The sequence below is a fragment of the Arvicanthis niloticus genome, chromosome 9 (assembly GCF_011762505.2).
Source record: "Arvicanthis niloticus isolate mArvNil1 chromosome 9, mArvNil1.pat.X, whole genome shotgun sequence".
Taxonomy (NCBI): Eukaryota; Metazoa; Chordata; class Mammalia; order Rodentia; family Muridae; genus Arvicanthis; species Arvicanthis niloticus.
In genome coordinates, this window is record NC_047666.1 from 21,685,302 (window position 1) to 21,829,480 (window position 144,179).

Below are 144,179 nucleotides of genomic sequence, written 5' to 3' on the forward strand. Positions count from 1 at the left end.
GTTCAAAGACAAAACATGGTCCATTTGTTGAGTGTTTCAACAGATCCACAGATAAATTGCCATGTGCCTGCTATGGTCATCGACGGGGACATTCCAGAAGTGACTTACTCTGAAGAAGTCCTTGTGGTACCGAAGGACTGTGGGCTGATAAGAGCACGTAGGAATGCATTATCCCCAACCAGCACAACCACAAAAGCTTCCAGAAGAAGGGAGACCTGAGGTGAACCTCAAAGATCTGCTTAGCTAGGCCAGTCTGAAGAGATTAGGCTTAATCAGAAGAGATCAGACAGTGCTAATCTCCTGTCTCCGTTAATCTTGATTGTCAACTTAATAGGAGCTGAAATCACCAAAGAGACAGGCCCATGGGCATGTCTGTGAGGGATTATCTAGATTAGATTAATTGAGGTGGTGTATTAGTCGGGATTCTATAAAAGAAGGAAAGCGATAGAATGAGGGTACATAAGTATCGATTATATATACATACGTATTGTATATACATATATGCACATGTGTGTATACACATACTTAAAGGGGATTTATTAGGCTGTGGTCCAGCTAGTAGACCAATGACTGTCTCCAAACTGAAAGGCTGATAACATGGTAGTTGTTCAGTCTATAAGACTAGATGTCTCAGCATTCCCAAGTTGGTGCTGGAGTCCTAGGAGATTTTTGGAGAGCTGCTGGTCTTGAGTCTACATTGGAATCCTGAAGAAGTTGGATTTAATACAGGCTGCAGCAACAGCATAGGAAAACATGTCAGTGAGACTGAGGGTAGGCAGGCAACAAGGAAAGCTTCTCCTCCCATGTCCTTCTATCTTGGTTACCACCAAATTTAAAGTGGGTCTTCCTGCTTCGAACAATTCCATTAATCAAGTTCCTCACAGGAGTTTCCGGCAGCTTGGGTTTTAGTCGATTGCATGTAGTCAAGTTCACAACAGATGAGAAGACCCTGAATGTAAGCGGTACATCCCGTGCCAACACCCCTTTGAACTCTCAGTAGCTGTGACTGCCCACAGGAAAGCTGCACAGAAACAGACCAATCAACATTCTGTCATGGGCAGGTGCATGGGAACGTCATGTGGCCCTGCCTCTCCCTAAGGATTTTAGATAGTTAACAGTTGCTGGGAGAGAGATTTTTCTTCAGCAACATAGCCGTAGGTAAACTATCCATGTTTCTCTAAGGAATTTACCACCCATGTTCTTGTGAGAAACCCCAATTCAGCTCACTGGCTGGCCAAGCCACACTTGGCTAGAAATCCAAGAAGACATTGACTTTAAATTGCATTCTGTGCCCGTCACTTGTCCAAAGTCTACAGGGAACAGTGGATCGGGAGACAGACCAGCAGGTGCGCTCAGTGTTAAAGCGAGGGATGATGGGAAAGACGGATATGGAAGAATAATCTCTGAAGTGGCAGGAAACTAAAGAGCAAAGTAAACCGGAGTCAATGAAGACTACTCCCTGGCCTTCTTCCTCCCTCAGGAGAGAGGCAGAGTCCATCTGATGGGTCTCAGCACCCAGCTAGCAGGGGAGCATGTTTAGGTGGAGGCCATGTTTCAGAGGTAACTGTGAGCACCATCCTTCCCAACTTATAGAAAGAACATAGAGTTCAATAATCACCCGAATGCATTAGCAATGCAAACCTCCCGTGTGCAATTGTCAACTTCCTGCCTAACAAAGGAAAGAAGGGAGCCGGCTAAAGGCGGAGTCCAGCAGGTGGTATACCACCTGATAGCCTTCCCATCTCAACAAAGCAGCTCTGTCCCCATCTAGTTCCAGAGGGAGGGTGTGTGTGTGTGTGTGTGTGTGTGTGTGTGTGTGTGTACAACTTTGGGGAATCAATTCTCTTTTTTAACTATGTGGTTCTGGGGACTGAACTTAGATCCTCAGGCTTGTCAGAAAGGGCATTTACCCTCTGAGCTATCTCATGGGCTTTGAAGAAGGAGAAGGAGAAGGAGAAGAAGGAGAAGATGATGATGATGATGAGGAGGAGGAGGAGGGGGAGGGGGAGGGGGAGGGGGAGGGGGAGGGGGGGAGGGGGAGGGGGAGGGGGAGGGAGAGGGAGAGGGAGAGGGAGAGGGAGAGGGAGAGGGAGAGGGAGAGGGAGAGGGAGAGGGAGAGGGAGAGGGAGAGGGAGAGGGAGAGGGAGAGGGAGAGGGAGAGGGAGAGGGAGAGGGAGAGGGAGAGGGAGAGGGAGAGGGAGAGGGAGAGGGAGAGGGAGAAGAAGAAGAAGAAGAAGAAGAAGAAGAAGAAGAAGAAGAAGAAGAAGAAGAAGAAGAAGAAGAAGAAGAAGAAGAAGAAGAAGAAGAAGAAGAAGAAGAAGAAGAAGAAGAAGAAGAAGAAGAAGAAGAAGAAGAAGAAGAAGAAAATTTCCCTGGAGAGAAAGGGAAAGAAAACAAATGAAAGAGAGGCTGTTATTCAGTTATTTTGAGGCTGCCTTAAGTATGGCCAGGCGTTAATGTTTGTTACCAACCACTTTGTGATGTGGCTCTCAAATCTCACGTTCTTCAGAATCAGCTCCGGTGTTGGCTCAACCTGGATTTTGAACACCAATGACTCTGGGGTAAAGAATGTGAATTTGGGGGTTTAACGCTGTGCCCAGGGAAACTGGTGGCTGAGGAAGAAACTGAGCACAGGTGTGCAGAAAATTAAAAGTAGCAGACAGACCCAGCATAACTCGTTCCTCATAAACACAATCCCCATCTTTTAAAACTTTTCCTGGAGGATCCAGCTAAATCATTTGTCTTAAATTGTGGGTCTCTTCTTTGTTTTGAGGTTCAAGAGAGTCGTTCCTGCCAGGGGAAGGAGCAGATGAGACCCAGGATTCCATGCCAGACTTCATACAGGTAGCTTTTGTGGCGGGCACTCCAGGGAAGCAGAGAAAGTATCTTAACACCATCAGGAAGGAATGAGCAGAAACCTGAGGACTAACCCTCTGGAGAGACAGTGAGGCTCTCAGGAGCCAGGGTTACCATGAGTAATATTGTCAATTCAGCAGGGTCTGGAATCATAAAGTAGACAGACCTCCGAGCCCATCTGTGAGGAAGTTTCTAGACTGTTTTAATTAAGGAAGAAGACCCATCTTAAATGTGGGTGGCACCATTCCATGGGCTAGGGTCTTGGACTGAACATAGAGGAGAAAGTGAAAAAAATCAAAAGGAGACACCAAAGTGCAGTGTGACCAGCAACCGTCCCCACCAGGAGGGACTGTGTCCTTGAACTTTAAGCTAAAATAAGGCCTTACATTTCTTGTTGTTGGTAGTTTTGTCCCAGCAATGAAAATGGTAACTCATAACCAGAAGTAGGGTGACTTTCATATCTCTAAGACGCAGGCTGGCAGCCAGCCAGCCACAGGCTTTCTGTGTTCCTGCCTAGGGTCCTCTGTCCCTTTCATTTGAAGGCAACGCTCTGACTAAACTCTGTTACACTCACTGACAACCCCCTGAAAAGTGACCAGAGACCCTAGGCCAGGAGGGTGGGACTACTGACCTTCTGATCTTTGAAGTGGGAGACTGGGGTTCAGCAATCTACAGGAAAGGGCAGCCCAGCTGGGCTTGGCATGCCATTGATGCAAAATGTAGCCCACATCCATTCTAACCCCTCAGTGGTGATGAGGGAACAGCTCCCCCAGTACTGGGGACCTGCTACAGAACGTGCCGCTCCACATCAGGGTACGCCCACAGGGTCTCAACGCCAGCCCTGCTCCCTGTGCACTGCGTACCCTCAACGTCTCCGGCAGGCCTCACAGGGGACCTGTAGTCCGTTTAAGATGACCAGTGACCTGTTTGGGTTTCCAGGACACCTCCCTTTTGTGCTGCTAACCTTCATGGTCATGGAGTGCTCTCTACCTGGCTGTCCTCATCCTGTGTCCTCCATGCCTGTTTCCTACGTGACTAAAGATGTGCTTGCTGCACATCTCCACAGGGTCCCCTCCACAGGGTCCCCTCCACAGGGCCCTTCAGCTCTCTGTGTCCTAAACTGAGTTACTGAGTAACCTGAGCTACACAGATCTTGCTCTGTACTTCCTTGTTTTACCGTTTAAGGTTCACTTTCGCTGTCATTTAAGGAAACAGGAAGTATCAGGGAAAATCCTAGACACAGCAGCAGAGTCAACTGGTGATGACATTTTTACTGAAGGTCTGTGTGTCCCTGCAAGTGTTCACACACATACACACACACACACACACACTCATACCCATACCACACACACTAACACAGACTTACACATGCACAGTCTCACACACATTCACACACACTTGTGCAAAATATCCACACACACTCACACATACATGCACACGTCACACACTCACAGAGTCGCATACACACATAGTCACACACTCACTCTCACACACAGTACATATACACAGACAGATACACACACTTGTGCACACACACTCCTTCATACACACAGAGACACATACATTTACTCTCTCACACACACAGTCACACACAGACTTACACACAGTCACATACATAGACATACACACACTTCAGAGACCGTCAAGGAAGCTGAGAGTGGTCAACTTTGAGTAAACTTATCCTGGACCAGCCTTGAGCTTGGCTGACCTGTCTGCTGGTGGGGGCCCTAACTGGTGGGAGAAAAGCTCACAAAGGACTTTGTCTCATGTCAGCATGGTGAGGAAGAAGCCAGAAGTTTGCAGCCTTCATTATCTATCTGTGATCCTGCCTGCCTGTCTGGGATCTGTCTAGTTGCTAGTCCCTCGCTCAACTTTCAATAGGTAGAAATAGCCATCCAGTTGCCTAACCCACAACTTTGACTTCTCCCTCTTCCTCATTCTTTAAAAATATTTAATTTGTCGGGCAGTGGTGGTGCACACCTTTAATCCCAGCACTTGGGAGGCAGAGGCAGGCGGATTTCTGAGTTCGAGGCCAGCCTGGTCTACAGAGTGAGTTCCAGGACAGCCAGGGCTACACAGAGAAACCCTGTCTCAAAAAATAAAAAAATAAAAAACAAAACAAAAATATTTTATTAATTTAATCTTTAAGTGTGTGTGTGTGTGTGTGTGAGAGAGAGAGAGAGAGAGAGAGAGAGAGAGAGAGAGAGAGAGAGAGAGAGAGAGAGAGAGAGAGAGAGAGAGAGAGAGAGAGAGAGAGAGAGAGAGAGAGAGAAAGTGCCCTTAGAAGCCAGAGGCTTTGGATCCCCTGGAGTGCAGTTTGCAGGCGGGTTTGAGTTGGCCAATATGGATGCCAGGAACCAAAATCTGGTCTTCTTTGCATCCTTAGAGTGTGTATGTGTGTGTGTGTGGGGGGGGGTGCGTGCATCAAGGCACACGAGTGGAGGCCAGAAGGCAGCTGCGTGGAGCCAGTTCTCTTACACCTTTACACAGGTTTAGGGATTGAGTTCGGGTCCTCAGACTTGCAGAGCGAGTGATTTCACCTTCTGAAGCATCCATCCAGTCCTTTCCACGGTTTCTTACAAGAGCTTAGGGAGGAGGAACAGTTTAGTCAGTGAAGTGCTGGCAGTTATGAGGGCGCAGAGTTCAATCCCCAGAAACCACATTCAAACCAAACCAAACCAAACAAAAAGAACATTACGGACAAAACAAAGCCAGGAATGGTGGTGCATATTTGTAATCCCAGGGCTTGGAGGCAGAGAGGGGAAGATGGTTAACGTTTGCTGGATAGCTAATATAGCCTATCTGGATACTTCCCTGCCAGTGACAGACTTAATAAGATTTTTAAAAGGAAAGAGAAGGACCGTCCCTAAAGAACATACAACGATGCCCTCTGAACACCACACATACATGTTCACACACACACACACAAGATGTTATTGGCATGTTGGAAAAAAATGACAATTGAACATTTTCACTAAATAGTTCTGAATTCTCTTCCTGAGGCAGTAGGTAGGGTTGAGGCAGGGCACTATAATCTCAGCCCTTGAGAGGCCAAAGCAAAAGGATCATAGGTTCAAAACCGGCTTGGGATACATAGTAAGACTCTGTCTTGACAGAAAAAAAAAGGAAAAAAACAAAAGATCTGGTGGTTGAAGAAATTAATATAAGAATTATAAAGAAAGGCCTTATCTCAAAACAAAACAAAAAAATCAACCAAGGAAAAGAATGAGCACCAACAGTTCTCAGAGATGACCAGCAGGTGGCACCACCTATCCACGGGGATTCCTACAGCTCCCTGGAGCGCCCTTGTTCACCTCCTAAGTGAAGCTTTAAATAAAGCGTCCTGCTTCTACTGGAACGAAGGATTCTATTTCTATTTTCCGGATGGAGAGCTATTTCTTGTTTCTATGCCCACTACCACTGAGAATCAAATTTTGTTATAATTAAACTTCACCAACGTAACAAAATGCTGTTCTCTAAGAAGTATGTCAACCGCGTTCTAAGTACTATACCTTACCCTACTGCCATCAGAAGCCACAGCTGAGCCCTGATACATGCCAAGTCAGAGGCCCTTGCTCTGCAGCTGAGCACTTATCCCAGGATCCTCATTGGTGGGAGGTCTTCGCTGAGAGTCTGGGATACCAGAAAGCTTCGGGATGTCGAGTCTTTCAACGCAGTCCTGGGGATAGTAACCATTTTTAAACTTAGCATGCAAAGTCATGACTTTTATTATGGTATTTGTAAGGCATGTTGTAATATAGGTCTTTATACTCTATTCTTATTCATTCTCCCTTCCCGGGATCGTCCCCGCTCCTTCTTGCTGTCTCCTTCCTCCCTCTCGCTCCCCTATTCTGGTTTTATGTCACACGTTTCCATTACCCTCTGTGGCTGGTTAGTTCTTGTCAACTTAACCCAAATGACATTTATGTGGGAGGAGGGAATCTCAGTGGAGGAAATGCCTGCATCACACTGGCCGTGTCTGCGGGGGCATTTTCTTGATTGCTGGTTGATGTGGAAGTGTCTAGCCCATTGTGGGGGTGCCATCCCTGGGCAGGCAGGTGGTCCTGGGTTGTGTAAAAAAGGCAGACGAATGTGAGTCTGGAGCAAGCCGTCAATCTTTTCTCTGTGTTTCCTGCTTCTGCTCCTGTTTGAGTACATGCCTTAACTTCCCTCAGTTATTGTCTTTGTCATTGTCCTATTGTTCTATTGCCGTGAAGAGACACCACGACCACGGCAACTCTTATAAATGAAAGCACTTAATTGGGGGTTGGCTTAGTTTCAGAGGTTTAGTCCATTATCATCATGGTGGGGAACATGCAGCATGCAGGCAGACATGGTGCCGGAGAAGGAGCTGAGAGTTCTACATCCTGATTGGTAGGGACAGAGAGAGGGACAGAGACGGAGACAGACTCTGGGCTTAGAGCGGGCTTTTGAAACCCCAAAGCCTATCCCCAATGACACACTTCCTCCAACAAGACACACCCCCTATTCCTTTCAGGGCGTTCCATTCCCTGCTGGTGAAGCTAGATCTATGAGCCTATGGGGCCATTCTCAACCAAAGCACCACCGGGAAGACTACAAATATCGAGGCCAAATAAGCCTTTTCCTCTCCAAGTTCTGTAAGCCAGGATGGTTGTCAGAACAATAAAAAAGCACACTAGAATATTTCTGTACCCAGGTAAGGTCTAGTCCTTCTCTCTTATGGATCCTCTTCTAGTTTTATGACCTACACATCTACGAGTGTGTGCACATGTGCGCGCGTGCACGCGCACACACACACACACACACACACACACACTTATCCTTACACACACTACACTACACTAATGCATACACATACTTACACACAGGCAGATTTAAACCAAGATTCCATATTTAAGGAGCCACTTCTGAGTGCTTACCAGCTGTATTCATTTTCCTGTATATTGTCATGATTTCATTTTTTTATGAGCGAATAAAGCTCCATTGTGTTTACAAACCACATTTCTCTACTCAGTCTTCTGTTGGTGTCCGTCTAGGCTATTTCCGTTTCTCAGTGACTATGAATAGTCCAGCGGTAAGCATTGGGAGTGCAGGTTCCTGGATGCTGTGCCTACTCGGAGTCATTTGGATACACACTCAGGACTAAGACCCTTACTTTTTCTTCTTTTTCTTTTTCCTTTCGTTGAAAATGGCTTTTTTTTTTTTTTTTTTTTTTTTTTTTTTTTTTTTTTTTTTTTTTGTCTCTCATATAATATCTCGTAATGGTTTCCCTTCCCTCTGCTCCTCCCAGTTCTTCCTACCTCCACTCTCATTGGGGTCTACTACCTTTTGTGTCTCTTATTAGAATAACAAACAAGCCTCTAAGGGATAATAATATTATGATATGATGTGATATGATATGGTATGATATGGTAAACAGAACTAATACATCCGAATAGGACAAAACAAACAGAAAGAACGGAAACACCCTCCTCCCCAAAGACACATAAAACAGAAGGGCAGATACCATTGACTGCTCTTCCAAAGGTCCTGAGTTCAATACCAGCAACCACATGGTGGCTCACAACCATCTGTGATGGGATCTGATGCCCTCTTCTGGTGTGTCTGAAGAGAGGTGTTCATATTCATTAAATAAATAAATCTTTTCTTTAAAAAAAAGTCCTGACACTATGTTATGGGACAAAGAACTTCGCATGACACCGTTGAGTTCGTTTTCTGTTGACATCATTGCTGAGCACACAGCCTGCCTTTTCCCCAGTGACACTCCCTTGAAGAAAACTAAATTTTATTTGCAAGTGATTATCAACTGGAAATAGCTTCTACATTGGGGCACATGTCAACTTCTTTCAACTCTAGGACTCTGTCTTAGTTAGGGTTTCATTGCTGTGAAGAGATACCATGACCAAGGCAACTCTTATAAAGGAAAACCATTTAATTGGGGCTGGCTGAAAGTTTCAGAGGTTTAATCCAGCATCATCATGGCAGAAAGCATGACAACATGTAGGCAGATATGTCGCTGGAGGAGCCAAGAGCTCTACATCTTGATCCATAGGCAGCGGAAGGAGACTGTGTGCCACACTGAATGTAGCTTGAGCATCTAAGACCTCAAAGCCCGCCTCCACAGTGACACACTTCCTCCAACAGGGCCACACCTCCTAATAGTGCCACTCTCTATGGACTAGCATTCAAACACATAAGTCCATGGGGGACGCGCCTATTCAAACCACCACAGATCCCATCTAGTGCAGGCCCTGTGCATGCTGCCTCAGTCCCTGTGAGCTCATATGTCATCAATCTTGCTGATTTTGAGGGCCTGGCTTTCCTGGTGTCCTCTATCTATGTCAGGTGCTAACACTCTTTTTACTTCCTCTTCATCAGGGTCTTTTGAACCCTGAGGGATGGGATTTGGCGGGGACATCCTATTTAGAGCCAAGTTCCGAGGTCTCTCGTTCTCTGCATAATGTCTGGCTGTGGTTCTCTGTATGTGCTCTCAACTGCTTCAAGAGGAAGCTTCTCTGATGATGGCTGAGCGAGGCACTGATCTGTGAGTACAGCGGAATGTCATTAGGAGTTATTTTATTGCTACTTTTTTATTTGTTTGTTTTTTGTTTTGTTTTATTTAGAAAAGTCATATTTGGTTTTCCTCTAGGTCCCTGGGTTATCTAAGTCTCAGGTTCTTGGTCATTCAAGCAGTATCAGGTATGGGTTCCATCTTGTGGGGTGGTCCTTCAGTCAAGTCAGATATTGGTTGGTCACTCCCTCATCTTTGTGCCACCATTGTCCTAGCATAGCCCGCAGGCAAGACACCACTGTAGATCAAAGGGTTTGTGGCGGGGTTGGTGTTTACTTTTCTCCTTTGGTAGCGTGCCAGTATCAACCTGTACTGACAGTGCTAGTGTGTAAAAATGTTGGTTCTATGTATGCATTATACTGACAGTGCTTGCCTGTAAAAATGTTGGTTCTATGCTTGCCTCAGCTTTACTTCCCCGTGTTCAGTAAATTGTAAAGGTGTTGTCTTCAACAATGGGGTGTTGCTGTCAGCTTGTGGAGAGCAACCAGTAAGGTCTTGGAAACAGCCTAAGGGTTTTTTGGGGGAGGCGAGTTCATGGGACTTCTTTGGCTAACAGTTCAATTCAGATGTAACCCAATCCCTGTTGGAAGCTTCATTTAGTGACAAGAGATGACCAGGTGGGGCTCTGACCGCCTTGTTATTTGGTGATTTCATTTAGAGCCCCTTTATATGTGTTTATATTTTATAAAGCTTCTACTGTATTATGTTTTTATTCTATCACTCAAATAGCCCTTAATTTTGGCTGTGTCTCCCCATATCCCTCCCCTTGTCCCCACTTCTCTTTCCTTCTCCATTTGATCTTTCCATACAAGTCTTCTCCTTTTTCATCCATAACTATTCTATTTTCCTTTTCTAGAAAGATCTATCTGTCTCCCCCTCCAAGGCCCTTACTTTGTACATACCAAACCTTTGTAGTTCTATAGATTATAGCTTGGTTATCACTGACTTAACATCTAATATCCACACATAAATGAATACATACCACATTTTTCTTCTTGGGTACTAAGACCCTCTCTAATTCTATAGTAATATGACCTCAGTGTTAACTGAGATTTTAATGTTTCAGATAGCAAATAGCTATGTCTTATCATTGTACTTTTTGGCAATTGGAGATGGTAAATTGTTATAAGTTTGGGGTGCAATGGAGTGATCCGGGTTAGAAATGTAGAGTGTTCTGAGCTGATACAAATAACTATTAAAATATCACTTTTAGATACTAATTCATGTTTTTCTCTTCTTTTAAGCTTCCTCATCTTTTCTTAAGTTACTCACACCCCCCCCCCCCAACACACACACCCTTCAATTCAAGGTGAGCCAGCAGAAATTAATTGCCTCAGCCCCTTGTGCTGGTGTCAGGCTAAAGCCCACATTTACTGGGGCAATGTTAGAAGTAAACATTACAACAGAGGGAGTGCCTTTGCTACCATCATCTTAAGTCTGAGTTCCCACGGGTGGAGGGGGATGGGAGAAAGTGGTAAAAACAGTCTGAACTGTTTGGAAGATTCCAGAAAGACATAGCCACACCCTGCAGAGGCTTCAAAGGCCCAGAGCACTGGGCAGGTTCTGAAGGGTAGGACCATGCATACATTTTCTGTGCAGAGTTCTGGGAGGAGTAGGGGTGATCAGAGCTCAATGGGACTCCGTATTGATGTCAGGAGACCTGTGACCTGTGACAGGTACCAATGTCCACAGAGGAATTCTCAACAGAGTCCCAGAGGAGGATGAAAACTACTGCCTCCCGCAGAAGACTCAGCTGTCCTGTGGGACTGGGCTGGTGGGGACTACATTTTAATGGATCTCTAGAAGCTTGGTGGTGGTGACTGTGGGGCTTTGTGCTGGTTGGTTTTGACTGTCGGTTGCCACTACCTGAAATCACCTGGGAGGAGAATCTTACTGGGCTATTGCCTGGATCTGGGTGCTCTGTGGGCATGTCTGCGAATGTTGTCTTGATTGTTGGTTGATGTGGGAAGATGCAGATCATTGTGGGTGGCATCATTCTTTGGACAGGGGCCCCTCAGCCGTGTAAGAGGAGAGAAAACAAGCAAGAAGGTAAGGCGGCGCTAATCGTAGTCATTCCCTCTCTGCCTTGGTTGTTATGTGGATAGTTGAACTATAAACTGGAATTATAAGCCAAACCAACCTTTCCTTCCTTACGGTTTTTTAGGGGTGTGGGGGGTGTGGGGAGGAAATCGGAATATTTTATCACAGCAACAGAAATGAAACAGGCTTCCGGATCATGGCACAGTTTGGCAATTTGGGGGTGGGCTTAAGGAATAACACTAGATCTAGAGACCCTGACCCTTTTGGACCATAAGCAAGTCTCCACTCCACACAGAGAGAAGCAGGCTTTACGAGATATTCTTTCCACCTTTGTCTCATGTACGTTTTTTATTTTTTTATGTTTTTTTAAATTTTTATAAATTTTCATCTTTTTAAATAATGTATATGTTTATGTTGTCTGTGTGTTGGTATATGCACATGGGTGCGGGTACCTGTGGGGACCAGAAGAGGGTGTCTGGCCATTTGGGGCTGGAGTTAGTTACAGGCAGTTTTGAGCCATCTAACCTGTTTTCTGGGAACTGAACTCTGGCATTCTGCAAGAGCACTGAGTGTTCCTAACTGCTGAGCCATCTCTCCAGCTCCTCATCTCGTGTATGTTATTTATTCTGCTCCTATAGTCACCAGGACATAAATATCTCTTAACCTACTCTTTCTCTTTGTCTTCCCTGGGAAAACTTAAGAGCCCGAACAGAACATGAAATTCTCACAGTCGTTAGTGTCAATGCGATTATATCTTCCCAAGCCTCCTAGACAAGGACTGCTGTGATTTCTGTGTTCTCATCATTTTCCCTAAGCCTAATTAAAGTTTTTGGAGCTTCTAATCGGATTACACCATAGCAAGTTCCCTGAGGGCGAGGATGGTGTCTTCTTTCTCTTGCCACTCTCTTGTACAAATCCTTTCTTTATAGTTAGAAGGAAACCCCAAGTTCTGTCCACGACCTTGTGCTTCCCCCAACAGGGTGCTCACCCCCTGATGTTTCAGAGGCTTCTCATTTTCGATAGCCAACCTTGTTAGCCATTTCTTCTGTGCACAAGAACAGCACCCCAAACCCATACCTGCCTCCCCACTTTGTCTCAGTCCTCATCTGTGAGGTCCTAACACCCTTCATCTAACTTGGTTCCCCCTACAAATATTTTCCCAGCAACCCCGAGCTCTTCCTTTGGAGTCCTGTTCACACCTCGTCTCTCTGTGATGCCGTCATCTTCTTTGTTTTTTTCTTTTTTTGTTTTGTTTGTTTTCTGACTGCCTTCTCATATGGCATAGGCTAGCCCTGAGTTTGCTATACAGCTGAGGAACTCTTGATCCTCTTGTGTCTGGGATCAGCTACCATGCCTGGCTCATCGTCTGTAAAAGTACTTGGTTAGACTTAAGACTATATAATACTGAGTTCACAGAAACACAGGAAAGGAAAAAAAAAAAAAAAAACCACTGTGTTCGCCCTCCTATGCAGAGCAATAGTGTGTGTGTGTGTGTGTGTGTGTGTGTGTGTGTGTGTGTGTGCGTGCAAGCACATGTAGGTATGGCATAGCAAGTGGGAGGGAAAACAAGAAAGGCTGAATACTAGGGCAGGAGGAAGGGCTAAGCACAGGTGATGGACACTTGAATTGTAAAGGAAACCTGTTTTTCTAGCTGTGACCCTGTCTTGGATTTTTCAGGGTTTGGGGGGAGATAAGTACATACAAATATATGCAACATTGAAAGTGCAAAGCCCCGTAAGAAGCTTCCTCTGGAATGGCCTCTCTGGATAGAGGTTCATTGAGATGTATAGACTTTGGGTCTGGTTGATCCCAGTGCATGATGGTTTTTATTTGAAATTTCCTCATAATCACATTTTTGATTTAAAAAATGTTTATTTATTCTTATTGTATAAATTCGGGAGTGAGGGGCACATGCGTACCATTGGTGCACATGTCGAGGTCAGAGGACAATTTGCAGAAGTTGATTCCTTGTCGGGATCCAGGGCTCAAACAATACCAAACATTTTAGTTTCTATAATTCCAGTCTCCCTTCCTCCATATTAACATAACACGTGTTTATCAGTGTAAAATAAGATGTCAGAGGCACTCTCCCGTGTCAGTGAGCATGTACCTTCAACATCTGTGGCTATGCTTGCCAGGGGTTAGCTGATGTGCTTGCTCATGCTTCGTTTGGTTTTGAGGCCTGGGGGGAGGGAAGTGGGAGTAAAGGGGGTGCAGAGGGGTAGACAGGAGTGGAGTGAGGTGACATTTAGGCCATTGAACAACACTGCTGCTGTGCCAAGATAAACAGAAGAATGTTGTCCTAGGCATCTGGGGACAAATCTTGTAGTTGTTAGTTAGCAAGCCCTTCCCACTGTTCTTTGTAGTAGACTTAGGGGCAACCTCGAAAGCTAATCTGAGTGTTCATGAGAAAAACAAATAAGCAGAAGAACTTTCTGGAGCTATGCAAAATAGAAGCAGAGTGTGTCCCCCCCAGCTGTGACAGCGGCTTCTGGGAGCCAGCTGAAGCTGGGGAAGGGAAGAATCACCATCCTCTTCATGGCAGGGTCTTCAGGGGGTGGATTCTAAAAAGGAAAGTGGCCTCACGGAAAGAACAAAGGTTGCTTTAAGAATAATCTTTACTCCCATTTATAGGGTGAGCCTACAAAGCTCTCTGAGTTCCAGTGAAAGCAGGAGTGTGTGAAAGGTCCCAGTGGTGACTTGACACCATATTGTGGCTTCCTTGCCAGTCTCCCAGGTTTGGGTCTCATTTATCATGGGATGACCTTAAACTCACTTACTATGTATTTGAGGATGCCCCACTTCCTTCCTTCCTTCCTTCCTTCCTTCCTTCCTTCCTTCCTTCCTTCCTTTTTTGTTTTTGTTTTGTTTTGTTTCTTTTGATTTAGGTCTTACTATACAACCCTGACTGGCTTGGAACTTTATCTGTAGACCAAACTGGCTTTGAACTCAAAGAGAACACCGGCCTCCACTGTCGGAATGCTGGGGTGGATGGTGTGCACCACCATGTCTAACCTTTAAAACTGTTCATGCCTGTGTATGCATGTGGCCACACATGCTTCACATTCTGTGCGTGGACATAAAGGACAACTTGTGGGAGGTTGGTTTCTCTTCTTCCCCAACCTGGGTTTAGCAGATTGAACTCAGGTCATCAGGCTTGGCAGCCAGTGCCTTTACCTACTGAGCCATCTCATCTGCCCAAACCTTAAATTCCTGATCCTCCTCCTTCTACCTCCCCAGAGCTGGGATCACAGGCTTGTGTCACTGCTTCCAGCTTATGGGGCTCTAGGGATTGAATTAAGGGGTTGGTGCATGCTAGACAAGCAAACGACAAACTGAATCACACTTCTGCCTCCCTCCTGGGTGTTCTGAGTGCCTGCTTTGCATCAGGTGTTTTGGAGGCACTCAGGGGACGGCTCTGGCAGACGCAGATGGTACCTGTGATGCTCTTACTCATAGTGCAGCCAGCTATAGAACAAATGCAAGGATGCAAGCATAAGAGCGAAGTGACTAGATCTAAGAGGAAGTCAGAGAGCTTTGTCGTCTATCCAGAGGAGCTGGAGACATTTGCAGATCAGCTGCTGTTAGTGTCAAACTTAAATCTTGCCAATTATGAGAGAGAGAGAGAGACTTGGTTTAGGCAAAAGCACTGTCTTAGTTAAGGTTTTACTGCTGTGAAAAGACACCATGACCAAGGCAACTCTTATAAGGACAACATGTAATTGGGGCTGGCTTACAGGTTCAGAGGTTCAGTCCATTATCATCAAGACAGGAACATAGCAGCATCCAGGTGAACATGGTGCAGGAGGAGCTGAGAGTTCCACATCTTCATCTGAAGGCTGCCTGCAGAATACTGACTTTCAGGCAGCAGGGACAGGGGTATTAAAGCCCACACCCACAAGGCCACACCTACTCAGACCAGGTCAGCCCAGTAAGTCAACAGGTTCTCCAGTGAAGAAGTGAGGATTAAAAAGAAAAAAGACGATTTAACAACATTGTAGTATGACCCCAGCCAGTTCTGAAGCTGAGGTGGGTTTTCTTTTTCCTAATCTGCTTTTATACCATTTTAATTACATGCAAGTATTAAGGTCAGTTCTAAGTTGAGGAACTAGCAATATAATAGATGCAAATAGTCAAGGAACAAGCAAAGCAATAAACAAAGTCCCATGATCACTGTTTCTAAGAATTTGTCCAAAATATCTGAGCCTATTTCCCTGTCCTAGCCCAAAGTCATATTCATACCTGAAGCCTACTTCTTTGTTCTAGCCTAAAATGTAGATTCCTGACTGAACTTATTTCCTTGTCATGGCCCAATGTCAGATTCCTGCCAAGAAGCCCCAAACAGCTCTCCACACTACTCCAACAAGAAAAAAAAAAAAAAAAAGACAAATTAACACCTCCCAACAGTGCCACTCCCTGGGCCAAGCATATACAAACCAAAGGAGAGACTGTTAGCCCTGTATGCATACGAAGGGGTGCTAGGTGGGTGGAGTCTCAGGCATGCGGGAGGTTAAGCTGAGGCCAACTGATGAGAGCAGAATCTCATATTCCTTCAAGGAACTGAGAGTGCCTCCATTAAGCAATAAGGAGACACTGAAGGATGCTTTGTGGAATTATGTAATGAATAATTATGTGATTGGTGGCCATTATCCTCAGGTCCTTTGTCGTCTTCCAGCACACTCTCCCACCAGCCAATCTTCCCAGTCGTCCCAACCCTACCTTCCCTTTTGTGTACTTAGCCCTGACTCACCCTTCAAGTTCCACCTCTTTAAAGTCTTCACTTACCCCTCCCCAGCAGGCAGGAGCAGATGCTCTCCTCCAGCTCTCTTGAGTCCTCAACACTATCACAATTTGCTTGGCTCAAGTGTCTGGTTCCTGTGTGTGATGGCATGATTTGTGTGGCTGGCAAGATTCATGTTTGCCTTCCAAGCCCCATGGCTTCTCTCCTTTGCAAATTACATTTCTAAAGAGCATTTGCCAACTGGCTTCCTGTTTGCTCAGGCTGATGGAGGCACTGGTGGGCAGATGAAAAGAGTAAGACAATCGTCTTTCTTCCCCTGCTTTGAGCAATGCTGTTGACTATGAGAGTTTTGTTTTTTCCTCCTTCGAGGTTCCATATCTCCTAGAAAGCTAGAGTTCAAGAACTTGCTTGATGATTTCTTCTGGTTCTGATGCTGCCATACTCTTCCTCTGTCCTGCCAGCTGTGGGGACAGCATGCTCCTCTTCTCTTGTTATTTCTTCATAGTTTACTTTTGCGTGCACACGTGTTCTGTGTGTGCAGGTGTGAGTGTATACGTGTGTTTGTGGAGACCAGAAGGATCTCAGGTTACATTGCTGGGGAACTTTCTACCCTGTTTTTATGACATGGGGTCTTTCAATGGCCTGGAGCTTGATGCTTAGACTAGGCTGGCTGGTGAGCTGCAGGGAGCGTTCTGGCTCTTCCTTCCCAGTGCAGGGACTACAGGTATGTGCCACCTTGTCTAGCCTTCTAAATGGTTTCTGTGTGTCAGTCTCAGGTCCCGAGCTTACAAGGTAAGAACTTTACCAACTGAGTCAGCGCCTCATCTTCAGTCTGCCAATGTTGTTATTTCTCAGTTGCTTTGCTGTTTCACAAGTGGCTTTGAAGACCCTTAAACTCAGGAGACCCTTACTCACGGGAAATCACGGCCACCCAAAAATCGCAAGACACCATACCTGGATGCAAATCAGCAGAGGTTTATTAGGGAGAGTTGGCCGGCCAAGGTCAATTCGTTCACTCACGCAGGAGTTAAATTGACAAAGCCAGTCAGTCTGAGAAGGGTTTTTAAAGGGGGAAACCACAAACCTGGAGAGTGAGGAGGGGGTGAAAGATTGCTAAGGAAATATAACAATAAAAATAGCAGAGAATTCCAGAGGAATGCAACCTAAGTGAATCAGGATCATGTGGAAAACACTCTGTATACCCATTCCTCTCAAAAATGTGGTCTTGTCATATCACTTGCTCAACTATTTCTCAGTTGGTGCCCTGTCACTTGCCCAACTATTTCTCAGTCTCACCTAGATGACTTGCATTTTTCTTTGGCTTGTGGTAACTGAAGTTTCAGTCAGTGATAGTTTGGCTGTGTTGACTTGGGGGCTGTGGTGAGGGAGAGTGTGATAGCAGTGTGTAGGGAAGAGGAGACCAATGGCCTTATGGTTGACGGGATGAGAGACCCAAGATCCCTCTGGTCTTCACAGAACACACAAGCACACACGCACCCACACACACAAGAATGCCACATGCTCGAATAAAGAGAAACTATCAAGAAATAAAAAAAGAAGAAAGGTTAGTACTATTCCTGAGCTGGCAGGATAAAGGAAGAAGATGTGGGGGAGGGGTGGAAGAAGAAGAGAGGAGAGAAAGAAACAAGAAGAGGAAGAGGAGGAAGAAAAAACAACACAGAAAGAGGAGAGGGTAGGAGAAAGAAAGAGCAAAGCAGACTTGGCATCCCTTCTAGGTCATGTGGCTTACAGTCACGTGACCTGCACCTACTTGGTTCTACTTCTCAAAGGTTCCACATCTCCCAACACTATTTCCGGCCTGAGTCTGCAGGTCAAGGCTATTGCCTTGACGGGATCTGGGATCTGGACTCACCTGTGAGAGAAGCCTCTGCAATGGTGGCTGTAAAGGATTATTCAACCCCAAAGATTCCCAAAGGGAGGGATTATTTTGATGAGGTTAACTGATGGTGGAAGACCCATTTTCACTGTGGGTTGGATTATTCTGTGGGCTAAGGCCCTGAACTTCAGAAAATAGATAATGTAAGCTAAGTGCTGACACTCAGCAGTCTCTGTGTCCTGATTGGGATGTGGTGTGGTCAATTTTGCAAGCTTCTGCCACTTGCACAGGGGTTCTCTGTGTAGCCCTGTGCTGTAGACCTGGCTGTTCTAGAACACGTCCTGTATAAGCAGGCTGGCATGGAACTCACAGAGGTCTGCATGCCTCTGCCTCCTGAGTGCTGGGATTAAAGATGTGCACCACCACCAGCTGGCAATGCCCTCACCATGATGTAGTATGCCCCTGAACTATGAGCCAGTATAAACCCTTTCTTCCTAAAATTGCTTTGTGTCAGATATGTTATCAAGAAAAAGTAATGAAGACATGATGACTTCAACATTCAGCCTTTCAGACACTTAAGAGCTCAACCCAAACAGATGTACATGCTGAAAACCTGTACATTGAACAGTCTCACAGATGTTAGGGACAAAGCACATTTTCAGCTTAGCTCTCCTAATTGAAACACATTTGCTTTCAACAGTTGATTTTTCTGCTTGCATAGAGGCCAGGAAAATCTTGTCCCTTAGTTGCAGATAGGTCTCACTAGGTAGTTTGTGGAATATTTAAAAAAAAAAAAAAAAAAGCCTCAATTTCTAAAATTATTTAATGTTTTGATTCTTATGTGTACATATGGTTATCCATTCCTCTGTGTGTCTGTCTGTGTGTCTGTGTATCTGTGTGTCTGTGTGTCTGTGTGTACACACACAGATGCTTGCCAAGGCCAGAAGAGGTCACCAGATCTCATAGAGCCGAAGTGGCCTCTCACTGTGGTATACCGCTGGGCACATCCTTCAGAGAACCCCCATCAGTCTCTCTGACCAGGGTGGTGTGGACAGTGGACCCCATTTGATCATGTCTTACTCTGCACAGATCTTACTACCTGAAGTTCCTCAGCTTCTCATATACTCTTTGCAGGAGTAGCCTAGCTGCAACCTGGCTTTTCTCTCTCTTCATGGTCTAGGGAATGTACATCCTAGCTCTGAGGAATTCTGGGAGTGCAGCCCAATTCCAGAGCACTCTCTACTCTCTACTGCCCAGGCTGCATGAGCTGTCTTCGCTTGTTTCTGACGCCCCTTTCTGCACCTCCAGGCTGTAGCACAGGGTGCCAGGCTTCCCAGTGCCCTGCTCCCAGCCTCTCCCCTCACCCTGGCTGAAGGAGGCAGCTCTCTACACACTCACCAAAGTGAAGCAGGGACGTACTAACAGCATTTGCTCTGCCCCCTCCCCCAAACACTCATGCAGCTCCTGATATACTAAGTAGGAGGCATGGCCCAGCACAACAGAAACACTTCCCAGAAGTTTCCCTTGAGAGCCTTGTCTATGCTGGATGGCCTTCCACACAGCCATCCCAGCCCTCTTTTGTGACTGAGGCAGGAAAAGCATCTTCTAACAGGGCTATCACTGTGAGAAATGAGAACAAGAGACCTGGTGAGATGGCTCAGTGAACAAAGATGGCGGCCACTAACTCTAAACACCTGATTTGGATGCCAGGACGTACATGATGGAAAAAGAGGGCTGACTACTGAAAGTGCTCTTTGACCTCCACGTGCCACATGTGTGTCACTTCTGACCTCCACATGCCACACATGTGTCACTAATTGGATTGTGTCTAAATCATTGCTTTTTCAATTGGCTGGAGCTGGGAAATAGTAAGGATTCTTTCTTTCACTGGAAATGCAAAGGAGGGCACAGTCCTTTGCTCTTGTCAACTACAGTGGCAAAGAGCCTACACACACACACACACACACACACACACACACACACACACACACACACACACACCTGCCTCTCCTTACTTGAGTCAGCCCTTCTGGAGAGCCAAAAGAGGCGCCCTTCCTCGAGCAGCCGCACGGTGGCGCCTTCTCCCAGTCCCGGGACATTTCACAAAGCGGCTTTTGTCCCTGCGGGCAAGCACAGCCCCTGTTCCCCAGAGCAGAAACCTCGTCCAGGAGTGACCCCGACTTGAGCTCACGAGGTTGCAGCTCAGCTGAGTCACAACCACCACCCAGGTGCCAGCTGGTCCCAGGAGCCCTGTGCTGCCCAGAGAGTCTTTTGTTTCCAGCTCGGAACAAAACGGGGCCTGGTATCACCTCCCTTGGTAGCATGTGAACTTCTGAGAAAGTTTCTGGGGACTCCCTGCAGGGACTTCCAATGGCCCTGTCTCTTCCCTCCTCCAACTCCCTCCACTGCAGACCTGGCTGACGCCCGGTTCTACAATATTACAATATTCTACAAGGCCTAAGATCAGGGCACATTTCTCCCCAGACAAGGGGACTACAAAGTTTCGTTTTTAAATCTTTAGTGTGTGCCCTTCCTGTAAATCACCCTGGCTCAGTGAGAGTTTAAGAGAGAAATGCGTCTAGTATGCCTTACATCTAGAACAGTCTGTAGCCTTGACCTTGAAAGCAGACCTCAGGGGGCACTTTTGAAACTCATGTAGCCATCTGACCCCCATAAAGTAAGTGACTTTGGATTCCAAGGGCTTGTTGGTGCATGACAATTAGTTATAAAGCATTCGGGAGCTGAGGGTAAGCTCCCTGGAGATGCCAAGCGGGGAACCCAGTGTTTTTGTGGCCTAGATGGAAGTCACAGAAAGTCCCGGCTGTCATGCCAAGAACCAGGCCACAACCCGCCCCACCAAGGAGCAGCCAGAAACCAAAGGCAGCAGAGGTGGCGCACAGCACAGCTCACGATTTAGAATAGTGACAACTGCCTTATGAACAATAGCTGAGGGTAATGCATTTGGGGGAGGCTCTTTCTAATCCCAGTGACTGCTTTATTTGATAGATAGTATTAAACCTGTCTTAAAGACAAGGAAGGAAAAGGTTACTCGGACAGGTTAAGTCTAGAGCCACACAGCTAGTTATTAGTGGAGCTGGGACTCAGGACCTGGAGGCTCAGACAATTTCTGTTCCCTTGGTTACATGACCCTCCTTGAGGTTGGTGTCCACATACAAGGGAAACAGCCAAAGAGAAAGAGTTGGGCTGGATCTTGCTGGAATACTGGGTTCTCTGTGAGGTGTCAGGTTTAGACAAATGATAGCTTTGCCTGTGAGTCAGTCAGGAGCATCCTTGTGTCCCAGAGTCCCCATGGGGAGTCGGTGGGTGGCACAAAGCCAGCAAGAACCCCATCGCTTCTTTGGCTTGGCAGTGGGTGGGATCCCTGTTTGTCTTCCTCTTGTCTTTGCTCCATGCGCCTCTGCTGGGCAGCAAGGGCACACGTACGCACATAGGCGGAGGCACACACACAAGTGTCTGCACACTCACATATGCACATGGGTACACATACGTACATGGACACACACCCACAACCTGCTCACATGCCCACACACTCACACGTACCCAGCCTTCACCTCCAGCCCCTCTGTCTGTGGGAGCCTGCCTCACAGAATGTCTTCTCGTTTTCGAGGCCGAGGTTGAGGACAGGCCCCCATCTCCGCTGGTCTCCACTTATTTACTGAGGCTTGTCTCTGGACCCAGAGCTCACAGATTTGGGCTAAGCTAGTTAGCCAGTAAGCACTTTACTGAGCTCCATTCCCAGCCCATAGGCAGTGCTTTCTTTCCCAGAAACACACAGGGCGTGGACACCTCCGGACACCTCCACCTTCCTCTGTCCTCCCTTGTGCTCTTCCGGAATCGCTGCAGTGGGTGATCTCCTAGGCAGGGAAGGAACTGGAGACAGGGGACAGGGGACAGGGGACAGGGGACAGGGGACGGGGTGGGCTGCGGAGAGCAGAGAACAGAGGTATGTTTATAGGAATATGTCACCGTAGAACTCATTGCATCGTAAGCTTAATGAACAGAGTCTGGGTAGGTGGCTCAGTGGGTAAAGTGTTTACTGAGTTTGAATCCCTAATCCCTAGCACCCATGGAAAAGACAGAATTTTCCACTTGTGTCTGTAGCCCCAGCACTTGAATGTGAGAAGGGAGTAGAATGTGGAGAGAAGATCCGGGGTGCCCAATGGCCTGTCAGTCTAGCCACAAGCTCTAGGTTTAGTGAGAGACTAGAGTCACTGAGGGCAACAGAAGAAGACAATATTAACCTCTAGGCTTTATGTGCATATACACATATACATACATACATATATACATACATACATACATACATACATACATACAGGTATACACTACACACACACACTCCCAGAAAAAATAATAATAATAAAAACATAAAACCCCCAAAGAACAAAGAAGGCCAAAGGGAGACTGCAGAATTTCCCCCAAACTAAAGTGGACTCAGGTAGTAAAGCTGCAGCTGGGAGCCAGGGACCCACAGGCTCAGGATCACAGCAAGGGCAAGTCTGCTCCCTCCCCCAGTGCCTAGCACAAGCCCAGCTTTGTGACAGGAAGTGGGTAACTAACGGATAGGACAGGAAAGATGCAGGATAATGAACAGCGTTTCTTAAGCCAAATCTAAGGCTCCCATTGTCACAGGCAGTCGGTTACCATAGTCTGGCTGAAGTCAAGATTCTCTCTGGAGTTCCTCATTCCCCCAGGATTCCCCACTCTACTTCTCAACTGATTGTTATGAGTTTGCACAGGGGGCCACTTGAACTGGTAAACCGCAGCAACCATCCCAGTGGCTGGCTGCGGGGTGGGGGGGGGGGGGGGCATCAGGTTCCTAGCCCGCCTGGTTGCAGCTGAGTGTGGGTGAGCCTCACAGGGCGGGCACAGATGAGGCAGCGTCATTGGACAGGGCAGTCTCTGCTCCTGGCCATGGGTCTGATGCGCCCAGCACCCCTTGTTTTTCTAAGTGGGTGTTGGGCATTTCCTTGTTTAAGCCTCCAGGTCTTCCCTTCTTCTGCATTTAATGATCTCATTTAGTTTTCCCTTTGACTCAGTGGATTTTAGGGCCAATTAATGAGTGCCGGGGTTCTTTTTTAAGAGCCAAGTTGGGCCCGCGTTCAGGGCATTTTCTTACATTCCCAGCTCTCAGAAATCTCCACTATGTCTCCACGGCTCTCCCCCCACTGCTTGCCCCAGTGCAGTTCCCATATTTAGAAGTTTCTGGAACATATTGAGGTCCCTTTACAGGCCTTCCCTGGGACAGTTGTTATGAGGTGAGTTTCTGGTTTGGTTTTTGTTTTGTTTTGTTTTGTTTTGTTTTGTTTTGTTTTGTTTTGTTTTAAAGAAGAAGCTTCACAAACACAAGGAAAGAGAGCCTTTCTCCCAGTGTGGGGTTTGCCCTCTGAGTTTAGTCTAAAGCTCACTTTGGGGTTGAGGAGGCTGGCTCTGCATTCCAGGGAGACTTCAGAGCTGCTTAGGCCTCCTTTGTGTGGAGTGTCTGACAGAGCAGCCAGGAGGGAGTGGTGGTGGAATGAATTTTGGATGCCTTGCTGCAGTAGTTAGTGCTCCGGAGACCCAGAACTCCGAAGGGCTGGAAGGACACAGGGTCCACACAGGGAGAACAAGGATCACTGGGAACTCGGTCTCTAGAATCCCTGTGTGTCTACCCCTCCTCCAGTCAATAAACAGGATGGAGCGCCCACATCCAAATCAACACAGGAGCATCAGGAGGACAGATGGACACCCCGTTCTAACGGATGCTCATGGGACATTTCCTCATGTTGCAGAGACATTTGGATGGCTGTGGTACGGGAAGACAGACAGTGTGGGGTGTGCTGGGGGGGGGGGGGAGGAATCATTTGAGAATAAGTCATGGGCACTTCACTAGCTAAGCTTCCAAAGTTTTCAGAACAGGACTGGGGTGTTGCGCACCCAGTCTTTAGAGTGTTCATGGAACGAGCTCAAAGCCCTGATCACATAAACCTGGGCATGGTGGCACAAGCCAGTAACCCCAGCTCTTAGGAAGTGGAAGGAGGAGGAATCAGACTTCATGGTCATTCTTCGATATATATGAGTTCAATAAGGACCAACCTGGGGTATACGGACCAACCTGGGGTATAGAAGACCATGTGTCAAAAATAAATAACTGCATGAGTAACTAAACACAAGTTGTTTGCAGAGCAGTTGCTGAGTGACCAGTGCTTGGGCACGATGCTACCCACAAGGAAGGCAGAGCCCCCAGTGGCTTCTGTTTAGGGGACCAGGCTGAGGGTGGCAACAGGGGGTCCCAAGTTGTTCTGCTACATCTCCACACTGAAAGCCATGGCTCTGAACATCAATGCTTCTGCAGCCAAGTGCATATTGTGAGACTCGTCTTGCTGGCTTCCTAATGGCCCCAACAGTGGTCTGAAGAGAGAAAGGCTTACTCACATTGAAAGGCTTGCTGCCTTCATTCCTACCCAGCTGTTGTGTATACTGTCCCTCTGAGGCTTCTGTAACCAAGTACCTCAGCCTGGATGGCCCAACAAACAGCAACGTATCATCTCGTAGTTTGGGAGGCTGGAAAAGGCCAAGATCGAGGCATCAAAGGCTGGTTGCTGGCAGTCTGTGGGATTCCTTGGCTTTTAAGAGCTGCTGGATAATCTCTGCCTTTATCTTTATTTTTTGAGATTCTTGTGTAGCCCAGACTGGCCTTTAACTCACCACCTAGCAGTGCAAGATTTATTTAATTGACAAGCATAATTACAGTTGGGTGATGTAACAGGGTGTTATAGGCTTTGACTGGTATCTCCAAAGAGGAAAGCTAGGGGCATCTGCCTTTCTAAATATTAAAATTTAAGGTAGAGTGATTGTTGTCAGATAAGCATATGACCAAATGGTCCCCTGGAACATTCTAGAATTTAGGAATGGACACAATATGTTTGTTTGTTTGTCGTTTTTGAGTCAAAGCCTTATTTGTGAGCTTCAGCAGACATTGAACTTACAATTTTTCTGCCTCAGTCTCCATAGAACTGGGACCCCAGGCATTCAACACAATGCCTGGCCAGTATACATACCTAATACCTCATAGAAATATTCCTTTCAGCTTATTGGGAAAGTTAGAGTTCATTTAGAAAATGATTGACATGAAAATAGGGTGGACCTAAAAAAACAAATAAATGCACACATAATATATTTGACTGAAATCTAATACAAAATTTGTGTGATTTTGAAATAAAGTGGATTTTTAAAAAAGTTTTAATTACATCCATCATTTCATTTAGAGGGAGCAGGAGCATAAGCATCACTGTGCACACATGGAGACCAAAGAGCAACTGTTGCTGTCAGCTCTTTTCTTCTACCATGAGGGCTCTGAGACTCGAACTCAAGTCTTCATACTTAGAGGCAAGATACTTTACCCACTGAGCCATCTCACTGGCCTGAAATAGAGGAGATATTGCTAATGATTGAATCTTCAAAACTTTAAGTGGAGGAGGAAAGACAAACTCCCATAGGTTTTAGATATAGATGGGGGAGGAGAGGAGGGAGGGGAGAGAGAGAGAGAGAGAGAGAGAGAGAGATTAATTTCCTGGGTTTTATTTACTAAGCCCAAGGCCTTGCACATACTACACCCTCAATACTTTTTATCCATTTTGGGACAGAGTCTCACCTTTGGCCCAGCTGCCCTTGAATTTGGAATCCTGCTTCTTCAGTAGGCACAGTCATGTATAATCATGCCTGACTCCACATTTTACTTTTAGGATTTTTATTTTTTGAAAGAGAGAGAAAGAGAGAGAGTGTGTGAGAGTGAGTGTCTGTCTGTCTGTCTGTCTGTCTGTCTGTCTAGGGTACGTGCATGTGAGTACAGGAACCTTAGAGACCAGAAGAACCCAGTCACAAGCAGTTGTGAGCTGCTTGTCCGTGGGTGCTGGAAATCAAACTCTGGTTCTCTGCCAGAACAAGAAGCCTTAACCACTGAGGCAAATCTCCAGCCCTTACAATTTTTCTTTTTAATTGTAAGAAGAAAAGAAAACCACCTTAACTATAGACAAAGGACAAACTAAATCTCAGCAACACACTTGAAAGCATTTCATTCTTAATATACTCAAAGTTCATCTAAATAGGTGAAGTATAACTGGAATAGAGAGAAAGACAGTTCACAGAGGAGGAAATGAAGGTTTAAACAGGGTAGAGATGGATTAGTCAGAGAGAAGAAAGCTGAGCTATTTACTCCTTGGGATGACAGTGACAAGATCATTAATGTTGTGTTAGAATGAGAGCAAATTAGCAGTGTACACCATGCTGGTCGTGTGAGCTGCTAAAGATTATGGAAGCATAATCTATCAATGTCTGTTAAGGTTCAAAACATATGCTCATTGCCACAACAACTCTCTTTTGAAATGCAGTTGTTCAACAAATATGAAAGCCTCGTGCTTCAGAATACATTTAAAAGAATGTCTGCAGAAGCACTTTGTGGGGAAAAAAAAATCAGACAATCAAGATTACTCATCACTGAACAGATGGCGAGCCTTCTATAAAACCGGGGGCTTCTAGCATGCAGATACCACACAAACACAAAGTTTGCTCTCACCAGCAACATAAACACGTGGAGAGGTGCTAATAGATTCCAAACAATAAGCAAGTTTCCTGAGTGTGTATGCCTATGAGTGTGTGTGTGTGTGTGTGTGTGTGTGTGTGTGTGTGTGTGTGGAGGTGTTATACTATGTTCCCATTTTTTTTTGTAAAGATATAGGAGAAAAATAAAATCCAATCCATGTGTCTGCTTAGCATCTGGGTGTATTTATATCAGTGACGAGAAGCATCGATTTTTATACTGCATCAATACCCTCAGGGCTAGAAAGGAGAAGAAATCATTTAACTTCTTGTTTCAGTGTCTTAGCTGTCTCACTTATTATGGGGATCTTCTTTCAAAGATTCAAAACAAATAGACAGAGGCAATTGTGAAGAGGGGAAAAAAAAAAGATAGAGTAATTAAAATACCTCTGACTTGGCCTGGGGAGATGGTTCATGGTTTCTGCACAAGCATAAGGACCCAAGTTCAAACCCCAGAACCCACATTAAAAAACCTAGTGTAGCCATGCCTGCCTGAAACCCCAGTATAGAGGAGTCATGGCTCAGAGGCTGAGGGACTGATGGAGTTTTCTGCCCACTGGCCTAGCTTCAGGTTCAGTGAGAGACCCTGAATCAAGGGAATAAGTGGTGGAACAGCACAGCTGGTAGCCCCCCTTGCTTCAGTGTGTGCACATATATACCCCTGACACACCACTTATAATTCACAAGGTCCTAGAGATAACGTTCATTCTCTTCAGCTGACTATCAAGACCCCTGGGGTTCATTTCCACAGCCAGAACCAGCCTTTCTATGCTAACTTTCCACTCCAGCTTTTCAGGACCAGAGGCATTCTTGATCCCAGACTGCCTTCTTGACCCACTGTCACCTCCCATCTTATGGAAATCTCTGAGGCTGAGAAGATGATTTCCGACTATTCCTATAATATCTCATATCTTCCCCAGCAGCCGTTTGAGCCTCCCCGTGATTGAATATGTGCCCTAGCTTTAAGATAGGCAGTAGTGTTTCATAACATGTTGCCAGAACCTTATTGAGCTCATTATAGGTGATAAATAACAATATACAGTCACTGAATGAGTAAGCAGAAGAATTGAACTCATGCACAAAGCTAAACATTACAGATACAAAGAAAGCACAGCCCATGTCCTCAGAAGGATGCCGCAGAGAGACAGACATGTGAACAACCAGCTATAATATGAGAAAGTAATTATTGCCACGGGACAGAAGGAACTCAACTGAAACTGCCTGGGGAAAGTCTGGACGGCTTCTCAAGTGAGGAAACATTTAATCAAAATCTTGAAGGATAAATAGATGTTTACGAGGAAATAAAGAGGATGGAGTGATGTTGCTGACGGAAGGACCAGCTGCAGTCCCAGGAAGACATCTGAAAATTCCCAAAGATTTCATTTTACTTGAGTAGAAAAATCAAGGTTGGGGTAGTGGGGGCTGGGGAAGTAGATCAGCTCATTGCTGTGCAATCATGGGAACTGGAGTTCAATCTCCAGAATTCACTTAAAAAAAAAAAAAAAAAAAAAAAAAGCCAGGCATTCCGTTTGCTAGATGGCTTGACTCAGCAGGTAAACATACTTTCTCTGTAGGCCCAACCACCTGAGTTTGGTTCCCAGAACCCACATACATGTGGAAAGAGAAAACTGACTCCACAGAATTGTCCTCTGACCTCCTATACTTGCCATGTATGACATGTTCCTGTACATACACACACACACACACACACACACACACACACCTCTTCATTACAGAGATGGGTGAGTCTCAAGAGTATCTCATGAACGACTCAGCAGGGCTATTACAAGATGTTGTGCTGGCCCTGGCTGCCTCCTGAAACTTAGTACCACAAACCACATTGATGAGGCACACAAAGAGAGTTTGTTTGTATTTTTTTTTTCCTTCAGAAATGAGCTGGCAGTTTTGTAATAATACCAGGAAAATTGCACTTTAGGGGTCACCAAAATATTCCTGAAAGGCCTTCCAAGCATTGCCTGTGGTGTCCCCTGGTGTCTGCGGTGTTTTCCTTCTGTGTCTCATCCTACCCCAAGAGGCTACCAAAGCCAATTTCAGATACTGGAGAAAGCTGCAGATTGGAGAGTGTGAGACAGAGGAAGGTTGGACCAGAATGGGCCAGTCAATGGCCTCTCTTGCTCAGCCTCCGAAAGTTGTGCCTTTCATATCAGATAGAGTGCCATGATGGACATGGTGTCCATCTTGGCAGGAAGCTTGGCTGCCATTCAACAGTGTAGCTCCATTGCCCAGGCAGTCCCTCAGCAAACAAGTCTAAGGTTTCTTTAACCCCGATATCAGATACATGTGCAGGTATGTGTTTGTGTGCTTGTGTATATGCACATATGTATGTGAGTATGTGTGCATTTGTACACACGTGTGCATTTGTATGTATGTTTGTGGGCGTGTTTGTAATATAAAGAGGATGACCTTGCATGTCATTCATCAGGTACTTTCTACTTTTATTTTTTAGGACATGGTACCTCACTGGCTGAAACTTGCCAAAAACGCTAGGCTGGCTAGCCAGTGAACTCCATGGGTCCACCTATCTCTGCCTTTCCATTGCTGGAATTACAAGCATGCACCGTCATGTCACCTAGTTTGTTCAATAGTCAGGTCCTTGTACATGAAAGGCAAGCTCTGAGTTGACTGAGAGGTCTCTCCAGTCTGCTTATGCATCCACTCTAGGATTAGCAACGACTGGTTAGCATCCTGACAGCAGTGCTCAATGCAGTCATAACCCTCCTTTCCCTATGCAGCAGGTATGATAGTGAATTTAAAATCTTTTGTTATTATTAATTATTACTATTTGTGCTGAAATGTGTATTTGATTCTGGGTATGAGGGTGCTGTGGTTCACATGTAGTTAGAAGACAACTTTGGGGAGACAGTTTTCTCCTTCTACTGTGGTTTTGGGGGATTCAACTCTGGTCATCACGTTTGTTCACCTGCTGAGCTGCCCTCACTTGGCCTCTTACTTCTGGTTATCAGCATCAAGAGGCTCTTTGGGGCTTGAGTAAAGCACTTTCCTCAGTGTGTCTCTGAAGGAATTTCCAGAGAGCGTTGACTGAGTGGATATGAACTCCATTCTCCAGGCCTGGGTCTTAGGCTCAATAAAAGGTAAAAATTGAGAGCCAACAAAGACCTGTATCCCCCTTTCTCTGCTTCCTGATCCCCTGAGATGTGAACATTGGGCCTCTCATGACTGTGCTAGTGACTGGTCCTTCCACCTTGCTTCCTCTGCCAGGGTGAACTGTACCTCCTGAACTGTGATCTAGAATAAACCTTTCTCCTCTTAAGTTGCTTCTTGTCTGGTATTTAGCCACTGTAATGAGACAAGTAACTTACATAGGAGGCCTGTGGTAAGTGAACAAGCCTACTGTGCCCCTTACAGCTTGCTCCTGTAAGAGCCATCCTTTAGACCTCTGGGGAAAGCACGGCCCTCCCCCATACAATGGCTTCATAAAAAACAAGGCTGTTGTCTATGGACTGCCTGCTATGGAGGAGGTTCTGAGCTGGGGGATTTACTTAGAAGATCTCAGATGAACTTTGCATTGATTCTTCCAATGAGGAGCTATTTACTTCAGCATTTTCAAAACAGATGTGAAGTTCAGAAAGATAGAGTCACTCTGTTATGGGCCTTGCATAATGAAAATCCGATGGTTGGAGTGTTTGAGGCCAGACAATCTGCTTCTAAGTGGCCACTACTGAGCCCTTTACAGTCTTGGTGAGCTTTGCATGGCCCTTGTTAGCATGGCTTGCCCATTTGTTACATGTTTAGCATATGAATTCTCACCCAAATGATAGGGTAAGAATGCTGTAGTTGGTTTAGGGAAGCCTGAGACCAATGATTATCAGGCACCCGGAAAGGACTTAGGCTCTGCAGAGAACAGGGTGCACAGGGAACTGCCTAGCAGCCTGGAGGACCAAGGTCATTGCTGTGTCTCTGACCGACTAAATTCCACAACTGTTATTTGCAGCCTGCAGTAACCATGGCCACACAGTCTTGGCTTGGTTGGTCAGCAAATTGTGGTGGTGTGTGTCTGTAATCCTAGCTGTTCTGAAGGCTGAGGCAAGAAGATTGTGTTAAGGGTAGGGTTGGGGAGGAGGTGGGGGTTGGCATGCTGCCTGAGCCATTTCCATTGAAAACAAAGCACAGGGCATTCCTTACAGGTCCTAGTACCATGATGCAATACCTGCCAGGAACAACTTCAGGGAGTAACGCTTTGTTTATCTTACAGTTGGAGGAGGTACAGTCCATCATGGTGGGGAAGGTGTAGTAGCAGGAAGAAGGAGATGGGTGATTACTCGGCTCTCATCCATAGTTAGGAAACATAGGAAGGTGAAGGTTAGTGCTCAGCTCTCTTCTCTATTTCTCCTCCTCTTCCTCCTCCTCCTCTTTATCCTCTTCTTCCTCCTCCTCTTCCTCCTCCTTTTCCTCTTCCTCCTCCTCCTCTTCCTCCTCCTCTTCCTCCTTCTCCTCCTCCTTTTCTTCTATTAAACCAGCTTCTGTTCTCATACCACATGGGACTTTGATAATGGTGAATACTTTAGCATCAAGTAATAAACAAGTGAACCACAAACAAAGCTTTTCTTGAGTATTACTTGGAATAGTTTGTGGACTATTTATTACCTGTGTAAAGTACTGAAAGGCAAGGATGTGACATGGGGTCACGCACCATGTAATGGCATTTTGGTAGCAGACAGACAGCATGCACCACTGTGGTCCCATGTGATTATGACAGAGGCAAGAGATTACCATCATCTTGAGACGCTGCAGCCAAGATGACTCACATCTGTGTATGGTGTGTGCTGTCTGATGACAGGAACGAGCTGCTGTGCCCCTGCTAGGGTCTATTTATTATGCTCTTTCGAGGAAAACAAGCATTCTTTTCTTTGTTAGGTGAGCACTGCAGGTGCTGGAGTGCTGTGCAGACACCAGAGACCTTGCAGAGTTGGGTCTCTCTGCCATGTGGGTCTTAGAGATTGAACTCAGTCCCCCAGGCTTGATGGCAAGGGCTTCCACTCACTGGTCCTGATGATCCTGACCTAAAGTAAGTCTAGACAACAACTACATTTGCATCATGGCTATTATTGATTATCAATTTGACAGGGTCTGGACTCACCTAGGAGCCAAACTTCTGGTCATGTCTATGAGAAGGTTCTAGATTGAGTTAACTGAACGAGGAATAACGCTCGTAAATGTAGATGACATTGTTCCAAGGGCTGAGGTACCTAGACTGAAGAAAAAGGCGACAAATACACAGCATTTCTCTCTCTCTCTCTCTCTCTCTCTCTCTCTCTCTCTCTCTCTCTCTCTGTGTGTGTGTGTGTATGTGTGTGTGTGTGTATGTGTGTGTGTGTGTGTGTGTGTGTGTGTGTGTGTGTGTGTGTGTGTGTACGTGTGATGGGAAGTTATAGCAGCAGGAATGAGAGGTACTTGAACACTTTCATCTGAGGTCAGCAAGCAGAGATGAGATGGGGGGACAGAGAGACAAAGAGAAAGATGAGAGAGAGAGAGAGAGAGAGAGAGAGAGAGAGAGAGAGAGAGAGAGAGAGAGACATAGAGTTGGGTGCTGTAAAGAAGGACATTTGTTGCTCTTCTGGGGGACTAGAGTTCCCCACACATCAAGCACCCCACACCCACTTTTAACACAGCTTCAGGGCATATGCTGCTCTCCTTTATTTTGAGGCAGGGTTTCACACTGTGTAACCCTGTCTGGCCTGCACCTCACATCATGGAACAGGCTGTCCTCAAACTCTAGAGATCTGCCTGCCTCTACCTTTAGAGCTCTCAGATTAAAGAAGCTGGAGTTATAGGTGGCTAAGAACCTTCTAGTATGGGTCCTGGGATCCAAACTTGGCTCTACTGGAAGAACAATGAATGCTTTTAACTGCTCTGCCACCTCTCCAGCCTCCATTATTTTATTTCAAGAAACGTTTATCTCTGTCAGACATAGCGACACATGCCTTTAATCCTAGTGCTTGAGAGGCAGAGGCAGGTACATCCCTGTGAGCTTGAGGCCAGCCTGGTCTACATAGTGGGTTTCAGGTCAGCCATGATGACTCAGTTCAAGCCTATCTAAAAAGAGAAAAGAAAGGAAACTTTTATGTCAAAGGCAAAGATGCTTGTGTTTAGTTTATATTTCTCTAGTTAGCAAGCGGGCAAGGCTGTTTTTATATTGCCTCCCCCTCTTCTCATTCCTCCTTTCTCCTTTAATTATTCTTCTCCTTTATTTTAGCAGATATTTATTCTCAGCTTCTAATGAAGGCTGGGATGTTCAAGATCAGGGTTCCTGCATGGCTAGACTCTGGTGAGGCTCTCTTCCTGGCTTTTAAAGAGGCCACCTTCTCAGGCGGTGGCAAGCTTTTCTCCTGGGTTTATGAGAGTTCTTTGTATATTCTGTGTGCTACTCCTTCGTCACATTCAGCACATGTTTTCCCTGAGTCTGCTTCTTTTAGCTTTGTTTGCGTGGGTGTTCCCTGGTGCTTCGTTACCTTTGCTTTCCACTAAATCCTTCTATTTCTCGAGTTTGAGTGCCTCTTTTAAGAATAGCATAGCGATCCTCACAAGCTAAATGATTTGTGAATGTGTCTTTTTACATTTCTTTCCCGCATTAACAGGTATGCGTGTGACACTTCTAACCATGCACAAGGCATTCCACGAAGACATGACAGCGCAGAGTGTGGGAAGCGAGGGAAGGGAGGTCCAGTAGTGGCCAGCTACGTCACATGGATAGTCAGTGTCTTATACATGAGAACTACTCACACTGCCAGAATGTCGTGAGTGGCCCAACAAAACACACTGTTCTCTGCAAATGCACCTCCTCATTACTCATCTCTGAGTGCAAGCAGCTGTCCGACCAAAGGGATGTGAGTAGAAGGGAGGGTAGAGACATGAGGAAGTGAAGAGCGTGGGAACCCCTGTGTCTGGTGTCTTCCAGCGAGGCTTTAAACTGTAGCCTTGCTGTCAATTCTAGATCTCTATGTCTTAGAGGCAACTTCCCTCCAGGGTGGCTGTGTGCTTTTGGCTGCCTATTGCAGATCCTCCTTCTTCTGTTCCTATTGCTCATGGTTTAATTCTTCAGTTAGATCCCATCTACCTCCATTTTCTTTGTAATTTCTCCCGGTGTTGCAGTTTGAATGAGAAAAGTCCTCCACAGGCTCATATCCTTGAACACTGGGTCCCCAGTCAGCGGCACTGTTTGGGAAGGTTATGGAACCTTCGGGAGGGGCAGTCTTGTTGGAGGAAGTATATCGATGGGGATGGACTTTGAGGTTGTCTAGCCTGGTCCCACTTCGGTTCTCTCTTTCGGCTTCCTGTGTTCAGATGAACGATCGTTCCTCCGTTTCCTGGCCTCCAGGCTGGCCTCATGCTCCTGTTGCAATTCCTTCTCTGCCATGATGAATGGTATCTCATCGGGAACTGTAAGCCAAAACAAACTCTTGCTTCCCTAAGTTGATTTTGCCAGAGTGTTCTATCCCAGCAAGGGACAAGCAACTGCTATACCTGATTTCTGGCTCACTGTCTTGTTTCTAAAGAAAGTTATTTTTTTTAGGAATTTGGACAAAGGAAGAGACTGTCCCTTGTGATCTGTCAGCTGTCTCTTCTTTTCTCCCCAGTGGTGGAAACTGAACTGAGGGACTCGTCCATTCTAGTCAATCTCCTTGCCACCGAGCTCTGCCACATCCCTCTCTCAGACATCCCGGATCAGTTCAGGAGTCGTCTGACCTGATTTCCTTTGCACTCCCCCTCCCTGGCATTTCTGAGACCATAAATGGTTCTCTTGAGCAAGAGAGAACAGAGCATTAGAAGGTTTGCCTCATTAAGGTGGTAATCTCATTTAGGCATAGCTGTGCTGGACCAATTATTGACTTAGGCTAAAAAAGGATAAATAAAAGAATCCAGACAAGATAAAAGATCTATCTTCAAGTTTATCTCTGACAATTGTGTCTGCTGGAATTTCCCCACAGGCCTCATCCTGACTTATGAGCTGTATGCATCAATTGTGTTTGACGATAATTTGCATATTCATATCCAAGTTGACTTGCAAGTTACAGCACCTATGCAGCCACCAGTCACTAATGAATCTCAGGGAACAGAACCATCCTTTAACAGACCTGGCTTTCTTAAATGGAAACAAAGACTATAAATCACCCAGAGCTCTGACTTGTGGCTTGTAGCTCAGGGGCAATATTTTTCTGAGTTACTCATGCCCATGACAAATATCCACCCATACAGCTTCTTGACTAGGACTTGCTAACATGGGCCGGGGAATTCTTCTCGTGGGCTGGGACCTGGATGAACAACTCTCCCTTCTCTCTTAGTCACTGTAGGGAGTCTAGGCTCCCTGTTTTCTGATTCTGCCCACGAGAATAGGAAAGGATGGGAAAGATCAATTCCATAGCTGGTGTGTATGTATCTGTGTGTGTGTATACACTTGCACAGGCACACACACACACACACATGCTTGTGTGTCGGGGTGTTCTTGTGGAGGTCAGAGGGCAACTTTCAGGATTCAGTTCTCTCCTGCCACCATGTCGGTCCCAAGGATCAAACTCAGTTCTTCAGAATTGGCAGTGAGCTCCTTTACCCACTGTGCCATCTCGATGACCTATAAAATGTGTTTTGATTGATTTCAGTATTGGAGCTAAAAAACTCTATATATCTTGCTAAATGAACAGGAACTCTTTTATACAGTCTACACACATGTATGGCCCATTGATAGACAAATAAAATAGCCTCCTGGATGGGGTGTCTTTGAAAGTTTCTGACTCATGGGTGGCCATATCATCTGGGTTCCTAAAGAACCAACACTGCCTTGCAAGACGGGTGTGGGCAAACCCATCTTCTGGCTACCCTCTCTTCTCGTGCATTAAATGCAGTGATGTTCTTCTTCAGCCTGAGAGCGTATACAGTGCTGGTTTCCTGGGCATTCTGAATGGAGCACTCCTGGTTAGAAAGCCGCTGGTCCACCTGGGCAGGAGGCCTGTGATCCTGTACTAGCTGGGCTGTGTTTTGTACCTGGAGTGTCACAGCTGTTTGATTTGGATTTTTTTTTCTATCCTGTATTTGGTGGTGGCATGAAAGGTTTTTCTCCTTTTGGTAACAGGACTTAAATGCTTACACTGGATGAACACCCTCTTCATCCTGATTATTGTCACAGTTATTTAATAAACGTGTGTCTGGCTGCAATGTGACTTTGGTTGACTGTCTATGGTGTGGCAGAGCAAGGTCCCTCCCTTTCTGGTTTTGTGCTCCTGCTTGTGCACCCTCCATTCACCTCCACTTGATCTGTCTCTGACATACTCTTGTCTCTCCCCCCGGCCTGCTTTGCCTCTAAGCCACTGACGAGAAGCACATAGATTATTTCTTTGCAGCTCTTATGGATTTAGCCATAGATCATGTTCTTAGAAACATGCATGCAACTCTTACAAATTATTTCATGTTGTGCAATTTTAAGGTTTTTTTTCCCCCTCCCTGTCTTTTAACAACCTATAGCCAGTCAAAGCCTGGGGAATGGAGGAGAGATTCTGATCTCTAAACTGTTACTGTAATGAAACCAGAGGCATCTTTTTGCGTGTTTTTCCCCCTAGAAAAGTAGAAAATAGAGAGGAAAACTCACAAAAAAAATCTCTTCATTTTGAGCATTTTAAAAAAAGATTTTGTTTTAGTTATGTGTATGTGTATCTGCAGGTGAATGTGAGCACATGAGTGCAGTGCTGGTGGAGACCTGAAGGGGGCAGCAGAGCTCCTGGAGCTGAAGTTACAGGTGATGGTGGATTGCCCCTGGAGGGTCTGGAAACCAAACTCTGTAAGAGCAGCAAGTGCTCTTAACCATTGAGCCATCTCCAGACCCAAGCTTTTTTTTTTTTTTTTTTTCTAACTCTGTTTTCTACTTAATGAGTATAGCAGATAAGGTTAGTCCTTGGATTTATACTGCACTTTAAATTTCACGTTATAAACATTTGCTTTTATTGATATTAACTTCATAAACATTGGTAATAGCCTTGAGACATTTAATCACAGATGTGTACCATAATTTATCAACTCTTAAATTGTTAGAGGCTTTGTTTTCTGTGTATAATTGGGGTATATAGTGCTGTATATACCATATATATAAAATCTTTGTATTTATGAAATTTAAATTACTTTTCTACATTGGTGGTTTGTTGACTAAAACCACCAGGAATGTAAGCAATATAAAGTTCAAATATTTGAAGAGAAGTAAATCTGAATCAACACCTTATATAACAGTGACTTTTATCAAAACTAAGATGTTGGCACTGCCACAATATGTCAATTAAAGTACAGATGGTTCAGATTTCCCAAGTTTTGATAATGTTTTCTTTTAAAGATAGACCTTCACTATATAGCCCAGGCTAGATTCATGCATCCACTTCTCCCACCCCAACAGAGTGCTGAGATTACAAGTGTACGCTGCAGGGGCTGACAAGATGGTTTAAGAGCATTTGATTGAGGTTTAGTTCCCAGGATGGTGGGCAGCTCACAAAGACCTTTACAGCTTCTGGAGATCCAACGTTCTCTTCTGGCCTCTGTGGCACTTGTATACAAGTGAACACACACACACACACACACACACACACACACACACACACCATGCCGAGGTGGATCTTTTTTTGGTTGGTTGGTTTGGGTTTTTGTTTTGTTTTGTTTTGTTTTGTTTTTGGGGTTTTTTGTTTTGTTTTGGTTTGGTTTTTTTTTGGTTTTTGTTGGCTGGCTGGCTGGCTGGCTGGCTGGCTGGCTGGCTGGTTGGTTGGCTGGCTGGTTGGCTGGTTGGCTGGCTGGCTGGTTGGTTGGTTGGTTCTTGGTTAGCTGGAGATGTGTGTCTTTAACCTCCACTCAGGAATGACAGCAGGTTACTGTGGGTCACTTCTGCATTCACTATTTGCTTCCTAGCTTGTGTCTTGAACGTATTTTAGCATGATCATCATATTTCTTATACATTCCTTTCCCTTTAGCCTAATCATTCTGAGTCACCTGAGGTGTTTTTCTGGGATCCAGTTTCTTGTACAACCAGTTCCTGTGTGCTGTCTGGTCATTTTTCACAATTCTGAGGATGAACCTCGTCATCGATGGTGACGAGGACACTGTGTTTCTGAAGTCTTGAACACAGAGCACATTAAAATTTTCTTTACCTCAGGGCTTCTGATGTAGCTCACAACTGTTACACATACCCTTTGCCGGAAACTGTACCTCTCTGTCCCTGCACACGAATGTGTCTTTGTGTGTGTGGCGGCATGTGAGGGCTGCTGCCGTGTATGTCCTCTGCTTTCCATTGGTGTGATAGACATTGTGACTGAGAGCATGTTGGCAAGGAAATGGCTTATTTCACTCCAGAGGATGCAACCCACCATGGTGGGAAGTCATGGCACAAGCTCAAAACAGGACCCAGAGGCAGGAACTGGAGCAGAAACCACAAAGCAACACTGCTCACGGCTTGTTCCTCATGGCTTGCTCAACTAATGTTCTTATACAACCCAGGACCATCTGCCCAGGGGTGACATCACCCACAGTGGACTGAGCCCTCCCACATCAGTCATTAATCAAAACAAAAAAAAAAAAGTCCCACAGACACACACACAGCCCAGTCTGATGGATGCCTTTTCTCAGTTGAGATTTCTTCTTCACAGTTTGTGTCAAAGTCACAAAAAATTAACCAGCACAGTATGTGTTCACAAGTGCTCTCTCTCTCTCTCTCTCTCTCTCTCTCTCTCTCTCTCTCTCTCTCTCTCTGTGTGTGTGTGTGTGTGTGTGTAAGCCAGAGGTCAATATCTGCTGTCCTTTATTCTTCTTTGCTTTATTATTTGAAACAGGTCTCTCACTGAACCTGGAGGTCACTGACTAGTTAGGCTGCTAGCCACTGTAGTTCAGGGATTCTTCTGTCTCCGTTCTCTGCAGTGCTTTTGCTATCAGCGGTGTTGGTCTGAGCTCAGTTCCTCGTGCTTCTGCAGCAAACACTTTGATGACTAAGCTATGCCCTCCAGTCCTGAATATGTGTTTAAATAATAGCCCATGACTTCTCCAGGCCTTACCTGGGAGGGAGTAGGGAAGACAATATTAGGCATTATAATGAATTGTGGCTCTCCCACACCGAGCCCAAGCCACCAAAATCTTGTTCTTTGAGAGAAATTAGACACTTTAGTTTTTAATTAAATATTTGAATTTCTCCCAGAGAAATAAAATCTAATTACAATTTTCTCTTCAGGGAAGGCAATAATAAAAGTTAAGCAGTTATTAAATAACATTATCTTCTACAAACTGTAGATTGTTCTGATATAACAAAATAATGTCAGTTCTATGGAGAATTAAAAGTGTACATGTCATTACTATGAATTGACCCACACAATGAAAAGGTAATAAGCATATTAAACAAGGAGGTGCACCCTGAAGTTTGACAGTTAGAGTCTTGAAATGGCTATTTACAGACTTGAGTATTCCTTCTCAGATCATTGTAACAATTTAAGCAGACAAGTATGGTATAATAAAGGATTACAAGAGCCAGGAGGTAAAGGCTCTTGCCTTTAATCCAGCACCCAGGAAGTACAGGCAGGCAGGTTTCGGAGTTTGAGGCCAGCTTGGCCTAAAGAGTAAGTTTTAGGACAGCCAAGGCTGTTTAGAAAAAGCCTGTCTGGAAGAAAAAAAGAAGATTACAGTGCCAGAAAAATATCTCAGGGTTAAGAGCAATTGTTGCTCTTCCAGATGACAAGAGTTTGGGTCTCAGCACCATACTGAGCTTACAATAGCCTGTAATTCCAACTCCCGGGTATCCAATGCCCTCTCTGGCTTCCAAGGGCATTGTGGTATATATCCATGTACATGCACAAAGATTAATACAAATGAAATACATCTTTTTTTAAAAAGACAAAAGAATGCTTCAGTAAGATGAGGTCATATTAGGGTTAACAGTTTGTTCCATTAATAAAGTTACTTAATTTCACAATTAAATGAAATAATAAAATTATTCGGGAATAACTACTCACACATTGAATTATCTGTCAATGTTAATAAAGTACCATAATCTTTATTGAACAACTGGTGTGTCCAGGTTCAATGGCAAATGCTTGGCATTTATTACTGCTTCTAACCCTCACAAAATTCTCTATAAAGTCTATGAAGTCGTATGATAGCTGATGGTCAGTCAGCTTGGCTGGGTTTATAATTTGCTAGGAAACGAAGGAATGTCTGTGGGTGTACCTGGGAGAGTCTTTCCAGAGACGATTAACTGAGAAGGGAAGGTCCATCTTGAATGTGAGTGGCAACATCCCAACCAATGATGTTCAATCCCTGGTACCACAGTAACACACACACACACACACACACACACACACACACACACACACACACACATGTATGCACATAAGCGCACAATTCTGGCCAAGGTTATAGGTCAGCAATAGTGTTCACCTAGTATGACTGAAGTCCTGGACTCCAAACCCCAGAACTACAACAGACAAACACAAAAGTCCCGAATTATTTAAACTCTAGACTGAAAGCTTTCTTGAGATAACCCGTGACTTGGTCTTCACTATAATGTGAGAGGTACTCTAAGGAACTTTAGGTATCAGTCAGATGGGGTGTAAAATAGTCCTCCCAGGGAAGAGCCCCCAAATTGATTATCTAATACCAACTTCAGCCATAGACTCATATACATACAAGTACTATTACATGAACTGAGCAAGTCGTATTTGTGCATTTAGGAGGGAGGGAGAGGGAGAGAGGAAGAGAGTTAACAAAGAAACAGAAGCAGAGACCATGAGTTTGAAAGAGAGCAGGGTGGGGGGTGTGCATGGGGAGAATTTGAAGGATGAAAAGGAAGAAAAATTAACGTCTAGATATCAGATAAAGCATTCCTTCTAGAAGCATCTATGAGGGTGCGGCCAGACAGCTCCTGTGATTGGTGGGTTGAACAGGAAGCTAGCTCTTCTATTTGAATGGGTGCCATCCATCAGATGGAGCCTAGATAGGACAAAAAGGCTGAGAGGGAATGTGAATTTGGTCTCTTTTTCTGTCAGAGCCAGTACAGTTTTATCCTGTACTGTACAGTTTTATCCTTGAATATCACAAGCCCAGACTTCCCATGCCAGGACCTCAGGATTGCACCAACGTCTTCTAGTAGTGAGACTTTAGTACAAACTGAACCATGCGCTGGCATGCCCAGGCCTTACTTGTAGACAGCTTGGAATTGGGACTCCTAGGGCTCCATAATCCTGCAAGACAACTTTAATAAATCTTGTCTCATCTGATTGTCTGCTTTTGGGTCTGTCTCTCTAGAAAATCTGCACTGGACACCTGTCAGTTTTAGTCCTTTGGCTATGGGAGCCAAACTTCATGTTAGATGCACTCAAGTTGCTGGGAGTCTCCCTAATCTGACATTTGGTCTGTGGTTCATAGGGTGGGCTTTCTTCTCTAGAACTTTTGGATTCTTCTCAGATTTGATATTGAGTATATAAAATGAAAAAAGCACGTGTGTACCATATTCCCAGAAGTAGAGAAAAGGTATTCCAGAGAAAAATGTCCTTTGGTTTATTTGACTATTTCCTTATTCTGCTTTAGTGGAATTTAACTAAAGGCCCAAAATAAACCCATTCTACTTGTGAATAAGAGACCCAATCTTACTGTAGCAGTTCAGCGTGGATAGGAAAGAAATATTGATATCAAATATATAGAAAGTTGAATGGGTGTCTTTCTTCATATGAATAAAAAGGTTCTTTAAATTAATTTTTTAAAAACACCAAGAAATTTGAGATTTTTAAAAAGGTTCCTTTTATTTTTATTTATGTGTATATTTTTGTATCTGTGTGTGTATGTGTGTGTTTGCACTTGTGAGTGCAGGTGCATGCATGGGGCCAAAGGCCATTAGATTCCCTGGAGCTGGAGTAAAGGGCACCTGTGAGCTGCCCCACATGGGTGTTGGGAACAGAACTCCAGCCTCAGCTAGAGCAGTACACACCCTTGACTATTGAGCCATCTCTCCAGCCCCACAGCATAGAGACTTAAAACATTACAAATGAGATGGTGTGATAGTTGAGGGAAAAGGCACAAAAGTCCAAAAAGTTAGAAATGACAAGAGGGAAAAGTAGCAAAAGCAACCTCACAGAATGTCAGAGCAGAAGCTGACTGTCATGTGTGCGGGAGCACTCCCAGGTTCCCAATAGGGAAGGCTCCTGAAGCTAGCATAGTGGACCTGCAGGGCTTGAAGTCCAATTCTTAAAGTTTACCTGAAGGGAGAGATCAATTAGACTGACAGAAGACTCTTTGTTAACAATAAACAATGCCCAAAGACAGCATGTGACCTTCAGAGTTACGACAGGGCACCACTGTCAACCTGGAATCCCAAACCCAAACTATTATGCAAAGGGGGAAATATGACATTCCAACAATATAAAAAGTATGAGAAGTAACCTTTCATGGATAAAAATCGCTTAGAGACAGTGTGTGTGTGTGCTCGCATGTGTGTGCGTGGTATGTGAATGAATGTGCATATGTATGTGGGCACATTTATTATATAAGTAGGGAGGGCCAAGGTCAATATTGGGCATCTTCCTCTATAACTTCCCACCTTATTTTATTTTATTATTTTTTTTTTTTTGAGACAAAGTGGTTTACTGAACCAAGAACTCACTGCTTTGGCTAGACTAGCTGGCAAGTGCATCCCTGGAATTCCCCTTGTCTCCATCTCTCCCCACCAGTGCTGGAGTTACAAGAGTGTAGTACCATTCTTAGCTTTTATGTGAGTGGTAAAGGATTTGAACTCGGGTTTTCACACTTGAGTAGCAATCACTTTACCCACTGAGCCATCACCCCAGTTCCCAGTTTGGTTTTTTTTTTTTTTTTTTGTTTTTTTTTTGTTTTTTTTTTTTTTTTTTTCTGAGACAGGGTTTCTCTGTATAGCCCTGGCTGTCCTGGAACTCACTCTGTAGACCAGGCTAGCCTCGAACTCAGAAATCCGCCTGCCTCTGCCTCCCAAGTGCTGGGATTAAAGGCGTGCGCCACCACCACCCAATCACCCCAGTTTCTTAGGGATGTTCTTTAGTAAGAAAAATAAATTGACAGGGAATGAATGGAATAGAATTTGCTTCCAATAAGACATGCTGTTAAGGCTGGAGAGATGGCTCAGCAGTTAAGAGCACTGACTGCTCTTCCAGAGGTCCTGAGTTCAATTCCCAGCAACCATATGATGGTTCACAGCCATCTGTAATGGGATCTGATGCCCTCTTCTGGTGTGTCTGAAGACAGCTACAGTGTACTCACATACATAAAATAAATAAAATCTTTAAAAAAAAAAAAAAAAGACATGCTGTTAACTGGATAAGATAATTTGAGAAAGAGTTAAAAAGAGGAGACTAGGCATGAGGAGATGGCTCCCTGGATAAAGCACTTGTCATGCAAGTGTACCGACCTGAGTTTGAATCCTCAGAAGCCACATAAATCTCTGCTCCATGGCGCATGTCTGTAATTCCAGTTTTCCAAGGGCAAGATGGAAGGTAAAGACAGAGAGTTCCTGGACACTCTTAGGGCATTTGCAGCAGCAAAACCAAAGAGACTCTGTCTCATCAGCAAAGTGGAAGGCAAAAACCAACACCGGAGGCTGTCTTCTGACCTCCACGTGCTTGTTGTGGCAAATTCACACTTGCACTCACACATAGACACACACAGACACATAGACATAGACACATACAGACAGACACACAAAGACCCACACAAAGACACACACAGGCACACACAGGCACACATATATACAGACATACATATATACAGACAGACAGACAGACACAGGCACATATATAAAAAGGCATACACATAGACATAAACATAGACAGACACACACAGGCACACATATAGACAGACATACATAGACATAGATACATAGAGGCACACATACATACACAGACATATATATAAACAGACACACATGTAGAAATAGACATAAACACACACAGGCACACATACAGACAGACACACAGAGAGGCACAGACACACATACAGACAGACACAGACAGGAACAGGCACACAATGAGACACACATAAGATGCTAGATTTATGTGAAGGGGTTGATTAAATATAACTCATTTCTCTTCTTCAACCTGGGAATAGGAGTGATCACTTGGAGTGGGAAAGAAAGGCATCCTTGGAGGGGTCCAGCCCTAGACAGTGGTGTTAAGATTTTAGAAATGGTTTTTAAGCAAGGAATAGATCTTTTATGATCCCCTGAAATCCCTATAGGAGTAGGGCTCCTCCCTCATCCGCCCATTCCAACATCTGTAGCTTCATGACATTCTCTCATTCACAGAAACATTTATTTTACTTGAGTGTGCCCAGCGTTACTTTCATTTCCCACTACATTTTATTACTATATTTGGATCAGAAAAGAGAACGTGAAGCCAAAAAGCACAATGTCGTGTATGTTCGTTGGAAGGAATTTTCATGGAGAACTTCCTTAAGTTTGAACTGGATTAGCCAGGCTAGTCCCATCTGCTTCCATGAACTCACCACAAATGACATTTCCCAGAGTCCCCTTTTGCTCTGTGACTCCTGATTAGGATCATGACGTCAGAGGCATTTGCCTTGCCTGAGAGCAGAAGGTCAGAGGACTGGGAGAGCAAGCACATCGTCATTTGGAAGCACACAGAGACAGTGTCAGAGGGCACGTAGAGCACACACAGACGGAGACAGAAGGCAGGTAGAAGTTCTCAGCACTTCAGGAAAGTCTCCTATGAGAAATGTTCTTTGTTACTGCAAGCACCTGACACAGCCAGGGTAGCTGGTCAAGAAGTTCTCATTTCAGTAAGTAGAGACACTTGCCACCAAACCTGATGACCTGAGTTTCATTCCTAGGACCCACATGTTGGAAGGAGAGAACCAACTTCCACAAGCTTTTCTCTGACTTCCACCCACACGCACCTCATGGCATGTATGTATGTGCAATGTGCAAGGTAGATACTTTTTTTTTTTTTTCAAAAAAGTGGATCTGTTTTCAGAGCTGTTTGCTAAGATATAATGATATATGGGACAGCTTTTGGGTGCTTCAGTACATCATGGGTTAGACAGGCCAGCTAGGAGAAACACAAATAGCCCTTTGGCCTCTGTACCTCAGTCCTACACACAGACATGTGGGATCTCTGAGTGTTGTTTCAAGCCTTGGGGTCCCTGTGAAATGCATAGGAGACTCCAAGATGGCTCCCCAGGACTGTTTCCTACTGGTATTTATGACTTTGTGAATCCTCCTACACAAACCATGAATGGTTCATGATGTAACCCATAGAGTAAGGTGGTGGGGAATGGCATGTGACTGGTAAGGTGACATCTTTAAAGGCATTGTAACTTCTGCCATTGTGTTATGTTTTGTTTTGTTTTGTTTTTTTTTAAGTATTCTGTCAGGAAAGGAAATTGTCAATTAAAGACAAAGATAGTTCCTGAAAACAACAGAGACCAACTTGCCATGTGGTGAGTGTGCTGGTTGGTTTTGTTATCTTGACACAAAGGGTACATCTCTAGATGGCTTAAGCCTCAACCAACATCTGACTACAACCTGCTGAGACTCTGGACTTAGAATACACCAGCCCTGATACTCGAAAGAAGTTAATGCTTAAGAGCCATTGAAATGAAATTCATCTCACCTATGAGAAGGATATGAATTTGGATGGCATGGGGTCTACACTGCTGTAATTAGAACATGGCTCCCCAATTTGTATTAGAAACTGTTCAAATTCTTAAACTAGAGAGATCAAAGTGGATGAACTTTGGAAAGAGACAGATTCCTGAGAGTTTTCCCCTGGTGAACAAATTAACCTGTGCATGGATTAATAGATTAGTGTTTCATTGTGATGGTTGGTATTGTTAAGTGGACAGAATCAGAATGACATAGGAGGCAAACACCTGCACACATCTGCAAGAGACTTTCTGGATTAATTTAACTGAGGTGGGAAGATGCATTCTGTGATGGCTATTCTTGATTGCTAACTTGGCTACTTCTAGAACTGACTACAACCCAAGACAGGCTGGACACAACTGTGAGGTATTTTTGCTTAACCCTTTGAAGTGAAAAAATAAACTTTTAGTGTGCATCTTTGATGTGGGAAGACACCCCTTTAATGCAGATCTTTTGAGGTGGGAAGATCCACCTCTAATCTGGGTCATACATGCTGGCAGCCTATATAAAGGACATGGAAGAAGGAAGTTGCCCTCTTTGCTTGCTTGCTCTCACCTTTGATAGCAAGTCCATTCTTTTACTGGCATTGGAGCCTTCTTCTTCAGGATTCCAGTGTATACTGAAGACACAGCTAAGACATTCAGCCTGGTGGACTGAACAACTATTGGATTCTCAGACTTTCTGTTCACTGGCAGACAGCCTGTAAAAATTTGCATATGCCACAGCCAGTAAAAAATCTGCATACATATTATATATCAATTATATAATATATTTTATTATGTAATATAATTAATTAATATAATTGATATAAATATTTAATATTAATGATATATAATATTATGTATAATATATAGTATATTAGATAGATAGATAGATAGATAGATAGACAGACAGACAGATAGCCAGAGACTCATTCTATAAGTTGTTACTTTAGAGAACCCTGACTAATACACACACTAAATATGGATGGTACCAGTCCATGGGCTCAGATCCTTACTGAGTGAAAAAGAGAGAGCTGAGCACCAATGGCCACTCCTCCCTCTGTCCCATCCCTGCCCGCCCCCCATGGATGTGGATGTAATGTGACCAGCTGCTCATTCTTCAGCTGTCACTACGCCTTTTCCCCCCATGATGAACTGTACTCAGGAACCGTGAGCCCGGATAAACCTTTCCTTTCTTATGTCACCTTTGTCAAGTGTGTGTGAGCTATCACAGTAACAGGAAAGTAAGGAATACAGGAGGCCATCAGGAGAGTGGCATTCACACACCCCACCTCATGTTCTTCTTCGGCTCCCTCCCCGTTCCAAAACTCATTTTTTGGTAAGATTTGTGGAACTCAGCTATAACAACAGGAAGCACGGTACACTATTACTCAGGGTCCTATGACAGAAGAGACACACACCTGCCTCTCAGGGAGGCCACCGTTGATGTCCTCCCCAGGTTTCAGTTTCCCTTCCAGGAATCTACCAACAGTCTGGTTTTCCCCAGATGCCTTTGTTAGCTTTCCCAACAGTTCCAGCTCCGGCCAGGGAGGGTTTTCTTAGCCACCCGACCCTCTAAGAACCCTACAACTAAGGGTGGGAACATAGCTATTGACACGTGTCTGGTGGACAGTTCTGTAACATGACACGTGCCTGTCGTTGGACACCTTCTGAGACTGACTCTTCGTTTCGAATGTCATTTTTCCATGGAGTGAATTTTATACTCGATTTTCTGTCTGAACCTAGCACGAATCGTTGCACTATTATATTCTATATAATTATATTGATAAATCTTTGCTTATCATGCTCTCGTATGGCTGATACACTGCGAGAGTCAGTGAATGAGGGAGAATTGACAGTTATTGAACAGCTATGATGGCATGAGACTACATCTGTCACCTCACATGCTATTCTAGAACATACTGTGAGCTCAGTGTTATGGTTCATAGGTGACAGATGAGGAAGCCAAAAGCTGAGGTCTTTTTTGTTTTTGAGACAGGGTCTCACCATGTAGTCTTTGCTGGCTAGCAAATAACTATGTAGACCAGGCTACCCTTGAACTCGTAGAGATCAGCAAGTTTTTGCCTCTGCCTCTGTTTCCTTGGTGCTAGGATTAAAGGCACTGCACCTGGCCTGTTTATTTATTTATTTATTTATTTATTTATTTATTCATGAACCCCCACCCCCACACTTTTCCAGACAGTTTTCCTGTGTCATCCTGGGACTTAGATCTGTAGATAAGGCTGGTCTTGAACTCATAGATCCTCCTGCCTCTCGGCCTCTCGGCCTCTGCCTCTCTCTGCCCCATCTCGGCCCCTCTGCCCCTCTGCCCCTCTGCCCCTCTGCCCCTCTGCCCCTCTGCCCCTCTGCCCCTCTGCCCCTCTGCCCCTCTGCCCCTCTGCCCCTCTGCCCCTCTGCCTCTTTGCCTCTCTCTGCCCCTGCCTCTGCCTCTGCCTTCCTAGTGCTGAGATTAAAGGCCATTACCACTGTGTCTTGCCAATTTTTTTTTAAAAAACCTTTTTGTTTGTATGGGTGTTTTGCTTGCATATGTGTCTGTATTCACATATGTGTCAGGTTCTGGAGAACTGGAGTTGGAGGCAGTTGGGAGCCATGTACATGGGTGCTGGGAACTGTACTCTTCTAAAAATTCAGCCAGTGTTCTTAACCACTGAACCATCTCTCCAGCCCAGAACCTAGTGCCTTGGTTAGACCTATGAATAAGAGGGAGAATTAGCATTGAACAGGAGGCCTGATGCTAAGGCCCTCATAGCTTTCTTTGTCTCTCTGCCTCTTTTTGAAACCAAGCACCCTGGGAACAGAAAGGGCAGCTGTGTGAATAGCTGGGGACTGTGGTTTCCAAAGCCCTTGAACCGTGAACTGCCCAGGCTGAGGCCACGCTTGTCAGCCTGGCCGTGTGCAGGCATCTGCCTCACCTGGGACCCAGAGTTAAACATTATCCCGCTTGAGCTTTGCCTTCAGTTTCTCATTTTCCAACTCCCATGACTCCCGGTGACTTTGGTCAAATAGACTCTGGCCGTTATTACTCTCTTTAAAACGGCTTCTGGGCATCGTGACAACGTGTTTGGAAATACTGTGGCATACTTGTGGTGATTAAACTTTCGGAAACATCTGGATTCCAGGTTTCCACAAGCCTGGGTGGCTCCAGCGCAGGCCCCACTTAGGCTCTGGTTGAAGGAATCTCAAGCGAGCCCTTGTGGCTTCTACTCTCTAGCCTCAGAGGGCAGGAAAATCGCTGGCCAGACATTTCCACAGGGGCTCCAGGGGATCAAAGAGAGAAAAGCAAACACGGAGGCAAAATGTGCTATTTATTCTTGGAACAAAGTTGCATTGGCAGCCCGCTCCCCTCCAGTAATACTTGCTTTCCTGAAAGGATTACACTTGCCCTGGCTTCCTCTCGCTGGATTTAGCTGCCACTCAACGCATGACCTGCAGCTTCTATCTCCTGCCCTCTCCCAACCATGGTTTTCGTTTTCTCATTGGGTGGGCAAGAATAGATGAGATTAGAATTATCCATGAGCGAGAGCATGGGTTAGTATGGCTTCTGAGAACACCCTGCATCAGCAGCTCAAGTCAACTAACTGCTCACAGAAGCTCGCCCTGGGAGCCAGTCCTGTTCCGGGGTTACGGAGTCCTCTGAGCACTTCAGGTCTTTGTCTTCTCCGGGAAGAAGGAGGAAGGTGAGGCTGAGGCCTGCCTGGTGGAGGTGTCTTTCTTTGGGAGGATTCTAGTCACTTCTTCATGAGCATCTCAGCTTTTATAATTATGTAATTACAAATTCATAATTAGATGACAGATTTATTTATTGATTGCCTTATTTGTTTTGGGGACAGATTCTCACTATGTAATTGCTATGGTGTGAGCTACTCCATCAATGTATATGCTTCTGGGATTGAACCTAGGGTTTTGTGGCTGTAGACAAGTATATTACTAACTGAACTGCATTACCAGATTAATTTTTTTTAATTTATTTTTCGTCTTTCTTTATTGCTGTGAATGGAGCATGGAGCCTCTCTGATCTGACAAGCAAATGCTGCATCTCTGTCCTTTTCTTAGTCCTTTTTAGTCTGAAGCAAGATCTTGATAAAAACCTCAAAATGGCCATTAATTCATAGTTATCTTGCCTAGCCTCCCAGAGTAGCTGGGATTACTGACCTGTGCCACCACTCTTAGCTTTTCCAAAAGCCTGTTGTCACAGAGAAGAACCACAGTGCTTTGCTGGGCAGACACATATGCAAGCAAAACACCCATACAAACAAGAAGGTTTTTTTAAAAAAAAAATTGGCGAGACACAGTGGTAATGGCCTTTAATCTCAGCACTAGGAAGGCAGAGGCAGAGGCAGGGGCAGAGAGAGGCAGGGGCAGAGAGAGGCAAAGAGGCAGAGGGGCAGAGGGGCAGAGGGGCAGAGGGGCAGAGGGGCACTTTGCATTTCTGAGTGTCCAGCATGAAAGGTTGTTGGGTGGAGGGGACAGGTCATGCCCACTCTGAAGGGCCTTGTGTGCTACACTAAGGAGTCTCTGCTGTCCTAGAGGCATCACAGTAACCGGGTCCACTGTGTTTGTTAGGAGGTGCCTGGATCTTGGAGTTAGGGAGGGATGGATGAAGGACAGGAGGTGGGCGGCAGCTCATGCTGCAGAGATGGGAACCCAGTGCAGGGTGGGGGAGATGGTGCTGATGGAGAGTGATGAGGAGAGTGCTAGGTACAAAAGTCATACTGCCATGAACTGAGAGCTAAATAGCAGTTAAGAAAGTGCAGGGTTGAAGACACACGGTGGCCTGGGAAGTTTGGGTATAAAAAATCCCAAATGAAATAAAAATACAGAGAAATATCTAGAAAAGAACGTAGGACACAGGAAGCTATTTAATAGTAATTATTTAATATTTAATTTGTATCCATTTTGTGTATTTTACATTCTTATAAATGTACATGAATAATTACATATTTGTAGGCAATGAAAAGATGTTATGATTTATGAATGTAATTTTTGATAAGTAAATCAAACTAGTTAACAGACACATTGTCTCAAACATCTATTCATTTTTTTTTTAACTTTTGGATTTCTTCTGGAGACAGTGCCTCTCTGTGAACCACAGGTTGGCCTGAGACACACTGCTATCTTCTGCTTCGGCAGTCTAGAGTGCTGGGATAAGCCATCATACCTGGCTTCAAATCTTTTTTCTGGGGCTGGAGAGATGGTTCAGCATTTGTGAGCACTTGCTGCTCTTCTGGTGGACCTGCACCCACATGAGGCAGCTCATGTTGCTTACAACTCTAGCTTCAGAGCTACACAGCCCTTCTTCCAGCCTCTATGGACAACTGCACACATGCAACACACACACACACACACACACACACACACACACACACACACACACATCCAAATGCTTATTCCTTGTGGGAAAAACATTTAAAATTTACTCTCAGCAATTTTGAAATGTGTTGTAGTTGCCAATTAAGCTCTACTCTTACCACCCGGTGTCGGCGGCAGAGCGAGTTTCTCACAACCCACCTCAATGTTCTGGGTTCCCAAATGAAAGATATACACACACAGCTTTATATTTTAATATGCCTTAAACAACTCAATGGCAGGGCCAGTCCCAAACTTCCACGTGGTTAACACCTCTCCTCCGTTACTCCTGAGTTATTACTTACTAAAATCTATATTCCATCTTTGCTGCCCTAGACCCAAGGGAGGGGGCCTGGGGCCACTCTGCCCCAACTCTTACATGATTGGTATGCTCTCTCTTCTGCACCTTTCAGGCCTGGACCTTACTCTTTCATCCCACCCCCTGGCAAGGTGGTTCTAAATTCTCCATCCTTTCTCGGTCCCCTAGCCAGCAAATCCTAAGGTTCTGCCTGTCTCCCTGCCCAGACATTGCTGCTGGCAATTTTATTTACCATCAGAACCAACTGGGGACAAGAAAACTCAAATTCAGCATCTTAAATTCAAATTCTGGTGAAATTTTGGGAACCCAATGAACATAATACAAGCATTAGACCAAATCCACACCTGAAACGTGCAATACCACTGCTAACTGTATTCACCATGCTGTACAGTGAAGTTAGAAAAACTCCGCTGGGCGGTGGTGGTGCACGCCTTTAATCCCAGCACTTGGGAGGCAGAGGCAGGCAGATTTCTGAGTTTGAGGCCAGCCTGGTCTACAGAGTGAGTTCCAGGACAGCCAGGGCTACACAGAGAAACCCTGTCTCGAAAAACCAAAAAAAAAAAAAAAAAAATCCTATATTCCTCCCATCTACCTGATATTTTATACCCTTGAGCCATCATCTCTTTCCCCACTTCCCTCACCTCCCAGACCCATGACCAACATTCTACTATTTGCCTCTAAGCTTGACCACTTTCAATTCCACACATACATGGAAGTGTATAGAATTTGTCTGTCTGTGCCTGGCTCATTTCACTTAGCGCAATGTCATCTAATTCCAACCTCATCACTAATGGCATGACTTCTTTCTTTTTAAATGATGAATAGCATCCCCATGGACGTACACCCACATTTTAAGCTATCTGCTACAGACACAAGTGGATTCCATGGCCTGGCTATTCTACACTGTGTAACAAGGAACATGAAAGTCAGACATCTTTTAGCAAACTGAATTCAAATCTCCTGGGTAAATAGCCCAAAGAAAGACTGGTGGGTCATATCAGGATCCTATTTTTAGTTCTTAGAGGAAGTTCTGTGTGATGGTCCATGATAGCTTCAACACATTTTAAATGGTTGTTGGAGGTTGGGGCATGTTCAAAGCAGAGGGGAAGGAGACAGAATGATTAAAGACAAGGATAGAGGAAGTGAATCGGAGAGGAAAGGTTTGGCAAGTAGGGGCTTGAAGTTCAGAGAACACCAGCCCCCACCCCACCGCACACACACCCAAATTCCCACGTGCCTAAGGGTTAGAGCCAGCACTTCACATCTCATTACAAGCAAAGCCTAGGGCTCCGTGAAGCCTGGCAAGCCACTCAAATGAGGCAAATGGCTCACCATAGAATATAGTGTAAATATAACCAACCGCATTTGCTATCTTAAAGAACGCCTAGTACAGAAATCCAGTTGAGACGAATGAGCCTGGCTTTTTTTTTTTTTTTTTTTTTTTTTTTTTTTTTTTGCGTGTGTGGGGTGTGTGTGTGTGTGTGTGTGTGTGTGTGTGTGTGTGTATGTGTATGTGTATGTGTATGTGTATGTGTGTCTCGGAATGCCCACAAAGGTCAGTTCTGGATTAGTTGGATCTCCTGGAGCTGCAATTACAGGTGATTGTGAACTGCCAGAAGGGGATACTGAGAACCAAACTGGTGTCCTCTGTGAGAGTAGCAAATAATCTTAACTGTTGAGCCCTTAAGACCTTTCTAACCTCAAGGAAACCGAGAGACTGGAATTTTTTTTCCCCTCTGTTCCACTTGCCCACTTACCTTTCATATAAACCCCTCTATGGAGTACACACCTCCCACAGAGCTATAGAAACCAGCTCCATATCAGGTGCGGCCGGCAGTCATAAGATGGACCTCTGGCCACAGCTCCTTGTTCAGGATGGTTGTGCTGATTTTTGAGCTCCTTGACTTCACATTTATTTGTTATTACACACTTTTCTTTTCTCTTCTTTCTTTTTGTTTTTGTTTGTTTTGTTTTTGTTTTGTTTGTTTGGGTTTTTTTTTGTTTTGTTTGTTTGTTTGTTTGTTTTGAGACAGGGTTTCTCTGTGTAGCCCTGGCTGTCCTGGAACTCATTCTGTAGACCAGGCTGGCCTCGAACTCAGAAATCCGCCTGCCTCTGCCTCCCAAGTGCTGGGATTAAAGGCGTGTGCCACCACCGCCCGGCCTTACACACTTTTCTTGCTTTTTATTCAAACCATGAATTTTCTTCCTAGGAGAGATGTGGAGGCTGTGGATAAATACATCTCCTTGGTGCTGAGCTTGCCTCGCCATCTTAGTTACATTTCTGTTGCTATGAAAAAGCAGCACAAAGAAGAAGGGTTTGCTTTATCTGTTTCCAGGAACAGCCCATTCCGGGTGGAGCTCCAGCCAGGGCGACACATTGAGTCTGCAGGGGGAAAGCAAAGAGTGAGGAATGCTGCCTTCTGCCTACTTCCCTTTCTCTTCTCCCATTTACTTATCCAGGATCTCCACCCAGAGAATGGTCCTGCCTGCAGTTAATGCAATCAAGCTTTTTAGATCAGTGAATGCAACCAAGATAACCCTCATGGGCTTCCCAGAGGCTAACTTGACCTAGATAAGTCTGCACAAAGGTGTGTTCACCTATCACTATCCTAGATTCTGGCAAGTTGACAATTAACACTAACACAAGGCTCTAGGTTCAATGCTACTCACTCTGACAAAAAACCAAAAAAGTAGTTTTTTAAAAAAAGATGGGGGCTGCGGGGTGGTGGTGGTAAGTTTTGAATGGTCTGCCTTCCAGTCCTTTTGAATTTAATAGCATGTGTCAGAAGCTAAGAGGACAGTCTCAAGTGTCATCCCCCATCTTCCTGCCTTTCCCCACCTCCTCTCTCCTGACAGGTCAGCTGATCCTGCAGCCTCTGGGGATTCTTGTCTCCCCCTCCCATCTCAGGCTGGGAGTGCTGGGATTACAGACATAGCTACTGCATTCAACTTGGCAGGACTTCTGGAGATATGAGCTCAAGTCCTCATGCCTAAACATCAAACTCTTTAGCGACTGGCCATCTTGCCAGCAGCCTCTAGTGCAGTGGTTCTCAATCTTCCTAATGCTGGGGCCTTTTAATACAGTCCCTCATATTGTGGTGACCTCCAATTATGAAATTATCTCATTGCTACTTCATAACTGTAATTTTACTAATGTTATGAATTGTGATATAAATATCTAATATGCAGGATTTCTGATAGGAGACCTCCAAGGGATTCTAGATAGACTTAGACAACTGAGTCTTGTCTTCTGCCTCTTTTATCCCCCAAGAAGCTTCACTTCTGGGCAGGGAAGACAATTTTCTATAGGTAGAAGGTAGAAGGTAGAAGGTAGAAGCTTGGAGAAGTATTATCTATAGGTAGAAGGTAGAAGCTTGGAGAGTATTATCTGTCAATGATCATTTGTCTGGCAACAAGAGAGAAATACTCATTAGACTTGGAGATTGGTACCTGGGAGTGCAATGGCTCTGTGAGTCAAGAAGCCTGATGCCAACCCTGACAACCTGTGTTCTATTCACAGAACCTATAGGGAGGAAGAGAGAGCTGACTCCCACAAGTTGTCCTCTGCCCTCTGCTAATGCCCATGTGTGCCCTACACATTCACACACAACACGAATAAATTCATAGGATCTTCCTTTCGTCCACCTTTCTTTCTTTCTTCTTCTTTCTTTTAATATTGGTATAATCTGGAGCTACCAATAAGTGGTAAGACATTCTTGGTGACTAGAAGATGTTAGTAGCTGTAATGGCTATTCCTGGCTGCCAACTGCACTATATCTGGAATGAACTACAATCCAGAATTGTAGGGCTCACCTGTGATCCAGATCTTGAGGATGAACGACACAAGTTTCTGACCTGGATCTTGGCATGGAGATCTTGAGGCATAGTGGCTACAAAAAAGCTTAGGCCCAGGCAAGGTAGTATACACCTTTAATCCCAGGAGACTAAGACAAGGAGACCTCTGAGCTCAAGGTCAGCCTGGGACAAAACAAGTCTCAGATCCAGGCAGGTGGTACACATCTTTAAGCTGGGCCACACCTTCTGCTGGAGACCTACACAAGGACATTGGAAGAAGGAAGATTCACTCTCCTTCAACTGCTTGCACTTACTTACCAGCACATCTGTTGGAATCCACTTCTACAGAAGACCAGCTGAAACAACTAGCCTTGTGGGACTGGGCAACTACTAGATTCTTGGACTTCCACTCACAACTGACCATTATTGGGGAGTTGGACTACAGACGGTAAGTCATCATAACAAATTCCCTTACTATATAGAGACTATCCATAAGTTCTGTGACTCTAGAGAGCCCTGGCTAGTACAGTAGCTAACACTGCCATATGACTAGCTCTGCTTTAAAAGGCTGACAAAGGTTGGATGAATTTAAATGTCACCTGGTTAATGATGGCCCATGGGACTTAACAGAAACCCCTTTGCTATGTAATGTAGTGGCAAAAATGAGTCACTAGGTTGAAAAGAAAAACTAAAGGAAGACAAAGAAATCGAGAGAAGAGAGAGGGGAGTTGGGTGTCCTGCCTTTCCAAAGCTAACACTTTGTATTGGGCTTTCTGTTTGTTTTGGGGTAGGTTCAGCTCTGGCTGGCCTCAAAGTCACTACATAACAGGGTATAATTCCGAAATCACCATCTTCCTGCCTCTGCCTCCCAAGGTGTCTTGTTATAAGTGTGCCCCATCACGCACAACCAAAACTAACAGTTTGTTTGATGGTTTATTTAGTTGATGATTTAAAAACAACAAACAAACAAAAGCCATGGTCTCATGTAGCCCAAGATAGCTTCAATGCCTCTCTGTAGCGAGGATGACCTTGAATTTATGGTTCTCCGACCTTCACCTCCCTCTGGGCTGGAGTTACAGATATGTGCCACCAGTTCTGTGTAGTGCTTGGGACTGAAGTCAGGACTTTACACACTCTAGGCAACTGAGAACCCCTATCCTCATAAAAGACTATACATTTTCTTTTCAAGTTCACTTTTGCCAAGATGAATAGATACAGAATGACTGTAGGGCAGAGCATTCAAAGAAATGTCTCAGCCTCCTGATTTTTCTCGAGTGACATCATTGAGGGGACATCAGTGTCTCCGTCTGCCCATGCATTAGCATCTTGTAGGGCCATGAGGCAATTTCCTTTGTCTCCTGGTATTTGCTGTACACGCCTGCCTTGCTTCTGGAGATCATTTACTGCTTCTGGGACTAATAAGAGCTGCGAGTTTGCAGCTTCTTGTAAAAGCATTGCCACAGGACAGGGGACAGACTCTGGTTTCAATCACTCATACTTTCTCACGAGGGAACCAGATTTCTTCCTCTCAACCACAAGGGCTGGCTTTGCCAGTCAAGAGACAAGGCGAGCCCAGGGATTGTTGTTCATTTACTTTTCCCTTTGTTGTTATTTGGACGTAGTGTCTGTTTCTGAGGTAAGCTGGGACTCTCTATGCAATCCCTGATTCACCGGGAGCCTCCTGTTTTAGCCTATTGAGTACTGGGATTGTGGGTGCAGTAGACATTGTTATTTGTTTGGTTGGTTGATGGTCTGCAGGATCACAAGGGTGAAAGACCTATGGGAATGCCTCTAGGGGATTAGTCTCTGTGGGAAGACTAATGTCTGTGTACATCGACACAGTCCCTGCCAGGAGATTTTGGACTGAGTAACATGGAGATAGTGAACAGAGCTCCAGTATGGCTTTGCCATTGCTCCTTTCCTTTCCTTTCCTTTCCTTTCCTTTCCTTTCCTTTCCTTTCCTTTACTTTCCTTTCCTTTCCTTTACTTTCCTTTTTTGGGTGTTTGAGACAGGATTTCTCTGACCCAGGCTGACCTTGAACTCGTACATCTGCCTGCCTCTGCCTCCCAGTGCTAGGAGGCACCACCACTACGCAGCTGCTCCCCTTTCTCAATTGCAGATGTGTTGTGACTGGCTCCTGTAAGCTGGGAGTCTCTGCCATGATGGGCAAAATTGCTTTTGTCAGGGTATTTTACTATAGCCACAGGAAAAGAAACTGAGAGTCTCATATTCCAGACTCAGCTTTTGTTGTTTCCATTGATTTATTTGTTTTGTACTGTTTTTTATTTTAGGGTGGGCGTCTCTCTGTTTTTGAGGCTAGCTTAAGATTCACTCTGTAGCCCAGCTGTCCTGGAGCCGAGGGGAAGCTTTCTGCTTCAGTGTCTGGAGTGGGGAGCTTGTGAGTGAAGGGGTGTTACAGACATACACCATCATTCCCAGCTTGGCGTTAACATGCCCTGGGGTCCAGACTTGACTGGGGTATTGTGGTTCTCATTGTCTTAGACTCTCCTGGTGTTTGAGGCCCTGGGGTCTTTCTCTGCATGGCTACAAACAGGATTGTAGACCCTGACTCCACACTTACCCCCAAGATGTACTTGTTTAAAAAGCTTTCTGGTCTGGATCCTGCCCTGTGATTTGAGGCCAGTTTACCGGAGAGTACTGAGTATAATGTGCATTGATGTTGCCTAGGGTGACCAGGACCATTGTCTGTGATGGACAGGCAGTGTCCAGGAAGTGACAGGGAAGTTGAGTTGCATTGGTAAGTACATGCACACCATGGTGCCAGAGAAATCAGGGACAGCACACCCTCCTCAGCAGTGTGTTGTCTTGGAGCGCACTAATGTGGTCTACAGGCTCCCCTTAGTTTCAGCTTGGAGCTGTTTCCTCTGCCCTTCCCATCCAGATTTGTGTCGTCGTCATGTCCTCTGCTCATTAGTAAATGAGAAGCCTCCAGGTCAGTGGGTTTTCATTGTTGTTTGGTTTTATTTTTCATTTTGTTGTCTTTTCACGTGTGTGTGTGTGTGTGTGTGTGTGTGTGTGTGTGAGAGAGAGAGAGAGAGAGAGAGAGAGAGAGAGAGAGAGAGAGAGAGAATATGGAGGTCAGAGTACTACTTTCGAGATTCAGTTTGGTGATCCCCAGACTTGGCAGCAAGCATTGTTACCCTTTTGGGCTCAAACGATTTGGTTTGTTTGAGAAAGCCTCTCACACTGGTGCTTACTACCTCATCTAAACTCATGACAATCCTCCTGCCTCAGACTCCCATGTTCTGGAATTGGTCTTGAGCCACCATATCTAGCTGAGGTTGTATTTTTTTTTTTTTTGGAGGCAATAACTAGTATGCATTTGCCACATGAACTTCTGTAATGTTACCAAACTGTTGTCATGTGAGCACACACAGAGCTTTTGACGTGGGAGCAGTAGGGGCGGGACTAAAGGAAGGCAGGGCCACAGCTACCCTTCGCTCAAATCTTGTTACCATTACAGTATTTGTGCCCCAAAGGGATGCTATAGGGAGCTCTAAATAACCATATCTCTTTTGCTAACTGAAGAAGCTCCAGGGCTCTAGATTTTCTGCACATATTTGTCTGTGCTGTTGTCAGCAGGTGGTCCCTGCTCTGCTCGCTGGAATCTAGGGGGCCCTGTGCATGATGCAGTGGGGGCTAGCGTGTGGGCATCCCCTGTCTATATCACCAAGGCTGTGCATCAAGAGACGGAGCTATGTAGATGATAGCTTTAGTCCCCAACGCTGCTGAAAAGCAGTTCAATGGTGTCTGCTCATTATCACAGAGTAAGGCTACATTTCAGCAGGACTAAGCATACTCTAAGAATTCAGCCTATATTGGCATTTCTTAGAAGCAATAATAAACATATCCAAAGCAAAATGGGGTCAGAGTATTCCAATGTCCTTTCTTCACCCTAGGGGACAAATGCATAGGGTCTGGACTGGATCCAAATGTTCTCCTTAAAACAGTCTAAAGCCAAATGGTCCCTGAGAAGGTGTTTGCCCACCTCCCAGCAGCTGTGCTTGGTCCATCCCTTCATCCCACATACGAGCATCAGCTCTGTGTGTGGTCCAGATCCAACCTGTGATCTCAAGAATCCCAGGGTGCACTGCCCAGGTGGCAGCAAACACAGCATTACATCACGAATCCTTTGTGCCACCTCTATCTGCCTGCTGATACAGCCGGCCAGTTATGGGGAGCATGCTGAGTGCCTGGGTATGGAATTTGGAGTTGGTTAAGTGTGTGTGTGTTTTACTGATAAGAAAACTGAAGTCCGGAGAAGAGGCCTTATTTAAGTTCAGAGAGTAGTTTAGTGGCTGACCAAGGCTAGAACTGGTCGCTCGAGGCTCCGAGGAAGCAAGGCCCTTCCCACCAGACCAGTAGCTTCCATATGAGAAGACAACTGGTCTGTGTTTGCATCAGGACCCTGAACTTGTTTTCTTTGGGGGAAAGCGCTGCATTTCAAGATTAAATAAAGCAAGCACCTTTCGAACAGGTGTAGAACATAGCTCTCAGCTCTGTCGCTGTTAGATCACCTGTGGAGACTTTCAGACGCACTCATGGGAGCCCCTCCTCAGACCAATTCAGTGGTTGTATGAGTGGAGCTGGGTCCCTTCTCCTCATTTCTTAAACCTAATAGTTTAATGTCCAGCCAGGGCTTTGCGGTCTGATATATTCAGTCCACTGTGCCACCAGTGGTCTTGAAAGTAGCACTTCCTAATAGTGAAAAGTATTTGAATCCGGGCATTCTGTCAAAATGTAGACTCTCAGTTAATCAGGCCCAGAAGGGCAGGGGAACAGCAGCTGTTTCTAGATTATGCTTCTGATAGCAGTTCCCGAGGGCCTGGGATTCTGATGACCACTTGGATCCCTGATCACCCCATCCAATTTCTTCACCATCTGAGTCCTTGGTTTTCAGTTGCCCTGGCTCCCAGCAACACCCTTTCTTTCTTGGGCTGGCAGGGCTTCCCCTCCTCCTCCCTGTCTCTCACAGGGCTGGGCTGCACAGCCTGCCTGTCTGTCTAGACTGTCCTCACAGCATGGGAAGCTCTGCCATTAAGACTCTGGTCCACTCCTTTCTTTGCCCCAGTTACCTGTGTTAACTGCCTAGGAACAGGATGCCCTTTGGGTTCATTTTAACCTGTTCTGCACCAAGCTCGGTGTCCAGTGGCCACTCTTTAACTACTCCTGTAGTTTAACAAACAAAACTTCAAACCCAGGCAAGCAAGGCCAAAAAGTTGTAATGGCTGTCTTCTGATACACACGAACATTCCTTGGAGATTATGCATCAGGCTTTAAACTCTCCACTCAGAAAAAAAAAAAAAAAAAAAAAAAGAGTCGATCACATTTAACAAAGTAAGTGGTTATTTCCTGTCTGGACTTGGGGTTTTAAAGCTGGCTCAACTAGTGCAGTCCACCAGGGTTGGGGGTAGGATTGGATGTCTGCTTCCAGATCTGGGCTCCTTACAGCAATAAGGGAAAGGTTGGAAGTTCGGGACAAGGTGGGAACCGCGGATGAGGAGATCACGTAACCCAGGGGACGGTGGAAAGCGCGGGGAGGCAGGCAAGAGTTGCCAAAGTTGAACTAAGTTGGAGCAGCCGTTCAGGTTTCGCGTCTCGCGGCGCCCACGTGGGGAAGGGGGCGGGGAGCGGGAGGGAGGGCAGGTCCGGAGCCGAGGGGCGGGAGTGGGGTGGGGTAGCGGGGGAGACCGAAGGAAATGAGACAACCTTTTCCTCCCACGGACTCAGGCTCCTCTAGAGTGTGCAGGGCTGGAGGAGTCCCGAGGTCGGGTGTGCGCGTTCCTTATTCAGCCCGGAGGAGGGCCACCCCAAACTGCTCTCTGGCGCGCGGGTGCCCCAGCCACAGGGCTCAGCAGCACATTCCCGTGCCCTTCCCTAGGTGATCTGATCCACTCCAGGCCCCCCTGCTCGGTCCCCGGAAGTACGCGCCAGAGGTCCTAGAGAAGGTAAGCTGCTTCCCCGAAGCGCGCTCGGGGCGCAGGGACACCCTAATTCGGCTGAGCGGGAACTCCTCGGATCCGAACCACCGCTTTGTTCCCGAACCCCAGTCCAGGTGTTAGCACCGGGTCCTGCCTTCTTTTGCTTCCTCCTTCTCCTGGCGTCCCCAGCCTCTTGCTCCTCTTTGGCTTGGTCAGACCACTCTTAACCCTCTGCCTCGGGCTCTGGAGAGCCAGTGAGTTCCAAATCAGGGCGCTTCTCTAGCTGCTCCAACCTCCGGAGCTTGCCTGAGCGGGTCAGCCTGCGGCGGCGGTGGACTTGGGCTTTGCTTCAGACCAATCCAACTGAAGCAGGCCTAGTGAAGTACTTACCTAGGTCCTCTCGGAGACACTGAACTATTGACACTTATTTAGCGACTCCCCCACCCCCCAGATACCCGAGATCGGAGTGGATTGTGGCTGGCGTTCAAAGGCTGTTGGCGCCCCCTAAAGCTTTAACTGTGACGGTCTGTTGCTGGAGAGGGAGTCATTCAGTCTCTAGGGTGAGGGGTCCTGATGACTCGGGGTAGAGGGAAGCGATCCTTGGCGGGGCATGAAGACAACCAGTAAAGTTCTGAAGCAGGTGAGGCCGAGCCGGCTGGGTACTTTCATTTTTGCTACTTAGTTAAACTCCTTTTTCCAACCTCAAGCCTGTGGCAGGAACTTCTAGGAGTTCTGGCTTTAAAAATGGACAAAAGGAAATGAGGGAGTAAGCGGCCTTGAGCCTCGAAGTTTGCAAAGGGTCCCCTGTGAATTTGGAGCCCAGCTGGTCTGTGCTGCACATCCCAAGTCCAGTTCTACAGATGGTTCCTTAGTTTAGTCTGAGCAAGAAGTCGGCCGCCTCCTGCCTGCTCACACCCAGGGAGACCAAGCCTTTGCCTTTTATAGCAAATACGTCGCGATTTCGTTCAAATCCAAATCGTTTATTTAGAGCCGGCTCAACTCAGTGAAGAGGATACTACTCAGCCAGCCGGCTGGTTGCGCACTGTCTCAGCCCCTCCTTCCCCTACAGGCAGTCAAATTATTATTCTGCTACTGCAGGCTGGCTTGAGGTCAAGTCCTGTGTCAAGGAAGCCAGGGTCAGACCACCAACCTTGGTGATGCCTTCTTGTGGCTGTTTTCTCTTTGGAAATATAGATAGTGGGCCAGGTGTGTTGTAGCACACTGGGGACCCTAGCACTTGGGAGGTGGAAGCCGGAGGATCAGGAGTTCAAGGTCATCTGTGGTCACAAAATAAGTTTGAATCCAACCTGCTGTTCCACAGGATTCGGTCTCAAAATACCAAAGTCAAAAACTCAGTCAACCAAGTAGTAAAGATGGCAGAGCTTAATTTTAATTTTAGATCTATTTTATTTTGTATTTTGTGCATGTGTGTGTCTGCCATATGTGTTTTAATTGTGTCCCTTAAGAGCAGTCTGGTAGTATCTGGAGTTACTTTTGGCCATCACCTTGTGAGTGGGGGAGGATGTTCACTCGGTGGACTGTTCAGGAGAGCCCTCTCCCCGCAGTGCCGTTATCTGGCCTATTAATGCTAGTGCTTTCATTGGGTCACCCTGACTTAACAAAAGGGTTCATGGAGAGCCAGGATTCCAACTCACCCTTTCCTCAGCTCTGTCTTGGATTACCCCAGCCCCCACCTGCAACCCCAGGGCCAGAGTTCCACTGCTGGTTTCCTACCAGGCTACTGGCCTGCCCAGCACCTTTCTTGGTTCTCCATTGCTCACAGAAAGGATCTGGATCTACAGGTGTCTGTCAGTCATTAACTGCAGCCCTGAGCCAGTCTCTGAGGGATGAAGTCTAACCTGTGACCTTGTACACCAGCCCCAGGCTTCCCTGCCCACCCTCACCCTCCAGCCCTTCTGCCATGCTCCCAACACATCCCAACTCACTGGCCCTTTGCTGTTCTGACCTCTTGACCCCACCCTCCCCACCCCCAGTGGCTTGGCAAACAGCTCATCATTTTTTTTTTTTTTTTTTTTTTGGTCTAGAACTCAGTCTCTTCTGGATGAAGCTTTTCTCCATTTCTTAGGACAGTGTCATTGTTCCCTGCCACCCTATCCAGTCTCCTTCCTTTCTTCAGTGTCCTGTTTGTAGAATTTACAGCAGGGGACCCCTTGCTCACCTCTCCACTGGTACCCACATACTGAGCCTGGTATAGGGCCATGCTCACAATACCTGCTGAGCTCTTAGGCTTTGGGCATTGTCTGTATTCAAATCCCAGCTTTGTACCTGTAAACTCTGTGACTTTGGGCAAGGATCAGTCCTACAGGAAGAGCAAGCTGCCTTCTCTGCAGGCCAGTGTGGTGAACTAATAGGATAATTGTCCATTTTAAGACCAAGTACCTGCTCCGTGCTATGCTCAGTCCATGAGTTTTGACTCGCTTGATATTGTATTATCACTATGAAGTTCATGCAGAAGCACAGAGAGGCTGCAATGTTTCCCTTACATCACACAGCTTGTTAGTGGTGGGGCCAACATTCACATAAACATTTGGATTTCAGAACACACACTCTTCTCGCTACAAAGGTAAGGGGGTTCGAGACTCAGTCGATGTTCAGTGAATGTGATCTGAGATTTGTTGACTAGATTAGTGGGGGCCTAAACTGTTCTTTTTTAACCTGTACCATACTTGGGATCTAAAACTGTCTGTCAGCAGCCCTGGGTTTTCTTCTCCTTTTTGCTTTGCTTGCAGCTACCAAAGGCTCAGACACTGGCCCCTAGTCACTCTGTTCTTGCTGCTAAATGGAGCTTAAGTATGCCTAATCCAGGCTGGGACAGCACTTAGTCTCTGGGAGGATAGTGGAGGGACCGCAGTTAACACCCCTTCCTGGAAGAGAGAGAGGTTCGGACATGAAGAAGGGACTTTGGTGAGGGATGAGAATACATGCTCCCCCTCCCACACGGGAGACTATGCCTGCTCTCTCAGGCATAGTCTCCAAAGACATTTACCTATTAAAGGTAAACTTTGTTGAGGGATTTTAATACTTCTCATACTGGAGTATTGGAGAACCAGGTTTGGAGGACACTGCTGACCCCTGTCACTAGCTTACAGCTGGTCACTTCACCAGCTTAGAATCCTGTTTCCCTAAAAGCAGCCTTGGCTTTGAAAGCCAAATCTGATCCTTGCTGGTTCTGTGGCGTCTTGCTCTGAGGGGCCGTGTTTGACTCCTTTGGCCAAATCCCTGCACGTTTGTGTACTCTGCCTTCACGCTCAGCTGTTCCACAGAGTCTACTCACTGAAGCAGGCTGCTCGCTAAACTTGAATGGAGTGAGTTCCCCTTGGGTGGTGTGGGGACTCTGTTTTGTTAGGGGTCCGGGAAGCCCTCTGGTGAGGGCTGATTCATAGAGTGTACCAGAGTGAGCATTTCCTGTTTAGAGTCCATACGAGAACTTGGAGGCCCCTGCAGAACAGTTCCCCCTTCCCACCCCAATCTTTCTGTCACTTAGGTCCTAGGTCACCAGCTGCTCATGTCAGAAGCAGATTTCCCTAAGTTATTAAAGATAGGAAGAAAAGCCAAATCCAAGACCTGGGCATCTCTTCTGTTTGAGGTTTCAATAGTCTGATCCAGAAAATACCCTGCTCAGAGTGGTGGGGTGGAGTGTCAGACTCAGGACCAACTAAGGCCTCTGATGCCACACCCTGTTGGCGCTCATGGATGATTCCTCCTAGGCTCTGTGAAATGTACCTTGCTGTGAGGCTTGGTGTGCGTCCTGTTTGGCTTAGGAAAACGTGTCTTAATCCATTATCATGATCACTGCCTGAATCTTCAGGTGGTACCTAGAACTTGGAATGTGGGTGCAGTGTACAGTTCAGCGCTGGGTGCTAGAGACACACAGACAAAGGAGACACGAGTACTGGGCTTGGTGTGTGTGTGTGTGTGTGTCTGTTTGAATGATCAAACAGCATGAGTATCAGAAAACTCATGAATAAAGCAGAAGATCAAGAAAGGGCTGGGCAGAGAGAAGTTTGGGGAATGAAGACCCAGAGATAGGCCTGGGGAGGTGTGGCTTGTCTGCAGTCCAGCTGGAAACAATGGAGTGGACGTTCCCAGTTTAGGTGTGCAGACTGCTTTGAATGGTGACTCTGCCCTCTATCTCTGTTCACCTTGTTTCCTCCTGGGGCCGGGGGACCAGAGCCTAGGGAGTGGAGGAGGGATACTGTCTCCAGTAAGCAAAGAAACCATAGTCAATAGAAATCTGAGCTCAGTAGCTAGGCATGGCTGTTTTGTTTTATTTTCAAAGCCCTGGCTGACATTATGTGGATGGCCCCTCTAGAGCCCTGGCTTTGGGACAGTTCCCTTTATAGCATCTAGATGTTTGTGTGGATGGATGGCTAAGGAATGGTGAGTTTCTCAGTCTTAGGGAGAGAGAGGCAGAGGCAGAAAGGGAGGGAAAGAAATTGAGACAGATTCATGGAGAATGAAGGGCAAGCTAGAAGAGTTTTGATATCTGGGCCTATTCTAGTTCAGCTGGTCAGTGGCTATCAGGGCTGACACAATTCCTTTTGTGTGCACTTCCTGATTGGTTAATTGGTAGAGGTGCCTCTGCAGCTCATTCCTAAACTTAATTCTGTCTACCATTCAACACCCACCCACCCTCCTCTAGGGCATATGCAGACACTTTTGAAGAGATAAGTGAACAAAAGCTCTAGCACTGGAGTCCCTCACACCCCACCTTCAGGATGTCCACAGCTGAATGAAGAGATGGAAGACATCTGCACAGCACAGGGGCAACGAGGACAAGCTGAAGATAGTGTAACAGTCCGAAAATTGAATGTCCCCTGGAATCTCGTGATGGGAAAAGGAAAAGGCTGGGGCACTGTCACCAGCCAGAGCAGGAGCTTGTCTTCCATAGAGAGACTTTATACAGTTCTGAAATTTGTCAGATTACCTGGCCAAAAACCCAGGATGAAGGACCCAGGGCCACATCATGACCAGTACTGCTTAGATTTGAACCTCAATTTCACATCAGGATCCAGGGTGGGGAATGTCACTAGAACTCTTTGTTTCTGTTCCTAATGTTTGATTAGATCTCTTTTTATCTGGTTTTTACTAGTGTGTTTAACTGGCTTTGTGATGTCGATAGCTGAGTCTGGCTCTTTAGAGCTACCAGGGCCCAGGCTCTGATGGTTAACAACTGTGGTAACAGGAACGGAGGAAAATCCTTCCATCTAGAGCTCAGGGAATGGAGGCAGGTGAGGGTGTCCTCTTCTGGAGACCATCTAACCAACCCTGGAGAAAAGGACTCCAGGAGGGAGCACCTGGTTATTACAGGAGTCCCTGCAGTGGGTGTTAGGCCCCAGGGATAAAGCTTTAGGTAGATAGATTTGTCCCATTGAATCTGACATCGATTCTACTACTCTCTGAGGTGTGTGTGTGTGTGTGTGTGTGTGTGGTGTGTAGAGGGGGAAGGGAGGGAGAGATACACACACATACACACACACATACACACACACACACAGAGAGAGAGAGAGAGAGAGAGAGAGAGAGAGAGAGAGAGAGAGAGAGAACACATTCATAGCTAAATGGCAGACCCAGTATCAGATGCCAGTCACACACTCAACCATCCAACCGTGCTCCAGACCATCTCAGGACAGCATCTGATCCCAACAAGAAAAAAAAAAAAGAGAGATAGGGGATGTAGCTCAGTTGGTAGAGTGCTGCCTAGCTTATACAAAGCTCTAGGTTCAATTCCCAGGACTGTGTAAACTGGTTTGGGTGGATCATGCTGTAATCTCAGCATTTGGGAGGTGGAGGAAGGAGGATCTGAAGTCAAGGTCATCGGAATGTCCTAGGCCAGCAGCAAAGGGGGGCAGGAAGGAGAGGGGTCAGTCACTTCCTGCTTTTTCTGCACTCAGACTTGCTCAGGGCTTTAGAACATGCTCCCTTACTTTCTTCCTCCTCCTGCTGCTCCAGATTTGATCCCAGAGGCAGCTTGCACTTTGTCCTCCACTGTGAGAGGAGACGGAAGTACTACTCAGCAGAGGGGCCACTATAAACTTTGGGGGGGGGGCAGCTTTTCCCAGAACACCCAAACTGAGTGAAACCTCACCCCTTGCCCTGTGCTGATCTGTCACTCAGAAGGGCAGTAGCCCCAGGGAGCATACTTCAGGGGATCTTGTTCCTGTTCAGGGAGGGAGAGTCACATGGACTACTAAGGCTGTCTTTCCAGGCATCTGTACAAACACAGCCAGCTGTCCTCTTGCTTGCTCCTCTTGTTAGGACAAGACATATCACAGCAGTCATCAAGGAAGGGGCAGGTGGCACCTCTGTCGGAAGAAGAAGTGCATTACTTTCTCAAGGTCTTCTGTCCGGTGTGCTTCTTAGCTCAGCAACCCCTAACAGCAGCTCCCTGCATTGCCACCCCAAGGTGCATGCAGTAGGGAGTGGGTGGGGATGTAACTTCTACAGGTGTGGACCTGAGTCCTGGGGGGCACCTGCTGATGTGCCCAGGTTCTTATGTGCCACTGCAAAGAACCCAACCAGGGACACGTGGTTAAAAAAGAAACCGTTTGCCAACAAAGGAAAGGGACTCACTCCCAAGACTGGGAGTGGGCTAGTGAACTGAGGGAAAGTCTGCACTCAACCACGCTGAGCCCTGAGTGGACTGATCCTTTCCTGAGTGCTGGCTTTCCTTTTGTGTTTCTCATTTTTTTTTCTTGCCTTTGTTCATTGAAGCCCAGACAGGGAAAGGCATCCTCTTTCTCTACCAAGGATGACTGTTCTATGCTACTCTCGATGCGTCTTTCTGTGGTCTCCTGTTGCCAGACTACTTGAAAGGGCTCCACACTGTATTGCCACTGGTCTACCTCAAGGACTTGGTCCTTTTATGAGGGGCAGAAATGGTTGGCAAGGGCATTCTCAGGGTTATACCCTGAGAATCTCATGCAAATTCTAAAGGCAACACCTTGAATATTGCCCTAGGAAGGACACTCCTAGAAAGTGAGGTATCCTGGGCCCACATAGATGACTTGGTAGTCGTGATGGGTATGCTCACCTCAGCCCATCACCATTTGCTGATACCTCTCATACCAGCCAGGCTTTGTTCTAGGCCCTGGAGACATAGATGAGCAAATGTAGAGACAGATGGAGTCAGGTAGGACTGTAGCGCCACACTGCACATCCTTTGTACTGAAGTAAGTTCCCTAGAAGCAGACAAGTACCCTGACAATTCCCAGATTGCTAAGGCCGACTATGAATATGAGCTCTCACATGGACTCAACAAATAAATGTCTTCCTATTTTGCTTTCTGTGGCTATAACTGCATTTCCCAGGCTGGACATGGTCCCTGCCTAGCCTAGCTTAGCACCCAGTGAAGGCCTCTCTGCAGGATCATGTTGTTGTAGAAGGCATCCTATGGCCCAGACAGAGCAAGTAGCTTAACTCTCAGGCCTTGCCCCTTCCTCTCAGGTAGGCCTAATCCATGACCTTATTTTTTCCTAATTGACTCTGAAAGGCCACCTGTAAATGTCATTTGCATGTGACTTGGGGATTGTTTTATTTATTTATTTATTTATTTATTTATTTATTTGGTTTTTCGAGACAGGGTTTCTCTGTATAGCCAAGGCTGTCCTGGAACTCACTCTGTAGACCAGGCTGGCCTCGAACTCAGAAATCCACCTGCCTCTGCCTCCCAAGTGCTGGGATTAAAGGCGTGCGCCACCACCGCCCAGCTAGGGATTGGGTTTTTAATAAGTGAGTTCTAGGTAAGTCATTAAAAGCCATTGCAGTTGGGATGTTTCAGTATGGTAGAGAATGGCAAAGTGCTATGAACTCCCAGAGGAGGAACACTTCAGCTGAGTCTGGGCTCCAGGCAGGGAGGTTCAAGGCAGACGGGAGGCTGGGTATGTAGGTAGAAGGGCTGATGAGGGAGGAGGAGTTGGAAAGAAGGTGTGTGAGTCTGCAGAAAAGCAAGGTCACTCCATTAGGAGGAGCCTTGCTGATGTCTGAACTTGACTTTGAAGGCGATGGGGAACTACTGCAGGGTTTCACAGAGCAGAGACAAAGTCCAGGCATCTGTGAAGACAGAACTTCCTAGCTGTGGAGAAGACACTAGGAAAGGCAGATGTCAGGTGAGCAGCCAGAATGTCACTGTCATATGGGGTATGTAAAAGGCCAGGAGTCTGGAGTCAGATGTTTGTTTCACTGCCTCCAGCACCTGTGTTACTCTGGCTGGATGGTGAGTGAGAATCCGTCTTCTCTGAATACAGCGAGTCTGATTCCTCATTCCTGGGTAACAGAGCCAATGTCAGGATTCTGTATGACATAATATGCCCCTGATCATGTTACAGCCGTAATGGGCATTATTTTTAATATCCATTACTAGCATCCAGGCAAGAACTAGTAAGTTTCTGAGACATTGGTAATAGGGTTGGAGAATCCAGGGCCAAGAAACACTTGGCACTGAAGTCAGCATTTTCTGGCGACGAATTGGATGAAGGAGCATGGACGGGCAGGAACCCATGATGACTGGGGCATTTTGGCCTGGGAACCCAGGAGAAGGATAGTAGAGCCATTCATTGGCAGAGGGGGTGGAGGAGGAGGAGCAGGGGAAAGGGGTGGGGGGTACTGCATGGCAGGAGAGGGCAGTGAGCTCAATTTCAGACTGGCCAACTTGGAAACCTCCAGGACAGGTGTGGAAAGGTGTCTGTAGGCCAATGGCTTCATGAGGTTGGCATTCAAGAGAGGCCTTAAAGCAGATTCGTGAGCCAGCTTTTAGCAGGAGTCAGTGAAGTCATGTTATGTATCATTGAATCGGGGGAGTTACGAAGTGTGGGAAGAGGCTATGAGGAGGGCTTCCTTTCCAATACTTACTCATTGTTTCTTTTGTGACACGCTCTTATGTAGCCCAGGCTAGCCTCAGACTTTTCATATAACTGAGAGTGACCTTGAACTTGGGATCTTCCTGTCTTTGGGGTTACAGATGCGTATTGCTAAAGACTGTGATGTGTGACTCATGCTTCGTGAGCACATCACTAGGTCCAGATGGTGCTTTTTAAGTGTGCTCTGCATTCTAAACTCTTGTATTGATCCTAGAGCAAAGAAACCCTCTCAGGAAGGAAGGGGGTTGGTGAAGAGTCTGAACTTCAGAGCACAACCAGCACTGAGGATGCCTATAAATGTACCTATTTCATAGCTGAGTAAACTGAGGCACAGAGATGATGAACGACATATCCACATGGCTCTCGATGACTGACCCAGGATTTTCACCCTCCTTGTCGGGATCCATGTCTGTGCCAGTCTGCTCTGAGAGCAGGGGTTGCTGGGATGTCACACAGAGCTCCAGGCAAGGGGAAGAGGAGACTGACTGTAAAGGCAGCTTTGGGAGGGGACATGCAGAGAGCAGGAGGACTGGGAGACTGGAATGCAGACAGAAGTACTTCCTGGAGGGAGGGATCTACAGCCCAGGATCAGGTCATGTCCACGTAGGGTAGGGTGAAGGGCCTTTGCCTGGGGGATTAGGAGGCCACTGAGTGATGAGCCGTGAGGGGGTGGACGAGAAGACTGGGTTCATGAACAGGTAGGAGGTGAGGACGTGCAGCTATCTATGCTGCATAGGCCGTTTTTGACGGAGCTTGTGGGGAGGTCGGCAAAGAGGCAGGTACAGAACACAGGGTCGGATGCGTTCAAGGAGGCCCGGAGGAGAAACCCTCAGCACATAGGGGAGAATCCCTGTGAATGTAGTCAGTGTGGGAAAGCCTGCAGGTATAGCTCAGCTCCTGCTCGCCGTCAGAGGATTCCCACTGGAGAGGGCGTAATGGGTGTGAGCAAAAACTCTCTTGGGGGTTTCTGCTGAATTAAAGCATCAGAGAGTCCACATGAGAGAGCCATATTGGCCGCAACAGCCATATACCATCTCCCGGCGTGAGCGTCTCCTTGCTCACTTTCCTTTCCACAGAGACCTTTGTTTGTCCTGTGTTCTGGGCAGTGGCCACACACACAGCAAAATATCTTTAAGGAAGTCCTGGAGGGTCTGCTGTTCAAGACCTGAGTTTGATCATTTAGAGCCTATGTGAAAATCATGTTGCAGTGCTGTGTGCTTGGAATCCCAGCAGTGGGGTGGTGGAGACAGGGGGGATGGGTTCCTGGGACTCTCCAGCCAGACAGCCTAGCATACTTGGTGAATTCCAGGCCAGTGAGAGACCCTGCCTCAAAACAACCAAAAAAGATAATCAAAAAAGGTGGGTGGCACTCGAGATGAGATTGACCTCTGACCTCCCCACACGCATGCACGCATGCTTGCACACACTTGTGCACTCGTTCACACACACACAAACCTAAAAAAGCCCTTGGTGGGTTTTTTCAAACACTCCACTGTTCATAGGTGGAGCACGGAAACGTTCTTTCACAATACCCAGCCATGAGTCATCACACTGGTAGAATCCAGACAGGTAAAGTTCAGGGACAGCATACCACCCCTCCTCCCTCCAGCCCCGGCACTTTGCCTTCAGAAGAGTCTTCAAGGTACCTTCGCATGCTGGGGTGTCTTATCCTCTGTGGGTACAGGCACCTGCTCTGTAGTTCAGGGAGGTGAGAGCTAGCATAAGGCCTTGAGGAGAATTGTGGGGCCAGAGTCACCAGTTCCTGTCTGGACACAAGAGTCCTGGTTCTGGGGGGGCAGAGGAGGGTGGTGGGGATGAAGGCAGTGTGGGGGAGGAACAAGGTTCTTGTAGGGATAGAAAGGTGGGTGGCTTTCAATGCATCTGCTTCAAGTGACACTGGGTGATTTGGCTTCTGTCATTTAAGTTTGTCATAATGAGAAAAAGTTCCCTTGTAATGCTTTGCTGCCGGGCACAAGGAACACAGGCCTTCTGAGGTGACTTCGTTATCTTGGGGCAAAGCTGGTTTTTGAGCTTTGGGGACTTAGAATTCTTTCACTCAGACAGGGACTGTGAAGGGTTAAGTCTTGATTCAAGCAAGAAATGTCACCTTGCCTTGCCTGGCCTCCCGGCTAATATCCCTGAGGCACAGGGCTAGAACTGAAATCTGGCTTGTAAATATTCTGCGGTTGAAATGGCATTTTTGCTCTTGGAAGTCCTTCAGTGAAATGTACACACCTTCACAGAGGGCCTCTGACAGGCTTTCCCAGAGAGGTGCTTCCCTGAATCCAAAAGGCCACAGGAAAGGGCCTTGGGGGTGTGTGTGGGGAGGGGGGGGGTGTAGGGGGGTGGGGAGAGAGACAGAGAGAGAGAGCGCTTTCATGTATGTGCATCCTTTTGTAGCTGTGTATATGTGTCTCTGTGTATGTCTCTGTGCACATGTGTTTCTCTGTGTATGTGTGTATCTGTGTCTATATATGTATGTATGTATGTATGTATGTATGTGTCTAGGTATGTATATGTGTGTCTTTGTGTCTCCACACCTACAAGAATAACTCAGCTGAATTAATTTGCTTCATTTTCTTCCTCTGGGTGTCAGGAAACACAATGCTGGCACAAAAAGTCCTATTTCAGACTTGGAGGCTTCATGGGTCTCTGGAGAGGTACTCCAGGAACCAAGGAGGAACAGGGATGTGGGCGTGGCACTAAGAGTCTCTGGCTGAGGGTGGTTGGTATACACAAACCAGACACTGAAGCAGCAGAGGGAGGAGCCACAGGTACCTTTCCCCACCCATCTTTGGTAGCTCATGAGGAGCAGGTGTTTTTCCCCAGGAGGGTGTGCCCGTGGCTCAGCACAGGTGTGGACTCAGGAAGACACACAGCCCTTCATGTGGCTCGAATCCAATCTTATGGGTCTGAATGTTCTTTCAAGGGAAAAGGCTGGGCGTGTGGAGTGAACGCAGAGAACTGTGTGTGTTGATGATAATTAAGAGTTTAGTTTCTATACTTTACTACTGAGAACACTGGAGTGTCATGGTTTACACAGAAGGTTGGGTTGGAGGTCTGGGTTGACAGTTACAGCTTCAGCATCCTCACCATCAAATGCACCCCTGTGCAGTTTTGGGAACGTCGTGACAATGGATTATTGGGAGGGACAGTGCTTTAGACAGGTCGTCTTGTAGAATCAGCCTGTACTGATAAAAAGGTCTTGATCCAAGTATGGTGGCCCACACTTTTATTCCAGCACCCAGGAGGCAGAGGCAGGTGGATCTCTGTGAGTTTGAGGTCAGCTATGGCTACCTAGTGAGATCTTGTCCTAAAGGAAACAAACAATCCCAACTAACCAACCAAAGAAAAGGTCTCAAAACTTGGAAAAGGAACTGTTTCAGTTAGGGTCACCACTGCTGTGATGAAACACCATGACCCAAGAACTGGGAGAGGAAAGGGTTTACGCGTTCACATCACTGTTCATCATTGAAGGACGTCAGGACAGGAACTCAAACAGGGCAGGATCCTGGAGGCAGGAGCTGATGCAGAGGCTATGGAGGGATGCTGCTTACTGGCTTGCTCCCTATGGCCTGCTCAGCTCGCTTTCCTATAGAATCCAGGATCATCAGCCCAGGGATAGTACAATCCACAAAGGGCTGGGCCCTCCCAGATCAATCACTAATTAAGAAAATACACTATATAGACTTGCCTACAGCCTAGTTTCATGGAGGAGTTTTCTTAATTGAGACTCCCTCCTCTCCAGTGGCTAGCCTGAGTCAAGCTGGTATAAACTAGCTAGCACAGGAATATAGGAAGAATTGGTTTTAATCTCGGCCCTAATACCATGTGACAATTATTGGATCCTAGGATTTTAAAAACTCTAACTAACCGATAGGGCTCAGATACTCTAGGTTAGCCTCTGACTTGATTTTGGAGCTGAGGGTGACCTTGAACTTCTGAACCTCCTTGCCTCTACCTCCCAAGTTCTAGGATTGCATCTTCTACCAATTTGTTTTACTTCAGCAGCAAGTAATCTCAGATGGCCAGGGGATGCTAATTTTATTACTGCTTCCCCTCCACCCTCCCCCCCCCACCCCCCCCACCCCCCACCCCCCCAATCCCCCCACCCCCCACCCCCCGTCGCCAAGGAACTTCTGTTTTTCTTTAGCTCTCTTAAAACCTGTACACAGTGACACATGTATATTTTGGCACCTTGAGCCCAAGGTAGTTCAGTTTTTTCAGTATTGCCCCGACACCTGGTCAGCCACGGAAGGACACTGAGCAAAGTGGCCCCCACGTGGATGAACTGGTATTGCTCTGATTTTTTAAATTACATTTTTATTTTATGTATATGGATGCTTTGCCTGAGTGTGTGTCTGTGCACCCACATGTGTGCAGAGCCCTAAGAAGTCTAGAGTTACAGATGGTTCCGTACCACCATGTGGTTGCCGGGAATGGAACCTGGGTCCTCTGGAATAGCAGACAGTGCTCTTAACCTTGGAGCCATCTCTCCAGCCCCTTGACAGAGTTTTAAAGTTGACTAACCAATGGCTTAGAACAAGCACTGCAGCAACCAATCCCACTTAAAACTATGGCTGTCCTATGTGGCCGCCTGCGGCTGCATGATATGTGGTTATGTGTATTTCCTCCCTTTGTTTTTCTTGATTTTTTTTTTTTATGATATGATCTTACTACATAGCTGAGGCTGGCACTTGGTTTGCAGCTCAGGATGTCCTCCTGTTCACCCTCGTCCACCCTCACCCTTCAGAGTGCCTGAATTGCCGATATGAGCTCCATGCCATATACAATTGTATCTTTATGAGAGAATGCACTCCGTAGGAGTTGCTGAGCCTGCCTAGTGTTTTAATTGAACACAACACTGGAGATCTGGAGTGGTGGCAGTGTGCTCGTGTGTACAGCCTTGCAGCATGAAGAGACTTGTATGGATTTGACTTGTTAACTGATCTTTCTGCAACTCCAGGTTTCTTAATCTATGACACATGCACACGTGTGCCAGTGTGGTCATTGTTTTGGCAGGAGACCCTTCATTCTGGAGTGGGCACTAAGAGCCAGCTGGGCCTTGTAAGCCCGCGGGGCCTGCGGTTGTTTACAGTGGGCACAGACTACTGTTTACAGGTCTTAAAAATAATTTTTAAAATGTTTATTGTTATTTTTTATGAGCATTTTTGTTTGCATGTATGTCTGTGCACCACTGGAGTGATGGGCACTGGCAGAGATAAGAAACAGGCTTGAACCCCCTGGCACTAGATTTCCAGATGGTTGTCAGGTCTTTCTGGGAATCAAACCTGTGTCCTCTAGAAGAGCATCCAGTGCTTTAAAAATTGTGTGGTTTTTTTTTTTTTTTAGAGTTTTAAATTTTATTTTTTTCTATAAGAGTGTTTTGCATGCTAATGCATGCCTGGTGCCCAAAGGAGGTCAGAAGAGGGCATTGGATTCTCTGAAACTGGAGTTATGAACAACCCTGAACCACCATGTAAGTGCTGATAATTGAATCTGGGTCCTTCATACAAATTAAAAAAAACAAAACAAAACAAAAAAACAAAACAACAAAAAAACAAAACAAAGTTCTATTAACTAATGAGCCATCTCTCTAGGCTAAATCTTAAGTATGTTTTTGTGTTCTTTTGTAGGTCTGTGCATACGAGTGTAGATGTCCATAGAGCCCAGAGGTGTCAGGTCCTCTGGAGCTGGAACTGCAGGCAGTTGTGAACTGCCTGATGCGGTTGCTGGGAACTGAACTCAGGTCCTCTGGAGGAGCAGTGTGCACTCCCAACCACTGAGTCATCTCTCTGTTCACAGTTTTAAAAATATTTCTTTAGTATGATGTGAATCAAACATCTGGAGAGAGAGCCCTTGATACAGCTAGACTGGGTTCCATTGTGTTGGGGAGAACGTTGTAAGACAGTGGTAGTCCTGGCTGGCAAGTTGAGCAGAGCTGGCTGGGAAGGGCCTGTATTGTATCGAGGAAGTGTCTAGCTCCGGTTCTGGCCTGCTCAGGTGCTCAGCCGCTTGTTTTTGCTGCTTGGAGCTGAATCTGCACTGAGAAGGCTCTGTGAGGCTGCCAGATGGCTTGCTGTGTCAAGGAATGATCTAGAATGTACATGTGGGATATGATTTCTCCTCATCCAAGTTCAGCCTAGGACTTAGCTCTAGATTCCCCCAGACCCCTGCCTGCCTTCCCTGAGCTGTCAGGGTCTCTAGTTCTGGTTTTTTAGTTTCCATTTGGATTTTTCAAACTCCTTCTCTGTATTCATTGGTTTTCTTATAAAATATATATCTTGATTTATTCTTTAATTTCATGCATGTATATATTCTGATTATACACCTAGTTTCCTGCCTTCCCCTCCCAGGGATCCCCTTTTCCTCCCCCAAAAAGGCTCCCTCTCCTACTGTGTCTTTTGTTTCTTGAGACTCTGAGTTTAATTAGGGCTGCTTGCATTAGTATGGGTGGGGCCTGGTTTCCTGAAGTTACAGCAAGTTACCAGTGGCTCCTCCCCGACCCCCAGTGATCTATTGGTAAATGGATCCAATCAATCCAGCAGCCATTAACTGCCAACAGCATGTTGGGCCAGAGTCGGGGATGGGTTGGGGTGGTTCACAAGCCCCTCTCCACCCACATTAGGTTCTGCTTTCAGCCTAGATGTTTTTACCAGTCACTTTTGAACCTGTGAGGTCAACAAAGCAAAGAAAGTGATGAGCAGGAAAGCCGCCTTTCTTTCTCCTCTGCTGTTTCTTGTCATCTGCAGCTGGTCTCAGATCCATCCAGCTCAGGAGGCCTGTGGTAGAAGGTGAAGGTTTTGTGGGTAAAGCCTGGATAGATCCAGTGGCTAGCGGATCACATTTTAACAGGTATCCTGCATTAAGGTGCCAGGAGTCTGTCAGCATGTCTTTCCTGTGCAGTTTGCAATACTAGAACGGTTGGGTGGGCTTTGGTTTGGATTTTTCTGGCACACAGTGGTGAGGCTGGAATTCTTTTCATGCCCAGTGTGGTATGAATTTTGTGGCTATCTTCAATTCCATATGTTTCCTACCAGTCTGTATATATGTATATGTGTATATTCGTTCACATATGTGAGCAGGGAAGAACAGAAATTAGTGTTAAGTGACTTTCTCAATCATTCTTGCCTTCCTTTTACAGGCAGAACCTCTTACTGAGTATGGAGTTTACTGGTTTTAGCTAGGCTGGCTGGCCAGTGAGCCTCAGGATCTTTCTGTCTCTAACTTACCCATGCTGGGATTACAGGTGCACACTGCCATGCCAACTTAAACAAAAAGATTTATTTATCTTTATTTTATGGGTATTAGTGTTTGCCTGTATTAATGTGTGTGCACCATGTGCATGCAGTGCCCACAGAAGCCAGAAGAGGGTGTCAGATCCTTTGGAACTGGAGTTCTTCCTAAATTCCCAGAGTCTTGATTTCTTTTACATGTTCAACAGTCTGTATTCTCTGCCTAGTTCTTCTAGACCAAATAGTACCCCCTTTGTCGTCAAGGATTTTCTGATCTGAGGATCTGGGGGGCTGCAGTGCAGTGGGCACAGAGATTAGGATCTCAGTCCTTGCCAAAACCACTTTTTTTTTTCTTTTCTTCCAAATGAATAAACTATGATCATGAACTTTTAATCCTCTTGCCTCTTTCTTCAAAGTGCTTGACTGAGTGTACCACCTCACCCAGTTTACACCGTGCTGGGGATTGAACCCAGGGAGGGATTTGTGCATGCCAGCCAATCACTCTACCAACTGAGTTAAACCCTGGCAGGTCATTCATGATGTGAACATCTTGGTGTCTGTTTCCAACATGAACCAGCTATGATGTCTTTGCAAATTCTTACTCCTTTTCTGATGCAGTGCCTCAGATAGGTCCTGTGTGGACAGAAACCCTGCACTCAGGCTGGCTCCAGGAACCTTATGTCCACAGACAGAGCCCAAAGGAGGTGGAAATACTGTCTTTAGAGTCCATCTGGATTCCTACCTGTTTCTCAGACAGCATGTTGCTTCTTGTAGAAGTTATGTCTGGTTCTTCCCCCCAGCCCCATGTTCCCATAAGTAAGACTGAGACTTAAATATATTTACAAATACCCTGGTCATATACATAGGCTCTTCTCTGACTAGATCACAACTTAAACTAACCCATTTATTCTCATATACATTCTTCCACATGGCTGGTTACCTGTGCTCGGGTACCATGTGTCCAACTCGGATGAATCTTTAGCACCCTTGTTCTATCCCAGAAAACTTTCTGCCTCCCGGATGTCCCACCTCCTATTTCCTTTCTAAGCCATAGACCATCAGATTTATTATTGACAGGTGATACAACCATACAGATACAAGATATTCCCTCTACCACTTCTGGTCTTCAGTTTGTTTTGGTAGAAGGGGCAGGGTCTCAGTAGCCCATGTTGGCCTTTAACTTGCTGTGTAGCCAGGGATGATTGAACTGCTGCTTCTCCTGCTTCCACTTCTTGAATGCTGGGACACTAAGGTGTCACCACTGCGCTTGGTTAGTGCTGTGTGCTAGTGATAGAACCTGGATCTCTGTGTATACGAGGCAGGCACTCTACTCACGAATTTACATCTCCAGACCTCCATCATTATTGTTTTAAGGTCCCACACAGTTAGCCCGACTCTTCTGTCTGTAAGGCTCAGAATCCAATGCCACATCATTCTCTCCTCACGTTCCTAGCCTTTCGAGTTCAGAGGTCGCCCTGCCACCCTGTATCTTGCATTCACTTGGTACCAGGGATGAAAGCATCTTGCATCTGCCTCAATGGTTCTGAACATTCCTTTAGACACTCCACTCTGGTTATAGGTCCTATGACTAGATGTCTGATCTCAACACTTCCATGGAGGTCTTTGGGTCGCTGGTTCTGGTGTCTCCTTCTCAGCTCTTTCTGCTGACAGATGCCTCTTGGGTGTGACAGAGCCATGTGAGCTGCCTGTGTGTTATGTTTTGGGGACTGCAGAAATAAACTGAAACCAGAGAGATTCTGGGAGCATCCAGTGCCTCCACGACGGGTTATGTCAAATGTCTTCAGTCACTTTCTTTCCATTCTGGAGACTTCACATAATTAAAACCATTCCCAGCCAAACACTAAATAAAATTTACACATGCTGCTTGAATTACTATGCAGTCTTATCCCAGGGTGGCTTTCTCAGAGATTAATATTTCACTGAAATGATTCTTCTGAGTAGGCTGAAGCCAGAAACTGTGGAAACTCAACATTTGCTTTGTACAATAAAACTTCAGGACAAGGCCGATTTCTGATTTTTTTTTTTTTTAATAGGATGCTCACTTTGAAAAAAAAAAAAAAAAAAAAACCAAAAAGAAGAAGCACTTTTAGCAGAGTCCATGTGGCTTGATTCCCAGATTGTGTTTTTAATCTCTTCAGATATAAAAACTGAGAGGATGTGGTTCTAGATGCTATCATCTGACATGGGCACACAGCAATGATAAGTATTGCTTATTGAGCAGTGCTGTGGTCTGGATGTGGTGTCTTTGGTTCCCTGAAGGCTAATGTGTCTTGTATCTTTAGAATAAGTCCCACACTATTATGTCATTAAAAAAAAAGAAAAAAAACAAAACTCTGAATCCTGTTTCCTGATACTGTGTTAAGGACTTTTATGTCTGTATGACCTAGGTTTGGGTTTTGGTTTGGGTTTTTTTTTTTTTTTTTTTTTTTTTTTCTTTCCTGTCCATTGGAGATAAGTATCAGGATCTGGCTAATTTGGTGAAGTGCACTGGGGAGTAAACTCGTCTCTCATAGACTATATATTAATTCTTCTGGAAACAGTTGGTAGAATTTTCTAGCAAAACAATTTGAGTCTGAAGATCTGATGGTGGGGTTGGTTAAACTAGTAATTCATTTTTTTTCCTTTTCTTTTCTCATGTGTATATCTGCAGGTGTGTGCGTGCATGTGTGTATGGGTTGTTGTGTTGTTATTGTTGTAGTGGTGGTGGTGTCTGTGTGTGTGTTTCTGTGATTTGAACCTAGGACCCGCACATGGTAGGAAAATACTATACCATAGAGCTATATCTTTGTTGTTGTTGTTTTAACTTTTTCCTTTGAGATGGGTCTCACTAAGCTGCTCTGAATGATTGAATTCATCCTGAGGCCCAGGCAGGCCTTGAACTTCCCACACTCCTGCCCTCAGCCTCTTGCGTAGCTGGGAATATGGGCTCACCTTGGAGTTCAGTTTCTTCACAGTTATGCTAACTGTGAAGATCATCTCTGCCTCACTGGGTGGGCTGAGGTGGGAGTCTGTGCTTTATTCTGAGGAGGATAGGTCAGAAGTTCAGAGCACCGGGGCTGACCTGCAGCCTCTGTTACTCTCTGACTGGTCATCATGGAAGAACTTTCTCCATATTTCGATCTTTCCCACTTGCATCATGGACAGAAGCATTCAGCCAATTCAAGGGGAGGCCTCGGCAATGAGTGCTGAGAATATAGCTGGTAATTGATACCCAGATCATTGCCTCTAAAGGAGCCTTGATGGCTTTTCCCTATTGGTCCCCTATTGCTGGAATTAATTACTCTTTCCCCATTGCCCTGTAACACTCAATTTACATTGCTTTTATGCTTCCTTGATTGTTGTGTCTTAGGTAGTTAAGAATGCCGATCTCTCCCACTGGATGTGTTCATTCATTTCTACATAACCTTCATTCATTCAGAGGAAGCCCTCTATTTACTGAAGTAAGACAGGCAGGCCGTATACCTTGGGACGGGAAGGTAGTCTGCCCTCAGGCTGAAAGACGTTTGGTTTAGATTAGAAACGTCTGTGAGCTATTTCTGCTGGTGATCCCTGTCTAGTTCTAGGCGAAGGCACCAGGCTGTTAGTCCCCTGCCAGAGCAGCACAGGGACTTCATAGATTGGGGACTGTCATTTGAGTTTGGCCTGAGCAACACCAGGTCAAGTCAGGTTCTGTAACTCAGAGAGAGCTTTTGCCAATGAAGACGGAGTCCTTGTCAGTCTCTTGGGAGTTACAGAAATACTACTGATGGTGTAGACTCTGCTTTAAAGCCTGGAAATCTTACTCCTCCTTTTGATTCTGGCCATGCAATGGGATTTGTTTTGAAGTATTCATGTACCAAGCACTGTACTGACCACCACTGCTGGAAACGATGGGGCACAAGACCCCGACACCAGTCTTCTTCTGGAATAGTCTTTGGCAACTCAGATTTGATGGTGTCATCAGCGCTGACTGGCTCAGGATAAATGACACTGTAGTCATAAAGGTGACTTTATAGGCCGAGAATTGAGTGAGGAAAGCAATGGAAAGTGTAAATGCTTGTGAAGAATGTGTGATGGTTTGTGTTGATGGTCAGTGAGGCAGACTCTAGAGTCACCTAGATGTACAGATTAGGTCCGCCCTGGGGATGCCTGTGTGGGACCATCTTGATTAGATTAAGCGAGGCAGGGATACCCACCCTATGTATGTGGCACCATTCCTGTGGTCTAGAGTCCTAGAACAGAGTAAAAAGGGACAATGAGTTAAGCAAGGTATTTGTTGCTGTCTGTGTCGTGACTGCATGCTGGTGACTGGCTGCCTCAGGCTCCCACTGCTGTGAGCGCTCACTATGATGCACTGTACCCTAAAGCCGGAACAAAGCCTTCCTACTTTAAGTTGCTTACAACCTTAAGGTATCGGGGTCTTTTTTGTTGTTGGTGGTGGTGGTGATGGTGGGGTTTTTTTTTTTTTTTTTTTTTTTTTTTTTTTTTTGTGGGAGGGTTGTTTTTCACAGCAACAGGAGGAAAAGTGACTAACATAGAAAGGAATAGAAAGGAAGAGGAGTGAGTGCCAAGGACCTGTAGGGGAGGTGGACCAGCGGCAGGGTGAGTTAAGTGTGAAGGCAATTAAGTAAGTTTGTAGTAGATACAGAAAATAGACAAAAAGATGGATAGAGAGAACGAGTGATTGGAAAGAATAGGAAAATTAAGAGAAAGGCCTACTTATACAAATACACAAATATTTGCATATGTGAGTACTCGTGTATACACACATATCTGCACATTTGCATATATGTGTGCACATGTATGGCGAAAAAGAAGGGAGACAGTGGGAGAAAGTTTGAGAAACACACACACACACACACACACACACACACACACACACCATGCCTCTATTACTCTATCCTTCTCCCTGTATGCTCACTTGTTTTATATGGAAAGATGAAGGTAAGTTTAAAAAAGAAGAGAAATAAAGGAAGGCTGAATCATTGCTGGAGTGTGACCCACAGGAAGGAGAGAGTGACAGATAGAAAGTACTGGTGTCAGGACAAGCAGAAAAGTTGGCATGGGCCCAGGGATGAAGGTGGAGGGGTCGGGTCTGGGAATGTGTGTAGGACCTCAAGTGTGGGGAGTTGTCTCTGCTTTCTCAGGGAAGCTTGGAGCTTGATAAAAACTGCACATGGTTTGTTTTCATCTATGCTGAGTGTTGGGCAGGACCAGGCTGGTGGAGGTCGGAGTGGTTAAGAGTTGGGCCTAGCTGGGCAGTGTTGGCACACGCCTTTAATCCCGGCACTTGGGAGGCAGAGGCAGGCAGATTTCTAAGTTCGAGGCCAGCCTGGTCGACAGAGTGAGTTCCAGGACAGCCAGGGCTACACAGAGAAACCCTGTCTTGAAAACCAAAAATGAGTTGGGCCTAGAGGAGAGAGGAGATGTCAGAAGGGTCCTGTGAGGTGGGAACTGTGAGGTGCTTGGAGTAACTTGGGGTGCTGTGTGGCGAGAATTGCTAAGCCTGGGATGATGTGCCAGTGAACACAAGACAGAATGGGGCTGGTGAACACAGGGGCCTTGACTCCATCATGGGGAGCTAGGATCTAATGGGAGAGCATGACTCCCCGGGGAAGCACTCATCCAGCAGCTGCAGAACACAAGCTCTGCTCAGTTATGGGAAACTCTGGGAACAAACAGGGGGATTAAGACACTTTCCTGCCCATGTGTGGCTCACAGCACAGAGCTGAAGATGGAGCTGATGGGGTCCAGAAGTGTCACTGGGAATGACTTGCTGCTTGGAGGGGCAGTGGCCAGCAGGTGGTATGATTCATGAGGCACCATGAGTGCTCATGGAGAAAGTTTACATTTCAGTCTGTTTGATTATTTCTCTGGGACCATGAACATCCTCTCCACAGCCAAGGTGTAGAAACTGTACCCCAGCTCCAAGTGACAACTGTGTGTGTGTGTGTGTGTGTGTGTGTGTGTGTGTGTGTGTGAGAGAGAGAGAGAGAGAGAGAGAGAGAGAGATATGGGTTTGCCATCACCGATCAAAATACCTGACACAATTTCAAGAAAGAATTATTATTTTGGCTCACAGTTTCATGGGGTTTAATCCGTGCTTGGTTGATTTCTTATACCTGGCCGGTGAGGATTCTACCAGGGAACCACCAATGCAGGTGACTCCATGCCCTGGGGTAAAACATCATGGTAGCAGGAGTGTGAGACAGAGGCTAGTCTCCTCTTGATGGGTAGGAATCAAAGAAAGTAACATGGGGAAGGCCAGGGCTCCAAGGACATGGTCTTCGTGTGTATACGGATTTATTAAGTCCATTTGTGTTAAAATAGTAGCAGAGTCATGCCTGAGAGCTGGGAACCTTAACTTGGTGATTACTCAGTCCTTGAGCTTGGTGTCTCAGCAATGGGAGTTGGAGAGGCCAACAACCAGCTAGTTGCTCAGTTCACAGGGCTGAGTATGTCAGCAGCCCCAGTCAGTCACCGAAAACCTGAAAGGTTCCAGAGAGCTTGCTGGTCCTTAGACTATGATAGAAACACTGGTCTTGGTATAGCAGCAGCAATAGCAGGGTAAATCAACTCAGCAGCAGGAGGGAGCCCAAGAGAGCCAAAGGGGAAATACCTTCCTTCTGCTGTCCCCTCGGCCTTCACTGTCCCCTCAGTCAGCTCTAGGAAGTGCTCCCCACAATAGACTGGATCTTCCCAAGTCAACTGCCTAATCAGGGTAAATCTTCAGTAGAGGCTCCCTCCCCAGATAACTCTTGAGTCGACATGCAAACCCAACTACAATAATCCATTCACGAAGACAGGACTTTCATTATCAATCCATTTCCCAATAGCCCATAGGCTGGCAACCACACTGCTTTATATGAGCCTCTGGGATCGTTTATATTCAGACCATAATGGTCAGTCCCTGAGTATTTTCATAAGTGTGGATCAATGAGCCTTGGGAAACCTGCTTTTGCATGTAGGTACAGGATCCAGGAAAGACTTACAGATCTGTGGACAGATGGGGGCTGTTGCTCACAGCTGGCAGGAATGTGAGCCAGTCCAGCCACTGAGGAAGTCAGTGTGGAGCTTGCTCAGGAACGAGACAGATCTTCATATCATCCGTACCATTCCTGATGCTTTATATGGAAGACTCCAAGTCCACATAGCACAGAGGGACTTGCACACCAGTGGATTTTGGTTTTTGTTTTGTTTTGTTTTGTTTTGTTTTTTTGTTTTTTTCGAGACAGGGTTTCTCTGTGTAGCCTTGGCTATACTGGAACTCACTCTGTAGACCAGGCTGGCCTCAAACTCAGAAATCCGCCTGCCTCTGCCTCCCAAGTGCTGGGATTAAAGGTATGAGCCACCACTGCCTGGCCACACCAGCGTTTCTTATAGCAACAGTCTCACAGTTACAATTACAAGTCCATCCTAGAAGTCCAGCAACAGAGGAATGAATAAGAAACATATGGTACACACACACACACAGACACACACACACACACACAGAGTTTTCTTCAGCCACAAACAAGAGTGAAGTTTTATCACGTGGAAGAAATGGATACAACTGGAAAGAATCATAAAAGGTGAATTAAACGAATCCCAGAGCCAGGCAGTGGTGGCGCACGCCTTTAATCCCAGCACTTGGGAGGCAGAGGCAGGCAGATTTCTGAGTTCGAGGCCAGCCTGGTCTACAGAATGAGTTCCAGGACAGCCAGGGCTGTACAGAGAAACCCTGTCTCAAAAAACAAAAAAACAAATCTGGTAAACCAATCCCAGAAACACAAACATCACGTGTTTTCTCTGATTTAGAGTGTCTAGATTTTACACATATGTAAATAATGTATGCATATATGCCATGCAAGTAGAAATAAAACTGTCTACAGGGCGGGGGGGAGATAGTTAGGATGAGGAAAAGTGAGAAAGTGGAGGGAGCCTCAGTTTACCTTCTTTTACTCTGACAGAATATTAACCCAGCCAACCTGCAAGAGGAAAGGGCTGACCTGCTTTACACTTTCACTCAGGGCTCACTGTTGAGGGAAGCCAGGGGTAGGAACTTAGAGACAGAAACTGAAGCAGGAGGAACAGCACTGTCTGGCTTGTTCAGCCTGTGTTCTCTCATAACCCAGGTCCATCTGCACACCGCCTACAGTGGGCTGCACCCTTCTCACTTCAATCATTAGTGAAGAGAATGTCCCACACAGTTGCCTGCAGTCCATTTGAATACACCCAAGTCCTCACATGAGGACTCCTCATCCTAGGGGACTCTAGTTTATCAGTTTGAAGTAAATAAATAAAACAAAACCACCAACTAGCATAGAGGTTAGGGGAGTGGGGCTGGGGCGTGCTTATTATACACTGTGTAGGCACAAAAATGTTTTTAGAAGTAAGAAAACGAAACAGGATGACAGCAGAAGGATTGCAGATCTAAGGCGGCTACATCCTTGTGAGCCTAGAGTTCAGGAGGCTGAGGCAGGAAGACCTAGAGTTAGAGGGCTAGCCTTGGCTAAAGATAGACAACTTGTCAAAACCCAAAACCAAACCAAACACAACAACAACAAAAAACCCTAAAGATCTTAAGCTTCAAGTTTTCCTTCCTTCCTTCCTTCCTTCCTTCCTTCCTTCCTTCCTTCCTTCCTTCCTCCCTCCCTCCCTCCCTCCCTCCCTCCCTCCCTTCCTTCCTTCCTTCCTTCCTTCCAAGACAAGGTTTCTCTATATAGCCCTGACTGTCCTGGAACTCACTCTAAAGACTAGGCTGGCCTCGAACTCACAGAGATTCACTTGCCTCTGCCTCCTCCTGAGTGTTGGGACTAAGGTATGTGCCACCATGCCCAGTTCCCAGCCTCCCCCCTTTTAACAGTTTTAAAAATATATATTTTATAAAATTTATGTGTATGAATGTTTTGCCTTTATGCATGTAGATACACCTTGTGCCCACAAGGTCAGAAGAGGGAGTTACAGGCAGTTGTGATCCACCACGTAGCTGCTGAGACTCAAACCTCGATACTCTCGGAAGAGTAGAAGGAGCCAGTGTGCCTACCCAGCTATTGGCCTTTTTAGCTCAAGCTGCCTCTTTCTCACTTCCCTGTAAAGAGAGATGGACATGGGAGGGTGCCAAAGCATCCTTTGTGAGGAGAAGCCTTGACATAAAGTCTGTAGACATAAACTTGCATGAGTCCGCATACACATAAAGCAGGACGCTTAGCTACTCACGAGCTCTGCCGCTGGTCCTGTGTTTCCTCACCACACATTCATAAATGAAGCTGGTGACAAAATGCCTCTGTCCTGGGCTGAAGAGAGAGGCTTTCTGAGCAGCAGGGACAGGCTGTGGGAACAGACAGGTCAGAATTACTGTGCTTTAATGTCCACATTAAAGGGTGTTGGGACTTTTGATTCCATAGTGCATCTGGGCATTGCTATCTGGGACCTGAATTCCCTTCCTTCCTGTTCCAGGGAAGCGGCCTGCAAGTTTGACTGATGTGGGGCCAGGCAGCCTGGTCCCTCACTCCCTTGGTTGTGGGTTTTGGCTGAAGAGAAGGAAGAGGAAGCGGATGTGTCTGATCGTCCGTTTCTTCCTTCCTTTCTCTTATGAACAGAAGAGGCTGGATTCTCCAACTGCCTTGTCCAAATTCCAGATAAAACCCCAATCAACAGGGACTGAAGAGAAGGCTCTGAAGTTAAAAGCACTGGCTGCTCCAGCAGGGGACACAGCCTAGTTTCTCAGCATGCACAAGGCTTACAACCATTTGTAACTGCAGTTCTAGGGCACCTAATGCCCTCTTCTGGCCGTTGCAAGCAAACGCATGAGGTGCACATATATACCTGCAGACAAATACTCATTCACATAAAATAAAAATGTGTAAGTCTTAAAAAACAAAAACCTTCTCGGGCTTTTTCCTTTGAGAGACTGTTACCCAACTCTTTAAGGACCTAGACACCCCACCCCCAAAAGATCTCTCTGTTAGACTCATGATGGAACCAAGCCTAAAGTACAAGATGATCTCCCAGATGTGTGTGTGCCTGTCTCTCTCTCTGTCTCTCTCTCTCTCTCTCTCTCTCTGTCTCTCTCTCTCTCTCTCTCTCTGTATCTTTTTCCATTTCAGCATCTGAGAAGTCAGCTGGGGCCAAGCAGGTTTAGAACTCTGACTGGCTGCAACCATCCTTCTCAATGATGGCCAGTTCTTCCCTTACTTCTCTGTTCCTGGCATTCCCCTTCTCCCCAGGTAGCTATCAACCCCCAAGAGTTACCTGCATGAGGATGACCTTACCCCCAGCTTACTTCCCAAGGAAGGCGCACTGCTTCTGAGTATAAGGGGCAGTGGGTTATCCTTGGGAACATTTCATTTCTGCGATCACAGTCTGTGTGCATGGATGGACTCAGGGCTGTGGAGATTGCAAATTTGTAACTGTGGGAACGAGGTTACCTGTAACATGGAAGCTAATGAACACAGCGTGCCATGTGACCAATTAACCATTCAATCTGGGTTCTCACAAGACAGGGCATGCCGTTGTCTTCATCAGGACAGCAGTGTGTGGTCAGGAAGCCAAGATGGCTGTAATAGAAAGAGATGGTTTCTTTCTATTCTTTTGCAGTTTGTTGGTAATTGGGTGAAGAAGCTGTGGACCAGTATATGAGAGAAAACTGCTATAGAGTTGGGGGTCTGGGAAGAAAGCTCAGTGGGTAAAAGCACTTGGTGCACAAACATGAAGGTCTGAGTTTGAATCCACAGAACCCACTTTAAAAGGCTATAATCCCAGGGCTGTGGGTGCCAGAGACAGAAAGAAAGGGTGCTAGTTGATAGCCTAGCTCCAGATTCAGTGAGACTCAGACTCAAGAAGTTAAGTGGAGAGCGACATAGAAGGACATCTGTCACCCTCTTCTGGTGTTCGGGTGTGTTCACAGTGCATGTGCAGACACCCTCTCTCATTCATACAAGAACTGGTAGATGCTGCATTGCCAGATGAGGATTGACAGAGCGTTTGTTCTTTAAGAATGACTTTGTCTCTGGAAAGATGTGGAATTAACCCAGTAGGTTATCACTTGGAGAAAGCTCTGGCTTTGAAAATATGTGACTCTCTTATAATTCTTCCTTTCCCAAGATAATCTCTATCATGTCTAGCATCAGTGTGTCTGAAGGGCTGAGTCCTAATCTTGGCATAGACCTTGTACCCTGTGAACCACGGGAGTGTTTGTATGGAGGCTCCCTCCTGTAGGATGGGCCATTCTGAGCCAGGAGATCCGCTTACAGATTAATAAGCCAGTCTTCGCTTGTGGTATCTCCTTTTGAGGACTTTGATGGTCACTTCTGATCACTGAGACACTGCATTGTTGCATTGTTCTTATGGGCAGGCACTGGCAACTTCTCGCTGACACCTTCCTGTCTGGGACAGGCACACAGGATTCCTAAACCTGAGGATGGCTTAGGCTGGACTCTGAAGTAGTGGTACCTACTCACTCACGAACTCTGCGAACACTTTTGGACCAGATTGCTTTGTGGCTGAAAGCTGTCCCACATATTATGGGACGTTTAGCAGTATCTCTGACCCCAACCCTGGATGCCAGTGTCACCTTGTCTTGTAGCTACGGCAACCAGAAATGATGCTAAATACTATCAAATGTGCGCTGAGAGGCAAGACTGCCTGGACTGAGAACCAGCCTTCTTGGAGCTGAGAAGGGACAGAGAGCTTCCAGAAGGCTCTAACCTGTACATAGGAGTATATGGCATAACCCTGCACATAGGAGTGGCTGAGCGTTTCTGTCCTGTGCTGGTGTGTAGCTTCATAGTGCACTGGCCACACAAGCCCACAAGGGTCATATAGTACAACACTTCTCAAAGTTGACTGAGCATGTCAGAAACTGAGACTTGGATTTATTGTGTCTGGGCTAGGGCCTAAGATTATACAGACCTAAGAAGCTGCCAGTTAATGTTGGTGCTGCTGCTGCTCAGACGATGTTCAGTGAGGATGTAGGCCAGGCTATACACTGTGATCCTTGGTACTCAATGAAGATGTCGGCCAGGCTATACACTATGGTCTCTGGAGCCAACTTGAGATCACTGTGGGTTTTTTAAAGTTTTTTTTTTTTTTTTTTTAATTTAAAATTGTATGTATGTATGTGTGGGTGGGTGGGGGGTATTTGTGTATTAATACGGATACCTGAGGAAGCCAGATGAGGGTGTTGGGTTCCTTGAAGCCAGAGTAGTAGGTGATTGTGAGTTACCCAACGTGGGTGCTCGGAAACAGATGCAAATCCTCTGTGAGAGCAGTAGGTGCCAAATGAAGACCACAGTCAAAGGCAGGAAAGATGAAGGAGCTTGGTGCCCTGCATCAAGGAGTATGGCCTGCATCAGGGAACACTGATGAGGGCAGGTGGGAGGGGATGGATCTGAACCTAAGATTCTAGCAGCTTCCTTCTCTTCCTGGATCCTGGGGTCCTTGAGTCTGTTGAGCCCAGAGCTGGTGGTGAGGTGCTGGCCAGTGGCCCAGTCTCCCACTATTTACCTGTATCCTTCAGTGTTCACTCTTCAGAAATGCTAATGGCTACCGAAGGATGGAGCTCTGCTGTGGCCCAGAGGCTGGGAGAAGGAGAGCCATTCCCCTCCTCCCGACCCCATGCCATTCACTCTGCAGCGGCTAGCCTCCTTTCCTGAGCCCTTTTAGCTCCCCCTCTTCATTCTGATGCTCTAAGTGGAAAAAAGTAATAAAAAAAGTTGGGTACCTTTTCAGGGGCTTCACCTACTACCATGTCTGCTAGACCTCCAACTCCGATATAACCAAGTATCTCTAATGGCTCTGGTAAGCCAGCCCTTGTCAGAATGATTTACCTCATACTGTCTCAGGTTATGCCGCCTTTGCTTTAAGGAGGGATAGGAGGTTACTGTTCACTTTTTCTACTTCCAGAGCAGTCAGACTGTTCCCTTTCACAGTAGGTGAATCTCCCTGCTGCTGCCCTGCTTTACCTTTTTTTTAAAAAAAGGCCCCATTTCCCTTCTGAACTCTGAGATCCCTGTCCTTGTTTTAATCCCCAACACATTATTGTCAGGGTCATGGAACCTGGGATCCAGGAGCAGATTGAGCTCCGAAGTCTTTCTCGTCATTTTAGAACTGGACACACAGTGGCAGCTGTGAGATAGGCTGGCCCATCACCAAGGGTGGCATGTTTTGACCCGAGGGACCAGGCACCTGATCAAAGTCCATGGGTGATATGTGATGTGTGCCATTGGTGCAGGCTTCCAGAAAAGAACAGGAGCAGAGCAGTCCCTGAGGTGATGACGTGGCTGTAAGGGTCCCTTCCTCAAAGATGAACCAGGAAGAATGCAACGAAGCATATAAAGATTAGCCAGAGGGAGGGCTGTAGTGGGACAGAGAAAGAGGACAAGTCAGAAAAAACACATAGTGTGTTACTTACTTCCTCCTGAAAACCAGGTACCTCACCTGATTAAGACAAGACCCAGAGCTTTGTGGCTCCCTGCTTGGGAAAGATGGCTTCTGTTGGGAATCTGGCTCTTTGTTACTGAGGGCAGACCGCTGGGAAAAAACCAGGAAAGCAGACTGTGCTTCACTTCTCATTTTATGTCTCCAAACAGGAGGAGAGAGGGAGGGGCTACGCTGAGCCAGAAGACTTGTCCAGGAGCTCTTCTCAGATGCCACATGAAGCTGCCCCTCAGCTCCAGCACAGAACCAGTGGCCACGGAGCCCTTGGGGATGGCTCTGCTCAGCAGCATCCTGGCAGCCTGGTCCTATATCTCAGGTGGGTGCCAATTCCTGCTGGCTAGGGCTGACCTTATACTAGGAGAGAAGTGAGTGGTCACCACAGGGAGGCTCTGCTCCATTGGGTTTGAGATAAAAGTTCTTCAGGTAATTATTTAAGTGGAATATTCTCTAATTTGGCAGGTGAATACTCCTAACAGCTTTGTCTGTCTGGAGAAATGCTTAGTAACCATTCAGCCAAGGACCACTGCTGGTTTCTTTTCTCAGCACATCAACCAATAAGGAGGAGCCCTCCAGCCTGAGAATTTCTGTAGGTTCTCAACCCCACACAGGTCTCCTCCACACAGGTCTCTCTCTCTCTCTCTCTCTCTCTCTCTCTCTCTCTCTCTCTCTCTCTCTCTCTCTCTCTCTCCCTCTCTCCCTCTCTCCCTCTCTCCCTCTCTCCCTCTTCCCTCTCCCCGTGTGTGTGTGTGTATATGTGTGTGTATGTGTTTGTGTGTGTTTAAGTTTGTGTGTATTTGTGTGTGTTTAAGTTTGTGTGTATTTGTGTGTGTTTGTTTGTATATGTTTGTGTGTGTGTATGTGTGTGTGTATGTGTTTGTGTGTGTTTATGTTTGTGTGTGTTTGAGTGTTTATGTTTGTGTGTGTTTGTGTGTGTCTGTGTGTGTGTGTGTGTGTGTGTTCTGTGTTTCAGGGCCCATCTGAAGTGTTTCAGAGCCTTCTGGAAGAGAGGGAGGCAGGGGTGTGAGTCTTGGAGACACTGATGTTTCTTAGCCTCTTCTTGATTCAAAGTTGTGCTCTTCAGCAAGATGGCTGACTTTCTCCTCAAGAGTCTTTCTGCCGACCAGACACCGTTCATATAAAAGCTGCTATTTAATAACACATAGAAATGCTCTATCATTTGAACGATCAAACTTCTGTCTTCCTGGAGTGGGTGTTTTAATCTTTAATGTTTGGATAACTTGCTTCTGTGGGTTGGTTTTTTTTTTTTTTTTTTTTTTTGCCTGGAGTTGTATGGATATTGTATGAAGAAGGATGCCAAGGTTCTAATTCGACTCCCTTAAGGGAAGGGTTTTATTTTCTAATTTTCTAGCCAGGGTTCATGTTGGCAACTTAGGAATTCAAATGTAAAATCCAGTGCTTCTATTTACAATGGCTCAGTCATTGCAGGGAAACTTCTGAGGGCCAACCCATCTGGCTTATTTGTGCTTGGCAAGATGGAGCATGTCTGTGTTACTTTTCTGTTGCTTTGACAAAATACCCCAAGAAAAGCAACATAAGAGAGAAAGGTTTCCCTTAGCTCATAGTTCAGGGGTACAGTCCATCACAGTGGAGGAGTCAAGGTAGCAGGAGCCTCAAGTGGCCAGCTGTGTTGTCTCACAACCAGGAACAGAGATCAGGGAGTGAAGGCATGCTGCTACTAGGGTCTTGTTGTCTTTCTACATAGCCAAGATCCTCCGTCCTGGAGATGGGTCCACATTTTCCAACTGAGATTGATTTTTTTCACATTAATTAATGTAATAAATATAATCCCCTAAAGGATATGAAATTGGGAGGGGGTAAAGTGCGAGTGAGTGTTGGAGGAGCTGGGGGAGGAGGGACTATGATCAAAATATATTGTATACAAGTACAGAATTCTCAAAGGGTTAATAAAAATATTTTTTTATAAAAGATCATCTTATGGATATTCTCGGAGGTGAGCCTTAATCTAAACAGTCCCTCATAGGTGCACCTAAAGTCTGTCACACTGACCATCACCATTAGCTAACACAGGGCATCTAGTCCATGGGTGCCACATATATTGGTTCATGACTTATAGAATTCAACTCTTATCCTGTTTGAGGAAGACCTTCCTGGGTATCCACACACTAGTGGGATTTCACTGTTATTTGTTATGGATACAGCTTCTCACAGGCTGTCTTTGAATGCCCCATGTGCTTGTTCCACTACTGTGGTTTATGCTGGAGAATGAATCCAGGGCTTCATGCATGCTAAGCAAACATGCTACATACTGAGCTACCCTTCTAGACTCTGCTGTTTCTTTGAGCTATGTGGGGATAAAGAACACTGAAGCTAGAGTAGATACATTTGGGGCTGTGACAACATCTTTTCACAGTGACTGGAGGAGGGTCCACCTACTCTGTCCTGAAGACTTCCCCCAAAGTGAAGCAGAGGGCAGCAGGAGGGGCTGGGATTTCCACAGGCTCAAGGATACCTGCAAACCAGCTGTTGGATGAAAGATGAAAGGGCCTCTGGAGAGAGCAAACAGAGCACTGGACTTTGGCACTCTGCTCAGTACAGGAGACACCTGGCGAGTTTCCATTTTGACCAGCCTGACCCTGAGTTGTGACCAGTGAATGTGGTAATTCGTTGAATTGGCTGCTGTTACAGGGTGTCTTGTGATCTTGTTGAGTCTAAAAAAGCTCATGGTCCTGTCTCCTCCAACCTTTCTTCTCCCTGAAATTAAGTGTTCTGTGGGATGCAGTAAAACTTTTGCCTCTTTTAAACAAGCATGTGGAAGGGGGATGCTGAGGAGATGGCTCCTCAGATGAAAGCACATGCTACCAAGCTCGACAACCTGAATTCGGATTCCAGGATCCATATGGCAGAAAGAAAGAACCAACTCCACTAATTGTTCTCTGACCTCCACAGGCATGCTATGGCACCAGTGCCCCAACCCCCAATGAATACATATGAACATTGATCAAATTTAATAAACATCGACTCAAATTTAAAGTGAATGCCATAAAGTGGGGATTTGTATCTCTAAAATTAAATTTATTATGTGTAATAAAAAGACAATGAGGGGCTGGAGAGATAGCTCACTGGTTACGAGCACTGTCTGCCCTTCAGAAGGACCCAAGTTCAATTCCCAGGATTCACATGTAACTCCAGTTCCAAGGGATCTCACACCCTCACACCAATGCACATAAGATAAAATAAAAAATAAAACTGATTAGAAATGGATTCTGAGTGGCTAAACAGATGGCTTAGCAGTTAAGAGTGAATACCCAAGACTTGTAGAGAACCCCAAGTTTAGTTTACCCCACCCACACATGACAGCTCACAACCCCAGTAACTTCAGCACTAGAAGATCTTAAACCCTCTTTTGGTCCCCACAGTCACCTGTGTGCAGGTGCATATGCTCACACATAAATATACACAAATATCATTTTTTAATAATTCTGAAATCAGGAACACTCCTCAATTATAAAGGCAATGAAAGAGAATTTTTAAAACACACACAAAGATGAATCAAATAGGTGAAAATAGTTACTGTCCATAAGGATAAATTATAAGCAAAATTTAAAAAAAAAAAAACATGGCGAGTGAGACTTGTGGCAATACTTTGATCTTGCCTTGCTTTCTCCCATGCCCTTTCTCCTTTATCTGGTTGTTAGTTTCAGTGGGACTCAATCTCTAGCTTACTCTCAGTGCTTCAGTTGTATGCTGGTTGATCGTCAGTGTCAACCTGAATGGATTGAGAAATGCCTAGAATCTGGGGCACATGTCCAGGTTTGTCTAATAGGTTTTTCAGAGATTGGCACATGGAAAGTGAACCAAGTGGGGAAGACTCATCGTGAGCGTAGATGTCTCTATTCATAAGCTCTGAGTCCAAGTAGAACAAAAAAGAGGAAGGAGGAGGTATCTTAGTGCTGTTTTCTACAGCTTTGATCAAAACTCTGAATAAAACAACTTACACGAGAGAGAAAGGGTTCATGTTAGCTCAAAATTCCAGGTTAGAATCCAAAAACTACAGGAAACTTACAGTGGCTTGAACTTGAAATGGCTAGTCATAGCCACAATCAAGAGCAGAGAGAGAATGAATGCATGCATTGCTTGCAGAATAGGATCCCTTGCATAGGGAATGGTGCCACCCATAGGGGGCTGAGTCTTCTCAATTCAGTTAATTCAATCAAGACAACCCCCCATAGACATGGAAACAGGCCACCTTGATCTAGACAACTGTTATTGAGATTCCCTCTCCATAAGAGTCAAGATTGTGTTAAGTTGGTAATTACAGTGCTACTCTTTCTGAGTGATGTGTTTCTTGCTGCTAGCATTGATCATTGACATCAGATTACAGGTTAGTCCATCTTTCAGTTGGGACTTCCACCAGCATTTTCCAGGAGGCCTCCAGCCGTTCAGCCAGTATCACTTGTCCCTCTTATTGCTTCCAGCTGTTCTAACAATTGAGCAGGCAGCTTTCCAGCCTGCATACTGTAGGACTCTATAGCCTCTGATCACGAATCCAATAAGTTTTCCCTCCTCCTTTCATTCTATTCCTCAGAAGAATCCTGACAATCACAAGTTGCTTGTCCAACCCATGAGGCCTATTTCCTTAGCAACACATTTGTTACTTGCTTGCTATTGCACATAACTGCCTTGGTCCTTTGTCTAAAGTGTGTGTGTGTGTGTGTGTGTGTGTGTGTGTGTGTGTGTGTGTCTGTCTGTCTCTGTTAGAGGTCATATGAGGTGTTTGAATATTCCAGGAGAGAGGGAGACAGAAGGCTATGTAAATCTGGGAGGCCCCTGTTTGCCTCTTTGTTATCCCAAAGTTGTACTTTTCTGCAAGATGGCTGACTAACTGAGGGTGTCTCTGTAGAGCAGACAGTGTTATACAGGATCAGCTTGATCTTTGATTATGTGTGCAAATTGTCCCACTTGAGTGAGGTTTTTTTTTTTTTGTTGTTTTTTTTTTTTTTTTTTTTTTTTTTTTTTTTTTTGTCTTTTGGTAGCTGGCTTTTGTTTTGTATTTGTTAGCTGGCATTTCTGGATGGTGTCTGAAGAGGAAGGGACTAGGGTTCTGATTAAATTTTCTTTGAGGAAGGGCTGGCTTTACTTTCTGATTCTCTAGAGAGGCTTTGTGTGTGTGCAGGTATAAGCCAGAAGAACCACATGGCCTCTGATCCCAGCTCAGCCTGTCACATGGCGCTGTGGTCTTCCCATTTGCTTTTAGATACTACTTGTCCAATGAATATGAGACACAAATATACACTGTGACTGCAGATCTTTCACTACAGCTGCCCCAATATGAACTATTTCCATACTTAACAATATCAGTTGGACAAAATGCTCCCTGAAAAGAAATGATAAACTGTATAACCCAGGCTGGCTCCTAACTCATAGCAGTGCTCCTGCCTCAGCCTCACAGGTGCTGGGATTACACTTATAGTTACCATACTAGACTGAATCTTTTTTTTTGGTTTTTCGAGACAGAGTTTCTCTGTGCAGCCCTGGCTGTCCTGGAACTCACTTTGTAGACCAGGCTGGCCTCGAACTCAGAAATCCGCCTGCCTCTGCCTCCCAAGTGCTGGGATTAAAGTCGTGCACCACCACCGCCCGGCTGACTCTTTCTTAAGGAAGAAAAAAAGTTACTAATGATAAGTGTTGAAATTTATAACATAGAAAAATTCACAAATTTAATAATCAAAGCGTCCCAAGAGAAGAGTCCCAGGAGAAAAGGCGACAAAGGACAAGAATTGGCAGTTTGCATAAGGAAAAACGCAAATGGCTGCTGAGAGTGCACAGCTTAAAATTCTATCAAATCCATGAACAATGAGGACAGGGTGGAAGTGCACAGAGACAAGTGTGTGCACACATTGGACGCTCTCTGGGGAGCAGGTCAGCAGAATCTGCCCAACTCCTAAAATGTATTTACATATTTTTACATATGTAAAAATTTACATATTCAGGAATCCCACTGCCAGGGATTTCTTCTAAGGGAATAATTAGAGATGTAGGCAGATGCATGACTATGAGGACAAGAACCCTCAGAATCATTTTGATGGAAAAGGTGAGAAAAATTTGCTGAATACGAAATGGAATAGAAATATGTAAATGCTGTGCTATTAAGGGGATACGGACATGCGGGTATAAAGCGTAGCACGTGCACCCCTGCTATCTGCCTGCTTTAAATGAGACTGCGTTCTGCTGTAGTTTGTATGCGAGGGCTAGGATCGAGTAGGTGTCTGGGTACTTTTTATATTATTTTAGTTAACTGTATTTTTTTGTATGTTTTTTGTGAGTGGTACTACGTGTAGATGTGTGTCCATGTCCAGAGGACAGCTTCAACTGTTACTCTGCAGATACTGTCTGGTTTTTGGAAGATATAGGGTTTCTTTCTGGTCTATAAGACAGAGTAGGGCCAAGCTGGCCGGCCAGTAAGCCTCAGGAATCAGCCTGCCTTCCCTCTTCTAGGCCCTGGGATTACAAGGACCCATATCCATCCTTGGATTATTTTTTAAATGTGGGTTCTAGGAATCATACTCAGATCCTTGTGTTTGCAAGGCAAGTGATTTACAGACCGAACCCCATCCTCAGCCTGCTTAGCTATATTCTGTAAGGATAGTATTTGATTAGAATACATTATTAGATAATTCCCATTTCTCTCTCTTGAGCTCCATAGCCTTCCAAGCTCAGCCTAGACTAGACTTCTGTGTACCTAACTCAGAAATAAGATTTTTACCTGTAGAAGCATCTTCTTTGCAGACCACAGCATATTGGTTAAGGTCGGTCTGCTCACCTCTTCCACTCTTTTATTGTGTTTCCCTTTCATGCCCCTCCATCACTGATGTGATTTGAACTCCATCTTGTATTTGCCCAAATTACCATAATGATATTATCCACCATCTTCCTGCCTCTGATCCTGCTGAATCTGTATTTTTGTAGTAAAATGATCTATAGTGCTGACATGAGGATGCAATTCACTTGATTTTATTGCCGTCTTGAGCTCACTATGCAGGGGTAAGGATTGGAGTTTAGATCCCCATCATCCACATAAGTACCAGTGTGTATGGTGGCCTGCCTGGAATCCCAGCACATGGGAGGTGGAACTGGGGGACCCTGAGCTAGCTGGAGTGCTAGACTAGCCAAATGAGTGAGTTCTGAGCCAAGGGACAGACACTGACTTAATAATATGCAAGGTGGGGCCATCAAGAAAGACACCACCAGATGTTAACCTCCAGCCTCCCTCTACATGAATGTATGCATGCTTATGTGAGCAGGCATACACACAGGCACATGTCACTTGCACATACACATACCAAAATAATCCAAATGCTTTGCATGCTTTATCTGTTACTGCTATTTTAAAGCTATAGGTAGTGTAAAATCTTGGCCATCTAGTGAGGCCGTCTAGTGAGGCTGTGGAGTTCTCTCACTCATTCATGTTGGATGTAGGTGTGGCCTTGTTGGAGTAGGTGTGTCACTGTGGGCGTGGGCTTTAAGACCCTCATCCTAGCTGCCTGGAAGCCAGTATTCTAGCAGTTTTCAGGTGTTGTGGAACTCTCAGCTCCTCCTGCACCATACCTGCCTGGATGCTGCCATGTTCCTGCCTTGATGATAATGGACAGAACCTCGGAACCTGTAAGCCAGCCCCAATTAAATGTTGTTTTTATAAGAGTTGCCTTGGTCATGGTGTCTGTTCACAGCAGTAAAACCCTAAGACCCCATGTTTTCTTGAGTCATGTTTTATTCCTTCTGCCTCAGCACTTGTATTGAGGGAGTTAACATTTCCTATCTTAACCATTTGTAGGCAACTAATTAATCAGAATACAATGCTTTATAAATAAGGTAATATCATTAATAATAATAACCTCATTAATAATTTCTAATAGAGTCATTAGAAAGAATAAACAGAATAATCACTCATTTTTAACTTAATGATTGGCTTATTTAATGCATATACCCAGTACAGACAGGCCTTCATCCTTTTAGGGTTTTCCTTGAAAGTTGCCTTCTCAGTGAGTTTCTTGCTGGTCACTGTCTACCTGCTCCCATCAGCACACCACTTCACCTTAGCACCCTGTGAAAAGACACAGAAAGAAGTCTAATCTCCAAGCTGCCTGCTCCATCCAGTTGCATTCCTAGGCTTTGGTATGTCCTTCTGGTCACCTTTCCCTTATTTTGTATATGAGTGGTGAATCAAATATACTGAGGATTACGTCCCAGAGACACTGCAGGTCAGTATAGAGAATCCGGCTTCTTCTGCTAGGCAGTTACTTACTTGTCCATAGCTGACCCGTTGCCAATGGCTAGCGGGGACGCTCGGGTCTTTCTCAGAGCAGTGATAAGTAATCATGGCATATACAATCCTGCTTATTTCCAGAATTGGTTTCCCAAAGTACAATGTCTGGATCATGTCCCACCCACATTCCAAGGGCAGATGTCACCAAGTTGCCACCTAGAGGGATTTTCTAATTCAATACGCAAAGCCCCAGAACAATGTTTTCAATTGTTTTTGGAGTTTTGACAATCTGATAGATGAAAAAGGCTCCCTAAATATAATTTAATTTCTGTAGGCCAGGGTTCAGCAAACTCTGATTTTCTATAAACTGCCCTAGAGTGTTTTCAGCTTTGTGGTCTAGCCTATGGCCTACCAGCTTAACTCATTGTAAACCAAAAGCAGACGAAGGCTATATAACTTGACAAACATGCCTGCCTTTCAGTGAAACTTTCTATATAAATTCAGGAGTCCTGTCAACTGTCGTTGTAGCCTACAGTGTTCCAGTCCCTGTTAGGGGGACATTGTTCATAGGTCAAAGACCCATGTCTGTTGCATTTTCTGTGCTCAGATCCTTTCCAAATTTTCTCTATTAGTATTTATTTTTTTTTAATTATTTTTTATTTGTGTGTTTGGATGTTTTGCCGCATGTACCACCTTTGAGGAGATGAGAGCATGAGATACCCCAGAACTGGAGCTACAGATGATTGTGAGCTGTTTTGTGGGTGCTGGGAATTGAACTCTGATTCTTTGGAAGAGCAGCTGGTGCTTTTGGCTGTTGAACTCTCTCCAGCCCTGGTGCCTATTTTCTTAATGCTTTTCTTTATATATTGATTCTGTTTTTTTTTTTTTTTTTTTTTTGATCATATAACAAATACTCTTTTCTAATTTGGCATTTGATTTTGCATATATAGTATTTTAGTGAAGGGGTTTTGGTGGATCATTGAAGGTGTGTGTGCGTGTGAGAAAGAGAGAGAGAGAGAGAGAGAGAGAGAGAGAGAGAGAGAGAGAGAGAGAGAATGAGTATGTGTTCCTGAAGAGCCCACATGAGGGTCTTGGATCCCCTTGAGCTGAAGTTACCAGCAGTTATGAGCAGTCTGATGTCAGTGCTGGGAACTGAACCTGACTCCTCTGTTTTTGTTTGTTTGTTTGTTTGTTTTGTTTTTTTCGAGACAGGGTTTCTCTGTGTAGCCCTGGCTGTCCTGGAACTCACTCTGTAGACCAGGCTGGCCTTGAACTCAGAAATCCACCTGCCTCTGCCTCCCAAGTGCTGGGATTAAAGGCGTGCGCCACCACCACCTGGCGAACCTGAGTCCTCTGTAAGAACAGCAAGTGCTCTTGACCACCAACCTCTCTCCTCAGCTCTCCAGATTTTAACAGTTGGAGTCTCCCTTGCTAGGAGCAATTTGCTGACAGAGAGTTTACTTTCATGTGAGTCCAAGGATCAACCTTGAGAGTCCCCTTGCCAGTGGACACATGAAGAGCTATCGTGATGTTTAGCCTGCTTGTCACAATTTCTTGAGAATTCTTGAAGGCAGTAGACAACAAATAAGCAAACAAGGAAGCAGCACTGCAGGCAAAGCTACTCTCGTATTGCCATTGTTTTCTTTTCTATGTATATGGACATTTCATGTGCACGCCTGATGCCCACGGAGGCCAGAAGAGGGTGTCAAATACCTGGAACCGAAGTTACAGATGGTTGTGAGCTGCCATAAGGATGCCGGGAATTGAGTCTGGTTCCCCTGGAAGAGTGGCCAGTTCTAAAACACTGAGTTCTTAAAAACGAAGAAATCTCTTCAGTAGTCATCATTGCTATTTTTTTAAATAATTTTTTTCAACCAATTAAATATCTGAAGACAGAAGGCCTTTTTGTAAGCGGTGGTATATCACTGCCACTGGCTGAGCCACCATAGCTGCAGTTAGCTGAGCCTTCAAGAGGGATGTGTAACGAAGAATAACGTATACAGTGTATGAAATGTACTCAGAGAAAAATATATAAATCACTTGTGTATCCTGACTAGAGTCAGGGAAATACAAATAAATATGTACATGTGCATACAAGTAAAAAGGCAATAGTCCGCCTCACTTCCCTGTCTATTGTATAGTTTTGTTCATGTTGTTAGATTAATGCTGGTCTCTTTAACATTTTTTTTCAGTTACTGCTTTCTTTTAAAAAGTTGCCTTTGTGTATTTATTTGTGTGTATATGCATGGATGTGTGCCTGTGTGTGCATGCACAGGCCGTGGCATGCACGTGGCTATCAGAGTGTAACCTGTAGGAGTTGGCTCTTCTTCATTGTGTTGGTCCTGGGGATCAAATTCAGGTTGTCAAGCTTGGCAGCAAGCACCTGCTCACACTGAGATATCTTGCTGACTCCATTTCCTATTTCTTTATTGTTATTCCATCTCATATATATATATATATATATATATATATATATATATATATATGTGTGTGTGTGTGTGTGTGTGTGTGTGTGTACACGTATATATACATATATACGTGTATATTTATGCATGTATATATATACATATATGTGTATATATGTGTGTGTATATATATGTGTGTATATATGTATATATATAGAGAGAGAGAGGGAGGGAGGAAAGGAGGGAGAGAGAGAGAGAGAGAGGTATGATATATACTGACTACTTCAAGTTACTGCCTTGACTTCTTGCAATGATGGACTCTAATCTGTAATTGTAAGCTAAGTAAAAGCTTTCTTCTTTACAGTTGCTTGAGACAGGAATTTTATCACAGCAACAGACATGAGCATGTATACACACACACACACACACACACACACACACACACACACAAATACATGCATGATATAATACACTGTTCACATATAATGTGCCTCTCAAAAGGCTATGTGTTACGGGCTTCGTCACTGAAGAGGGATGTTGTTTTGACGGTTTCTGGAAACTTTAGGAAGAGGAGCCTAGTTAGAGGAGTGAGGGGTTCTTGTAGATACCTTTTCCCTGGCCTCTTCTTGTCTTCCTGGCTACTTCCTGTCTGCCATGAGGTGAGGTGACCAGCTTTCCTCTGCCACATGCTGCCACAGCCATATCAGTTCAAGTGCAGGGGCCAAGTGACCATGGATCCAATCCTCTGTGTCTCAATTTCATGTTTGTTGCTGTGATAAAATTCCTGACTCAAGCAACTGTAAAGAAGAAAGCTTTTACTTAGCTTACAATTGCAGAAGTCAAGGCAGTAACTTGATGTAGTTAGTATATATCATACTTAATGTCAAGAGCAGAGAGAAATGGATGCAGGAATACCTACTGTTCTGCTCACTCTTCCTTCTATTATATAGCCTAAGACCCAAGCCCAGGGAATGGTGCTGCCCTCAGTGAGCTTAAACTTTTCTAATCTTTAAGGCCAGTAAGACAATCATCCACAAGCTGACCTGATCCAGACAGTCTCTTTTTGTGTCTCTCTTCCAGATAATTCCAGATTGTGTCAAGATGACAACTTTGGTTCTGAAACCCTGAGCCAAAATAAATGATTACATACATTGTCTAGCTTAGATATTTGGGTGACAGAGACAAAAAGCTAACTAATAATACACATACATAGACACATTCATACACTCATACATATAATAAACTTATGGACATATAATGAATGTATTAACTGAACTTTTAGAGTTTATAGTCATGATTTAATTTAAATATAATTCATGATTTCACTTATTCATCATGTTTATAATAAACCCATGAACGGGGTTCTGAGAACCCAAAGTGACTCATGCATTCTGCCCTCAAATTTCTCACTGTCATATGGAGAAGGTAATAGCTGTATAGCTGATTATAGTACAAGTACAGAACGTGCTGCCTAGGCTGGAGGGACTAAATTAATCATAGAGTGTAGACAAGCATTAGTCTTAGTCTTCAGCAGTGGTAAAGTTGGAGTCAAATGTGCACTGGAGTTTTTACCTTTCCTTTCTTGGGCCCCAGGGTAGCTAGTTTTCTTTCTGTTGCTGTGATAAAATACCATGCCCAAAAGCAACAAGGAGGAAGAAAGAGTTTATTTCATCTTGTAGGTTACAGTCCATCATTGAGGGAATCCAGAAGCAGGACCTGGAGACCACAGAGGAGTGCTGCTTACCAGCTTGTCTCTTCTGGCTTGCTCCGCTTCCTTTCTTATATAGCCCAGGCACACCTGGCCAGGGATGGCATCTCCCATAGTGGGCTGGACCCTCCTGAATCAAACAGCAATTGGGAAAATGCCTCATAGATATGGCCAGAGGCCATTCTGATCTGGACAGTTCTTCAGCTGAAGTTCTGTCTTGCCAGGAGATTCTGGTTTGCGTCAGGTTTATAAAAATAAAGGAGTACGCACATCAAGAGGAGAGAAAAGTGCTGTGGACTAGATAAGCATCGGGAGGTGGAAGCTTCCTTGTAGGGTGCTTACTGCCTAGGGGATGCAGGGAGAGGGTGAAAGGGGCCAAAGGAGCAGAAGTCAGACTGGCCTGGCAGGGACAGATTCTACAGGATTCCTTGTTCCCAAGCAGGAGAAGCCAGAGATGGAAGAGACTGAGGGAAACCTCCCTTCAGCATTTCAGAGAGGCCTGGAGCGTGTTAGAAGACTTTCCTTTCCTATGGTATGAGACAGAATCCCACAAAGAACCTTACAGTGAAGCTTAGTGAAGAGATTCTGCCGAGTTCTTCCTCAATTCACACAACCCTGCCACTCTCTTTAAAGGGAGCCCATTTCATAAGCACGGTTCCTTCCTCTTTAAAGACTGAGCACATTGAGGAGTGCAAGAAACCCCAGGCAGAGAACAGGGTACACTGGCTTGGAGACCAGCTGACCAGGCCAGATCTGGTGTGTCTGAGCCTCCCTACGGTTTTCTGGGCACAATCTGACTCCCCAGCATGCAAATGAAATCAGCCTTAGGACCTCCCCAAAGGGCCTCTTCCTGCCCAAGGAAACAATAACCCTGCAGGAAACAAGATAGAGTAATACATTTATTTTTATTTATTCAAGGAAAACAACGACAAAAGCCCTCTTCACCCTGCTTCCTGGGTAATTAACAGATGTCTGAATGTAGTCAAGACCAGGGTGGGTCATTGGCCAAGAGGGAAGTGACCTGAAGCAGGAGGTGTTGGGGGAGTGTAAAAACAGTCTGGAACTCCAGTGGTATGGACAGAAAGGGGAGTTAGCATGATTCAAGTTATACTAGCTCAAGAAACCTGCTTGGAGGCATCTGCTTACTACCTACTGAGTTCTTTGCTCTGTCTGGTTGCTTTTACTGAACTTCTCTCTGAGTCTGTATCTGGGATGCTGCTCATAACAGAAAGGGTATTTCTTATGTGTGAGAAAAGCTAGTTAGGCTAGAATGAGAATAGCAGGTTTTAAATGAAGCCATGTTGGTCCACAGCTATAATCGCAGCACCCAGGAACCGGATGGGGAGGAGCATGAGTTTAAGTCCAGTCTGGGCCACATGGCAAAATCCTCTTATAAACAGACAAACAAACAAAAAACCCCAACAACCTTAAAAGTTAGGCCTGTGTAGCAAGTTGGCAAAGGCAGGGCATGCGAGTCAGACTGACTGTTTTCCTACCCTTCATCTCAAGTATGGCTCTCCATCTCATGAATGTAAGAACACGGATCACCCCAGTCTTAATGGTTTAACCATGGGTACTAGTACTTACCGTCCTAAAGTAGGCTAACGTTTAAAGGTAGAAGATCAACACAAAGACATTTTTTTTCTGATCCTGGCAAAGATTTGGTAAATGGGAGCTCTGTCCATCTGTCTGTCTGTCTGCCTGCCTGCCTGCCTGCCTGCTTGCCTGCCTGCCTGCCTGCCTATCTACCTGTTTTCTTGTCTGTCTTCTATCTCCTATCTACCAACCATCTATCTTTCTCCCAACTTATCTACTTATTACCATCTATCACCTGTCAATCACCTATCAACCTCCCTCTTTGATTCCCCCTTTCCTTCCTGTTTTCATCCCTCCCTCTCTCCTTCCCACCCCTGAGCATTTATATGCATGTATATGCAATATGTATTGTTGTCTATGCCCGTGAACATTCTTTGGGTCCAGTGCTGGGGAAGGGTTACCTTAGTTTCTTTCCTTTTGCTGGAAGCAAACGCCTGGTAAGAAGTAATGTGAGAGAGGAAAGATATGTTTTGGCTTGTATTCGAGGAGATAAAGTTTATCACGGCAGAAAATTCATGGTAGTAAGAATCTGGCTAACTTACTGCATCTTGAACAGAGAACAGAGAACACAGGATGTGGGACAGGGCATCCATCTGCAGGCCCACTCATCCTCTGGCACACTTCCTTCAGCTGGACCCCACCTCCTAAAGGTTGCATAACGCCTCCAGAGAGCAACACCTGCTGTGAACTAGGTGTTCAGAAATGAGCCCGGAGGAACATTTCACACTAAGACCACAAAGGAGTCCAAAGCAATTCCACTTGTGATGGGATTGAAAAGTGAAGGACTTCTCCAAGTTCTTACACTGTGTCTGTTCAGTGTTGGAACATGCTGCCAATGTGAGTGTGTCAAAAACTCATGGTCTGAGACCATGGTCTTGTAGTGTGTAAAAAAACAAAACCAAAAACAAACAAACAAACAAAACAAAAATATTCTTCCCAGCCCCTGCTCCCAGAATGATGACTCTGAGACTAATTATTTATTAGTAAGTGCCTAGGTCATATACCTGCTCTTAATTTATCCCCTTTATTCTAATCTGGATTCAGTTACATGGCTGGTTTCTTTTCCTTGTCTTCTTACATCTGTCTCCTCAGAGTTCCTGGAGTGTATCTCTCCTTTATTCTATTCTGAGTTCAGCTACCTGTTAGTTTATGTCTGTCTCCTCAGAGTTACAACTGTAATCTCTCCTGCCTCTGACTATTTCCCAGAATTCTCTTTCATCCCTGCCTGATATCCCACCTTCTATTTTCTGCCTCAGTTCATTGGCCATAAGCTTTTTTATTGGCAGGTGTTGTTTATAAAAGATTATTTCTACGATAGTGATTGGAGGTAAGTTTCCCAAGACATGGAGACAGGAGCAGAGTTAGAATCTGTTGACTCTTTAGTGGCATGAACTCTCCAGAGGTCTTTAAAGGTAGTCTCCTCTGTTTATTCACCTGGTGTTATTGTCTTCTCAGAGGCTTACTGCTGAGGAAACTCACCTTTTGTAGCTTTTTCTGAACCCTGGCTGGCTGGTTCAACTCAGTTTTTCTGGCTAAAAGTCCTCTCCAAGCTGACTGATTCAGTTTGGCTTCTCTGGCTTCTCAATGAATTGTTCTTAGCCTCAAACTAACTCTGGCAGTTTGCTCTAATCCTTTGGCTCTTTCTTATTCTCTGGCTTCAGCTGCCTCTGCTGACCTGCACTGAACTTGGGGAACTCACAAATGAACTCAGCCCCACTGCACTGCACTCACTGCATTGACTCAGAACTGGCTGGGCTCTCAGCTGACAGATCAACTGTCGCCACTGCATTGAGCTCATCTGACTGGACAGAACTGGCTGACTAGAACTCAGAGATCTGCGTGCCTCTGTCTCCTGAGTGCTGGGATTAAAGATGTGTACCACCAAGCCTAGGCTCCAGCTTTTCTTTACCTGGAGTTTGCTATACCAGGCTGGCAAGAACAACCATGTAAAATTACTCTACACTACTCCAAGTATATGTCTAGCCTATCAGTGTGGACTCTTTGAAGCAGAGCTTCCTGTTTACATCCCCTGCACCCTTCTCAATGGCATGTGGATGTGGCAGCCTATAATTTTAGTGCTGGGAAAATGGAGACAGGATATGCTAGGAGCAAGCTGGCTAGCTAGACTAGCCAGAAGGGCAAGTCTGAATTGAGAAAAGCCCTGCCTCAAAAATAAGATCGACACCAATTGAGGAATTGTAGGATATTTTCCTGCTACATTTGCAATAAGGCTAGGTGATTGGGCTGTATGAAAGGTAGGCGGAGTGAGAAGTCAGGAGGAGAGAAGGTGAGGAAGAGGCGGTGAGAGGAGAAGAAGAAGGAGGAGGAGAGAAGATGGCTGTGGATGTATGTGTGTCTCTAGCAGTCTAAGGTAGTTATATCTAGGTTAGATAATTGGGTAACAGTTCTAATTGTGTGGGCATCTTGTTAATTGAGCATTTCCAAATATATAAATCCATTGGATAATCTATAAGCATTAAGAGTCTTCATTCTACCAGGTACCTTGGGCATAGTAGGAATGGTCTGGGCTCAGCCGAGCATTGTGGACAGCATGGTGGATTGGCAGAGCCAGCCACCACGCTGGCATCTCATGGGTGCCAGGGCCAGGGTTTCTAGATAGCCAGAGCGGTGGTCCAGAGCTGGAACAGCAGGAAAAATGGAGTCCACCGAGCCAGAGCAGTGGGAAAATGGCGGCTACCCAGAAACAAGCCAGACCAGGGGCAGTTTTCTAAATATTACCGGTTACAGAGGAAGACTTCGGATGTCAGCTTGCACATGTATGCATGTGTAGGTTCACCACACACAAGCATGCAGGGAACTAAGCATTTAAAATGACTTAAAAGTATGTATTAGTCCCAAGGAGCTCTTGCCTCCTGACTGTCAGTATCTTATTCTCCACGCTGGCCATTTCTGCACTTGATGGTGGCTCACTGTGATACATACAGTTCAGGTTTATAAGGGGAAAGGACACCTTTACTGAGAAACATCGGGCTATGGTGGGGATAGGGCAGGCGAACACGTTGGCAACCACAGGTGACTGCTCCGGTTAAGTACAGCATGGAGAGAACCAAGAAAATGTCTGTCAAAGGCATTGAAATCGGTTCTGTTAAAGCCATCCACAAGGCTGGCATGCTACATGCATGTGCTACATACATAACTCAGTTCTTAGGAGCTGGAGGCAAGAGGATCAGGGTTTCAAAGCCAGCCTGGCCTATGTAAGACAGGAGACCCTATCTCAAAACTAATATATGTGTATGAGTGTGTGTGTGTGTGTGTGTGTGTGTGTGTGTATTGTATACAAATATATATGTGTGTGTGCATGTATATATAGTATATGAACACATATATATGTATGTGCATACACACACACACACACACACATATATATAAAGAACCTTCTGCTACCGTTCCCTTCCTATGTACACCTTCCCACTGTAAAGATGGTTTTACCCTAGAGCAAAGCTCACAGGCAGAGCCCAGGCTCTCAGACTCATAGCAATACAGGCAGGGTCAGTGGCCTAAAGAGCCCTGGTGGTTGTGTGGGAAGAGGAAGGACTCTGGGCTTCCTGACAAGCTGTCACCTCAGGTACAATGACCTTATTTCTGTCCTGTGCAGACAGTGGCAGAAAAAAAAAATCAATGCTAGTAGCACCTGAGGGTGGGTATTTGTTGCTGCGTCAAGCCTTCTTTAGAAGAAGGGATGGTTGGATCTCTCTGCACAGAGAGCAGCCAAGCTGGGGCACGGCCCCTGGGGGAGGTTTGATTCTGGTAAACAACAGAACCCATTTTCCAGCAAATAGATTTTCATTTTGCTTTTTTCCCAGCGATACACTTGTGAATTATCACTGGAATGAGGCCTGATAAGGTCATCTGGACTGAGCCTCTCTTGCCTTTCAGAGATCCATCCCCTGAGCCCTGACTCAACTCACTGCAGCTCTGTCTCTGCATCTGCTCCTGTGTGATGCCTACATGGTCCATTCACTCTGTTCCTGTCTGTCTGTCTCTCTCTGTCTCTGTCTCTGTCTGTCTCTCTGTCTGTCTGTCTGTCTGTCTGTCTCTCTCTCTCTCTCTCTCTGTGTGTGTGTGTGTGTGTGTGTGTGTGTGTGTGTGTGTGTGTGTGTGTGTGATGCATGTGTATGTTGTACATATGGAGGCCAGAGGCTGAAGTCTTCCTCTATCAGGATCTTTCCCTTACTTTTTGAGACAGGGTCTCTTGTTGAATGCACTGATTTGCCTCAGCTGTGAGTCCCTGGGACCTACCTGCCAATGCCTTTCTAGATCTGGGTTTACAGTCATGTGCCCACATCTCAACTGTTACAGATGATGGGAGCACAAACTGAGATCCTTATGCTTGTATAGCAGCGGACACTTTACCCATCGAGCCGTCTCTCCTTCTGTATTTTATCATGTGCAGGCTCCATGAGGCTGAGATAGACCCAGGCTGAAGTGACTAATTGAGGGGAGTGCCTTCCTCCTGCTACCCGATGGAAAGACGATTCATAGGATTTAATGTCTCAGGCAGGTTCTTATGTCCCAAGTCACGTCCCATGTATCACGTCCCAGAGAGCTTAATGATTTTCTACTTTTGCTCAGAGAGTCTTCGAGTCAGGCTTGTCTCAAGCTGACACTAGATAACAAATTGTTATTAGGTGAAAATGAACTAATCATGGATGTGCTTGCTGGTTTTGTCAACTTGACACAATCCTAGACATATCCGATGGAGGAATTGCCTTCGTCAGGTTGACCTGTAGGCAAGTCTGTGTAGCATTGTCTTGATTGATTGTGGGAGCTAGCCCCCCTGTGGCTGGTGCCTCCCCAGGGCAGGTGGTCTTGGATTGGATAAGAAAGCTGAGCACTCTGGAAGAGGCAGGGGCATGTGTGCAAGCCAGAAAGTAGCACTCCTCCATGGCCTTGGCTTATGCTTCTGACTTTAGGTTCCTGCCCTATTGAGTTCCTGCCCAGCATGATGCAGTGGAGAGTCCAGGTCAACTGGCCTACTCTTCTTCCCACATTCCAGGCTAACAAGAACAGACGATGCCTGAAGGACACCCAAGATTAACTTCTGGACTTGATATGCATGTGCACACACATTCCCACTGATGCATTCATACACACACACACACACACACACACACTGAAATTAGCCAGACCCAAAGGCTACACATATGGTAATTTTTCATTTACAAATAATTTCAAAGTTAAAGTTGAAACAAGAGTGATAATCTCATATACTCTTGCCCCTAACAGATGCATTGTTGGCCAGTTATTAATACCAATTCATTCATTCAGTCAGTCAGTCAGTCAGTCTCTCTTTCCCTTCTTTTTCATTTTTATCACATTTACTTATTTGTATGTGTGTCTCTTTTGGTATACTATGCCACAGCATGTGTGTGGAGGTCAAAGGTCAATTAGAGGGAGTCCATCCACTTTCTCCCTGCCATGTGTCTTTCTGTAATAGAATTCCGGTCCTTAGTCTTGGAGGCAGGAATCTTTATTCACTGAGCCATTTGCCACTCTCTTTTGTCTCTTATTGAGACAGTCTCACTCCGGCCTGGATGTCCCACCAGTCCTCCTGTTTCAGTCTCTCAACTGCTGGGATTGTTTATAGGCAAAACCCACCATACCTGGCCTAATAATGCTATTTGGAAATGTTGTGAAATTTGTTCCTGGGAAGGCCATTTAAGTTCGAGTCCTGTGAGAATATGGGTCTGTGTCCCTGATCCTGCATGGAGACATGGCTCCTATCCAACATGGCTTTCTCCCTCTTCCTCCCACTGCAGAAAACCCTGAGCGAGCCGCTCTGTACTTTGTCTCTGGTGTGTGCATCGGCCTGTTCCTGACCTTGGCTGCCTTGGTGATGAGGATCTCCTGCCACACGGACTGCCGGCGGGGTCCCCGGAGGAGGTGCTTGCAGGACCACGAGAGCAGCAGTGACAGCAGCGACAGCGAGGATGGTAGCGAGGACACAGCCTCGGACCTCTCGGTGCGCAGACACCGTCGCTTCGAGAGGACTTTGAACAAGAACGTGTTCACCTCTGCAGAGGAGCTGGAGCGCGCACAGCGGTTGGAGGAGCGCGAACGAATCATCAGGGAGATCTGGATGAACGGGCAGCCTGAGGTGCCCGGCACCAGGAGCCTGAACCGCTACTACTAGGGCTCAGTGTGGACCCCAGAACCTCTGCAGATGCCAGGAAAAGAGAGGGGGTTCTGCAGCCAGCTCTGTGAAAGTGGCTGGAGAGTGCATAGCACCAGCCTGCTTTCTCAAGAGCATGGGTGTTTGTTTTAGATTCTTGCCTCTGGAGTAATAATAGACAACCCAGGCAGGGGCTTCTGCCTTTTCAGGTCTTGACATCCACCTGGGCACATCAGCCCAATGCTTCCAGGTCTTGGAAAGGTGCTGAGGATTTCCTCTCCAACCACATGACAGATGTGACGAGCTGAACGTCCTTCTGAAGAGCCCAGAAGTTTGGGCAGACTTATCCTGTGCCGTTCCTTTACAAAAGGAAAAAAATAAATTCACATAGCTGAAGAGCTGGGGCATCAGGGTGACCGTAACCCAGAAAATGTAATTTTCTAAAGGACTCCATGTAGAGGAAGTGTTTTTTGATTGAGATAGCATGATCCATGCTAATTATTTAAAGCTAATTTTTAAAACAGAAAAAAAAAAAAAAAATCTTGGCAACCTCTGCATTTTAACTGACACCTCAGGGATTAAAATCCTATCCTACTTCTTAGTCTAGTTCCCACCTCATTCATGAAGATGAATAGAACTTACTCTATTATGAGATGTATTGGAGACTTAGGATACATCAATAACCTCAGAGTTTGATAAAGGGTTTTATTTTTTAGTAGTTTATAAAATATATATTGACATGTGTATTTGAAAATGCTGCATAAAAATAGAAAATGTGTGTCCTTCCCTTTTGGAGAGAAAAGTCTCATGACTTCAGAGATTCATGATATTTAAATAATATTTTGTTTAAAAAATAGTTTGGGTTTCCAAAGAGTGGAAACCAGAGGTGAGAATTAAAGCCAAAATTAGAATGGTATCTAAAATAAACATTCCATGAAAATTTCTTTTTGCTTCATGTATGTATGGTCACACATGAGCCTCTGCGGTCTCCCTTAGTTATGGGCGGGTATGGTCTGTGCAGGAGCCCGGAAAGATTAAGGATTAGAACGGGTCCCTGCAGATAAGGATTGTGTGTGTCGGTTATAGGTTGGGGTGAGTTATTAAGCAGATAGAGGAAGTGAAGACTTGCCTAAGGCAAGAAATCCGATGCTGACCCAACCCTCAGCCCTTCCCCTCTGTGGAGAGGAAAAGTTTGTAGGGATGGAAAGCAGACACGCCCTAAGGAAAGGTGGAAGACTGCCATATTTGAACCTGGGTGACAGGATGAGACAGCATTCTCCAGGGCAGCAGTTCATGACAGGAGCAAAAGTATAGTTATGAAGTAGCAATGAAATAATTTTAGGTTGGGGCTCACAACATGAACTGTATTAAAGGTTTGCATCATTGGGGTGGTTGAGAACCACCTGCTCTAAAGCATAAACAGGAAATGAGGTTTGTCAGAGATTCCCCTCTCTTGCCATAGACTAGGACACTTCCTGAATCCAATTGCACAACCCAGAGCCTTCTTACTGGGAGGGGCTTCTCCTCTGCCCATTGCCTCATGACCGTGTGTAAGAGATGAGCAGGGAACTCTGCCGTGGAGTGTATAGCATTTTTGGAAACCCATTCTCAGTCATAGGGGCTATGAACTAATTGTACACCCATAATCTCCAGTTGCCAAGGAGCGATACAGTTTTCTTGAAACCCCTGTGGCTAGTCATTGTAGTACTATTTAGATTAGCCTCCTCTTGGTTAATAGTGTCAAAGATTGTAGTAAGTTACCATAGCTACATCAGGATATACATCCCTCTTCTTTGGGTCCCTTGAGGCCAATCACAGGAATCATCTTATTTCCTGGGCTATAGATTGATGTCTTTGGTCCTAGTCTCCATCTCTTAGAAAAAAATGGATTAGTCAGTATCTACCCTCCTCTTCAGGAGGTAGCCTGAGCTGATCATAGAGAGGTTACAACCCTCGATAGACAAAGGCTGTACTAGTGGGTGCGCCTGACAAGGCTCTAGGGCACGTAACTATCCCAGTGGTCACTGGATCTTAATATCTTTCCACCAAGTCCATAATGTTTCCATTTTTGAGGTGGTGGGAACACAATCAAAGGAACACAAGATACTGAGCAATAGTTTAACTACTGACTTCCCTTTCATATAACAAGAATTCCATTTTTTTTAACCTGTCCAGTTTCACGTTTTAGGTTTAGATTTGTAACACAATTTCTGGTTTTAGTTTCTGTACAAGATACTTGTGTTTGTAGTCGAGAGATATCCAACTTAAGAGAATTTATTGATTTATAATACTCAAAGGGTAGAGACAGATCTAGCTTCAGGGATAGCTAGGTTCAGACAATCAGACACCACCAAGAGTTTGGATTTTTCTAGCCCTGCTTCATCTCATTTTTTGTTATTGGTGGTGGAGGTGGTGGTATTTTTTTGTTTTTGTTTTTTTTTGGGGGGGGGGTTTATTTGTTTGTTTCTGCTGCAGATGCAACTGTACCACACTTGTCTTAAATGCTAAGCTCCAACACAGCACATAGGGAATGTGTATGTGCAGAGTGTGAGAGTGTGTGTGGGGAGGGGAGGGAAGGAGAGAGAGGAGCGGAATAGAAGGGTTGTATTGGGTGTGTGGTTTCTCTGCTGAGAAATACCAGCTGACCAAAGCCTGGGAAATGTAAGATGTCTCAAGTGCCTAAGGAAACCTCTCTAGATGTAAGGTAGCTTGCACCCACTTCCCTCAGGAGCTTCTTCCTGAGGTGGCCAGCACAAGTGACTACTGGCAAACTCATGTCACATGGAAACCTGAGTCATTGCCACTGGTGGACTGTGCTTTGGTCACTTCTAGATGAACATTGTTCCAATGTAGGACACAGGAAAGTAATGCCACACTGAATGGTAGGCAAGAATGATGGAGCCTCATTGTACAGTGTGCCCACCAGAGAGGTTCCATGGGATTCACGAGCTTAGGAGTAGTGTTTTTCTGTCATTAAGTTCTGAGGGATTTCACTACACGACAGACAACTGTATAATCAACCCTATTCTATGGCTCAGTGTTCTTTCTAAAGTCAAATTGAAATGTAACTGCCTTGGAAACAATGCTGAGACATGGTACCCATATGAGAAATTAGGTCATGAGGGTCCTCTCCTTAGGGATGGATTAATACCCTCACCGAAGCAGTGAATTCCTGATAAAAGTCTATGAGGTGGGTCTGATGTTTCTCTCTTGTGAGTACTTACCTTTTTGCACTAAGAAGGCACTCGCTAGAGACTGGGCAGGTAGCTCAGGGGATGTCCCCTCACTCTTGGACTTTCAACTCCTTTCAAGTGACCAAAAGAATCTCCAGATCACACTCCCCTTCCCCTGGAGAATGCCCTACTCATATTTTAGCAAGTGACAAGGTTAACCAAAGCCAGAGACCATTAAAGGCTCTTCACCTTCCTTGAGCCTCCCACGAAACTAATAAGCAAACCTTTACCACAGGCATGGTGGTAAATCTTGGTCATCAACTTGCCTACATAGAAAACCTGAGCCATTGGTGAAGCACATGGTGGGGTATGTCTGAGAAGGCCTTTGGGAGAGGATTGGCAGGTGGGTCAGTGGCCTGAGTGGAGAAGACCCTATTTGAATGTAGGAAAGCTATGTATTACATTTCAACCCCAGAGGAAAGAAAAAGTGCCAGTTTTAACATACACTCTTGCTCAGCTCTTTCTGAGTGGCACCTGATTCACTCCTGTCATGTTACACAGACAGCCTTCAGTGTGGGCCAGAAGCAGTGGCTCTCCAATGAGCATCCAGGCCCTCCATTTTACAATGACGTTTTCTAGATTCTTATATCGGTGGCTATTTAGAGTTCTAAGCTGTCGTGTTTCTGTTGAAGTTCCCTGATGGTCATAAGAGATTTTTATCTTTTTTTTTTTTTAACAAGTACTCACATTAAATTCAAAGTCAGCTTGTTTTGACAGTCATCTCTCTGCAAGGAATATCTTCTGATTTATTTAAGTATTCATCACAAGGTTGCTAGCTCTCTCTGCATTCTATCATGTATTTGCATATGTACGGAGTTGAACTCAATTGTGCTGTGATAATGTGCTTCACCCAGTATGCGCTCATCAGAGTGGCAGTTCTGAACATCTCCACTTGTGTTTAGTCTGCCTTGGGCAGAGCAAAACAAACCGTGTTTCTTATGTGTCTCTGCATCTTCTCAGTTCATGCTGTGATCACACAGACTGGAAAATGAACAGGTCTGAAAAATGCAAGGGCTTCATTTTACCACTAGCCCACCAACTTCAGCCTTTCTAGATCAGAAAACATCATTTCCTGGCTCTAAACATTAAGTCTAATATTTAAAGTGTTAATATCAAGCCTATGAGCCCTTATGGGATGCATGGTCTTTCCAGGTCCTCTTGTAAATTTACATCATAATGTTACACTATTACTAATTGTAAATTTGAAAATTGACAAATGTAAGTTTGGAAGTATAAATTGCTTTTCTATTTAAACTCTTGTATGAAAATACTTTCCTTCCTTCCTCCAGATAAAGTCAAATGTTCTCATTGTTTCCCCATGGTTTCTGGAATCACACATATTCTGGCTATGTGTGATTTTTATGATCTTAATACTCTGTACTCTGAGCTCCTGACAGTGAACCATATTGTACTGTTGATGCAAAAGCACAGCTCTCAATGTGAAGAGGATACAATTGTTTATTCTAGAACCAAATTTGTGTAACTACGGCCTGGAAACACAAACTTTGGTGGCCCCAATGTGGAAGTAGTTTCATGAAGTTTCAGAGTAGCAGAAAGAAAGAAAATCATAATTCAAGGCTGTGCTGCTTAGTTTTTATGTCACCCTGACACAAACTAGAGTCATCTGGGCAAAAAGAAACCTCAACAGAGAGAAACCCCACCACCACCACCACCACCAGATAAGCTTGTGGTACATTCTTTTCTGGATTGATGCCTGATGGGAAGGACCAGTTCACTGTGGGTGTGGCTACCCCAATTCTGGTTTCTATAGCAGGCTGAGGAAGCCATGAGGAGAAAAGGCCAGTAAGCAGCATCCCTTAGTGATAAATAGTTCACTGTGGGTGTGAACTATTAGTGACTTAGTGTGACTATTAGTGACTTCCCTTAGTGATAAATAGTTCACTGTGGGTGTGGCTACCCCAGTTCTGGTTTCTCAGCAGGCTGAGGAAGCCATGAGGAGAAAAAGCCAGTAAGCAGCATCCCACCATGGTCCATGCGTCAGTTCTAGCTCCCCGGTTCCTACCTTGCTTGAGTTCCTGTCCTGACTTCCCTTAGTGATAAATAGTGAATGGAACTGAGAGCTGAAACAAACCCTCCCCTCCTCACTCTGTATATGGTCACAGTGTTTCATCACAGCAGTAGAAACTCTAAGACAAAGACAGTTTAAATACATTGGTGGGAACATAAAGTGACAGTTACAGCACAGCAGAGAAATCCCAGCTGAAGGTTTCAGTTGCTATCTGATGACTTAGCATTCTGGATGGAAAATTAGGGTCAAGTTAACACATTCCAACTTTTTTTTTATCTGTAGTTAAGATGCTAGGTCATGCTTGCTAGGATCAAGATGTTAGTTGACACAGAGATGAGACAAGGAATAGATATTTACTGGCTAAAGATTGCCCAAGATACATTGTAATTAAGCTCCAGTTCTACAACATTCCAAACTCTCCATGGTTACTGAGGTTTTAATCAGTCTAGTCTGCCTTTGCAGATAAGTCCTTTTCCGTAATTCTCATTCACAGTACTCTGTATTCTCAGTGTTCACGACAAACTCATCTTACAGTAAGTCCTTCTTCAATACTGATTGTGTGTGAGGGTGGGTGTCTGTCTGTCTGTCTGTATAGAGACACAATCTCTCTGTGCTGCTCAGCTTGGCTTCATACTCCCAAGTGGCTGGAAACACAGGTGTGCACCACTAAACCTAACTAAATCTTTTTGAGCTACTACTAAGTGTCGAACAAGGTCTCAGAGTGCCTGAGCTACAGTTTTCTGCGGTGTGTGGTTCCATAGATCCCCAGCCCTGCCTGTGACAGGGATCGTTTCCTGAGGTCATAGATACTCTGTTTTATCCATCTGTATCCTTTCCTTCACTGCTAGACTTACGTAGTTCAAGTTCTGATGTCCCTGTCTTCCTCCACATTAACTGAGGTGTTCATGTAGTGGGGGCTGTCAGCTAGAAGAATCCTCTCATTTCAGTTCTATCTGGAGAGTGTCTAAAAATTCTTCAGAGTTTAGTTAATCACCCATTAAGTCTAATTAATGCTGACCATATGCTAGTGGGTGTGAGGCACTCTGGGGCACAGGCAGCCTACCAACAGCCACAGCCCAAAGAAAGCTGACTCTCCCTTCCACAGTTGCTGCCAACCATCAATTGACAGTAGTTCCTCAGCTAAGGGTGTGGCTCCAGGAGCCAGTCCCCATCCATGCTGAAGTTTTGACTGGTTTGATCCTGTCCACATAACCGAAGCTGCTGTGAGCTCAAGAGTGCAGTTGTCCTGTTATGCCCAGAGACAGCACTTCACAGCATTCTTCTTACCCCTGGCCTCTTTCCTTCTTTCCACCCCCTTCTCTGATACTCTGTGTGCCTAGGGTAGGGTTTAGAATAAGGAGAGAAGCCAATCTTCAACTACAATGTGTGTGTGTGTGTGTGTGTGTGTGTGTGTGTGTAAGCTAGTGAGCAATATTTAAAGTCCTTTGACACATAAAGGGAAACTTTAAAAAGTTTTCATCTGGCAGTTGCCTTGTGAGTCTGTCTAATTGTCCTGTCTACACTGGTGCTCCTGTTTTCCAGACCCTCTGCCTTGCCTGTCTAGTCTGAGACATTTGACCCCCAGGCATGTTCGCTAAATTTTTAACAAGAAACAAGCATCATCAAGCATCATTCGCTCCCCAGAGGAATCCATAGGGCTGAAGTTGGTTTTTTTTTTTTTTTTTTTTTCCTCTCCACTCACCCATTTCCTCTTTGTTTTCTTGTATTAAGTAATAGTCAGACACTTAGGCCCCTGACAGAGCAGAAAAATGAAACACAGACTACATTTCCAGCTCTCATTAGACAAACCAATAGGAGCCTCCGGGGTCTAAGAAGAAAGATTTCTCTGCTTTGGAGGTCATGATATTAGGCAGTCAGTTCAGACTCACAATCATAACCCCCCTCTACAGTTAAAAAAAAAAAAAAAGACTGGATGACTTCTTTATTGTCTTAAAACTGTGTGCTTGTTGCCAGTCTTGTTTGTTTGTTGAGATAGGGTTTCTCTGTGTAGCCCTGGCTGTCCTGCAACTCACTTTGTAGACCAGGCTGGCCTCGAACTCAGAAACCCACCTGCCTCTGCCTCCCAAGTGCTGGGATTAAAGGTGTGTGCCACCACTGCCCGGCAACAATTTCTTTTATAGAAGAAAAATGGCGGTCACCACCCTGGTTGGTTGGCCACTGGCTCTACAACCAGTATTTGGGCAGCACAAGTTGGACTCCATTGCTTATTGTGTTTAAGAAAGAAGACACACATTTGGGTGTGGGGTGGATCTTGGAAGGTTGGGGGTAGATATGATGACATACATTGTTTGAAATCCTCAACGAATTAGGGAAAATATAATATTAGAATGAACAGGAGCTGATCTCATTAAGGAGAAAAACAAACACAATAATCAGTGTAGCTCAGGATCCACAGAGGGCAAGAGCCACTTGAAACGGGTGAGCTCCATGAAGGTTATTCCCTAGTGAACTTCTAGAATGGGAAGGGTGAATTTGTGGATCAGGAACTGTAGTAGTTTGAGAGAAAAATGTCCCCCATAAGCTTTAGCATTTGAACCCTTGATCCCCAGCTGCTGGTGCTGTTTGGGGAGGTTTAGGAGGTGTGGCCTTGCTTGAGGAAGTACATCCCTGGGGCTGTGCTTTGAGAGTTTAAAACCTTGCAGCACTTCCTGTTTACTCTCTCGGCTTCTTTATCTCTCAGCTTCCCGCTCTTGGGCTCTTGGCGCCAGGCCTGCTGCCACGCCTTCCTACCATGATGGACTCATCCCTCTGGAACCATGAGTGACAGGCAATAAACTATTTCTGCCTTTTTGGTTGTGGTGTTTATTATGGCAACAACAACAAAAAAATAATGAGTGTAGGACCTTTGTTAGGAAAGAGATTCTTGAGCACAAACATTTGCTCTTCATGATGCTACCTTCACTTTGATGGAGTAAGTTTATACTTACTATCCAGCAGTCGACAGATGGAGGCCCCAGGAGACTGTTCCCACCTTCTTGATAATTTCTCTTGAAAGTGAGCCAGCAGGTAAAACAGGGCATCCACAAGTGAGAGACAGGATGGCAAAGACACTACGCTGAGCCACATGCTCCTTTAAAGTAGTAGTTTACAGAAGCTCATGGGGCACAATTTAGCAATTTTCATCTGTTTGAGTGGCTTACAAGCTCAGAAGGGTGTTCACATGTTTAAATAGTTACATTTCAGATGGTCGTATAGGGAGCTGGGTTTTGTAGGTACATTCTCTAGGCACATACAGGAACGGTCTGGGGCCTGGGAGATGGCTCAGCAGTAAAGGTACTCACAACACAAGCTTGATGACAGGAGGTCAACTCTCCAAATCCAAGTAAAGGTAGAAGGAGAGAACTGACCCTACAAAGTTGTCCTTTGATCTCCATATGCACACTGTGGCAAGTGTGCTCTTCCCTGCCATGTGCGCACATGTGCACACACACACAGACACACACACAATGCATTTTTAAATTTCTGAAAAAATAATTAATGTCCATTGTAGAGTAGTGGCCCAGAGACATACACAGGAAATATGACCAAAAACGGACTCTGTACCTCCCTGCACACAGCTGCAGTGGGCTGAGAAATGTCCATCCATATTTTCACAGAAGAATCTTTGGAATCTGTTGTCTAAGTTATGTGGTTTCCTTTCCAGTCAGACTCTTGATCTCCTGACTCTTCTGTTAAGACAAAATTCCCTCTAGCCAATCAAGAAGTCATCTGCTCATTATCTTTTCTGCAATTTGCATACAGTGGTATCCCTGGCAATAGGAACCTTTGGAGATGTATGAAATTCAGGAATTTGAAATGGGGAAATGATCCTGGGTTACCTGAGTAGCTTCAGAATAATCCCAAGAATATTTATAAGAATCAGGATCAGCCAGGTGGTGGTGGATCACGCCTTTAATCCCAGCACTCAGGAGGGACTGGTGAATCTCTGAGTTCAAGCCCATCCTGGTCTACAGAGTTCCAGGACAGCCAGGGCTACCCAGAGAAACCCTGTCTCAAAACAAGAAGAAGAAGAAGAAGAAGAAGAAGAAGAAGAAGAAGAAGAAGAAGAAGAGGAGGAGGAGGAGGAGGAGGAGGAGGAGGAGGAGGAGGAGGAGGAGGAGGAGGAGGAGGAGGAGGAGGAGGAAAAGGAGGAGGAAAAGGAGGAGGAGGAGGAGGACCAGAGTCAGAGAAGGACAGGTGTAACCGTATAAGCAACGGTTGGAATGCTGTAGTCCTGAGTCTAGGATTGCAGGAAGCTGTAGAAGAAACTGCCAGGAAAGGAATCCTTCTTTGTGTCTACAGAGATAGTGGAACCGTGGATATCCCTTTCTTAGTCTTGAAGACTCACTGAAGACCTTGATCTCTAAGAACCATAAATAACAATTTGCTTTAAGCCCTTATGGTATGGTAATTTGTTACAGTGACGATATGAAACTAATACTTTCACCAGAGCTATGCTTCTAGGATTGGTGATGAATTGGAAAATGTGCCTCTCCTTTGGCAAAGCACCATGAGTTCCTATAGACAAGTTGGGTAAGGGGCTGAGGGAAAGTGCATTTGGAAAAGGTACCCAAGGGGGTGGTATGTAGTTCAGTTGGTAGCTGTGACTTCAATCCCCTGCAGCAGCACATAAATCAGGCAGTAGGGGAGGAAGGAGGATCAGAAGTTCAAAGTCTTTTTTTTTTTCTACATGACGAATTTAAGGCTAATGTGGGTTACACAAGACCCTATTAGAGACTGTGGCACAGGGTGGGGATGGGATAGAAAGTATACAAATGTCTTTGTTAATGCTCTATTACTGTGAAGAGATGCCATGAACAACGCAATTTATAAAGAAAGCACTTAACTGGGTGTTTGCTTACAGTTTCAGAGCATGGAATCTGTGACTATCATGACGGGGAGCATGGCCACAGGCAGGCAGACATGGCACTGGAGAAGCAACTGATAGTTTCTCTCTTATCCACACAGTGGAGGCATACAAAGCTAATCGGGAATGACGTGGGCTTTTGAAACTTCAAAAACCCACCCTCAGTGACACACCTCCTCCAACAAGGTCACACCTTTTAATACTTCCCAAGACTTGGGGGAAGGGGTGGTTCTCATTCAAACCACTGCCACAAGAAAGAGATCATCTGAGAACTCAGAAACACAGAGAAGAGTGCATCTGTCAGGGCTGGAGGGATGGCTCAGCAGTTAAGAGTGCTGGCTGTTCTTGCAGAGGGCCTGAGTTCGGTTCCCAGCACCTGTCACATAATTTAAGAACAAATACATTTTTTAAAAAGTGTGGCTGAAAGCCGAGGGCAGGTAGAGGACCAAAGCATTTGGGCGTCACAATTGCATTAGCACACGTCTTGTCCTCCGAGGCTTCCTCCCATCTCTAGCTGAAGCTTAATAGCATCTTCATTGGCAGACAAACAGAAGCAGAAAGGTACTTAAGATTGTAAGTGGGTGCTTGTAGGTGAGCCGTATAAACTATGTGACTTGTCCTACAGACAGAGCTTTTACCTTCTCCTGCCTCTTAAGTTCAGATGGCTTTTCCTCCCTCCAACCAAGAATCCATCTGCTCATTATAGTTCCTGAAATTTCCACATAGAGGTATCCTTGGCAACCAGTGATGTGCCACAAACACAGCATTCAGAATTCAAAATCATGTCCTTATTCTAGAAATAATTCACGGCATAGCCCAGTACTCCTTGGCATAACATTTCTCAAACGATATTCTTGAGTTCACCAGTTACTGTGCCCTGCCTACCCTCACCCAAACCACTTAAACTGAGTAAGGGATAGAGATTAAAACTGGAATTTGGAGTGAATTTCTGTTTGTTCTAAGTCCTGGAAGAGAGTCCGATATGCAGAATTCCCAAGGCTTTCATAGAAGGTTAGGTCCACAATAATACAAATCTTTAAATTATTTATGTTGTTGACACAAGCGTGACCATATTAAGACCCCAATGCCTTAAACCCATAGGAGTAGCAAAGCTTCCCCAGTCAGGTTCAGAGGAAGGGTGAGGCCGTTTCCTGCTCCAGAACAGATGTTGGCAGTGTATATAGAAACTACCAACTTCAGCCTCCTGCTCCCAGACCCCTACAGAGACCTTCTACCCAGACTGTCTAGTCTTCCTTCTTCTTCTGTTCATGCTGTGTATGATAAAGGATGTTTTATGGAGTAAATGTGCTGTGTTTCTAGGCTTCTGCTGGTACATATCCATCAGATAGCATAGTGCACTTGTTCCAAGCTTAGTTTCTCTCTCTCTCTCTCTATCTCTGTGTGTGTGTGTGTTCATGCATGTATACAGGCGTGTTGATGTTTATACACACATGTGTGGATGTTAGAGATTGCCATTACTCAATTCTTTCTCCATCTTGCTTCATTTATTTTATTAATTTCTAATTTATTATTTATTTTTAGGAGGTGCCTTTTATTGAACATGAAGCTCACAGATTCAGCAAGGCTGCTTGGACAGTGAGCTCTAGGTATCCTCCTGCCTCCAGTTTTCCAGTGCCTGGGATTACAGACACACGCCATTGTGTCTAGCTTTTATGTGGATGCTGAAGATGGAATACAGATTCTCATGCCAGTGGCAGCAAGCACATCACTGACTGACCCAACTCCCCAACCTTCTTGACTGGTTTTTGAAATTGTGAATTAAGTTACACATGGGTCCAATGACTTCCAATGTCCCCTTTCCCAAGATGTCTGCAGTCACCATCACCAGATTCTTCCAGGTGACAAGGGCCATATGTAGTCCTGACTTCTTTAGGGACCAGGAAGAAAGCAGGCATTCCTAAAGGCATATATTCCTTGACATATATGACGCTATATTGATCCCTCCTCTGCCTGCAAATGTGTGAAGAGTTCAGGATTGCAGGTATGCCCCTCTTAAAGGGGAAGCAGACCCTCGAGAATCAGCCTCATCCTCTTACAAATGAAAAGGTTTATTGAACTCCTCTATTTCTTCATGATCAGTTCCTAAAAGGTGTCTGTGTGATACCATCATGTTTGGTTGTCTGTTTCCTAGATTACAGTCTAGTTTTGATGGGTTTGGTAAATCTCATTATATTTATATCACAAAGTCAAGCCTTGGGAAGGAGCTGGTAGTGGTGGCTGCTGACATCTTGGTAAATGGGACACTAAAGCTCATTGCAACCACATGTAATTCAATTCCCAAAGCTCAAAAGCTGCTCAAGAGTTTTGGGAGAACTTTCCAAAGTAGCTTTGAAATCTTTTTCATGTGGCTTTTTCACGTCAAATGCTGTTTCAACAAAAGGTGCTCTGGAGACTTGGAGGCGGTTCTGGTGGTGTCGCTATTGCTGCATGTATCAGCTAAGTTTCCGTTGCTGTTATGAAACACTAAGACCAAGGCAACTTATAGAAGCAAGAGTTTATTGAGCTTATGTTTCCAGAGTCCACAATGGTGTGCCCAGTGGCAGCAGACATGGCAGCTCAAGTTGGAAGCTAAGAGCTTACAATTCAAAGCAAAAGTACCACACAGACCAAATTCAAAGAGGAATGGTGAGTCTTTGGAAACCTCAAGGCCCACCTCCAGTGACATCCTTCCTCAGGCAATGGCACACTGCCTAAGTCCAAACACTGTCACCAAATAGAAACCAAGTTTTCAAATCCCAGAGGATACAGGGGACATCTCATTAGAACTGGCACACACTGAGGGAGGTTCTAGTCCTGAATGCGCTTCTTTGTAAGGTACATTGAAGTTGCCGGTGAAAGAAACATGTCTTCTGTAGGGGGAAATAAAACAAGAAGATAACTTGTAGTTCTGCCTGAAGATTATGTTATTTAACTTGAGGGGAAAAAATGAAAGTGTTGAATGTTTAGAAAGGACTCATATTTTAATACTCCTAAAATCCCTTGGCATCGACTCTGGAATTTCTACTGGCATCGTTTCAGCCAGTGTTTGCTGAGTGCTCGCTGCATCAAGACGTCAAGAGAAGACAAGAAAGTCTTCAGCATTGCTTCGCCGAGTATGGGATGGTAATGGTAGGACTGACAGATTGGAGGGCTTAGGATATCTGAGGCTGGAAAGAAAACTAGCAGCTGGGGAAGAAATGGCCAAGGAGACACCTCTAGTCCCCTCACATTCATTCATAGGGAAAACTAAACTCGGCAACACAAATGCACAGTTAAGCAAATGCACACACTACACTAGCCTTTGTTAAAACAGAGGAGTTACTGCACACCCGGAGACCAGCGTGTTCTCACAGCGCTTGCAGCCTTGCCTAAAGGGACAGCTTTATCGATCTCACCCAATTTCTGGCATATGGGGCTGTTTCTTCTTTATTAAAGTCCCTCTGTAAGTGAATAAATATGTTCACATTTAAAAGGGAATTTCATGTGTTTGCCCATGTATGTGGGTGCATGTGTGTGCACATACATGTGGATGTAGTCAGCTGTCATTCCTCAAGGCCTGTCCACCTTGCTTTTAAAAATAATATTTATTTATTTATTTGTGTGTGTGTTTTGTGTTTGAGTCTATGTCTGAGTATATGTGTGTGGGGAGCCCTCAGAGGCCAGAAGAGGGTGTCAGATACCCAGGAACTGGATTACACATGGTTGTGAGTTGCTTAGTATGGGTTTGGGGAACCAAACTCCAGTTCCCTGGAAAAGCTGAAAGTTCTCTTAACTGCTAAGTTATTGTCTCTCCAGCATGAACTTGAGCTTTTTGAGTTAGAGTCTCTCATTGATGTGGGCCTAGACAGGTAATTGAGTCTGGCTGGCCAGTGAGCACCAGGACTCTGTCTGTCTTCATCTTCCCAGAGCTGGGGTTATCAGTGCACACCAACACACTCCATTTTTAATACATGGGTTCTGGGGGGATTCAACTCAGGTCCCCATGTGTGTATGGCAGGCACTTTACTGACTGAGCCATCTCCCCAGTCTCTGAGGAAATCTTACTGAACAGATATCTACAATTAGATTAGCAAAATACCACATCTGTGTGATGCACGCTATCAGTTCATTCAAAAATAAAATGATGGCATAAATAAATAAATGAAATACCCAGAAGGTTCTGGAGTTGGGCCCAGAGAACTCTGAGGACACTGAGAGGCGAGGAGGATGAGCCTCAGCTGTGGGGAACAGAGGAGACACTGCAGGGTTGGAGACATCTGGGGACAGTGGGTAGTTCCCACTGGTTAGAAGCAGAGTGCTGTGAGCAAATCTGGAAAGTCATTTAGAGCTATTCCCAAGAACCTTAAAAACCCAGAGTCATTTAGAGCTATACCCAAGAACCTTAAAAACCCAGAGTACTGACTGGTAAGGACGGCCGTCTGCCGTCCAGTGTTGTAGCACAGGAGGCCTATGTGCTGGTTTCTTTCCTCACTACTGTGATCAAATAGATTTGAGAAACGGCTTAAAAGATGAGAGGTTTACTCGGGTTCATGCTTGCAGAGGTTTTGTGCCAAGGCAGGGAAGGCATGGTGATCTTTGTGTCAGTGAGAGCATGGGACTTGGGCTCTTCCCATCTCTGTGTGATAAGAGTCAGGGATCCCCTAGGCTGAAGCAGGACTAGGACATAGCCCTCAAGGCAGGTCCCTGACATCCTACAGTAGACATCTAGACTCCCCTGCTCCAAAGATACCACAGCCTCCACAAGTGTCATTGCCAGCTGGAAGCAAATGCTCACACACAAGATTGTGGCAGACGTGCACACAGAGATGCCAGCAGAGCATCTCAAGAAAATGTTTGGGGGTGAGCAGGCAGAAACATGGTCCGCTGTCCTACCCAATAAATCTCTGTGAAATTAAAAAAAGAAAGAAAGAAAGAGGAAAGAAAGAAGGAAAGAGAGAGAGAGAGAGAGAGAGAGAGAGAGAGAGAGAGAAAGAGTCCATCTGACTTGGGAAGGGTGAAGTTTGGAAGAAAAGGTTTAGGCAGAAGACTTTATCAACAGGGTTGCCTCAAAATTGTCAGTGACTAAAGAAATATTGGTAAGGACCAGAAAGGGAAGGGAATTAAAGGTGAAGCCTGAGTTACTTACATTTGTGGTCTCCTTAAATTTAGTGATAAATATAGATACTAAAGTCCACCCAAATCTCTCCTCTCTCTCCTCCTTTCCTCAGAGGCTGTATTTGGAACTAAATAGTGAGGCCACCCACAGAGTAAGAGACTTGGGACAATGTGTGTGTGTGTGTGTGTGTGTGTGTGTGTGTGTGTGTGTGTGTGTGTGTCCTTAATGGAGAAGCTGTTTAAAAGAAACAATCACAGTCTTGAGAGAGTTTGAACAATAAATCATAACATTGCTGTGACAGTAATCTAGGATTCAAAGGGCTTGGGAGACACGGCTGTCAAATGGTTGGGTGAAGGCGTTATGAATGAGCAAGTACACATCTACCAGACAGCAGGATCTCAGGGTTACTGCACAAGTGTGGGCGGGGGTGCAAGGAGTCCCCCAACTGAACTTCACTCAAGCAGCATCCCCTCAGCCATGAAGATTTGACTTCCCTGGGGAAGTGAAAAAATGACACAAATTCCACTCAGGCAGAATGGGACCTTCAGTGGCAATGACATGGGACACGGGGGAAGTACCAGCGTTAGGGAAAGGCAAGGAACACACAGCCTTAGGTAGCCTGGCAGAGGTGTCGTGAAGGGAGTGAGGAAAGTCTGCAGCTGTGCTGACATCTGCAGTGAATCAGAACAACAGATTATCAGGGAGGGTAAGGGTGACACCGTGGAAAGAAAGATCCTCTGCCAAAGTCCAGCAGCCCTGGGAGAAAACGGTCATCCTTCTCATCACAGTCAATAACTTTGTCTGAGTGTGCATATGTAAGTGTGTGTGTGTGTGTGTGTGTGTGTGAGACAGAGAGAGAGAGAGAGAGAGAGAGAGAGAGAGAGAGAGAGAGTATGTGAGTGTATGTGAGAGTGTGCACATGTGAGCATAGGTGTGCACCAATGTGTCTGCATACACATATAGACTCGAGTGTGGTTCCTTAGGGGCTGTCTGTCTTGCTGTTTGAAACAAGGTCTCTCATAGGTCTGAGGCTGGACAATTCTGGTAGGCTGGCTGGCCAGTGAACCCTTGGGTTTCCCTGTCTCTGCCTCCCTAAAGCCAAGATTATAAGCAGATATCACCATGCCTGGCTGGGTTTTTTTGTTTCTTTTTAATTTTATGCGTATGTGTATTTTGCCTGTATATATGTCTGTGCGCCTCATATAAGCACCACAGAGACCAGAAGAGGCTGTTGGAGCCTCTGGAACTGGAGTTACAGACAGTTGCGAGCCACCATGGAGGTGCTGGAAACTGAACCCAGATTCCCTGGAAGAGCGGCCAGCATTGATCTTAGGCATTTCTATAGCTCCATGGCTTTTTTACATTTGGGTTCTGGGGAGTGAACACAGGTTCTCATGCTTATTCAAAAAGCAGTTAACCAACTGAGCCCTGTCTCCAGCCCTGAAAGTCACACTTTATATTTGAAGAATACTCAGCCTAAAGTTGTGACAGCTCCCAAGAATAAAAGCAATTGCAGTGCAGCTGTCAAAAAAAAAAAAAATGATTGTCTGTTTTTTTCTTAAACAAAATGGAGCAGGATACAAATTTGATCAATGTCTAGGAAAATCTCATTATTGTAGCTCTGAATTTCCTAGGAGCCTTGTGGGGGAAAAGAGGAAAATTTTGATAATCAGGTACTTCAATAAAAGATGATTTCAGTACTTGGGAGGGTGACACTGGAGGGTTACCAAGATGTCAAGGGCAGCCTGAACCGCATAGTGAAAGAGGCCTTGCTGTAGAACAACATCAAAGTGGATTTAAACTCCTTTTTAAAAATTTCAAAATAAAGAGAGTTGAATCTGCTTGCGGAAAAAAAAAAAAAAAAGCACATGTCTAAAGGGAGAATTTGAGCATGTATATGGAGGGCTTGCAGGGAAGCTGAGGGGAAGCATCCATATCACATAGCTCTGCATTTGTGTCTCTTCTTCCTCCTAAAACCATGATGTCATGGACCCCGTTTTCTGGTGTGGCTGCTGGCTTTGTAAATGTACTTTTTTTTTTTTTTTTAGTTATTTGTATGTGCATGTGTGTGTGTCCATGTGCACACATGTGCATGCTTGTGTTAGACCTGTGTGCGCTAACAGTATGCATGCAGGTGCACATGTGTGATGGATGGTTAGAAGGCAACCCCAGACATCCTTTTTCAGGACTGTGGTCCACATTAAGTTTTTGAGAAAGGGTCTCTCACTGACCTAGAGCTAGGTCAGGCTATCTCACCGGTAATCACTAGAGATCTGTCTGTCTCTTCCTCCTCTAGGCTGAGATTATAAGCACATGTCAACATGCCTGAATACATACACACACACACACACACACACACACACACACACACACACACACACACACACACGGGATCAAACTTAGATGCTCACGAATGCATGACAAGTACTTTACTGACTGAGCCAGCCATTGTGTGTGTCCCAGTGTTTCTGCATGTGCCCTCTGGATAAAGCCACAAAGACTAGGACAATGCTGTGTCCTACTGAGACTTCCATCCTGGCCTCCCTGTGCTTTGAGTAGAGTGGAATACTTACACTGCTTTGAGCTCCTTACAGCAGTAAAGTCAGACACAAGGGTGGCCTCTGCCCGCACACTGTGGTGAGACTTTTTTCTGTCCTCAGTAGCTTCCTGGTCACACCCACCAATCCTGCTTGTATTCCCACCACACTTCCTCATTATCCTCGTCATAATTGTGTTACCAATATGCACGTAGTGGGACCACCTCTCTGCTCCTGACTTCCACATTCCTAGGCACCAGAAGCCACACCATGATGTCATTCACACCTCCCTGGCTTGCAGTGCCATTTCCTGCACTAAGCCCCAGTGCCTGGTGGAGAAGGAGCGCCCAACAAACACTTCATTTATGTAACCAGTACTTATTAATACCTGGGATAGACAAGTGAACGGCACAATGAAAGGTGACAGAGACAATATGGAGCCATCAATTCAGACATGATACAAAGGGACAGAACATTCCAAGGGCAGTTGGTCCTCAGACTAGATTGTGCCCCAGAACTTTTGAGGAACTTGAGAAATAAGGGTGGGGCCTGGGCAGTGTCTCCTTCCTATGGGCTTGTGTCCAGACCACACTAGGTATGTCCTCCAACATACCTAGCCCTCAGGGGTGCTGCAGGGGAAAGCTGCCAGGAATATTGATGAATGGGGGTCAGATTTCAGGTTTAGGTTCAAGTTCAACTGGGTGACCGGAGAGTCGGGCAACCGTTTAAGAAAAAAATGGAACAAGACCAAACACAACAAGGCAAGGCTGCTTCTTATTAACGGGGAAAAGGCTGTGGTTGACTCCTGGCAAAAACTTCATCACTGAGGAATTAGCTGCCTCCAGCCTCCCATCCCTGCTGACATAACCTAACATCTGCTGGCCACCACGGAGAGGATTAGGAAAGAGGCCCACACCATCTTTGATGGAGAGGTCTGAAGACCACAGCTGTTTCTGGTTCAGATCTGTTTCCCTACCCCCTCACCCCACCCCCACCCTATAGCAGTGCAGAGAAAGCCAATTTGTTAGTCTTTGTGACTTGAGGTGTGTTGTTGGGTGGGTGGGTGGGTGGAAATCACCTGTCCTGAAAGCTTCCTCTACTCCACACAGCTTCTGTCCCTCATTGTCAGTTCCCCGGTGGATATAGGAAAGAGGGAACACTGGAAATTAGAGAGAGGACCATTTTTCTTAGCCCTGAATACTAGCACCTCCGTACTTGGCCTGTGTTCCCTAGAGTCCAGGGTGAACTGCAGGGTGACTCCCCACCTTTCCCCATCTCTAATACTCTCTGATGGGCTGGGTCCCTCTAAGCTTTCCTCTCAACCCCTGCTCTCTTTCTTCTCTTGGTTCCAGGCACTGTGGTTTGGAGGTGTCTCTTCTCAAACCCATGTGTTGACAGTGTGATGGTAATCACAGGTAGCAGCCCTAAAAGCTGATGAAGCCATGAAGCCGTATGGTCCTCTCATTGGGATTAAGTCCCCTGTAAAGGCAGTTTCCTCTGGTGTTTGGCTGGCTACAAGCTCTTAAGAGGTTTCAGTTTGAAACTCAAGAGGGGGAACTCTGAGATGCACTTTCCCTTTGAGTAAGAAATTTATTAGAGGTACTATTAATATTCTAGACAGACAGATAGACACACAGACAGACAGGCAGGCAGAAATATGGCTGGGGTTCTGATAAAGAGTTAAGGCCCCGACTGGTAGGTGCTAATGTGTGAGCCATAAACCCCCCTTTCCTTGATGTAGAGTTGCTGTCTGTATACTTGTGCGTGCTTCCCGGGCTGCCAGGGAGAATCCTGGTAAACAAGCCGCTTATCCGAAGTTCCAGAATTGTCTGGATGGGAATAACACACATCCGTCCACTCTGACGAATCGAAGATAAAGAGGCAGCTGCAAGCTTCGTACGAAGCTGGAAAAGATTAAGCTAAGGCAAGAAGTAAAGATGGGTTGTGTCAGATGTCCGAGGATTATAGTTTAGCATACAAGACCTTGGTGCTCAGTCCCGGGCTGCTGCTTAAAACCACACAACTCTTGGAGTGCTGGCATTTATTACAGATTTCATGCATCTGGGTACCACTGTAACTTAGAGAGTAGAGGGAAAAGAAAAGTACATTTATAACATCATGGCCATGCTATGGCAGAGACATAGACACACTTGTGTCTTTCTGTGACATCAGCATTTATGAATAACAGTGAATTCACAGGCGTATCTGTTTAGTTGGCTATAACCTTCAAGTACAACTGATTCCCTTTTCTTGCTGGTGCTGGCAAACACAGTTTTTTGGTCTTGTTTTTTAGAATCTCTAATCTTTATTAATGTCAACTCTCAGACTGCACATCCCACACCAGTGTAAGTTACAGAGTGGCTACAAAAGAGCTAAAGAAAGAGAAGAGTTCAAAGTGGGATGGAAATTAACAGGGAGACAGAGCCGCTCTGGGGCCCAGGCCATTGAGCTTAGAAGCTGAGTCTGTTGCAGAAGCACAAAGGCCTAAAGGTAAGGCACAAAGAATGGTCTTGGTCAGATGATCCATTGGACCGAGGGAGCATGATTTGAATGGGCTGCATCAAGCAGTGGTGACAACCTCAGCCAAACTGAAACCCCAGGGACTCCTAACAAGAAGTTCTCTTTAACCCCTAGACAGATAGATGGATGGGAGGTTGGTAGGGACCATCACCATAGCAACAGGGTGTATTCTTCTTTGTGGGGTCCAGATGATTGGGTCTAACGCATTCTAAAAGTTTTTAGATCTGTTTTCTTTTTTTTCTGATTTGATTTCAGTATGACCATCTGTTCCTATGTCCCCAATCTTCTCCATACTTTTACAGGTGCTGTTTTTATTTTTACAAATAACCTATCGGTCTGTGCCCCATGGGTGTGAGGTTAGACAGTGGTGTCTATGTGCACAAAGATACACTGTCTTTTTTTTTTTTTTTTTTTTCTCTCTCTAGCATTTGTACTCACAGTAAAACCAAAGGCTGGCTGGTAAAATGGCATCCATCACCCAGGGCAGGACACAGCCTGAAGGCCACTCATCATAGGACTTGGGATAACTCAGAGCAGTGCACAGCCTGCTCTTTCCCGTGGTCGGCCACACTCTACAGATTTAGATCAGTAACCTAGTGTTATGACCCAAGAATTCATACCTTTCTGCCCACATCCTGACTGCTTTATGCCCGTAGTCAGGCCCGTAGACTTAACCTTGAAGTCTTTTGCTTCATCAGTTCTATCTTTGGGAGGGTTAATAAGCCCAGACCTCTGCTATAACTCACATGATTCTAGGAAAAAAAAAAAAAAAAAAAAAAAAAAAGGGCTCAGAGCCCAGGGGGCTTTGGTATCCAGATAAAATGCCTATTAGGGACTAACCGGTATTGCTGCTCTTTTGAAGTTCGCTGTATCTAGCACTTCATGCATCTAATGAACCCTCTGGTTTCAGCAAATCCAAGGAGTTGTTCCCCTCAGCTCCCTCATCAGGCACAAGAACAGAAGGTGCTGTGTAGCCAGCACACCTCACCATTGATTTTCCCAACTAGGAAACTCTGGAGAACGGAGGGGGGAGCTGTTAACTACAGTATCAGAAAATAGACACAAATTTAACTGTGCAGGCAAAGCGGAATGCCTGTGGATCTCACCATTTCTCTCAAAGCATCCCCTCCCTCAAGGTAGCCCTTCCTTGAGTTACTTGAGTGTATTGATTACAGCAGATCTGTCGAGAATGTCCTTCCCTCAGAGCCTTACAAAAATTGTCGTTCACTCTGGTATTTGATTGAATGTTTGTGGCCTTATGTATGGCTCTATTTTCTTTTATAGTCTGTTTTATTACTCTTTCTGTGTGTATACATAGAGCAATAATATATATGTGTATTAAAAAGCACACAGAATTGCATACCAAATAATATGAGATGAGGGTGCCGGGATTTGGTTCCCAGCTCCCACGTCAGGCTGCTCACTTGTGACTCCAGAGAGCCAGTGCTCTTCTCTGGCCTCAAATGATGAGCTCCATCAAACCCTTCTTTTCTCAAGTTTGCTCTCCTCAGCTCTTTTGTCACACCAACAACAAAGTAACAAGTGCAGCGAGAGACTCCCCTGGGCTTACTGTGTTGGCTCACTTGTATCCCACCACACGAGCAAGAACTAGACAGTTCTAATCAGCTTTGAATCCTTTGCAAGAAAGGAATGGGAGAGCCACGGGTCTTCTTTGTTTCTAAATCCTGTGTGCAAGCAGGGCTACAGTAAGCTTAACTCACCAGGAGTCTGTGCTACCTATCTGCCAGCTGCTCATGTTGCTCGGATCTTGAGACGTTCAGAATTCCAGGTTCTGCCTGAAACACCACCCAGAATGCTCGTTTACAGCATGTACTAGCTGCCACCATCTTCCTGTCGGGAACTGCTTGGAGTGTAAAGGCTGGACCCTTCTGAGGACAGCTTGCTCTCAGCCTGAGAGATACTGCTTTCTGTTCAGCATTCCTGACCGGACCACAGAGAACTTTGTGGGGTAGCTCCAGGAGCTTAACCACTCTGATCTGTCTGTCTGTCATTGCAGGCAGGCTCCAAGCCATTAATTATAACCTCAGGCAGCACAATTTTATATCAAAACACTTGCAACTTTATGGGGTTATTTTCCCCCATCAATTTGAGAACTCTGGGTAGCTGAATTAACATTTTCTTTATAAGCAGATGAGAGCTTGCCCTCTGCTGGACGGACTCACAACTGCTGCCCATATTTAGGAAGTGAAATCAACTTCCACATTCTATTTTGAGGAAGAAAATAATGTTCGTCTTTGGTTTAAAAACAGCTTTATATTACCAGGGATCTTCTCCTAGGATGAATTCTGTCAGAGCCTCTTCCTCTTTCCGGCTTTCCTTTATCCTTTACAGAGGGGTCAGCTGAGTGTTGGCATTCCATTGTGGCACCAGACAACCACACAGCAGGCTATGGTCAGCTTTCTAGGCGTTGTGATGTTAAACACAGATGAAGAGTCACCAGGTGGGGAGCATGGCTTTACTTGGTCCCCTAATGGAGAAGTTTGGTACATTCGGACTCTGAACAGCTTCACACAGACACTCGTTGCTTTCTTTGGCTTCCTACTGTAGCACTGCCTTTTAAAAAGTAAGTTATTGTTTATTATTTATTTACATGCATGTGTGTGAATAAGTGCATGTGCTCATAGAGGCCAAAAGATGGCATCAACTGTCTGAAACTGGAGTTATTGGTGGTTGTGAGTCCCTTGGTGTGGGTGTGGGAGCAAGGTTGCAGCGCTCTGAAGGAAGAGCAAATGTTAAATCTTGAGCCATCTGTTCCAGACCTGCATGTCCTTAGATTTTTTAAAACTTAATTTTAACTTGTGTGTGAGTGTGTGTGCATGTATGTGTGTGTGTGAGTGTGGGGCTGAGTATGTGTGTGTATATGCATGTGTGTGTGTGTGCATAGGTGAGTATGTATCTGTGTATGTGTGAGTGTGTATCTCTGTGTGTGCATGTGTGTGTGCGTGTATCTCTGTATGTGTGTGTACCTGTGTGTGTGCTTAAACTCACATGCATGTGCTCGCCACTGGGGGCTCAGATGTCACTCCTTAGGTGATGTCCATCTTGGCTTTGTTGTTGTTTGAGACCGTTATCATTGGTCTAGAACTTGCCAAGTACATTAGGCTAGCTCACCATTGAGCTCCAGAGATCCACCTGCCTCTGTTTCCTCAGTGGTGGGATTACAAACGTCACTCTTTCAGCAGATTTAACTCGTGCCCTCATGCTTACAAAGCAATGGCGCCATCTCCCTAACCTCTTGTCGGCTTTCTTTATGGTAAGTTTTCAGAATGAAGTTCTATCTCAGTGTTCCTTGTTTAATCCTTAAAAGTCAGTCAAGGTTTATGTTGGACCTCTTCTTGTCTGTGGACTCAAGAATACACGCAACACGTACTTCGTGAATGAAAAAAAAATTAAAAATGAAGGATGTGACTTCTCCTAGGTATGGTGGAGAAGTTTTATTGTAGATATGAGGGAGAGCAGAGCCAGAGGAGAGACATCTGGGAGAGTCCAGAGTGAGTGTGACCAGACTGAGCTAGACCATATGAGGGGAGGTGAGAGGGGGAGGGGGAAGGGCACAATGGGGAGGGGAGAATAGCCTGGGCCCCAAGAGTAATGGGTAGACCACAAAGAGCCAGGCAATCAAAATGGCGCTGAGGTATATAGGGAGGGTCAGCTGGGGGAAGGCAGCCAGCCTCTCTGGTTGGGAAGTTTAGGGTAGAAGGTGAAGTGCCAGCCATAGCCTGTAACAAATAGGGACCGAGGGATGCAGGAAGAGCCTGGCTGCCAAGTCAGTTTTGATAAGTTAATGGGCATCTCAGCCATTTGCCCCAAGTTGAGAACTAACATTTTGTACATGACAAATTAATTAATTAACTAGTGCAAGAGCGTCTGACTTCTTGCAGAAAACAGTTCTTTGGATTAGATGAAATTCTGCTGATACCAGAGAGGTTTATTATTAGGCAATAAGATTTTTTTTTTTAAGTTATCATAGGAATGGCCTGTTTCTATGCCAAAAGAGGATGCTGAGATTTCCTTCCTGTGGGAAGCAATAGGTCCTGGGGGGAAATCCTAGGATGTGACCCTTCTGTGATTCTGGGGAGCAGAGAGTCCTGGCAGAAGAGCATAAGAGTCTTTCAACTAAAAGCATAAAAAAGGCAAAGCTTTTGGGAAAAATAAAAGACTGTTCTTTCAAAAAAAAAAGAGGGGTCTGTTGTTCATCAGGACTGCTTAGAGGGACTCCTTCCTTCAATCACTCATTCAATACACATAGACAAAGAAGGCACCTTTGGCCAGGCACTGGGGTGCCGTGAGACAGGATATTAGCCTTGTCTTTAAAAGCAAATAATGATACAGAGAGATGGGTGGTGTAGAGGGAAAGTTACAGGGTATCTTAGAGACCCTTAGAAGACACCAATGTCATCCTGGTGGCATGGGGCTTCTGCACGTGCTTTGCAGAAGCAATGACTCTGTTCAGCATTACAGGGTGGCTGGGAGGAATCCAGAATCAGGTACTTTATTTTTAGTGGAAGAATGGGACGATGGAGAAGGGACCAAGAAGGACAATGTGCGAGGCTTTTCCTGGGAAGTCATCAGATAGGGAACCATGAAAGACTAAAAAAGTTGACTGCACCAAAGGCTAATTTGGCAAACCAGTAGGTTTTACTGGGGCGGTGGTGTTACTTACAGGAGCATCCGGGATTCAAATCTAGGTCCATTGTTGGACAATCTACCTTAATATAAGTAACAGCCCATAAAAGCTGTAACACTGGAGTCTTCTGCTTGACTTGTAGGCATCCTGACACATCTAAGAACTCCTCTCAGATCTCAGCTGGCCAGTGTCTCTTCTCCCAGCATGTGTTTTCTGTTTTGATAACTCTGGACAGAGGCATTCTGGGGAGTGTTTTATTAACTTGACACAAGCTAGAGTCATCTAGGAAACGAGAACTCAACTGAGGAATTGCCTTCATCGGTTTGGCCTGTAGACAGGATTGTGATGCATTTTCTTGATTAATTATTGATGTAGGTGGCCTCAGACTGCTGTAGGATGCTACCATCCCTGGGTACATCTCCACTGTACAAGGGAACAGGCTGAGCAAGCCATGAGGAACAAGCTAGTAAACAATGTTCTCATCCTGAGTCCTTGTCCTGACTTCCTCTCATGAATGACTGTAGTTAAGACATGTAAATGATATAAACCCTCCCCTCCTTAAGTTGCTTTGCTCATGGCCTTTTACCGCCTCCACAGAAAGCAAGCCATGTTCAGGAGTCCCTGGGAATCATGCAATTTTCCATTTTTCCCAGATAGGTAAGGTTTGTTTACATTTGAATCTCCTGAGCTTTCTCTGCCTGCCTGGAGGGAATATCTCCCTTCTGAAGAAATTTCTATCTAACAACAGATAAGTGTACTCCAAGCCTAGGAGGCAGGAGAAGCCTAGTGTACCCAGATAATGGCAGTTTATTCCAGCTGGAATTCACAGCATAAGAACAAGTTGGTTCTGTCTTAGGTGGGAGCTATAACCAGTTGCTACTGCAGGGCCCAGTGGAGGAGTTTGCATGTTAGTGGAAGGCAAAGGGAAGCCCAGGAATCTTAATCAAGGGACTAACACAACCACATGTATGCTTTTGAAAAGTCGATTTGTGGTCAGAACAATGATTGCATCAGAGCACTCAATTGGGAACTTATAGGAATGCGGGCATGCTGGCAGTTGACGTTGAGGAGCGACAGTGTGCTTAGAACTGAACAGAGCTGAAGAGTTCTCATAAAATGAGCATCCACACCCTTCGAGGCTTGATTCTGTGCAGGGGCTGTGGGAGGAGCAGTCAGGGATGAGCCTCTGTGTGGGAGGAGCTGTACTTAGAGGACTTAGGAGCTGTACTTAGAGGACTCAGTACTTAGAGGACTCAGTGCTGGGAGGGAGGCAGGCATGGGGTGGATGGGGAATGGAGAGACTGAGGGGTGGTTGGATGTTAGTCTAGCTTTTTGGTTTTGTGGTTTGAAGTGGAATTAACCAATCACCAGTCCCATCTTGAATCAGAGCAATCTGTCCTAGAGACAGAGATTTGGGATATATAAGTATGTAGTTTATATTCAAATATTGGAGTTTTATCTCTATTGCTTAGATCATGCTTGGAAAATGCTGTCTGTGGAGGATGTGTGTGTGTGTGTGTGTGTGTGTGTATGTGTTTCTGTGCATACATGTGTTTATGGATGTATGTGTACACAGAGAATATCAGATGTCTTCCTCACTCCTGGCCTTGGTTTTAAAGGCAGGGTCTCACTAAATTTGGAGCTCACCAACTGGTTATGCTGTCTTATCAATAATATCTGAGGATCTGTCTGTCTCTGTCTCTGTCTCTGTCTCTGTCTCTGTCTCTGTCCCTCCAATCCCCAGCACTGAGGTTACATGTGAGTGCCACCATGCTTGACAGTCTACGTGAATGCTGGGATCTGAGCTATTATCTGTATGCACACGTTCTCAGCACCAAGTATTTAACTGCAGTGTACATAAAAGAACAGGTAAAGTTGGAAGAGGAACAAATATTATTTCTTTGTGTACAGTTCACACCCAGTGTGTGCAAGGGGCCAGGGCCATCCCATAGACCTAACCACAAAGCCTGAGTGGGAATTTAGAGATGATGGAGACTACTGGTTTGCCAGTTGATTAACCAAGACTATATTAACAGAATTTCTTTTTAAACAAAATATTATCTATCTATCTATCTATCTATCTATCTATCTATCTATCTACCTATCTATCTATCTGTGTGGGTATGAGCATATGCATACCATACTGTGGCACACACAGGAAAGCCACAGGAGGACTCTCAGAAGCTAGTTTCTTCTACCATCTTGTGGAATTTAGGGATGGCCTCTACCAGCTGAGCCGTCTTGCTAGCCCAAGATAATTTCTATAATGTAAATTTTATGACTACAAATTTAGCTTTCCTTTTAAATTCTGAATTTTGTTTTGTAATATCAGTCTTTAAGATAAAACAAGACAAGCTAATTTCTAAGACTTTTAGAGTTAGTTTTGACCTTTTTTTATTCAGTAAGGTACAATGTATCCCACTTAAAAAATGGTACCCTGTATTAAAATGTTATAGCAAGTCTTGGTGACTCAGAACAAAACCTGTAGTCAGAAAAACCTTGTTTCCAAGGATTTTTGTTTGTTTTACTTATTTATTATTTATCTAATGGATATGGGTACAGGAACCTCAGTTTGTACATGGAATTCTAGGCAACTTTTGGGAGTTGGTTCTGTCTATCATGTAGGTCCTGTGGGTGAAATGCAGGTTGTCGGGCTTGGCAGCAAGCACCTTTCCCCACTGAATCAGCTCACTGACCTGCAGAAGTTTTCAATCTTTCCCCAAATCAAATGCACAGGTTATGCCTAGTGATGAGACTGCTGGGTTTCAAAGTCATGCCTTTTGTGTCGGTTCAGCATACATCAGCAGCCGAGTCATACAGTGAGCAGCTCAGTCTTCCAGGAGACCCTGCCTCTGTCACACCAGCTGATTATGTTTCACAGAAGACAGCTGGTTCACAGTCTGCTAAAAACTCCCCGACTTCCTCATCCTGGCCCCTTGTTTCCTTTTTGTAGACTAGGAGGAATAAGACATGAGGGCCAGGGAGATGACCCAGCAAACACGAAGCTCAGTGTTCAATTTCCAGCACTCATGTCAGGTCAGACAGGTCAGTGTGCACATGCCATCCCAGCGCTTGGGAAGAAGGGATGGAGAATCCCCGAGCTCACTGTCAGTTAGTCTAGCCAACTTGAGTTTCAAGTCCAGTGAGAGATTCTGTCTCAACTTTTACACACACACTATACCACAAACACACACACACACAGACACACACATATACATGCACACACATGGACACACACTCACATACATGGACACACACTCACACACACAGAGAGACAGGAGAATATGCATGTCATTGTTATGCTGAGTAAAATGTTTATTCCAATGGGATCTCTCACCTAGTATCTTTGGTTTACACAATAGTAGAATGTTTCCCTCTTACACTCCCTTGTATCCCCCTTACCTTCCTTCTGCCTTCCCTCTTGGATGCTTGCTGACAGCAGCATCCTAGAAGGGACCCATGATACCAAATGACAACTGTGAGTGGCATCTTGCTCTCTTCTAATTCCAAACCCAATTAGTCACCATCCATAATACATTTTGTCTTATAATGTGGCTTCTCACTGCTCCTGCAGTTTGGGGCTCCTGGTTTGTCCTGCTCTGTAGGTTCTACTCACTGTGTCCCGGCTTCCCCACTGTGTCATAGTGATGCTTCCGCAATGTAGATTTGCATGTGTGGTTCGTTTAGTCCCCCACCCGGTTGGTTGTTCATCTCTAAGCTTTTTACATTGCTCCTACAATTCCAGACTCTTTCCAGTCCCCCAAATCTGCACAGCCTACCACCCCTTTGTAATACATGCATCTCCTCAGTCTAGTTGGAGACATGGTGGAACCTTGCTTTCTGTTGGAGCCTCACATGTTGCTCTCCTCTCCAAATAACTGCCTGATGCTATCTGTATCCACCTGTCCTGGGTACCACTTCTGAGCATCCATCAGCCTTCCTTGGATAGGTATTTACTGGAGAGCTTGTTCCCCTTGGTTGTTGTGCATTCTCCACTTTTCTTATCCCATTGCTGCCAGAGGCCCAGCAGTGGGAGCGTCAGGCAGGCTGCTCACATCTCTGTGGACCAGAAAACAGAGAAAGGGGAACAGTGTGTTCAGCTGGCTTTCTCTTTTCCCCTCTTATTATTCAGTCTAGGACCCCAGCCTATGAACTGCTGCTTCCACATCCAGCATGGATCTTTTCATCTCTGTTAACCTGGAAACACACTCAAGGACTCTCCCAAAGGTGTGCCCTTTACCGCTCCAGGCATTTCTTAGTCCTGCCAGGATGACAGTGAAGATTAACCACGGCAGGCTTGCCTGCTCATTCAACTCACCACTGTTCTGTTCATATTGGTTTTTTAACCAACTCTGCTTCACAGAAAGAAATGGAAGTGTATAATTAATGTATAAATTAATAAACTTATAAACACCTTTTATTAGTATGAATAAAAATGGCCCCCATAGGTCCATAGGGAACGGCATTATTAGGAGATGTGGCCTTGTTGGAGGAAGTGTGTCACTGGGGGTGGGCTTTAAGGTTTCAGTAGCTCAAACCAGGCCTAGTGGCTCTCTTGCTCTTCCTGCTGCCTGCCAATTCAGATATAAAACTCTTTTCTCCTTTTCCAGCACCATGTCTGCCTGCACCACCAATGCTTTCAGCCATGATGATAATGGACTGAACCTCGGAACCAGTAAGCCAGACCCAATGAAGTGCTTTTCTTTATACGAGTTTCATGGTCAGGGTGTCTCTTCACAGCAATAGAAACCCTAACTAAGACATACCTCTTGTGTATTTCCATATCTTATATCCTGTACTAGTGAGAAAGCTGCCCCCTCTGAATATGAGGCATAGTCGCAGAAGCTGGCTCTACATAGAATAAATCTCGATGAAGAATAGAAAAGCTTTTGGATACTCTGTGATATTTGTCATAGCTGGAGAGAAGTGCTCAGCCTCATTAATTATTAAGAAAATGCAAATTAAAGCTACAGTAAGTATTATCTTACACGGTCAAATGGTATTTGATCCAAGAAGTGAAAGCCAGCATGTGGTAGGAAGACTAGGAAGAGAAGGGAATGCTTGTATCAATAAAGTATTGGTGGGAGTGTACATCAGAAAAGCCACTATGAAAGATGGCATGAAGCCTCCTCAGGAAAAAAAATAGCTACCATTTGATTCTATAATCCCAGGTATGAGTGTATATAAAAATAAACTAAACCAATATGTCCAATGTATTTGCATATCACAGAACAATTGTGGCCATACACATGCCTTACAGTTACACAAAATAAACAAAAATACAGTAAACATTTTTAAAGGTTTGTTTGTTTGTTTGTTTGTTTGTTTTTTTTTTTTTTTTTGCAATGTACATGCATGTGTTTGTGCACTTGTGAGTATACTGACCCTGGAGGCCAGAAGGGAGCACAAGATCCCTCAGAGATGGAGTTAAAGGCATCTGTGGGCTGCTGCATTAGTGCTAGAACTGAACTCTTGGGTTCTCTGGAAGAGTGTATGTACTCCTGGCGGATGAGCCTTCTTTTCAGCCCCACAAAATTAAAAAAAAATAAATTTCCATGTTTTATGTTTTGGCATAAAAAGACAGGTGAATGAATTGATGGGTATGCTACATGAATTTGATCATCCTTTGATTTATACATGATGTATGAAAACAGCACATAGCACCTCTGAATATTTATATTTACATGAAGTACATATATATATATATATATATACACTGTCAGAGAAAATTTTACATATATTTTAATTCATATAAATTCATATATGTATAAATATGTAAATTTTAAAAACCACACACACACACACATATATATATATATATATATATATATATATATATATATAGAGAGAGAGAGAGAGAGAGAGAGAGAGAGAGAGAGAGAATCATTATGTAGCCCTGGCTGGCCTGAAATTTGTTATCCCCTGAAGACTAGGCTAGCCTCAAACTCTCAAAAAACTGCCTCCCTGCCTCCACATCTTGAGTGCTAGGATTAAAGTAACGTGCCACTGCACCTGGAAATTAAAAAAAAAAAAAAAAAAAAAAAAAAAACAGAGAAAAAGGAAGCCACTTTGGTAGCCTCCTTCACCCCATCTATCTTGGAAGGAGAGTTCACTGGCAGGCTAGTAACAAGGAACTTTTCCTGGCATGCTCCATGGAAATAACCCTGCACGGTCTGCTGCCCTGTGTATACAGGAAATGTCACTTAAGAATGCTTTCGTTTGATGGGCACTCACAGCCTTGTGTGGCAAATGCGGGGAGGCCTTCTGGAGCACAGTTAGGGCTTCACACCCAGGAGGGACTTGGAATGTGTATTTTAGCACTCGGTGTGGATGCCAAGGTGACTTTTTCTGTACAGAGGAGCTTCCCCCTGAATAATGAATAGTGAATAGTGACTGAATAGTGAATAACCTTACGATTTAGAAATCCATCTTTTTGGTGCACTTCCAGATGACCTGGAGTCAGTCTGTCCAAGGGAGATCTATCCATCTGGGTTCACTCTGCACTCTCCACAGTAGCTGAAGCCAGCCTTTCACCCTTCCATAGAAGGAATGTTACCTCCGTACTCCAGAACTTCGAGTGCAGTATTGAACATGGCTTTATTTTGAACAGGGCTTAAAAATGTTTGGTTTTTGTAGTGCTTTGGAGTGAAACCAGGGCCTTGTGCATGCTGAGTGAGCACCCTACCCCCAGCTACCCCCTCAGCCAAGAAAGACTTCTTAGTAGTGGCCATGGTGCTGGCAGTGGTACTGACTGGAAAGATGGCTTGGCATTTGAGAGTACTTCCTGCTTTGTAGCTAGATTCTTCTACCTCTGATAGCTCGTAACACCCAAAACTCTTAACTCTAGAGGATCAGACTCCCTCTTGTGTCCTCCACAAACATACATACACAAGTAAAAAAAAATACAATCTAAAGAGCTTTTATATTAAGATTTTGTTTAGATGTTTGTCAGCTGGTCACGGTGATGCATGCCTTTAACTCCAACCCTTGGGAGGCAGAGGCAGGAGGATCACTCTGTGAGTTCCAGGCCAGCCTGGTCTACAGAGTGAGTTTCAGGACAGTCAGAGTTACGCAGTAAGACATTGTCTCACCCCATCAACTTCCCCTCACAAAAATAGACATTTGTCTTATATTTTTTTGTCTATTTTGTTGGATTATTTTGTATTATTGTAACCTCTTACATGTTTGGGTTGCAGAACAGTTTAACAGCTCTCAAGATGACTTCCTGTATCCCTTTATAGTCACAGTTACACCCACATAGCCTCCAGCCACCACTTGTATCCTCTCCTCTACAGACTGTTTTTCCCAAAATGATACACATATAATCATCCAGTATGTGACATTTTGATCCTGCTGTCTATATTGGTGCCATGTCTTTGAAATAAACTTGAATCTGCCTATTATCAACAGTGTCTTTCTCTTTCTAGCTGTGTAGTAGTCTTCTGGGAAGATATATTACAGTCTGTTGATATACTCACGTAGAGAAGGAGATAGAAGTTTAACACTTACTTCTATAGTTGTCAGGGATTAAAAAAAGAAACAAACAGAGAATGATATTTGTGGTTTCTGATTCAGAATCCTCAGTGAGGCATGCAGAGGACCAGTAGGGATTGGACAGATATCCATCTCTGGAGAAGCTGGCTAAGTCTGTGGGGACAAAGTGTGGGATTGGCCCAGCGTGGGAATGTAGAGCATCTATGGCCAGACATAAAAAGTTACTCGAACTCAAGTAACGATGGCAGATCAGACAGACACAGGGTGGAGAAAGACTGTCTGAGAACGTGGCTTCATTGAACTTCTTCCTGGATGGGCATCCTGCCTTCACTCCTTAGTCTTTAGAGCTGGGCTGCAAACTGGGTTTGGTAGAAGCGATGGTGCCCCTTTCATGTCCGAGCGGTGGCTAACAAAGGGTTGTTGTGATTGCCATGAGCAGGGAGCTCCCTCAGCCCAGAGACTGGCTTTGCAAAGACCTAGCTTTCAAAGGAAGATCATATGCTTGCAGCTTAGTCCTAAACTGGTTTGAGCATTTTGCTTGCAGGTCATGTTTGAATCTCTCTTATGTTTTTTCTTTCTGTAAAAACCAAAGCTTTTTTTTTTTTTTTTTTTTTAATTTCTCACTGAATATTTCATCTTCCTGTCTAAGGCATTTTTTTTTTTCTGTTCAGCATAGGATTGCCTTCACAAAACATTCTTTCTAGCCAGTGCACAGTGGATTGAAGTCAGGTTTCCCCCAGCCCCCTCTGTCACTCACACATCAATCACATGCACCAAACACAGCTTTCCTCTGCAGAAACTCCTAAAGCCAAGTAAACCAGGGAGAAAGGAAAGCATCTTGGAGCAGGTTCGGATGCTCACTGGCTTTGTTTTCAAAAGGGGGGGTGGCTTTAGGGGGCGACTTTAGGCATGAGTATAGTAGGCAGGTGTAGCCATAGCCTTCCACCTTAACCCCCCCGGGTTGTGTTCTTTGATATACATAGGCCTCTGTGGAGAGTCTGTTGGAAAGAAGAATCTCAGTGTTGAAAACTAAAACAAGGCTCTTCCGGCCATGACCTGAGCCAGAGATTATCGCTGCTTTGTGTGTGGTGGCTGGTCTCATTGCTGTCGGAGATGTTTGACTTTTAGTTCAAAATGCTTCTTATTTTGAACTGTTTTATATTACTCCAGTATCTACTATAAACATAGAATATATATATATATACACATATATGCATACATACATACATAAATACATGCACACACTCACACACACACATATGCGTGCACACACACACATATATGTATATCCATATCTCCTAGTGTCTCCTAGGGATGCATATACTTATACATCCCTAGATTATTGTCCTTTTTATATTCAGGAATTTTTGTTATTAGTTTTTAATTTGATTTTTTTTTTTTTGAGATAGGATCTCACTATGTAGCCCTGAGTGATATAA

General features: G+C 45.2%; 1 protein-coding gene and 1 long non-coding RNA gene across 8 annotated transcripts; one reads left to right on the forward strand and one right to left on the reverse strand.

Moving 5' to 3' along the window:
• Positions 1-5,027: 5,027 nt before the first annotated feature.
• On the reverse strand, positions 5,028-15,293 carry LOC143443456 (uncharacterized). 2 transcript variants are annotated; one of them, XR_013112457.1, is made up of 3 exons: positions 15,187-15,293; positions 6,374-6,535; positions 5,028-5,441 (listed from the first exon to the last, which is right to left on the reverse strand). It is a non-coding gene; the product is annotated as an uncharacterized LOC143443456 (long non-coding RNA). The 2 variants fall into 2 exon arrangements; XR_013112456.1 differs by having other exon boundaries at positions 5,028-6,535.
• A 33,205-nt stretch (positions 15,294-48,498) lies between these two features.
• Eva1a (eva-1 homolog A, regulator of programmed cell death) lies at positions 48,499-111,260 on the forward strand. 6 transcript variants are annotated; one of them, XM_076939930.1, is made up of 3 exons: positions 48,499-48,971; positions 90,383-90,546; positions 109,965-111,260. In XM_076939930.1, exons 1-3 carry the CDS (start codon positions 48,829-48,831, stop codon positions 110,336-110,338), a joined length of 681 nt encoding a protein of 226 aa, XP_076796045.1. In that variant the 5' UTR covers positions 48,499-48,828; the 3' UTR covers positions 110,339-111,260. The 6 variants fall into 6 exon arrangements, with proteins under 6 accessions (XP_076796045.1, XP_076796048.1, XP_034367149.1 ...); XM_076939933.1 differs by lacking the exon at positions 48,499-48,971 and adding an exon at positions 54,261-55,202; XM_034511258.2 differs by lacking the exon at positions 48,499-48,971 and adding an exon at positions 60,456-60,724.
• Positions 111,261-144,179: the final 32,919 nt, after the last annotated feature.

What these genes read in the sequence shown, in the direction of transcription:
- Eva1a (XM_076939930.1), top strand. Translation starts at nt 48,829, where the DNA reads ATGGCTTCTGAGAACACCCTGCATCAGCAGCTCAAGTCAACTAACTGC. An exon ending in CTCCGGGAAGAAGGAGGAAG is followed by an intron (nt 48,972 to 90,382) that starts GTGAGGCTGAGG and finishes GTCTCCAAACAG; the next exon opens with GAGGAGAGAGGGAGGGGCTA. An exon ending in AGCCTGGTCCTATATCTCAG is followed by an intron (nt 90,547 to 109,964) that starts GTGGGTGCCAAT and finishes CTCCCACTGCAG; the next exon opens with AAAACCCTGAGCGAGCCGCT.